General features: G+C 34.1%; 13 protein-coding genes and 1 non-coding gene across 20 annotated transcripts in view; 4 read left to right on the plus strand and 10 right to left on the minus strand.

Annotated features, from left to right (window-relative positions):
• Positions 1–3,428: 3,428 nt before the first annotated feature.
• Positions 3,429–14,541, plus strand: LOC107014292. Of its 2 annotated transcripts, XM_015214143.2 has the most exons (11): positions 3,429–4,965; positions 6,228–6,359; positions 7,181–7,765; positions 8,559–8,696; positions 9,745–9,945; positions 10,610–10,975; positions 11,524–11,679; positions 11,913–12,101; positions 12,624–12,842; positions 13,147–13,208; positions 13,636–14,541. In XM_015214143.2, the coding sequence occupies exons 1-11, from the start codon at positions 3,660–3,662 to the stop codon at positions 14,104–14,106; spliced, it is 3,825 nt and encodes a 1,274-aa protein (XP_015069629.1). In that variant the 5' UTR covers positions 3,429–3,659; the 3' UTR covers positions 14,107–14,541. The 2 variants fall into 2 exon arrangements, with proteins under 2 accessions (XP_015069629.1, XP_015069630.1); XM_015214144.2 differs by lacking the exon at positions 6,228–6,359 and having other exon boundaries at positions 3,430–4,965.
• A 1,194-nt stretch (positions 14,542–15,735) lies between these two features.
• Positions 15,736–20,387, minus strand: LOC107015049 (transmembrane protein 120 homolog). The gene is made up of 10 exons (XM_015215210.2): positions 19,880–20,387; positions 19,579–19,657; positions 19,409–19,503; positions 18,664–18,768; positions 18,457–18,536; positions 18,159–18,249; positions 17,936–18,043; positions 17,425–17,511; positions 16,784–16,852; positions 15,736–16,420 (listed from the first exon to the last, which is right to left on the minus strand). The coding sequence occupies exons 1-10, from the start codon at positions 20,123–20,125 to the stop codon at positions 16,241–16,243; spliced, it is 1,140 nt and encodes a 379-aa protein (XP_015070696.1). The 5' UTR covers positions 20,126–20,387; the 3' UTR covers positions 15,736–16,240.
• A 6,723-nt stretch (positions 20,388–27,110) lies between these two features.
• Positions 27,111–33,475, minus strand: LOC107015048 (aluminum-activated malate transporter 4-like). The gene is made up of 6 exons (XM_015215209.2): positions 32,943–33,475; positions 32,492–32,629; positions 30,876–31,139; positions 30,649–30,785; positions 30,123–30,269; positions 27,111–28,159 (listed from the first exon to the last, which is right to left on the minus strand). Exons 1-6 carry the CDS (start codon positions 33,316–33,318, stop codon positions 27,509–27,511), a joined length of 1,713 nt encoding a protein of 570 aa, XP_015070695.1. The 5' UTR covers positions 33,319–33,475; the 3' UTR covers positions 27,111–27,508.
• Positions 33,476–39,012: 5,537 nt separating this feature from the next.
• LOC107015226 (pentatricopeptide repeat-containing protein At3g18110, chloroplastic) lies at positions 39,013–46,714 on the minus strand. Of its 4 annotated transcripts, none has more exons than XR_001456306.2 (5): positions 42,984–46,712; positions 42,648–42,848; positions 41,687–41,777; positions 40,400–41,260; positions 39,013–39,456 (listed from the first exon to the last, which is right to left on the minus strand). XR_001456306.2 is itself a non-coding variant. In XM_015215427.2 (4 exons), exons 1-4 carry the CDS (start codon positions 46,592–46,594, stop codon positions 40,736–40,738), a joined length of 4,428 nt encoding a protein of 1,475 aa, XP_015070913.1. In that variant the 5' UTR covers positions 46,595–46,712; the 3' UTR covers positions 40,199–40,735. The 4 variants fall into 4 exon arrangements, 1 of the variants encoding a protein (XP_015070913.1); XR_001456305.2 differs by lacking the exon at positions 39,013–39,456 and adding an exon at positions 39,514–40,188; XM_015215427.2 differs by lacking the exon at positions 39,013–39,456 and having other exon boundaries at positions 40,199–41,260.
• A 6,529-nt stretch (positions 46,715–53,243) lies between these two features.
• Positions 53,244–55,469, minus strand: LOC107014636 (late embryogenesis abundant protein At5g17165). Its single transcript, XM_015214629.2, has 2 exons — positions 55,239–55,469; positions 53,244–53,753 (listed from the first exon to the last, which is right to left on the minus strand). The coding sequence occupies exons 1-2, from the start codon at positions 55,349–55,351 to the stop codon at positions 53,489–53,491; spliced, it is 378 nt and encodes a 125-aa protein (XP_015070115.1). The 5' UTR covers positions 55,352–55,469; the 3' UTR covers positions 53,244–53,488.
• A 16,570-nt stretch (positions 55,470–72,039) lies between these two features.
• Positions 72,040–74,865, plus strand: LOC107014897 (protein MET1, chloroplastic). Its single transcript, XM_015215015.2, has 6 exons — positions 72,040–72,309; positions 72,865–73,086; positions 73,384–73,550; positions 73,675–73,756; positions 73,855–73,923; positions 74,462–74,865. Exons 1-6 carry the CDS (start codon positions 72,184–72,186, stop codon positions 74,630–74,632), a joined length of 837 nt encoding a protein of 278 aa, XP_015070501.1. The 5' UTR covers positions 72,040–72,183; the 3' UTR covers positions 74,633–74,865.
• A 2,054-nt stretch (positions 74,866–76,919) lies between these two features.
• Positions 76,920–80,530, plus strand: LOC107015461. Its single transcript, XM_015215733.2, has 3 exons — positions 76,920–77,233; positions 78,573–78,775; positions 79,914–80,530. The coding sequence occupies exons 1-3, from the start codon at positions 77,138–77,140 to the stop codon at positions 80,245–80,247; spliced, it is 633 nt and encodes a 210-aa protein (XP_015071219.1). The 5' UTR covers positions 76,920–77,137; the 3' UTR covers positions 80,248–80,530.
• Positions 80,531–80,765: 235 nt separating this feature from the next.
• Positions 80,766–83,658, minus strand: LOC107014781 (cell division cycle 20.2, cofactor of APC complex-like). The gene is made up of 5 exons (XM_015214849.1): positions 83,146–83,658; positions 82,385–82,654; positions 82,000–82,269; positions 81,338–81,919; positions 80,766–81,253 (listed from the first exon to the last, which is right to left on the minus strand). Exons 1-5 carry the CDS (start codon positions 83,239–83,241, stop codon positions 81,110–81,112), a joined length of 1,362 nt encoding a protein of 453 aa, XP_015070335.1. The 5' UTR covers positions 83,242–83,658; the 3' UTR covers positions 80,766–81,109.
• An 846-nt stretch (positions 83,659–84,504) lies between these two features.
• Positions 84,505–91,307, minus strand: LOC107014780 (uncharacterized protein At1g51745). The gene is made up of 4 exons (XM_015214848.2): positions 90,910–91,307; positions 90,554–90,772; positions 87,971–89,007; positions 84,505–86,041 (listed from the first exon to the last, which is right to left on the minus strand). Exons 2-4 carry the CDS (start codon positions 90,739–90,741, stop codon positions 84,936–84,938), a joined length of 2,331 nt encoding a protein of 776 aa, XP_015070334.1. The 5' UTR covers positions 90,742–90,772; positions 90,910–91,307; the 3' UTR covers positions 84,505–84,935.
• Positions 91,308–93,055: 1,748 nt separating this feature from the next.
• LOC114076603 lies at positions 93,056–93,208 on the plus strand. Its single transcript, XR_003577661.1, has one exon. It is a non-coding gene; the product is annotated as a U4 spliceosomal RNA (small nuclear RNA).
• A 627-nt stretch (positions 93,209–93,835) lies between these two features.
• Positions 93,836–105,692, minus strand: LOC107015407 (serine/threonine-protein kinase TIO). Its single transcript, XM_015215662.2, has 23 exons — positions 105,546–105,692; positions 105,171–105,260; positions 105,018–105,092; positions 104,666–104,758; positions 104,457–104,531; positions 104,212–104,304; positions 102,806–102,869; positions 102,593–102,677; positions 102,237–102,309; positions 102,085–102,153; positions 101,923–102,003; positions 101,737–101,836; positions 101,514–101,660; positions 100,439–100,577; positions 99,592–99,763; positions 99,169–99,267; positions 98,579–99,088; positions 96,506–97,606; positions 95,843–96,076; positions 95,143–95,286; positions 94,811–94,891; positions 94,511–94,699; positions 93,836–94,313 (listed from the first exon to the last, which is right to left on the minus strand). The coding sequence occupies exons 2-23, from the start codon at positions 105,258–105,260 to the stop codon at positions 94,065–94,067; spliced, it is 3,963 nt and encodes a 1,320-aa protein (XP_015071148.1). The 5' UTR covers positions 105,546–105,692; the 3' UTR covers positions 93,836–94,064.
• Positions 105,693–106,614: 922 nt separating this feature from the next.
• LOC107014696 (probable GTP diphosphokinase RSH3, chloroplastic) lies at positions 106,615–116,111 on the minus strand. 3 transcript variants are annotated; one of them, XM_015214724.2, is made up of 18 exons: positions 115,612–116,111; positions 114,761–114,819; positions 114,546–114,677; positions 114,237–114,377; positions 113,720–113,776; positions 112,885–112,979; positions 112,531–112,663; positions 112,262–112,441; positions 111,434–111,624; positions 111,276–111,342; positions 110,894–111,027; positions 110,552–110,618; positions 110,370–110,432; positions 109,977–110,221; positions 109,767–109,896; positions 108,337–108,429; positions 107,896–108,099; positions 106,615–107,188 (listed from the first exon to the last, which is right to left on the minus strand). In XM_015214724.2, the coding sequence occupies exons 1-18, from the start codon at positions 115,955–115,957 to the stop codon at positions 106,901–106,903; spliced, it is 2,625 nt and encodes an 874-aa protein (XP_015070210.1). In that variant the 5' UTR covers positions 115,958–116,111; the 3' UTR covers positions 106,615–106,900. The 3 variants fall into 3 exon arrangements, with proteins under 3 accessions (XP_015070210.1, XP_015070211.1, XP_027771354.1); XM_015214725.2 differs by having other exon boundaries at positions 114,546–114,681; positions 115,612–116,104; XM_027915553.1 differs by lacking the exon at positions 106,615–107,188 and having other exon boundaries at positions 107,906–108,099; positions 108,351–108,429.
• A 1,128-nt stretch (positions 116,112–117,239) lies between these two features.
• On the minus strand, positions 117,240–124,826 carry LOC107012581 (ADP-ribosylation factor 1-like 2). Its single transcript, XM_015212457.2, has 7 exons — positions 124,584–124,826; positions 123,193–123,283; positions 122,186–122,301; positions 121,478–121,537; positions 121,331–121,396; positions 118,023–118,219; positions 117,240–117,943 (listed from the first exon to the last, which is right to left on the minus strand). Exons 1-6 carry the CDS (start codon positions 124,638–124,640, stop codon positions 118,031–118,033), a joined length of 579 nt encoding a protein of 192 aa, XP_015067943.1. The 5' UTR covers positions 124,641–124,826; the 3' UTR covers positions 117,240–117,943; positions 118,023–118,030.
• A 2,263-nt stretch (positions 124,827–127,089) lies between these two features.
• LOC107014524 (protein EXPORTIN 1A) overlaps positions 127,090–130,451 on the minus strand; it is a 15,633-nt gene continuing 12,271 nt past the window's right edge. The window contains exons 26-32 of the mRNA XM_015214455.2: positions 130,232–130,298; positions 129,611–129,721; positions 129,346–129,453; positions 129,121–129,258; positions 128,916–129,047; positions 128,722–128,826; positions 127,090–127,671 (exon numbers count right to left, since the gene is read on the minus strand). Of these exons, the coding sequence (XP_015069941.1) occupies positions 127,549–127,671; positions 128,722–128,826; positions 128,916–129,047; positions 129,121–129,258; positions 129,346–129,453; positions 129,611–129,721; positions 130,232–130,298 (784 nt within the window). The 3' untranslated portion in view covers positions 127,090–127,548. The remainder of the gene's footprint in view (positions 127,672–128,721; positions 128,827–128,915; positions 129,048–129,120; positions 129,259–129,345; positions 129,454–129,610; positions 129,722–130,231; positions 130,299–130,451) is intronic.

Consider the following 130,451-nt stretch of genomic DNA (forward strand, 5'->3'; position numbering starts at 1 on the left):
TCTTCATGTCTTGATGCCTTGAGATTCCGGCATGGACTAGCTTTTTACTTATTTTAGCTTCTTAGATACTCTTAGATTAGTAATTTGAGGATAGATGTTCTTGTGGTGATGACTTCCAGGTTTTCGGAATAAATAGTATTGAGTTTTTATAAGTTATTTAATCGATTTTCATTAATGAGTTAAAGTCTTCCGCATTATATTTTGTTATTTATGGTTGAAATGTTGGGGTTTAGATTGGTTGGTTCACTCACATAGTAGGTTAAGTGTGGGTGCCACTCGCGGCCCGTTTTGGGTCGTGACATAATTTTACTATATTAGCTTTTAATAAATATAAATATTTAGTTTTATTATAAGGAAAGCAATAAATTAATACGCACGCCAGTGGTATTAGCATTGATTAGGAAATGTGAGTGGATTTGATAATGAAACTTTGGTGTTCACATTTTCATCTTATCATCAATTAATACTTCCCCCTCTCGTATTAGGCAATCATCAAAATAGTTATCACATATTAATAGTTTATCTTATTATAAATCATAAAAATATTAAGCAAAATTTCCTGCATTATTTTATAGTAATTTTTTTAAAAAAATATTCATATTTGTTTACAAATTTCCAAAAAGATTTTTAAAAGGTAAATTAATAAAATTATTCTCTTTTTTATTATTTCTTAAATACGACATAAAATAAAAAAGATCAATAAATATAAAACAAAAGAAGTATATATTAAGAGCTAAAGTAGATAAGGACCCATATCTATAAAAATGTCACAAACATTAATCTTATAGAGATTTACTCTACTCAATCTCTTCTGAGATATTGCACAAATTAATGCTCTCACGCTTTTTATTTATTTATCTATTTTTAACTTGATAAAACAATTAAGAAATGAATAATTGATATAGTTGTCATTTTACTTCTAATAATGGATATAATTACAAAATTAATTTACAAATTAAAGAGATTTTATATTTTTTAAAAATATTAATTCTCTAAACAAATTGGAGCTATAATAGATAAAAAAATATTTTTTTCTTCTGAATTTATCAAAAATAACAGATAAAAAAGTTAAAATTAGTCAAATAATAAGAAATAAAGAACGTACGTCATTTCAAATTGTATCGTTCATGAATTAATTTTTGAGATTATCTGGTATTTTCATGTAGAAAAAAATCAGATCCACAAGTCATATTGTAGTGTTTTTTTAATGTTCAGTCATGTGCATGGATAAATTTATTTACGGTGATAGTTCTGAATTCATATGAATTTAATAATTTTTATTCATAACTTTAGTATTTGAGAATTTCATAAAATATATAAATATATAATTTTTTATTATAGGTTAACTTAATATTGAGTTAATGAGTTTGAAATTAATTTTGATAATTAAAGACGAGTGTTGACGAGACACAATAAAGCATATTTTAAATGTTACTATTTTTTTTTTTTGAGAAATTATTGAGTTTATGAATTATTTTTTTGAATCATATTAAGAATCCTAAATGAAAACACTATCATATTTAGTAAAACAAGAGCTTCGAAATTATGAAAAAATATATGAAGGTTGAACAAATAAGAAATTCAAATTCAAATTCAAATTTAAATGTGATTAAATTTCTCAACTAAGTTTCGATAGATTTCAGAGCAAGAAGACAAAAGAGAAATTTGATCATCACTATTTTTATGTAAAATATCCATTGATGCTATTGAATTTTACTATTCATACATATTAAATTGTGACCTACTACTTAACTTTGTTAGAAAATTCGTAATAAATATTTATAATTTCCAATTGTTTTAAAGCTTTTTAAATAAGAAAAAAATATAATTAAAATTGTAATATTAAAACTGCTCGAATCTAATAAAATTTAAATTTAATCTCGATCTTTACTCCAATTTACTAGAACCCAATTTTTCAACACACTAGGTGAGGTGAGGTGATAAAAATAAATCTTGAAATGTTATATTTTATTAGCAAACTAGTACTTATTTTAACTTTTTTTTTTCATGATAAAGTCACTCTGCAAATTATTTATTTATTTTAAAAGAAAATAAAAACTTTTAAAATAAAGTTAATATAAGGTACCTTTTTCCCTCTGTCCTTTTTATCTGTAAAAAGAAGAAAACCGACAAATTAAATTTGTGGTTCAGTATTTCTCACTTTTCTGGCTATGGCATTATTATTTGAGAAAGATAAATAAGATGCCAGAAATATTTACATATTCTCAATGTTAATTTATTTGATCTAATTTTTTTCCTATTTTATATACATATATATGCAATTTTAATTTTTATATTATATATTTAAGATTATAAAATTAATGAATATTTTAATAAATTTAACATATTTTTTAAAATTTAAAATAATATATAATATATATATATATATATATATATATATTATTTTTTTAAAAAAACTCTATAACATTTTTAATTTAATGGGGTAGTTTTCTCAACCTCAAGGCTAGACAAAAGTAGAAATATAAACACGTGCATCACGAGATTTTATTGTGATGTTTAGAGCTGAGAAGTGTCAAGTATTTGTTATTTTTAATTGGGATAATGATCCGAAAAATATCTCAATTTTGATTGAATTTGCTGTTGAGATATTAAACTTTGATGAGAATCTATTACTTTTCTTAACTATTTAATATCGTATTCTAAACATATATATTACCTAAGTGGACATAAAAAATAATGTAAAATTAAAAATAAAAATATGTCCACGTGGACACATATATACCTTTAAAATATATTAGTAAATAGTTCGAAGGTATAAAATACATTATTAAATAGTTTAGGGAGGTAATAGGTCTTCATGAAAGTTTAGTATCCAATAACAAATTCGGTCAAAGTTAATGTGTTTTTCAGACCCTTGTCTCTTTTTAATTTATGTGAGATTATTTAATTTGATTAAAAAATAATTAAAGATGATTTTTCCTTAAAATTCATGATTGTAAATAAATATTATATATTTGTGCAACAGTAAAAAAAATTAAGACCAATATTTTTAAGAATTTTATTTTTTTATTTGTACTCAGTAAATTTTTATTTTATTTTACGTTAGACTTAAATATTTTGAAATGAGCTACTATTAAGAATTTGAATAAATAAAAATTATTAAATAAATAAAGTTATTAAATTAGAGTTGCAAGTATTTTTATAATAAAAGGTGATGGGAGAGTATCTTTGAATAAAAAGAATAAAGATGATATTTTTAGTGAAAATAGTAAAAGAAAAGTAGAGTATTTATGAATATTTTTTTATAGTTTAAATATATTCATAAAAAAAATAAATTATGTCACATAAATTGAGACGATTATTATTGAAAAGGTGAGGGAGTTTCCTATAATATAAATATGATACTTTAGTTTTAACTTAATGTAGTATTAGTCTCTTTATATTTGGCATTTGACATAATAATTTTATTACTCTATTTTCTTTTGAAGTTGAGAATGAGAGGTAGATAAAGACTCCACTCTTAGTCTTTGCTGAGTCTACAGTCCACTCTCTCTGTATAACATAATCTGCTTCATGATTTCAAGAAAATAAATAAATATAATATATCTTGTGATCTGCTACTTGCATTCAGTGCCTCAATAATATCTTCTTCTTTTTTCTTTCTATTTATAGTATAAGAAGGTTAGTGGGGTTGAATAATGGAGGTAGTAGATTGGAAATGGGAGCAGAATGAGATGGAAGTTGAAGAAGGAGGAGGGGGTCTTCAAGTGAGAAGCTCTAAGGTTACTAAAGAAGTGACAAATGTGAAAATTGAGATAAATGGACATGGAAATTCTACCCTAAAGATGACTAATGGAACAGAAAAATCTGATCTTGGTGATGTACAAGAAAGGTCAGAGGAGGAGAAGCTTTCAGATTCTATTAATGGGGTTGAAGTTGAAGAGGGAACTGAGCCAAAAGATGAGTTAGTTGAACATATTGTAGTTTCAAATAATGGGGTTGAGGAAAAATCTGGTCTTGATGATGAACAAGAAAGGTCAGAGGAGCATATTTCAGATTTTAATAATGGGGTTGAAGAGGGAACAGAAAAATCTGATCTTGCTGATGAACTAAAGGGGTCAGAGGAGGAGCATATTTCAGATTCCTATAATGGGGTTGAAGTTGAAGAGGAAACAAAACCAAAGGAAGAGTCTGCTCAACATATTTTACTTTCAAATAATGGGGTTGAAGTTGAAGTTCAAGGGGAAACAAAACCAAAAGAAGAGTCAGTTCAGAAGATTGTAGCTTCAAATAATGGGGTTGAAGAGAGAACTGAACCAAAAGAAGAGTCAGTTCAGAAGATTGTGGCTTCAAATTATGGGGTTGAAGAGGGAACTGAACCAAAAGAAGAGTCAAAACAGCATCTTGTGACTTTTACTGATGGGGTTGAAGTTGAAGAGGGAGCTGAAGAGTCAATTCAGCAGATTGTAGTTTCAAATAATGGGGTTGAAGTGGGAACTGAACCAAAAGAAGAGTCAGTTCAGAAGATTGTGGCTTCAAATAATGGTGTTGAAGAGAGAACTGAACCAAAAGAAGAGTCAGTTCAGAAGATTGTGGCTTCAAAATATGGGGTTGAAGAGGGAACTGAACCAAAAGAAGAGTCAAAACAGCATCTTGTAACTTCTAGTAATGGGGTTGAAATTGACGAGGGAACAGAAGCTGAAGAGGATTCAGTTCAGCAGATTGTAGTAGTTTCAAATAATGGGGTTGAAGAGGGAACTGAAGCTAAAGAAGAGTCAAAACAGCATCTTGTGACTTCTACTAATGGGGTTGAAGTTGAAGAGGGAGCTGAAGAGTCAATTCAGCATATTGTAGTTTCAAATAATGAGGTTGAAGAGAGAACTGAACCTCAAAAAGAGTCAAAGCAGCATCTTGTGATTTCTGCTAATGGGGTTGAAGAGGGAACAGAAGCTGAAGAAGGGCCCTTCAGATCAGGCCATTCTGTCTATTATGACAAAGATGAAGGTATATATTATATTACATCAACTGTTTTTGACCATTTTTTGCACTTAAAATCCTTAGGAAATTCTCTCTTGATTCTACTTTCTTAAGATCTGTATATTTAAATGTCTTCTTCATTGGGTTTGTAGGGTAAAGTATACAGTATTCAGGGGAGTGATAGAAAAACTCTTTTGAACCCCACTCCTTACATGTCTTACCCTACTTGTCTGAAACTGTTTCTTCTTTATTTGGTTGATTCAGTTAAAAAAAACCAAAAAGTTCTTCTTTACTGCAAAAGGAGCCTTTGATTTATACAGATGTTTGTTTGTTTGTTTGTGTATGCATATATACATCATAAAGGTTTGTGTTTTGCATATATATGTCACTGTGCTGAAGTTTATGGCAATGGGGTGAAATTTCTCAAGGATAGCTCTGCTTAGAGATTTGCAGATGTGCATAGTTCGTTTCTTGATTCTCTTCTTGCTTCTTACTTGAGGTGGGGACTTGTTTCCTTTGCATTTATGGAGTTGAACAACTTTATTGCTTAGTGTTAGGCTTAATTCCAGAAAATCTTCTGTGGGACTGTTGTTCCTTTGTATCTTTAATCTTTTGCCATGTGTTGTCTAATCTTCAACATTTCTTTCTGAGATTAACTCTCATCTAGATCCCTTAGAAAGGACAAACTTTTCTGGGAAATCTGAAGATTCACTATTCTTTAAAATGAATTGATCTCTTTGTGACCAAGATGTTCGACTCAACTAATATTTCTTATAAAAGAACAGTAGATTTGGTGTGACTGTGTGTAGAATTAGCTAGTCCATGTTGGGTAAAGTTTGATAGCTATTCATTTGGGGGAGTTCCGTTGAGAGCAGAGGATCATAGGTTAATGCCGCCAGAGAAGCTAACCCTCCACAAGGAATCTCTGCAGACACTTGCAGGCTGGGTGCTTGAGTGAAGTGTGAGTAAGCATTGAACTCTCTATTACTATGAGATCCTTCAATGACATAGTATTTAGATTCAGTTTTTTCCTAATAAGATATTGACTTAGCATTTGAAGTACTGCCACTGTTTGTGTTCATCTGCTGGCAAGAACTGGATGCTATTTTCAAGTGACTGATTATGTATATTCTAGCAGTAGTTATAGAGATCCACCAGTAGTCCCCTACAAAATGTTTTAAAATAACATCTATCCCTTGTTTTTGAACCACTTAGATAAATCAACCTCGTTTCTCATGCATTAGGCACAACATGCAATCTTTGCAATCATTCTTTCTGTTTGATTGAAGGAATATGGAAGTGTCGAACCTGCAGTTGGACTTTGCAAGGCAAAAGCCTAGATATTGGTTGGACAAAGATTCCTAGGCACTACTTGGATGAGCGGATTAATTACCCAATGTTAGATCAGAGGGGAAGCAAAGGTCAGTTGATACTTTGATCTTAACAAAACAACCATGTAGAAAAGTGGCGTCAATTAACAGAACAGTTTCTATGGATATTTAAGGAGTAGCACAAACGCAGAATCTACTTTCAATGTGATGAATGGTTCTAAGATCTGCAAATGCTACATAATAACCTGCAAGCAAATATTATAAATGTGTCCTTTTTCTCCTTGCTCCTTATGGTTTCAGGCTATTTTGCCAGTACATTTGCATCATGAAAGCCATTATTTTAGTAATTTTAGCGGCACCTTTAATGATGAGAGAAGGCGATACCGAAGAAAATAACTCAAGGGAACAGACTACTCTATCAACTCAATTTTGCTGCATAAGTGAGGAGGCCAGTCATCATAGTCTGTACTTGAAATCTTTCGTAGGATCATCTCGTCGATTGGCATTCCGATCCTAGTCATTCGTAGATTGTCGGCGTTTTTAGTAATTGTCTATCACCCATTTCTGATAGCCACAGGGGTTATAGTTTCAATTCTAAGGTCCTCGGTCTCCATGTGTTCTGTTTTTTCCTGTATTATGATTTATCCTATATGACTATAATCTTACCCAGTCTATTGATTGATTGTGATATTGGTTTTCAGCTAAGCAAATTTGGTGAACTTCAGTTAAAACTTCGATGTTATAACTAGTTATCTCTTGTAAATGGCAGAAAATTTTAAAGTTCTTGTCCTGATTAATTTTTGAATGTTTTTCAAGTTGAGTTTCAGATTTATGTTTGTGCTTCTGTCTAGATTTTGGGAGTTGGAAAAATCATTTGAAGTGAAGAGTTGAATTATTTCATATGCATGCAGATAATAGCTTCATTTCTACACCTTCCATAAAGGAGAAGATTGATAAAATTCCAGGAGATGGAGGAGTTCAGGAGAGTGCTACTCTAGAGATTCACCTTAATGGATATTTGAAGAGTTACAACTTATCAAGTTCCAGTGTTCAGTTTTCCAAAAATCTTTCAGAAGATCACAGCATTGTTCACAAGTCCACTACCGTTGATGAAATAGAAAGTGCAGACCCTGACCTGATAGATGACAGCGACACTGATGTAAAAGATTTTGATGTAGAGAATGTACTTCAGAAGCAGAATACACATGATCTTTATTGCCCTAATTGCAAGTCATGCATTACTAAAAGGGTTATTCTTCGTAAAAGAAAACGTAAAATTCGGGTTTCTGGTGATGACGTCAAACGTGTCAAACCTGAAGTTGTAGTTGATTCTAAAGTGGATGCTAGTCATGTACTGGCAGCTGATGATGAAGTACGTGATGGAGCTGACAGTTATCTTGATGGTACTCCACCATTGGCAGCGGATGACTACCACCCTGATAGAGAGCCAGAGCTATTCAGATGCTTATCATGCTTCAGCTTTTTTATCCCAGCAGGTACAAACCTTTTTGCATTACCTTGAAAGTCAACATAAAACCTGGTTGCCGCTTGTCATCGCAGTGCAGTTTATGGTGAACTGTTTCATGTGCAATGACATGAGTATACCTTGCTCAAATATCTGTGTATATTGTTATTTCAGTGTTATCCATTTTTTGGTAATCTAGCAGGCCCAGTAGAAGCTAAAATAGGTCGATAACTTATTACTTTTGTTTGTAGCTACATAATGGAATGACTTCATCTTCTTTCCTTCAGGACTCATGAAAACCCGGTCAAAACTTCTTTTTTGGGGGGAAGAAGAGTGAAAATGGACAAAAACTAAAGAAAAGAAATTGGCCTTCAATATTTGGCTTGGGATTAGCTGATATAATGCTTAAAATGAATTATACTCTTCTTTTACTTGAAGAGTTCCAGACACTTGTGATCATGTCTTGTAATAGCATATACTATATCACCGTGAGATCTTTGAATGACATATGTTGTTGGTGTTAATTTTTTTCTTTTTAAGTGGAACCGGAATTGTTTTTTTTTTTCCGATGTAGATTAATAGAAAGAAGTGGTTCTTCTCCTTAATCCATGTGCTTGTGAATGTAAAACAGTCTTCCCACTAGTCTATAGTTTGCAAGAATTACCATTCAAAAAGGAGCTGTATTTTAGTCTCAATCTGTTGCATTCTGTTGGGGATAGACTCTGGTTGGTACTCAGCAAATAAACTCAAACAAATTAAATAATTAGTCAAGACTGCTTGCAATTTTTGTTTTTGGTGAAATGACCCTTTTTCCAAACTTTCAGGGAATGGATTCAAACTGCCCCATATTTTTGGAAAAAATGGTGCTAAAGAAAGTGTCAAAGGCGAACAGACACCTACAAAGAACAAAAAATGGTTCATCTTTGGAGGATTAGATAAGGGAAAAGCACCAGTTGAGCAAGGTACAGAGTTTTCCACTTCTATGTTTCTTTTTTCCAATTGTGTTTACCTAACGAGCATTATAAATTCCAACTCTACACAAAGTAGCATCTTTCTACAAATTTCTTTCAGAATAAAAGAAGAAGAAGAAAGACCAAAATGTGTTTAGTCATTCATAAAAAAATGGGATATTGTGTGAAGTATAAACTGCAAAATGCACTGAGATGCACTTCATACAAGTCTGGTACGTTTTAGAGCTGTAGTTGATTGATCGTTAAGCTATACCTTGATATTGCAAACATTTCAATTGTTTAGTTCAGATTTTTTACAGTTTAAAGTATTGGGGCAAGGGGATGATGTAAATGACATAGAGTCAATGATGGATTGTTCAAATGGGCTAGAGATATAGCAAAATAGAGTCTATCTTATTTTTGTATACTCTTTGTTCCAACAGCACCTTCTTGGTACTTGTTTTGTTCATTTTTTTTTTTTAGAAAAAATTCCCCTGTATCAATTTGTTTGTTTTAGTTCGGAGTACAGCGGTCAAACTAACTACTGTTAGGTGTGATTCGAACATAGAACCTCCCATTTTTTTGAAACAAAATTTACATATTTAGAAACTACATAAGAAGTACTATAAGTCTCAATAGTTAACAATTCAATATGTTCAGGAAGTATTTGAAAAAAATTGTGGTCAAAGAAAATAACCTTTGACGGTCCATATAGTAACTAAGATAAACATATTGAAACGGAGAGAGTAATACATACCTTATTAATAAAAAGACCATTGTAAGTGAGGTACTTTTATAGCTGGTAACTCTACTTCTGCCATGTTATTGAAATAAATATGTGTAGTTAACGTTATGAGGCTGGATTTTAGTTTGGTTATGACATGTTGCAAATCCAATAGAAGCTAAAACTCCTAGCTAGAAAGAGGTTCCCGAATGACATTCTCTGTGTACTGTAAGGCAATAGGATGAACTTATGGCAAGTTCTGTTCATTGCATTGCTTAACGTAGTGAAAATTTAAAGTTTATCATGCTGTTTAAATTGTTCGCCTTTTGCATGCAGGAAGTGGTATTGGGGCAAGTGCAGTGATAAATGATTCTGGAGTACTTATGCCATCAGCCCCACCTGCATATTCCAGCAGTGAAATCACTCAGGAAGCTGGAGGGAAATTTTTAGGATCAAAGAACCAAGATGCAAATATGAAAGGGAAAATGGTGATTGATACAGTGGGTGAATCAGAGAATGCAACAAAGAGTCGAGAAGGTATAGTAAAGATGTTCAGCTTTGTTTTTTAAAGGGAAAACAAATGTATATTGTTACCGTGGCTTCATTGTAAATCCTTTTGAGCCATATCCATCTATGCGTTGATTTTAGCTATTATTGTGCACGTTTTATGCAGCTATGCTTCTATAGCTTGAATACAATACACTACCCATGCTCCTTAAGGCTTTTTTAAAAGGGCATGCCATATTCCCATGCTTGTATCTCTTTGTCAGCGCTATACTATTTTCCAGAAAATATTAAAATGAAGAATCTGTAAACTAAGTACACAATTCAGGTTAACATCATGGTAAAGAAACACAAGAAGCATTTCTTATTAGAATGAAATGTCTGATAACCACAAAGAAGTTACCAATAAGAAATGTTTCTTGTGTTTCTTTTCCATGTGGTTGAATGAAATAGCTGATGTAAAGTAAAATCGTGTCGGACTGTGAGTACTTAAAATGAAGGAGTGTAAGGATTTAAATCTTTTGCTCGTCACAGATAGATAAAGAAATAGCCTTTGCTTGTGATCACATCAAAAAGCATCAATAACATGGATGATTAGATGAGTTTAGTGATCCAATTTTGCAGTATGTCTAATTACTTATTTGCCATCATATTTTCCTGCACTTGTTTCTTTACTATTTTGTTTTCTCTTGTGCAGGAGGTTCTGTCTTTGACTTCTTTGATTCAGAGACCCATAATCAGCCAACCGTCTCAGCTTCTTCTAATGAAGTTCAAGGAAATGATAAGAACGATGAGCTGTTAAGAAACACCGGCAGACTTCAAGTTAGCAATGGAAATCTTGTGCAGGAAAGTCCGCCAGCATCTAGTGATAAGAAGGATGAGCTGTTGAGACCCGGTGGAAAAATTCAAGTTAGTAATGGAAATCTTGTGCAGGACAGTCTGCCAGCATCTCAACAAAATGAACTAAAGCTTCTGATAACTTCAACAAAGGAGGAGTCTCTAACTATTGAGAAATCAGAGACTGACTTAAAATCTGATGTAGCAATACTAAATAAAGATCCAGGTAGTGTTTCTAATATGAAATTTACTCCATTGCTGCTCATGCTAATTTCAATCCAGAACATGTAACGCGTTGCCCTTTTTGAACATTCTACCTCAACCTTACGAGAAAAAAAAAAAGAAGAAGCGGATTTGCCTCAACTATTTCAGTGGTCAGTCAATGGTAATATAAATGTTATCTTCTCATGTGGCTGTTGTGCTGAGAATCTGAGATGCATATAGCAAGTAGTTGTACTACTCATTGCACTCTCTGGGTGCTATTCTTAGCAAAAAATTTCATTACATTTTTTTTGAAAAGAAATGTTATTTTTACTCAATCTGCGTTACTTTAGGGGCAATTTTCAATTTTCACATGCCCCACCAAGAAAAAAGTACTTTCTCTTTATTTTATATTTGAAAAAAAAAAGAAAAGATCCTTTTTTGCTTTGTTGACTAACTTGGATGTAATCACAGTGACCTGTCTATTATATAATACTCCAACAATCATAATTGGATTCAGCTCCTACTTGGTTTCATGTGAATAAACAAATAATGAGTCCCTTTTGTCTTCAGCAACCACAGGTTTTGCACTCAATGGCTTAGATGGAAATGGGAAACCCAAATTTTTGACAGAAATCCCTCATGAACATGTACAACATATCGAAGCTATGCTTCCCTCTGAACCTCTGGTGGCAAACAATGACAATAAATTTCAACTTAGTAGTGAAGGTATGTCACTAAACCTCCTCTTAGTTCTCTGGTTACAAGCTCATAATTACTTGCATATTTGTCAATAATGATCTAAAAATTGTTGTAAGATGAGAAAACAGTGTGTTAAGTAAAGAAAAATCCTGCGGTTAAGTGGTGTTTGCTTGAGAAAAGTTTTTTGCCTTTATGCTGCCTTGCTAGTGTTTGATTTGATTGCTTTGCTGCCAATTACTATGTCTCCCTTTCATTGACAGACGGCGCCCATCACTATGAAGTTTCCAAGCATACCATCACAAAGACCAATATAGAGATCCACTCAAAGCAGCCTTTGAATGTTGATGAGCATGACTTGATATCATCGGTAAAGGATGCTTTATCAATTCAAGATGCACCAGATAACATCCCCAACATTTCTGCGGTAGCAGCTGCAAATAATATTGCAGGTAAGGACTGGACATATTTCATTGTAATACTTTATGGTGACTATACATATATCTGGTTGCAATTAGGGGATCACAGATTACTGAGAAAGGCTTTTTCATCAGCCTCTCACCACGTAAGCCTCGTAGTAAGCTCTCTCCTAAAGCTGTGAGTCGATGAAAAAGTATGTCCAAAGAGTTGAAGCACTATTAACCATGGAATCATTACACTTGTTGATGTACAAAATTGATTTTGAAAAATGGAAGAAGACATAATCTGATGTATCATCTCCTACCATACTATCAATCCAAATGTTTGGACTGCCAAGCACAGCCTATACTCAGTGGCTAGTGCTGAACCTCCGCTGTCAGTATCTGCTTAAAGAAGAACTAGGCTAATAGGATTGTTGTGTTTTTATGTTGAATAATTTATGCGATTATGCTGAAAAGAGGTGGAATAAAGATGATAGTGCATACTCTCAGCACTGGTACTTTGTAAAATGGATTTTTATGTAGCTTAGATATCTTGACTCAATTGTGTGGCAGGCAACGATACTATTATAACTGTGGAAGCAGGGAATGAAACTAGAGAAACAGCTTCAGCAAATGTAGATACTCAAATCGATTCTGTTGAAGGACAAGCAACTGATGGTGCAGATGGTTACAAAATTGAGATCATTAAAAGCATTATATTTGGGGGTTTAGCTGAGTCAATTACAAGCTTAAGCGTTGTAGCGTCTGCTACTGGTGGTGACACAACTACATGTAAGAGATGTGCTCAGTTCTTAGAAGTCTTGTCTTGTTTCAATCATCCATAACATGGTTCAATTACTCAACTGATGCTTTATCTGAATTTTCACAAGTATTTATTCATTTACCCTCACTGATGTGGGAATAGTGCCTCACTGATGTGTCAATTACAATCTAATTTTGCTAGGGATGTATTCCATCTTCTTGAATATCTAAAAAATTATTTGAGAAAAAGAACTACTTTTATAATAGGATCTGGCTCCCTACTGTCTTTTATACTTTCTTCTGGTTTTAATGTTATCTTCATGTTTTACTGCAGTGAACATTTTAGTTCTGGCAATGGCTAATCTGTTTGGTGGACTTTTCATCATTTTCCACAATGTAAGTTGGGTTTAGTATATCGCGCTCATGCTTCTCCACAACAAATTATTTACTTAAGGGGAGATTAGCACTCAAAGTTAGAGTAAGGTCTACGCACATACCCTCCACACACCCCTCTTAAGGGATTACACTGGGTATGTTGTTGTTGTTGGGGAAGTCTTAAGGGATTACACTGGGTATGTTGTTGTTGTTGGGGAAGACGAGCACTCTCCAAAAAAAATTTGGTCCTAGCTATGGCACAGAAGAACCATGATAAACCTGACCCCTTAATTTCAGGAACTAGAAGATTATGCTTAATATAGATATGGAATAACTTTATCACATTTTGAAGCCATGTTTTCCTTCTTACCAGAATTTACTCAAATCAACTTCCTCATGTTTTCAGTTCAATTTTCTGTATCTATTGCTGATTTCATAAAACTTGCAGCTTTGGGAGTTGAAAAGAGATCGTTTCGAGCAAGCCAGCAATCAGATAATGGAAAAACAAGTAGATAGATATCGAGAACAACTTGGCCGGAGAGAGAACTTCACACTGCATGCTGTACTTGTTATATTATCATATATCATATTTGGACTATTGCCTCCCATAACCTATGGCTTCTCATTCCGTAAGAGCGATGACAAGGACCTCAAGATTGTGGCAGTTGCTGCAGCTTCACTTGTATGCATCTTAATGCTGGCTACTGGAAAGGCCTATGTTCAGAGAGCACCCAAACCTTACTTCAAAACTATATCAACTTACATTGTTTTAGGCTTCACGGTTTCCGGTGTATCTTATGCAGCAGGCATACTATTCAATAGACTGCTGGAAAAGCTTGGCCTTTTCAAGCCTAGTTCAACAGTGAACCTGTTCCTACCGGAGATGCCGGAGACTGGAGCAGCATGGGCATCCTTTTGAAGAGCAGAGAATGATGAACCACAAACATGTAACCTCCAGGAGTATCCTCTAGTTCTTTCTGATTTGCCTTTTTTTGGCATTTTTATTTTAGATTTAGCCTCTCCCCTTGTTATTTTAAGTTACAGAGTTTAAACACTCGATTAAGAATAAATATCTGCATTACAATCCTTGCATTAGTAATCCATGCATAACTTGCTTCCAAACCAAACTACCCCGAATGAAAAGAACAGAAACTAACATAAAACTCTGGTCAAGTAATAGATGTATATTGGAAGACACATGTCTTGCAATTATTAGTCTGTTGTGAACACTATTGCTAAGTTGTTTGGACCCTCCAATATCTTTTTGGAGGATCTAACACGCATCAGAGTCGGGCTATCATAACCCGGAAGGGCAAGTTAGCAAAGTATTTACCCCAATGGACTAAGATTGCTTGTAAAGCTCTTTTCTTTCATCAATTTTTGTTCATCTTTCGAATCTTCCTTTTTTTTGTAATTTTTAGGAATAGAAGTACATTCATGTTTTTTCTACCATGTCATTTCCTTTCACAGCTTTTAGTAGCTGGACAGATATAGGAACGAGATAGGTGGGCTTAGAATTTGTAAGTTTCATGTTTTCTCTACCCTCTTGTTTGTCACCGGGGGGAAAAAAGTTGTGGTTGAGAGACGATCTATTTTCCATGGTAGATGAACCTAGCTAGACGAAAAGGAAATGGATAAGAGGGTAATATTGAAGCTTATTTACATCCATCTGTCACAAATAAGTGTGCGATTTTAAATACAAGTGTGTCTCCGAAACTAAGCAATATGCTTCAACAAATAGCAAAACTGTCATAAATAAATGGACAAAAAATTATGATGGTCATCCAGACTCTACTCGTAAGATTTTAAAAATTGTGAAATTTAGTCGCAATTGTAAAAATACTGCAGACCTAATAACCAGAAAAACGTTGTCAAGCAAACTGTTTTTATTCAGATTCTTCATAGGCACAGGACGTTTATGATTTGAAATAGAAACCAATACAGGAGCCTCAAGCCAGAAGAGAACAAAAAAACTCAATTGAGCGAGCTAACAAAAACTCCAAACAGAACTGCAGCAACGACTTTGAATCCTGATTTGGTTTTCTAATATGGGGTTACGAAGAGGGTTTGGAAAGCCAAAAAAGAGATAGAGGAATAACGATATAGCTCTGGGAAGGGATCTGTCGGGTATGGCAACGAAGAATATGAGCAAGAGTAAGCAAAATGGAAAAGTTGCACTCACTCAGAAATTTGTGGCCACATCTTAAATTACACTAGTGAAAGTGCTGCAAATAGCAATACATAATCATCGAATTCACTTAATTCGTCTGTGATAAAATCCATCATCCTTTAAATATTGAGAGACCAATGGAATAAGAAGGAAGAAAATAACAAACAACGTTGGACAGAAAAACAGATATATCAAGTCTCTGTGGATTCTACGTTTATTTTCAATTACCTGCTTTGACATTACACGGTTTAGTATCCAGAAAAATCACAGCACCTAGACCTGATCAAGCACTGTCAACAACTATGCATCAGTCACAAACAAGTTAAAGTCGACAATATAAACAAGTTAAAATCTACTATATGAATCCGCACTGAGATGTTTCCTGATAACGGTGTGTATTTTTAATCATCATCAAATTGTAGCAAGTATAAATCACTGAACTGAAAGCATTCTGGAAAAGACTCCCTAACATGCATTATTAGTGTGAATAGAACAGATACATACCCAAAATAAGGAGGCACACGTCAGAGCAAGTCTTCAAGTAAAAACCATACAAGGCTTTGCTCATCTGCTGCTTACAATTATCGTTAATATTTAAGTAGTACCAAAATTTGGTAACAAGGGAAATCACTAACGGTCAAAGTTCTTTACGTAGACATCCCTTCCCATCATAAATTTTTTAACACGAGACAAGAAAACACTCAAAACATAAAGAACCAAACAAAATCATTCCTTGGGGGGACTGCATGCGCGACTATTTCCGGCAACTATCCTCTGAAGCCCAAAGTCAGTGTGAGAGAAGCATTATGGTGCTTACTCATATGAACGAGAAAAAGGGTATATGAAGAATAACTTCGCATCTTCGTCTATCATAGCCAGGATACTAGACTGGACCAGACACACCCGATCCCGAACTTTTGGCGGGAGATTCAGATTTCAGATCTTGTTTACTTTTACCTCTCTTCATTTTGGCTTTAACACGAGACTTTGTCACAAGAGTCTTCACTGTGTTGGCAAAATTCCCAGCTGCCATGATAATCAGAAGGATCCCACAGGTAACAACCTGCCACAATCGCATTATTTTAAAAACTGATTAGTTAATGGCAGGAAGGGGCTGTCACAGTAACATGATTTCTTTGGCATGGCAGCTTACACAAGATAAATATTTGAATAATACAGAAGGGGAGGTCTAATTTAGTTACTTATATTGTTTGATTTGTGTTCTCAATGTTTTATTTCAAAGCAGGCACGCCATGATAATTTGTTAGAAAAGAAGCTAAAGGAACTTCACCTTTCACAGTCTTAAGACTTTTATATTAACAATCCTCTAACCAACTCGCAATATGTTTTAAAAACTGTCTTCCCTTAATTGCTGAAGCAACCAAACTAGATAACATCGGGTGGAAGAGAGGGAGTTTCATCTTACCTGCCACTCAGAAACAACACCAATGAATGCTGTCTTAAGCAACAAGACTCCAACATATGCTTCAAATCCCTGACATCAAGAACAAACGGCATACAGTCATTTGGAACCAGCTCAAAAGATAGAACACTGCACCAATAAAATTTCATGGAACGTTCTGTGTACACATGGATAACCAATTAAACTGACATTTTTACTGATAAGGATAGTGCCTATTGTTGAATGTGATGTCTAGAATAGAAGTATCATCCACAAAAGGTGATATCAAGTCATTAGATTACCACCCAACTAATTGTAATTAGTTACTTTTAGCTCGGATCAAATTTTTTCGTTACACCAACATTCAGAAACTTCACACAACTCACAGGGGAACTCATGTCAAGGTTCTCAAGAAAAAAGTATACTTGACAGATTTTAGGTACCTTTGAAGCAGACAGTCACTAAAAGGAGGCATCTATGATATTTAACATGCATTCACTAGGTACATCAAAGTCATGCAAAGTTACACTAGCATTTCCCATTCTTGGACTACTTAAAATCAATCAACTTGAACCTAAAGGCCCAGTCTCCTGAAACAACAGGAGCGAAATTTCAAGAGAAAAAAGTAGTTCAGTTAAAAAAAGTCCAAATTGAACTCAGTATACCTGCAAGATAAATAGTACAGGGAAGAGCAACAATAATTGACCATCTACTCCAGCAGTCTCTCCCCACACAACATCCATTCTCCTGGCCTGAAATCAGAATTCAGTAGACAATATCACAATTAGGATAGGTTAATGGACGATAGGTAGTACAAATGTCTTCTATGTTCAGCTACAAGGTAAAACTCATTCCCTCAACATGAGGGATCCAAAAGAGTGACCTTGAAGTCAATCCTCAAGTTCTTTTTTTTATTTATCCAACCCACAGGGCAGAGACATGTTTTTATTTTTTTGATAATTGTGGTGTCTGGGCCTCGTGGAGAGAAATATATCAGCCTATATGCACTAGATACCAAAAACCATCTTGGTGCTTATTATCAAAATTTATTTGACTTATAAAAAAAATAGTTCATCTGCACCAAATTAGTGAAGCTTTAAGACGGATTTTTAAAAGGACAAATTACAATACACAAAGGGTTTCCTAGTAAAACTAATGATTCCTCTGTTTGTGTACCTTTCCTAATGCAATACGAGTGTACAGTCTTTGTCTCTGATATCTATTCTGAAGGAGCATTGCAACACCTTGCATGATAGCCCATTTCAGGAACAGTTGCACACCCCTCTGCAATGGATTGTACATTACAATGAGTATTATAAATTTTAAACATTATAAGAAGTATATTTTTGTTGATAAGCAGCTAAATAAATATACATGTCGTTTTTAAATGAACAAAAACCTGCTTCTGTGAACAGTTAGGTTCTCTTTCTATTTCCCAGGTAAGACTTATAAGTGCCATGGCCATAGCACAGTAGTGATGTTTTATCCACCTGCAACAATACAACCATAATTTCTGTTGATTAGCTGTCTTTTGTGTTCAACAAATATGATATTGGTAACAAACTTTAGAATCATCACAACTGCACTGCTACTTCAGTTACATAAACAACAAAGATATGTGTTTTAATTGAAAAACGTAAAACAAATGACAGATGTTAAATTTTCATTGGCAATAGGGAAGAATGTTGTTTAATTACCATGGACGAATATCACTTCCATTCGCTCTCAAAATGTTCTCTCGCAGAGCCAAACCTGTGTAGAGGTAAAGCAACCAGGCCTGAAGACATCGAGGGGAGCTCAGAATACTTGTTTGTTAATTGTAAAAGTTTCACTATAATAAATAGGAAAGCAAACTACCATGAATATGAAGTCAAATGACAAAATCTTCTATTTAAATGTACTACCTGGTAAAGTTGGACTGGCAATGCTGGTAAACATCCATCCCACATCCAAGACCTCAAGACTAGTAGCACAGATGGGAAAAGAAGGAATAGATATGCTGTCCTATCCTGTCAAGAGAAGATCGGATATAGTAATTACAAGAAAGAAGTTTGCACATAACTGAGGCTTTCCATGTATCCAAGTCATTTATTCATTTTATCTGGGAAGGGCAGAATCATTTCAAGTTTGATTGATGGAAGCAGCACTAGCTCTCTTCCCTCATAACGAAGTGTAGATGGTCAGTCAGAAAGAACTTGAATAATAGGTAATTCAAGTTGAAAGGAGCAAAAACATAGATATAGTAGCTTATCCCAAGTATTATCTGGGACTAATATTAACCAGGCTTTGTCAAGGCATAAGCCGCTAGCCTTAAAGTCTGCTCCATATACAAGAATCTGTTCAATATGGAAATTTTAATCTTCCTCAAATATCAAGCAGTAACATGCACAACACACATGAAAAAATGATGGAATACAATATGGAAAAAGTTCTCAAAAGTTGGGCTTGCATTGAAACATATTCAAGTTCTAGTGCATGTAGAAGCGATTTAACTTGAACACGATACAGTTTTAATCAACTCCAAAAGAACACCAATTTGTTCAATTACCTCTAGATTTATCACCGATCCAAAGACGAACTAATCAACCTCTAATGCAATAACTTAAATACCGCTAAAAAAAAATAAAAATCAAAGTTCGGAACACATACCCTGAAACTATTATATTCCTCTTTCACTTTCAGTTGCACATCCTTTCTATTAGCACGAACATTGATTGGCCCCAAAAACATCCTCAAAAACCCTCCTGTAATTAACCACATCAAAACCAACAAACAACCAGTAAAATCACAAATTTGACAAAGGAAAAGCCCAAACATACCATGAGATTTGCTCGGAAGAAAAGCTGCAGCATCTCCCTCACTCAATACATAACTAGCTTTAAACAATTCCTCTTCCAACTGAAAATAAATAAACATGAGAATAAAAAAAAGTTAACACAAATCACATCTACGTCGAACTAGCACCGAATACCTTAATGCACATGCATGTAAACATAAATGCACCGAAAAATCAACCTGAAACAATTCTCTCCATCCGCACACACATCGAACAGAGTTACTGATAGATACTTGTTGTTTGTGCATAAATATTAAAAAAAAACACTAAGAGAAATCCATTACCTTTTCAGCTTGATTAGGATCCAATTTACTCTTCCTTACAGCTGAACGAAGCCCCTGAACGGACGAATCAAGCGACTTCGCTTTCTGCCTTAACGAATCCTCTTCACGAGTAGTTCTGGAGATCAAAGAAGAAGCTGCGTCTTGCAACTCCTTAGCTTGTTCAACGATTCTAGAAGCTTCTTCCACAAAATCTCGTTCCACCGAATTCTGTCCCACCGCCGTAGTAATAAAATCCCTATCCCCCATCTCCGGTAACCAAAAAACTCCCGATCCAATTCTCCGATAAACAAAAAACAACTTGTACCGTTAATCCAATTGATGAAATTAAATATAAATGTATATTTTTGGGACCGTGAAGACGCGGTAGCAAAATGGAATCTAGAAAAGGAGAACGGAGGGTGGGTGGGGTGGTAAAAGAGATATCAGAAATGGGGCCAGCAAGGCAGAGAACCGCTGAGTCTGCTGGCGTTAGCTTGAAGGAGTGAATTTAATTTCTTTGATTTGTTTTCCCAAAAAAATAAAAGAAGCATTAAATTCATATACTTTACTATAAGGTAATTATATATTTTAAGAAAACAAGCAAGATGGTTTTGTCAATTTTACAATTGTAATTATAAATAAATATTTCTCAAACTATTTGGAGGATTGATAGCCAAATAAAAAAACTTCAAATTTATTGTGAATATAGATAACTTTTTATTTAGTAAAAGGAAAACTTAAAAAGGGAATGAAAAGAGTATTTCTTTCCACTCAATTTGTGTATCTTGCTTCTTTAAAAAAAAATATTTTGAAAAGAATAACACTTCTACACTGTTTTACAACTCTTTAATTTCAATCTTTCTCATGGCTAGATCAATTTGGTAAAATACATTACATTACACATATCAATGAAAAGTTTTCATATTTTCTTACTCTATATCTAATCAAATTAATAAGATGTTCTAAATTGAAATGAGTAGAATTCTTTTCACATTCAATTACTACGTCTAGTATTTTGATATATTTTATTTGAATCCAGAATTTATCTGAATAAATTTTTTACCCATAAAATATAAGATATAAGAATATATAATTACTGATAGTATCAATTTCTCCAAATCACATTTATAAAATCACACTATTATTATTATTATTATTGTTTAAAAGAGAGAAGTATCACAGGCAAATTATTAGTTTCATCCTCAAACTATTGACAACCTTAAAAACACTCATTTACTTGACTGATTGAGGCTAAATACATCCCGATCTTGCAATATCAATAAAGTAATATCCCTAAATTCTCGTAAGGATTAGCGGTGTTTTTTATTAAGCACTCCATGTTCCTACAAAAGTTTCAGACCACTTGCTACGTCATGTGGGATATCAAGAGTGTACCATAGGTGTATTTGAGTTTAGTTAGTTAAGTATTGAGATGCTTGTAAGGTTATCAATAGTTCACAGATAAAACTAATAATCTGTGTCAAATTTAGAGGCGAAAAGTCAAATATACTCTGGTGAGAATAATTATTTTTGGGACCGGAAAATAGTTTCGAACACTTTGAAAAGTTATATTCACCAACCATAGTGTATAGTGTGTATTAGGGTAGGTTTGAAAATGGATGAGTAATTTGATCCAAAATGTAATCCATAACACTAGACAATGTTTCTTTAAAAGTTATTAAAATATTGCAGCAAGTAGATTAATAGACTATGATTATGACATTAATATGTCATAAAAAATATTGAATCTGGCATAGCTTAGAGTATCCTAGTTACGGTTTGTATACTTTTGATAAATACAATTGAGTGTATCAAAATTAAAAATTTTGCTATCAATATGATATTCGATTTAAAGAAAATTTAATAATAAAATATATAATATCATGTTAAGGTTCTTCAAATATTTCTATGAAACCATTCAATCTTTTTTATCGAATATAAATTAATCAATAAATTATATATAATCGCATAAAATTTAATTTATCCATGTTCTAGTGTTTTTGAACAAAAATTGAACTTAAAAGACATCGATTCTAAATAGTTGAGATATATTTCTTGTTCATATATTTTCGGTTAATTATATTTTCCGTTCATATTTTCGTTTATTATTTTAAAATAATTTTTTATTTTTTATTTTTCGTTTTTAACCTAAGAAGAAAAAATAAAAGAGAAGAGAATACATGGGAAGAAATCAGAATATGTTATAAAACTATAGAATAAGAAGAAGAAACTAGAGAGAAAAGAAGAGAATACTTGTTATTTCTCTTGATGAATGAATTTACAATAAAGAGGAGCACTCTATTTATAGGAGAAATCTAACTCGGTCCCCAAGTAGGACTCTTTAACCATATCCTAAAAAGGACTCCACATGATAGACATTCACTATAATACAAATACTTTATAACACTCCCCCTGAATGTCTAATTCATAGATGATGTGCCTCGTCAAAAACCTTACTAAAAAAACTTTAAGAAAAGAAAAACTCTAGTAAAGGAAAAGAGTACGCATATCTATTAATACGCATCTAGGCTGCCTCATTAAAAACCTTACAAGGAAAACCCAGTGGGACAAAACCTTGTGAGGAAAAAAAGAGTACATCGCGTATTAACTCCCCCTAATGACAACATCAATTCAGAGACTAGAATCTTCGTTTTCCAAGCTTGTGCATCATCTTCTTGAAAGTTGTAGTTGGTAGATACTTGGTGAATAAATCAACAATAATATTACTTGAACAAACCTATTGCATGTTAATATCACCATTCTTGGGAGCTCATGAGTAGAAAAACTTTGACGAAATATGTTTTCTTCTATCTGCTTTCATGAATCTTTCCTTCAAGATCAAATATTTCTGCAAGTTCCTTACTTTAACTTCTTTAAGCAAATAATCTATTGCCTTTTGAAAACTCTTCAAGAGTTCCAATTCTAGTCATCAACTTGCATAATAATACTTGTATATGCTCTAGATTTTGAACCCATTGGATATTTAATTTTGTCAAGTAATAACATTCAAGTTAGATGTATGACATCTTTTAGTGCCTAGATTGCAAGTCAAATAAGCTTTACGCTTACCAAGATGCATCATTCCACTTTTCACTTGATAATTATTTCTATACAAGTATGCTTTAATAGATGTAGAATTCATATCCTCATAATCTTTTACAATATTGCGCGCTATTGTATCAAAGATATCGTCAACGATATATCATTTTGTATCGATTCATAATACGACAAAACTTATTGAGATCTCATCACTTCATTATTTTTAGGTAGCTACCCCTCTCATGAGGTTTCATAAAGTGTTATGTCGTAAGCTCTCCAAGAGCACATTGTCTCCTTATTATGATCATTTTGATTCTTTGATCCTCCCCCTTTTTCAAGGATTATTTTATTTAAAATTGATTAGTCTATCATGCTCCATGTATGTCATAGACTTTATCCTTAAAGGACATTCAATAAGAGTATTTACAACTTCTGTGTTGCTTCTAATCTCCCCCTTATGTTAGACAACCTAACATATATCTCAATCTTTTGGAGAATCTATCTTTGTGCATCATTGTATATTCATTGATTATATATCATATATCAAAATAATCAGATGAAAAATATTTGGTCCCCGACCATAAATCAATTGAAAGAAAATTTGATCATAATTTATCGGTCTGATGCGTACAATTACTTTTGTATGCAATATCGTATTTCATATCAACATATGAAACTTTATTTTCATAAACAATGATTTTACTATTTGAGACAGTTAGTGTCACATCATCTTGAATATTTATCAATATTATCAAGATAAATTGTCTTGATTATATATTCTGAAATTGTGTTCTTAACTCAATTATTTTTGCACAAACAATTTTGTGAATATCAAACTACATGTTGACAACAAAAATACATGTGATTATCTTATAGATGCATCTTTTTATCATATCACATGATAGGTGAACGGACCCATATTCACCTTTTATACTTTTCAGAATTTAGGGATTTAGTCCCAACTTTAGTTGATCCAATCAACTTTATCACGAGAACAAGCAACGTAAATAATTCTTAAAGAATCTTCTAGTTTTCAATGTATGTCCATTACTTAGTATGCACATCTTTGGGATGACCAAATTATTCATGCCAACTAATAAAATTAGTAGTACTCGTAAACTCCAAGTTTACTACGCCATGTGCCTTTTGCTTTAGTAAATTTCTGATTTACTATTATATGAGTAAATTTCAATTTTATTACTCCAAGAGTAATTTTCAGATTTATTTCTTCTCAATTACTTCACCCTTTAGGTGATTCATGATCCCATCATTGAATGAACTAATCTGAAAAAATTATGCATGTAACATATTGTTTGTGCCAACATTTTTGCAATCTTTATTATGCCTAGCATGGTGGCTTACACCTCATTCCCTTTAAAGAATGAATTTATATTTTAGCATTTATTAAAAGTTCTCATTCTTGATGAATGGAACACAAACATGTGCATATCAAATTATGATAGCTTTAGTACCTCATTCTATATTTATGTGCATTATTTAATCAGTTGTCTTCTTTCAGACGTAATATGCACGACTATCACATTCACTTTAGGGAATGAAAGCTTTCAATTGTTGCTGCAAGAGCACATTCGAGGCATGGAAAGTGGAGAACGTCTTTTCCATCATATCAATCTCACTTACCGTTTCTCCACATAATTTCAATTGAGAAGTGATTCTGAACATGACAGAATTGTACTCATGTATAGACTTAAAGTCTTGTAGCCTTAGATGCATCTAATCATATCGTGCCTTTGGATGTATGACCATCTTCAAGTGGTCAAATCTTTCTTTTAGGTTTTTCCACAAAACAAGTGGATCCTTAACTGTTAGATATTCGATTTTCAGAATCTCGTCAAGATGATGACGCAAGAATATCATTGCTCGTGCACAGTTTTGATTTGATGCCTTATTTTCTTCTTTTATGGTGTCTCCAAGACCCATTGCATCAAGGTTGATTTCAGCATCCAACACCCATGAGAGGTAGTTCCTGCCCGAACTTTGAAGGCAGTGAACTCTAGTTTTGTAAGATTAGCCATTAAAATTAAAAACAAAAGAATAAATAATACCTTTATTAATTCTTCAAATCTAACCTTCACTTATGCAAGATCTCTTTTGCACTTTTCCCGTCTTCTTCATAATTCTTTAAGAATAGAACAATCGTGCTGATAACGTGTTATAAAACTATAGAATAAGAAGAAGAAACTAGAGAGAAAAGAAGAGAAGACTTGTTATTTCTCTTGATGAATGAATTTACAATGAAGAGGAGCACTCTATTTATAGGAGAAATCTAACTCGGTCCCCAAGTAGGACTCTTTAACCATATCCTAAAAAGGACTCCACATGATATACATTTACTATAATACAAATACTTTATAACAGAATATTTATTTTTGTTCATTAATGTGTGTCACTGCATTTTTAATAAATATGGAGACAGAAACCTCATAACTATTCACCCAATAAAAAATAAGACACCTAATAAAACAAGCTCATCGAAGGACTAACTAGAATTAAATTATATACCATTTTTTCTTGTCACATTTTTAATTTACATGTTCTTTAAGAAATTGTTTAAGAAAAATAGTTTTACTAATTTAAAAAAACAAGAATATAATAGTTATAGTTTGATTATCCGCAATAGCTCCAACATCTATTATAGAGCGTAAGCGAATTTTTAATATGGGATAGTTAAAATGGAAGCGAGTCTTATTATTCAATCAAAGGACATATAATTAATTAATTTCATAACAAAGATTTAAAGAATTAGAGATAATAAGTGTAAATCGAAAAAAGACTCATAATAATTGTTAATGGAGGTGAGATTACCAAATTCTGAGGGGTCGGTATCAAGCTATGCCGAATTGCTCCACGTTTACTCGTAGCAAGAATCTTAGGAATTCTTTTTCGATAATTTTACAAATTTATTTACATTTTGGAAAAGAAATCAATTGTAAAAAACAAATTAATTTTATTTTTGTGTTTGTATGATTTCAGATATGAAATCCAATCCAATGTGGAGATCAAAGGGCACACAAATAGTTACGGACTGACAAGAACTATTGAGGCACGAACAAGCAAAAGCATAAGATTAATTTGAGATTTAGGTTGAATAGTGGGACACGGAAACGATTTAATAAAAAGTTAATAGTAACTAGCATGTGATTCAAGAATTATACCTATTGTTAAGAAAAGAATCTTATTCCTCTTGTCTCCTTTTTTAGAGCCTAAATATTTAGTTTATATGTGTCCTTTAATTACTTGTAATTTAATTTCAATATTTTGAGTGTTGTAATTACGACTCTGAAATTTTAAAAAACCATGTCACAATTCTTATCAATGTAGTGAAGAATTTGAATTTATTAGACTTTTTTGTATGAATTCAAATTTAATTTAATGCTATTACGAAAAACAAGACGAATTATTAATAGATTTAAATAGCAAAATGTGAAACTCATGTAAAAATTACACACATATTTTCATTTTTTTTAATAGAAAATTCAAACAAACATAGCCTTGAATTTCTACGTGAACCTACACCACCCATTGTTGACTAACTATAACGAATAAATCAACCCTTTAAAATTCGTAATTGTAATTAATATTTGTCCTTGGGCTAAGTGCTAGCTAATGGACAATATTTATGAAATTTTTCTTTCTGCAAAATAGGAGTACTATATTATATTAGTATTAAATTTATAAAAGTCAAAGAATATGCTTTCCCTGAGTCTACCTCCAAAAAGATAGACAATATTGAAAATAATTCTATTTTAATATATTAGGTGTCGGTGAAAATTAACAAATACACATTTGAGCTTGTACTCAAGAAAAGGAATTACATTAATTCTCGAGTACATGCTCAATTGTGTGTTAATTGACACCTCAATTAACGCTTGTACCTATTAGACACTCTTAGTAGTGAATAAAAAGTTTGGCCTCTTTTCTCAAGAGGGTTTCAAGTTTCAATATGTTTAAACATATGCTTGATGATCTCATTGATTCAAGCTGAATAAGTAATGTATTGAGCCTCAGAACTTTCTTTGTGAAGTTATTAAGCTAGGACGTTCTTACGAACACCCTCTGCTGAAAAATATATAGTAAATGTTGAACCCTTTTAGTGAAAATATTGTCTCCGTCACTGGCGGTATGGAAGCAAGAAAAACTTAGAATGCTAAATAAATGACTTTCAATAAATTACTATAATTCATACAGGTCCTTCTGTAAGCATCTTTTAGAGATGCAATCTGCATATCATGACAAGACCATATATCCAGCTAATGTCCTTTAAAGATCTTGAATAATTTACAGATTCATCAGAAACAAGTACAAATATTATAATGTACTCTTCTTCATGCACTAATACACTTTTTGGGTCAAGAAGATTTTTTTTTCTATTGGATTCACAGCTCTGAAAACATGCTGCAGAACAATAACCTTTTCTTGACATTTCTACAATTCTTAGTTATAGTATACATAATCATCTCAAGAGAATAGTTTTCATTCCAAGCCAAAACCTGACATGAAAGTTTTTGATTGATAACATCTTTGTGATTGTCAATAGCAGAAAGAAAGGTTCCCTCGATAATAAAAGCAGGAACGGTTACATAACCTGCCTCAAAGAGTAGTTGCCTCTTTTGTATCTACAGGTTCCTTAAATTTTGCCTTTTCACTGAGCTCTTGAAATGCATGTAGAAGATTCTGAAGTCTTGCAACAAACTCAATCAACAAGGACGTAAATGTTGACAGTGATAATGTACTAGCACTTTCAAAAGTCCGTACTTCACGTTCATTTAAAATCACATCTCCAATAAGTGAAAGCCGTGAAGGCCACATTGTCTGCTGCGCGAATACATCTGCTGAGGAACCCCATTGTGAAGTAGAAAAGTTGACACTTACATTTGGATTAAGAGTATCCATGTGTTTCAATGTGTGAGCAGACCTTAGATGGAGAGTTGCTTCACTAAGGGAGTTAATTACCATTGGTTTAGGTTCATTGTCCTTAAGCTCTTGTAGGCGTTCAGGATCTTCAAACTTCTTAGGTCTTTTTGAACTTTCCCAATTCTCTGCATTAACCAAAAGATAAGATTTTTGGTCAATCAACAATTGGAGATCCTCAGCAGCTTCATGAACATCTTTGAGAGGATCTCCGGGGCTTAGTTTTTCCATCTTTTCAACTTTCTCCCCAAGCAGTCTTATCACTTTAGCTCCTTCAGTCCCAACTCTCCGAATCTCCTTCATAAAAGTCCGCCTTAATTCAGATGCTGCCTACAAGAAAGAAAAAAATGCACGAAGAGAGCATGAATTTTTTTAATCTAAAATCAAGAACCATAACAAGTGCAAACAGACAATATATATATAAAAAGCTTGGTGAACTGCCATCACGTTAGATGAAATTTTGTCATGTTACTTAAGTTGAAGCTGACATTAAAGGGTTTTCTGTATAAATACTTCTTGAGAAGCTTCCTTCCAACTGTTAAAGTAATAAAAGGACGACACTAGGACAAAAGTCATCTCAACATTTTAAGGATACTTATTTGCAGAAAAGAAGATCAAGTTATAGCCAAAATGAAAGGGCGTTCAGCTAAGCTGGCAGTTTGAAATGATACACAATTGATAAGATCTGACTAGAGTTATCAAAGGTTAAAAGCACCAAGACCAGTTGGGGCATTTAGTGCAATTAAAGCATGGGATTTAGCGCAGAAAAGGTGCTAATGAAGAAAAAAGAGAAGTTACAAAAGTAATTTAAGAAAAAAATTCTACCAGTTCAAATTTTTAATTAAGATATCAAGATGGAGTTCAAAATTTTGAGTGACTGGTTTTCTTATGCTAAATTTCTCATTTATTGTTACTGATCATTAACACATCCATTCACATATTTTGTTCGTAATTTATATCACTTTGCTATGCTGGTTAGATTCCCGCTATCCGCCCAAGATCCCAAAGAAAGTAGCTAATTTTTTACATCGTTTATTTAATTTCATAAAATATCCTTAAATTACGGAGTTGGTGTAGTTGGCTGTGCTAATGGTGATTCTAACCCTCCCATATGTTTCCTTTTCCTGTCATCCTCAAGAAGGAGAAGACTGTTTCTACTGTCCAGCTAGTGCTTCGATTTTAAAGACAGTGTTCATGGATGTATTAAGGGCCTAAGGTGTTGTATTAAGGGCCAAACGACCAACCTAAGATTCAACCAGCTTCAAGGTAAGCACTCCTAAGGTAGGGTCTATCGGAAACAACCTCTCTACACTTCTCTACACTTATAAGGTAGGGGTAAGGTTGCATACACCTCCTTCCCCAGACCCCACTTGTGGGGTTTCACTGGGTATGTTGTCTTTATCAAACAATCCAGTGGCATGGTGTTTAATCTTTGCGAATGGCACGAAGGTCGATATTTGACTACTATGTAAAATTACAAAAATATAAAGGAGAAAGCTCTGAATATTTTATGAAATATATATAGCACAGCCAAAATGCAGTTCCACAGTTGAGTTTTTATCCCCAAGGTAAGTCAAACAAATGAGACCTGTCAATTACTCAACTAATCTGATATGTCAACATTCTGAAAATTCGTACTGAAGAATCAATTGAGTTTTCATCTGATTAAAAATTAATTAATAGCTCTGCGCACACCTTTCGTGTTTTGCCATAGAGGGAGTGCAAACCCTTGGCAGGTACTAACTTTATAGTCCCTATGAGTCTACCATTTCCTAATCATGGTTATGTGGAACTGCACCCGAAGGGTGTGATCTAGCGGTTAATAAAGTGGGTGAAAACCTTGGAGACTAGGGTTAAATAAAACCCAGCAGAGACTAAAGAAGTTAGGCGATCTCCTTCCATCTTCCTAAACCTTGGTGGCAACGTTACCAAGTAGCAGGTACTCGGTGGAATAGTAGAGGTGCAAGCAAGCAAAACACCGACACCACCATTATCAAAAAAATAAAAAGGTTACGAAGAACTGCACAGGTCGAGTATGCTGATTAATTCAAGTACTTCTCTCCTATACATATGCTAATTAATTGAAGTACTTATCTACTATACATCTAAAATATTCCTATTGATCAATGATTATTCAAGCTGCCTAATTCTATAACAGACTAAAAACGAAAAAAGAAAGAAAGTAACTGGCAGGTATGAGTTAGGCTTCAAACATGTGGAATATAAAATAACAAAAAAATCTGTGCAACATATTGCTTTACGCTAAGTTTGAGTTTTTTACAAAAAGCTATACCTGTATTTCCGAAAGAATACATCCATGCATTGCCATTATCATGAAAGCACAATGCCGTAGTGCACCACTGACTCTAGTATATTCAACCCAAGGATAATTGAGCATTCTGTAACGTCCATGAGGGGGTTCCCACACAGCAAAAGCTAACTGAACCAAGATACCAAAATTAGCAACCCAAGAAAACAGATATTGTTCCACCATCCCTAATGAATGTCCAAATTCTTCTTTTTTTCTCTTTCCATCCAAAATATTGTAAAGCTACACTAAAAGTTACACGTGCTCAACATTTATTCTTAGATTTCTTTGATACACAAAACTTATCAGCCTCAAACTATTAGTTATATGTTCTCTACCTTTATTCCTCGATTTAGTTAGTACACAAAACTTACTAACCTCCACATGATACCCATTTAAAGTTGAACACTTTCAGACCTTAGGATAATATGGTGCCAGATGGGACATTCAACTTGGAATGGAGGAAATACAACATATTCACAGTTAAGCATCAATAGCAACATAGAATTACCAGAGAAGCTTCTTGGCTGGTAGACTCTACAGCAGCCCTGTAACCACTGTAGATAGGATCATCAGATGCCTGGTAAAGAAGAATTTTTGATGGTATCCTATCGTATTCAAGACATTGCAAATAGTCATTGACACAACCTAAAAAAGAAGTATGCAGATATCAGTCAAGCATATCATGTTTATGTTGTCCCAAGACAACCTAAAGATAAGAGAAGAAAGAATCTTCACCTTCCAAAGAAGTAGCGACACCCTTAAAGTTTTTCACCACCAATTTGTGCAAATCTTCACCAGCCCAAATGGGGAAGATGCATATATTTATAACCAAACAAACAGCAGCTCCAACCCCAATAAGCAACAATCGAGAAACAGCTGTCTTTACAAAATCCGAAGTCCCCGATACTAGCACTATACAATATGTCAATAAGAAGACCCGGAATCCATATTCATACTCCTTCAGTGGAGGATACAATTTCATATAAGTCGCACAAAATCCTGAGTGAAAGAGAGAAAGGTAGAGATAAGAGAGGATAGAAGTGATCTCCTCGGATATATATATGTATATATATATACACACACACACACACATACTTTCACCAAAAGGTATAAGGAAATAGAAAGTGAAAGCAAAAGAGAGAGAGAGAGAGAGAGAGAGATTAGCCATAGTATGTATTTATATATTATAGGAAAAGTGCAGATTAGGATATCATAGTATGTATTAGCCATGGAACATATAATCATATAAATGCCTTTATTAGCTTTTATTCCATGTAGTAACAAGCGAACTCCTCTCAATGTCCCATTTAATGCTTAGACATGATACAAGAAGAAATATGGTGATCCGGACTGTGATATTGATGCATAAGGTACATGGGAGGTAAGATAAGCTGAAAAAAACATTCCTTTCCTTTGAACAACTGTTATAGAAATGTGAATTTCTTGAAATCTGAATTAATGCAACGTTCTTCAGTAAGCTATTGAACCTAAGCATTTTATTAAGGGTGCTATACTGATTTATTCTTCTTTTATGAAGTTGAAACCCGAGGGGCATATATGTGTCGAGAGGTTCGCTAAATTCAAGTGGAGAAGTACGCCTTTGTCTACATAGTTATGATTGATACTTTAGTTGCACCTAATATAGGTGCTTATTTTGAGGAGATAATAGTTCAGATTCTTTCATCTTTTCCTTCTCCAGTTTACTGTTCATGTCACCCAGTTGCCAGGCTGGAAGAAGACCCTCTTCTATATTTCTTGCTCCATTTGTGCTACTAATTACCTCTAGTCTGAAATCCTTCTAATCCAATATTCCAAAAATATACAATATAGTCCAAGAAGAAATCGAAAACACTCGAATCCTAATTTCAAAATTATATGAAGAAGCAAGTTCACGCCTTTCTGCATAAGTTGCTGTCCTCAAACCACGATTATGAAAATTTGGCCTTTTGCCCCCTTCAATATTCTGAAGACATGAAACCTATTCAGAGGACGAATTAAGTAACAGTTCACATTGCATTGAACAGTTGAAAGATTGAAGCCTAATTCACAGAAGGACACGAATTAAGTGCTCAAGTTGCATCAAATTCAGAAACTTGATATATGGTTCAACTTTCATTTTCTGTCCAATTTGGCTTTTGCTTTTACATTTATTAACTTACATACTCAACGTATTTAAAGTTTGACAAAGTTTCTAGCTAGATCTAATTGATTCCGACTTCACTTTTACAATCTCTAAGCTAATGAAGAGAAAACAAGACAAAATGAATACATAACCTTTTTCATCATGATTCATTAATAAACACAATTACAAAACTTGAAGTATACTAAAACGCTAAAAATTGAATCCGAACCTGCAATAAATACACTGATCACAATCAAAATCTCTCGAAATCCTCCAGCCATAAGAGACAGTTCTGCAATGCCCAAAGCTAATCCTCCAGCAGAAAATGTCCCCAAAGCCCTGTTAAATCCTTTGTTAAGCGTCGCCCCTACACATTTTAAGTTACAATAATCTCAAATTAGCAATAAACATAAAAGAAACTGCAAAAGTGATACATAAAAAAAAAATTAGGAGATCCCTTCGTTAGCTCAGTTGGTTGGTTATCTGAACTATCTAAACTTTCATCTTATTGGTGAGGTTTCGATTTTATCAATACACTCCCTAATTTCCTTCTCTTATCCCAATTTTCGTTTTTCTTTTTTTTTCAAAAAAAATGAACAGATTGGATTCAAATCCCTTCCGGTAATAACCCTTCCCTACCCCGATTCAAAAAAGAAGAAGAAGACGAGATTTTCACATACCTATGCTGAATTCAAAAACGACGACAACGGTAAGAATCGCCCAAATGGAGTGGCTACCAATATAGGGTATGGGTTCTTTGAAGAAAATGAGAATCGAAACAAGGGCAAGAGCAAAACCCACTTTAGCAGAAAAGATAATCTTTCTCGGATCACTTCGACCCATTTTAACTGCTTTACTTGCAGCTTGTTTGACATTGTTACAGTACTCAGAAACTCGATAACGAATACGTTCTAGAAAGTTCTCGTTTCCAGTAAAACCACCACCACCTACACTCAAGTCTGAGTAGCCTTTTCTGAGTAGTAACAATCTTTCTTTGCTTGTTTCATGGAAGCTCTGCTTCAATGAACCCAGATATGCATTGCCTGCTGCTGCCATTTTTTGGATCAAAATTGATGAAGAAGTTGCATGATTCTTATATGGTGTATAATCTGATCTGAATTTGACTAAATTATTGAGATTCTTTATTGTTTTCTGTCGTCAAATGGATCTCAAGATTGGATGTATTTGGTCTCTGTTTTTTCACAAAAATCAATTTTTCATTTTTCAACAATCAGTCCTAATCGTATTTATATTAAAATGGGAAAAACGTCAAATCCGGCAAAATTCACTTTAGTACTTTAACTATACGAGTATTTAATACAATTTAAAGATGTTAATAGGTATTTAACACCCGCATAATTAAAGTACTAAAGTGAGTTTTGCTGCCAAATTCAGGGAAATTTAATATATTTTCCCTATTAAAATTCGATTAATGATTTAACTTATTTATATAAACTTTACATGTATTGTTATATTTGTTTGAGAAAAACGTCTGAAATATATTTAAATATTAATTAGAATTGATATAACAATATCGAACTTTGAAAATGATCTTTTAATAGTATATTCTAAAGGTATATATATATGTGTGTGTGTGTTTGTGTGTGGCTACGTTTATATCATAAATATTGCTTCACTATTTAATGTGTCGAGTGGATTCATATATATCTTTTGAAATACACTATGAAATAATAGTGTAAGAGGGTAAAAAGTCGTCTATAAAATTTAGCATCGTAACAGTAATTTTGATTAAAATTAAAATATTTTTTAAATTTTTTTCCCTACTTATTTTATTATAAATAAATGAAGTGGTTATTTAATTATTGATATTTTATTGCATTGTTAAATTGTAAAAATTAAAAAGTTTTATTTTGTTTCACGATGATTTTGGTGGGGGTGGTTGTTTCTTTTCCCTTTCTCATTATTTAATTTAATTGTTAAATTTCTTGTACAACAGTTTTATTTTGCATTCTAATGTCTTTTCATAATATTGTAAGTTAGTTTTTTAAAAAAATTGATATATAATATTATGTAATGCTAGAAAAATGATATAATTTAATTAAATGTTATATTTATCAGAATAATATTGCAAAAAAGAATCTTGGTTTAATTAAATGTCAAAAACTAGCTTAAGAGAAATAATTATTCAACTTATATAAAGAGATAAAAGTACTTCATTCATCTTCAATGTGAAATTCTTCATCCATTATCCCGCATATCTAAAAATATCGTGTAATATTAGTGTATGCACGATTGATCGGACAATTATCATCTCCTACTGAATGTGTATTCTATCTATTCAGATTCAACTTTAATATTTAACTAGCTTTGCATTTAACAAAAATCCAACAATTAGCTTAAAAAAAAGAAAGAAAATTATCTAAAATTATATTGAAATCCAAGTCACCTTATCCAACTCTGGTATGAAATTTTTCATTTATCAAATATAATATAAGATGAAACAACACATGACAACCATCCAAATAAGTTATAATTTGTAACTAATTTCTCGATCAATTACATTAAAAAAATATTTTTAATTATCTTTTCTAGTTGCTTAAACTTTACTATTTGTTTTCCTTTCAATTTACTTCTCTTTTTCTTTGTAAAGAATATTTGTCAATTGTCACGCCATATAGTAGCATGCCTTATTTGGAAAAAAAAATATTATCTCCACTAAAAAACATATCAAATTACGTAAATATTAAAATATATATATCTGTAATTATAACTAGTACTTTAACAAAATGAACAATTAATAATAATAATAAGGTTCTGAAGTCAATGAGCAACCGCCAGTATGGATAATTAATAATTAATCTTCATTTAATGATGATAATAATATCATTTTATTATTTGAGATAATAATATCATATAGTTAGTCAGCTCTTTTAATTCCATTAAATCATTAAAAATTTGAAGTCAATAAGTAGGCCGGTTACTTATACAAAGTTGTACGTAGCATTTTGGTTTGAATAAAATAAAATTAAATACTATGAATAGTTTTAATATCCTGAAATAAACTTTGAAAAACATTTTCAACCATAATTTTCTATAGTTTCACAATATGAATTAAATAAATGGAAGTAATTATATTTATTGTGTAGCAATTTTAGTGATAAATCATTTACTTTTACAAGTTGATATATCTCTCGAGGCAGAAATAAAGCTAAAGAGTTGCACTAATTTTATTTTTTTTTATACATAAGGTTAATTTGACTTATATGAATTTTAAAAACATGATTTAGTGATCGACGAGGTCAAAATTCCCCAAAGGTTGTGTCACCAATTTTAGATTATTTTTAGTTTTTTTTTTCTTGGTCTGGTTTTGTAGTTAACCATAGCTTTCAGTAATCACATTAACATCAGAATTATATATACTAAGCCACTTTATATTGCGAAATAATTATATATTATCTCACTAATTAATAATTTTGTATAGATTTCAAATCAGACACATCATTTCTTAATATTTCTCCCTTCTTTCTCGTGCTCTCTTCTTCTTTGTCTCACTGATACGTGTATTTTTAAACCAAATAGATTATGAAATAAATAATTTAGAACTTTTTTTTTTTAAAAAAAAAGTACAAATCAAAACAAAACTAAATAATTGTCAAAGTACTGTGAAATAGTTATTGACATATATAATTAGTATTATAAAATATTTTTGAGTTATTTATTAAATAATAAGGGTATTTTTTTTCTAATAGGTGTGAGGAGGAGTAAATTTGAATAATTTTTAATAAGTTAAAAGAGCATTTTTAATTCATTAGATAAAAGAGACACAAATTTGTTCCAATAGGTGAGATGATCAGTGGCGGAGGGCTAAAATTCACGATCTGAATTTTTTTTTTACAAAAGACATTAAATACTAGACTAACCTTCGACTTATTTTCAGAGATATCTACTTATATATATATATATATTTATTATCCTACAATCTTTTCGTACTTATACAATGTAAATTTTCGATAAAAGGGACAAGAATAGCTCCGCCCCAAAGATGACTGAGAAGGACAATTCTTTTTGTTCCATTTTCTAAATTACTCTTATTTCAAAGTTCATGGAGCAAAATAAAAGCTAAAAGAAATAAATTGAAAAATAACATGATAAGGCGAAATAAATTAGTCTTTTTCCTTAGCTGCCTTACTCAATTTATCATCCTACAATCTTTTCGTACTTATTCTATATTTGATTTTTTTAAAAATAAAAATCTTTTCGTACTTATTCTATATTTGGATTTTTGTAAAATAAAAATCCTACCTCCGTAATTGTCTAAAGGCCAATATTTCCCCATTTATTTATGAGATAGCGACTAATAAGTTGATAGCACTAACTTCATAAATGTTGTGCATCTCATAATTGAATCTTGATGATTTATTTCAATTATGAGCCTTCTGGCCATCGGAATTGACCACAAAAATTATTTGACATTTATTTAGGGATAAAAATGAAATTTTATTGAGAATCCAGAAGTGCAATAATATCATAGTACTCGCTAACTTTTACTGATATAACTTACATAAATATCATAGTGTAAAATCTTAATTACTTTCTATTCCTATTTATTTTTATAATTACATAAATCTCATATTTTCTTAAACATTTCAGATACATAATTAAGGATCTGGATACATTATTGTCGATACATATCAATCTGTTGCACTTATTAAGGAAAAAAAAAGCTATAGAATCAATTTAGAATCTCATAGTATCCATTTGTTGCACTAATTAAGGAGGGAAAAGCTGAAAATTATATTAAGATTTCATAAATTACGTTATTTCATTCAAAATTATTATCAAGAATTCAAAATCCTATAGTGTAACAAACCAAAAAAATCAAAAAAAATAATAAATCTCTTCTTCTTGTTTATCGTTCTCTCTGTTTCATAAAAAAATTTGTCGAAATTTTGAAAATCGGGATGAGTTATGAAGGATTGTATGGAACTGTTGTTGGACAAACGATTTCTTTTGTAAATCTTCAAGTTCATCGAATATCTTTTCGATTTTGATTCAAGATTGTCGAAAAATTTGAGAATCTAAATTCTTCTCCAGTTCATTGAAGATCCTTTCCGTTTTGATTCAAAATTGTTGAAAATCTTGAATTTCAAAATTATTCTCCTAGTTCATTAAAGATTCTTTCAATTTTGATTAAAAATTATCAAATTTTTCGAGAAGATACATCGTGAAGATCCTTTCAATTTAAATTGATAAGTGTTGTATTTCTACTAGGTACACTAAATAAGAAAGTGTTGCCCATAAGATTTTAGGTTTGAGATCAATACATTATTATTTGGTAATTGTTATATAACAAATACTTTTAGTATAAATTCAAATTTACGTATCATAACTAAAAAATTAGTGCATGATAATTTATGTTCTTTTGTTTGAGATCATGAAGATCCTTTCGATTTGAATTGATAAATATTGTATTTTTACTAGATAGATTAAATAAGTAAGTGTTGTCCATAAGATTTTAAGTTTGAGATCGATACATTATTTGTTTGGTAATTGTTACGTATCAGATACATCTAGCATAAATTTGAATTTACGTATCATAACTAAAAAAAAGTTTATGATATATTATTATTTATGTCCGTTATTTTATTTGAGAAATACTACACTTTAAATTTTAAAAAAAATACATTATAGTAATTGTTTGAGATCGATACATTATTATTTGGTAATTGTTATGTATCAGATACATCTATTATAAAATTGAATTTACGGATCATAACTAAAATAAGCGTTGATACATTGATCGTTAAGTAAGATACATTACATTTTGTACATGATACATTAATTTGATGCGCTAAATACATTAATCTGATGCGCTGATACACTAATTTAATGCGCGAAAATGAGGAATTTTGGAAATTTGTAAAACAATAGATTTTAAGCTCGAGCATGTGTCCTTCCTCGATTTCTCCGCTCACAAATGTATCACGAATAAAGTTTGGTATTGTGTACGTATACATATTCTTCTAAATTTGAATAACCGTAGAAGACACATAGCAACACTTGATACATGATAAAATGATACATTTGGTAGAGACTACTCTTTTCATTTCATAATGTAGTTTCACCAGCACAAGAGGATCTCCAAGAAACGATTTTTTTGCGAGAAGCAATATGGATACATCATCTCTTTTACCTTTCCCTTATGCATATTGTGAAGGTGAAAATGGAGTAGGATCTGGTAGTTCTTTGGAAAAAATTGTGAAGCGAATACTTTATTGATTTTTTTTTGAAAAAATTGTGGAACGATATTACTGAAAATAGAGAGAATAAATCTGAAAATTAAAAAATGAAGGAAGTAAAGATTGAGGGAGCGAAAATAGGAAGAGATAGAGTGAGTGAAAATAGAAAGAGGTTGAGATAGTGAAATAAGGAGTAAAAATAGAAAGAGAAACGTGTATAACTTTATGTATCTGGAACAATGGGTGAAAGGAAAAAGAGGAATTTTAAAAATATTTTTAAATGGTAAGGAATAATAGAAATTATGAAAAATAAAGATACGTATATAGGTAATTTATCCTTAATAATATTACGCTTATATTAATTTCATTTTATCATATTTATTATTGATTTGAAAAAACATAATACTTTTTTGTTAGTTGATTTTGTAATTTTTTCTGAAAAAAACCTCTTTATGAATAAAAATGGTGACATCAAATTAATGTTCAACATTGCACACCTACACCCAACAAAAGCACTTGATGGAAGAGAAAATCATGGGCATCTTCAGTGTTCTTCAAATTGCAATAGATATAACTAACCAAAAAAAACACAAACCGCATCAAATCGAAAAAAAAAAATTGACTAACCATTTGGTTTGATTTGATATGTCTCTAATATGTATTTACTCAAAAAGATTTGAATCTCCGACAAAGGAGGTGGTTAGAGTTTTTGAAAGACTATAATATGAGTGTCTTTTATCACCCGGCAAAGCCAATTTAGTTGCGGATGCCTTAAGTCGAATGTCCATATGGGTAGTGTGATCCATGATGCGAAAAAAGAGTTAGTCCGTGATGTGCATAGGCCGGTCCAATTAGGAGTCCAACTAGTAGATTCTTCAAAGGATGGTTTCTTGGTTTATCATAGCTCCGAGTCCTCCTTAGTGATTGATGTGAAGTCCAAGCAACACCTTGACCCTATTTTGATGGAATTGAAAGAATCCGTACTTGGGAAAGCCTGAAGAAAAAACCTATCTTGATTTGGTTTGGTTTTAACTTGAAAAAAAAGAACTCGAACCGAAACTAAACCAAATCGAAAAACAGCAAACAAGAACAATATGAAAAAAGAAAAAAAAAAAAGAATGATCAATGGGCATGTCCTTTCAAGGTTTGCTTCTCTTTGACCGCTGTTGAAGTTTACTCACGGGGTGTTACCACGAAATATTGATTTCTCTCTTTCTCTCTCTAGATCTCTCATCTCTTTCTCTCTAAAGTTCTTGTGTTCTTCATTCATCAAGTGTGTGTATGTGGATTCGATCCTAACAAAGGGGACTGTTTTTCATATGAGCTATATATAAAACATGGCCCAAAAGTAGTTAAAACGGCACATTTAGAGCGTTCTTCCCCAAACATTTCATTCTACTCTCTATCTCCAAGAATAACCTGCAGGCTGCAGCTACACTAACACGGCGACTTCACACTTCAACCGTTGCACGTAGTCCATGTAGAGCATGATCAGGTTTCTGCACGGCAACACCAGTGCTGTAGAGAGGTAATAAGTTACAAGCAAACAGAGATTCCTTGAGCTCATGCCCTTGAGGTTTTCTAAAGCTCCTCTAATTCAACCTTAAACACGGGCAAGACTCTCATGGGATCGATATATCAGGTTGACAACCTCTAGTTGCGGGCCACATATGTGTCTTGAACCTCGTTAACGAGAACTACACAGATAACTTAGATAAGAGTGACTCTGCCAAAAAAAGCAAATCAATCAATTCATTAATGTACAAGAACAGTTGTTGAGTGGATCAAAATTGTTGCAGAATACTTGGAAGCAAAGTTGGAAAGCATGTAATATATAACAATGATGAAATGTGAGTCTTTGTTGAAGAAAATTTGGGGATATTTGTAGGGTGGGGGGCTAGGGCAGGGGAGGGTGCTGAACCAGTGGGGAAACTTACTGAGAGGAGTTCCAGACATTGTTTAATGAATCAGACAGCAACAGAGAACGTCTGAAGGGAAAACTGTTATATGATTCTGTTAGATTAGCTGATTGAACTTCCCTTGCAACTCTGGAATCGTTTGAAGTTTTGTGATCTCCTCTTGATCAAACTTGCATTTGTCGTGACACTAACACCTCCACATGCTCCTTCCTCAGTCAGCTATTTACACCGTTTCATCCTAAGAAAAGAAATGTTTCTCAGACTATATTCTGGAACTTGACATGCAATAGCACTCGGGATTTATGGAATTTCTGATCCCACAGAGGACAAGAATTAACTTTTCAGGCAACGCCATCATTTTGCAGGACCAGACACCCTGACAAATTTGTTCATCCTGAAGCTTTTTGTATTCCTCCTCTTTGTGACAGCAGTACTCTTCAACTTGGCTAACTTTTCCCTTCTCCCCTCAATGTCAGCTTGAATAACTTTTTCCCTCTTTTCATTTGACAGCAAAGCAAGCCTCGCAAACTTCCTCGGGTTTACTGGCCCAAGCCTTTCATTAATTTCCTTGAAAGCAGGAACAAGGCCACGCCTAATAAAACATCCTTCAATAAGCTGCATTGAGTTCATCTCTGGAAGGCTAGGCCTATTTTTCAACTCAAGATCTAAGCAAAATGGGGAATCTTTCAACCACATTCTTAAGGAATGAGCTTTTGCAACAAGTATTCCAGTCCGAGTTTTACAAGGTAGAAATGGAGAACCCATCTCCCAAACGTATGCCTTCACTGTACTATTTAAAGAAACTCTGTTGTAGTCAGATTTACCAGTAATCAGTACGACGGATTTGGGAGATTCAGGAAAGCCCTCCAAGGATGCATCCTGCAGAAACAGTAAGATTATGTCAAGCTCTGTTCACTTTGGGCTACCTTCATGAAACTTTGACAAGATCGGTAAAGTCATCAAAAGGATCTTATAAAGCAACAACTATAATGCAACAGAACTTTGATTTATCCCCTCAAAGAACAAAAATGGAATTTCGTCAATGTCAAGTTTGTTAGATATAGCTGGGGGGGATTGGCTGATAAGATCGGCACATTTAATCACAACTCAAGTTTTATGATGCTGCAATTAAGCAACTTTGTTTTGAACTCATCAATAGGAATCGGCAGAGAGGAGCTAGTTCACAAACCCTCCTACTTGAAAAAGAATCCTTATATAGAAAATATGAAGCTTTAAAGAGCTTGAACACGTTTTCTTCGTTTGGGATACGGTCATGGAATATAAGCTTTTAAAGGAAAACATTGCCTGCATATGGTCAAGCCATAATGTGAGACCAACAAGAGCAGCACCCGCAGACAGCTTCCTGAAGTCGGCCCCCCAATCCTTGTCAGCCACTCTGCAGAATAAGATGAACATCCATTAGATAAAAATGCAAAAATAGTAAAGCTTCAAAAAGAGATTGTCATGAAATGCATGTCACAATCTTGACGTCCATGTGAAGATTTAAGCAGACCCTCCTTGATCTTAGTTTTGATGCAGCATTCATAAGAAGCAATTTTAAACAGGGTCTTCAATGGAGAGACAAAAAATAAGATTAAGGAGGGTCTGCTTAGTTCTTTACATGGACATCAAGATTGTGACATGCATTTCATGACAATCTTTTATTTGAAACTTAGTTTTGATGCTGCATTCACAAGTATGCGATAACCCAAAAGAAAAGCTGCAATCCTAGGCTAATGAAACCTTAACTATCCTACCTCAGTGTATGATTCCTGGGTAATTCACTTTGAACCAAGTTTCTTGACCCTCACACAGAGGGAGGGGGGAAAATAGAGTTCCAGCGGTCTATAATGCACCATTTAGGTAGTGTTATGGTTACCTATGAAACCTTTATCCAATAGTAAATCTACAGCCGCAATTCCAGCAGGAATTTGAGTCTGATTTCAAGAGAACTCCTAAAGGATTTGAGGAGAAAGGAAGACACAAAAACTGGCATTTTAATCTTTCAAAGAGACAATTATGAACAACATATTCACCAAATGATATCAGATGCTTCGAGTAAGAGGTGCAAATCAAATCAAATTTCATCTGGAAGATCCCTGTGCATTCCATAAAAAAAATACAAAAGAAGTAACACAAAGATTAAAATCAAGAGGTTTCCAGGTGCCATGTAGTTTTTAAAAGTGGGATACCTAAGCTATACATCAAATACACCACGATTACAAGTATAGATTTCCCTATTACGTTGCAAGCCAAGTCAATGTACCTGAAAATATCATTATGGTAAATTCTCCTTTTAATAGCCAGCTGGAAAACCCATGAGGCTGTGGCACGGAGTTCAAAAGCCCATAACAGGTCTTCCAAAGCATTTACAAAATTCAATGCTGCTTTATCCTCTGCAGTTTCAATTTGCTCCAGGTACAGGTCTAAGTCCAACACCAGAGACTCTGAATTTTCTGTTAGAAACCTGCATTTATGAGACAAACAGTTAGTGGAAGTAAGGTAATGGAAGAATATAGCAAACCCATCCCACAAAGACACCCACACACCCACAAAATAGAAGTTTTTGAAGAGAGAAAAGAAAATTAAATTCAAATTGTGCCTGATAGGAAGATTAAAACCAGCATCAGCGACAGCATTTAAAAGAGTTTTGGCTTCAGTAATGTATTCGCATAAACTAGCGGCCCGGATAAAGCAAGTCCATATCCTGTGATCTGGTTCTAGACCATCCCCAATCATCTCCCTGAGCTTTAAAAGGCCAGTCTCGTAATCTCTGCTTTTGAGATACGCATCAATAACAGAGCCATATTGTAGAGTACTGAGATTTACACCATTTGACTTTAGACTATTCAGCACTTTCTCAGCTTCCATTGGCTGGCCTGAAGTACCATATGAAGTCATCAGCAAATGCATTGTAGCATCAGATGGTTCAATCCCTGATTCCTTCATCTTCTCTATTAGTTTTTCAGCCTTGGAATGATTTCCAGAGCTTCTATACATTTTCATCATTAAGTGATAAAAAGAACGATCGAGGTTATGTCCTTCTGACCTCAGGCTTTCGAAGAGTTCTTCAGCTTGTTCCAGCATCAGCTCCTTACAAAATGCAGCAATCAGGCTTTTATAAGTGTCTCTCTCAGGAAACAGACCCAGCCTTTTCATCTCATGCACTAACAAAAGAGATTCATGAGGTCTACGATCTCTACAGTACATTATTATCAAAGTATTGTAAGTATCCAAATCTGGTTTGAGTCCAGCTTCTTGAATTCTCTGGTATATGTGCACTGTCTTCTTGAAATCTTCAATTCTAGTATATAACTTGAGCATTGAATTCCATATTGAAAGATCTGGCTTGAATCCAGCTTCCTCCATTTCAGAAAGCATGGCTTCAGCATCCCTCACTTGTTTAGTTCTGGACAGTAACCCAATTATAACTCTATAAAGATGCATGGTAGGTAAATATCCAGCAGCTCTCATTCCATGGTAAATTTTCTTCACTTCAAATACATTACCAGCTTGAGCAAATGCCTCAAGCATCAAAAGAATGGAACTCTTACTAATCTTAAAACCCATATCTTGTAGTTCCTGGATCAGAACATACAGCTCGTTTAATCTACCATCAACAATTAATGCTTGCATGAGATTGTTTATGGTATCCACTGTAGGGGATGGACCATTTCTCATCATGGTATTGAAAACAGCTCTAGCTTTCTCATAGAAACCACTTAAAGCATAAGCTTGTATTAATGCATTATAAGCCGTCCTTCCCACAACACCATACCGATGTTCTATAGTTGCCACAACACTCTCTGCCTTTTCAACTACTTTGAGCTTACCGTATGCTTCAATAAGACTTACATGAAATGAGATGTCACCAAGGAGCACACCATTTGCTTCAACCTGGTCAATCAAATAATGTGCTGTTTCTGGGAAACCCATCTTGCAGTAAATGACAGCGATTGTTCCACAAATATCCTGAGAAGGTTCTACACCCTTGGCCCTCATATCAGAAAATATCTGAGAAGCTTCAGCAAACAGTTCAGCCTCCTCGCAACACTTGATGAGGGACTCAAACACAGAAATACTGAATGTATATGAATCAGCTGTCTCGCGGTATTCATCCAGTGCAGCATTCAAATTTTGAGCTTTGCAGTTAATAATTATTGAGGCATCAATTATAAGTTTCTTGGACCTGGAATCATGCTCTTTCACAAAGTTCAGCAACTCTATAGCTTCTGAGATCTTCCCAGATGAACTGTATGAACCCAAAATAGACAACAGGTCATCATGATTAAATTCAGAACCCTCCTCAATGACTAATCTCAACATTTTGGCTGCAAAGTCATAGCATTCACCCTTTATAAGTAGAGATGATATGGATTGCGGACCCAAATTACCCAATTCTTTCAAGTCCTTGATCACAATCTGGATATTTTCTTCTTCATTTGCTCTTCCAAGAGATCGGAGCATAAATTCATATAGAGCAAGATCAGGCGTGAATCCATTGTGCACCATGTCATGATACAACATCATTGCTTTCTTGGTCTCACCAAACCTCAGATTCATGTCCAGCATCACTGTGTAAGCCAAGTGATCAGGTTGAATTCCAGAACGTACCATGCAGTCGAACATATCTTCTGCGTCAACCCTCTTCCCTGCCTTTGCATAACCACAAATCAAGGCACTGTAAGTTCTCACTGTTGGCTTTATCCCTGCATTCAGCATCTCAGACATCACTTTTGAAGCCTCCGCCATTTTATTGTCTTTCCCTAGTGAGTCAATAAGAATAGTATATGTAATTACATCAGGGCTTCGACCAGAAGACGTCATGTCGTTGTAGACTTGTAATGCAAGGTCATGCCGACCCTGTTTCCCATACATGTCAATAATGGTATTATAAGTCATTTCGTCCTTCCCAAAACCCATGTTCACCATCTCTTCGCAGATTTCTTTAACCTTCTCAATATTCCCCTGCCTAGCAAATGCATGGAGCAGTGAATTATATGTCACTGCATCTGGATAAAAGCCATTTGCCTCCAGTTCATTGAACAGCCTTGCAGCCTCACCATCCATTCCACATCTCCCAAAAACTGAAATCATAGCATTATACGTCCACAAATCAGGTTGGCATCTATGACTTTCCATATCATTAAAAACTTTTACAGCTTCCTCAACATTTGATTCGCGTGAACAAGCACTAATCAGAGTGTTATAAGTTATTATGTCAGGTTGAATTCCCGAACTCCTTACTTCATCAAGAAGTTCAATTGCCAGGTTTGGTGTCATAGGGCCTGATTTGAGACGCGCATTAATCAAAGTATTAAAACTCACAAGATCTGGCTCAAGCCCGCGCTCATGCATTAATTCAAGTAACTGCTGAACCCGGGAAAACCTCCCATTTCTAGCGTAAACACCCATCATTGAATTATATACTTGAACCGTGTTTCCAATACTTTGCTCTGCCCGCATAAAGATCTCCACAGCCAATGCTTCCTGGTTAGCCTTGCCCAGCACAGCAAGTATTGTTGCAAGCATTCTGGCATTCGGAGAATACCAATTTCGAAGATTCAACCATTCATAAACCTCCAATGCCCTTTGCCAACTAGATTGACCAACCCATTTCACCACAAAGCAAAAATCAGTAGGGGTCATTTGCACCATCTTTTCATCCAGCACATCAGCAACAAACTCCTCAGATTTCAGCCCCAAAATCTTATCAGTTAAAAATTGTACCCTCTGACGCCAATCTTTCGCCCTCTTGAGCGCAAGTTTCGTCATTTTCTTCGCCCTAGTCCTACTGGGTCTACCCAAAACCTCTTGGGTTTCATCATTAGATTGAAACCCATTTGAGTCCAAAGACTCTTCACCATTCTTCTCCATTCTTCTCCCCTCATAAGAAGCCACATTCCCATCACTTCCCGAATCAAATTCATTATCTTTTACAGATGGGGCGGCAACAGATAACGGGGAGGGCTGTGAATTTTGATGGGTTTCAGTGAATTTCAAGTGGGGCCATCTAGTAGATGGAGAAGCTCTGGTATATGTAAATTTCTTGGGAGTAATATCTCGCTCTTCACTAACAGTAGAACTAGTAGTAGCAGAATTTGAGGAATCTAGAGAGCAAGAACAAAAAGGGGGTTTTCGGGTTACCTTTGATTTTGCTGTTGAGCTGAACTGCGGCGGAGCAATACTCAGCAGCGCCGTGGATGCCGCCATGCCCCTAAGAAATTGCCTTGGGAAGAATTGAAGCGAGTAGAGAGCTTCTATTGTTTGTATTTGCTGTTATAGAAATTGACAAGATATTTCTTCTTGTTTTTTGGCGGGTTGTTTATCAGATATCTCACACTTACACTTAATATATGGATTTGGTCATTAGGCAAAGAGAAGGGAAGTTGAAATTCGATTACTTCGTTAATAGTTATTATCTAAAAAAAAAAAAAAAATTATTTATTTAATTTTTTTTATTTAGCTAAGCTTTATTGAAAGTTATTCAGAAAGTTTCAAATATCTTGAATTTGTTATTAAAACAAAAAAAGAGAAATAGACTAGAAAGATCACTAACGACAATGGTGTAGGGCGAATGCGTTGCATTGGAGGTCATATGTGATAGGAAGGTGAAATCAAAATTTAAAAGACAAATTTTATAAATCGATAGTTAAACTAACTGCGTTGTACATGACAAATTATCAACTAATCAAAATTCTTATTTTCAAAAGTTGAAAGTTGCAAAATGAGTTTGTTCTAATAGGTTTACGGGCATATTAGGAGAGATGAAATTTGGTATGAAGATATCAAGATAATTTGAAGTAACTTCGATGGAGGACAAGCTACGAAAAGTGAAATGAGACAGTTCGAATATATGAAGAGCATCTCATTGGTTATGGATAAATTTATAAGAGGTATTAATAGACCAAAGAAATATTGAGGAGATGTGATTAGACATGACATAAAACAACTCTAACTTAATAATAATATGACCTTAGCTTAGATAGGAGGGCGTCGTATGTCTAATTGGTAAAGAGTGTGGTTAGTATACGTGTTGTAGTTATATTTGAGAATCATCTATGTGTTAAAATGGTTGTGCTATGATCAAGAACCTAGTAAGTAGGTTGACTGGAAATAAGGTTAGTAGTTAGGGCCACTATAACAAATTTGATTATTAGCGACAATTAATTTGTCATTAGAAACTCACATTTCGTCACAAAATTAAATTCATCAGTCATTTGTCTCTAAAGCATGGGTCACTAAATATATACAAAGACAATTTAGTGTTTCGTCACTAAATAGAAATATAATACCTATAAAAATATTTTTTGTCCCTAAATGCTTCGTATTTGTGACAAATCCTCATAAAAATTATTAAAATTTGTAGGTAAAGATATATTTTCCTCACTAAATATGTTACTATAGCCGACGAAAATGACGTGTCACTAAAAGTGACGATGTAAACGATGTAATTTGTCTCTAATATTTTGTGTATTTCGTAGTCAAGCAAAAGTAGTTTGTCACTAAAAAAATACTTTTTACATAAAATTTTTTTGTTTTCCCTAAAAGTAAAAATTAGTGACAATTTTATATTTAAATAATTTTGTAGTTGAAACAACCATGTCGTCACTAAACATTACTTTTTACATACAATTTTTTTGTTGTCTCTAAAAGTAATTTTGTAGTTGAAACAATCACGTTGTCACTAAAAATTAATTCTTTTACCGACAAAATAAAATTATCACTATAAAATATCAAAAATAAGTAGGCAATTTTGGAACAAAAAATATTTTCGTCACGAAATGACATACTTTAATGACGAAAATGTTATCGTCTTAAAAAAATAATGTACTCGTCACTAAATATTGAGCTCTTGAAGATAAAATATTTTGTCACTAATGATATTTAAACTTGTAGTAATGCTATTTACAGTTCATGTTAAGTTAGGTCTCTGTAAATTTAATTAAAAAATTATTTAAAAAATTAAATTATTAAATAATACAAATATATTAAATTTAATGACATGTAGTAGTTTTTTTTTAATAATGAACGTCATATACTATACAAATTAAAATTAGCAATATGCTAAAACAAGCAAGATAATAATAAAAAAATTTACGTTGTCATATATTAATTAAAAACATGTAAAATGACATTCATAAGATAATATTGCAACACTCCCTTTAATAAAAAAATATATTAAATAAAAATTACCAACTTAAAAGTCTAACTAAGATATACTTAAAAAAATTAGTCAAATAATTTATTCAAAACAGGTTAATTTAACTGTAAGTTCTTAAATTCTACATTACAATATCAACCTTATTTTTACTATTTTTTTGATTGACTATATCTGCCAAAATTTTATAATAAAGTCACATTATTATTTTTTGATAGTCTGTTAGTTGACTCTATCTCTATTTTTTAAACATAAATACTTTCCACATATTTTCAACTTTATAAGCTGTTTTCTCAACTTCTTGATATTTAATTTATATTATTTTATATTTGGATAATTATATATATTTAGATCTAAAGATGAATTTATTAGTATTAATATTTGAACATAAATGTGATGACCCATGACCTCTTCTTCTATCCTGAATAATAAATAATAAAAATATTTTTACCAAATTATTTAATTTAAATTTATAAGATTGAAAACATAAAAAAGACTCTTGTACATTTTATTAAAATCATATAAGGTAGCATAATCATATCAAAAGAGAAGTTATCTTTATTATAATATTTTTTCAATTGATAGTAAAATGGTTCTTGTCATAATTCGTAATACATAAATGAATATATATATAAAAATTGTTATATGTTACATAATACAACAAATGTTTGTATCTTATATTAAGTTTTTATTGATTATAATTTTAAAAACTTTTTCGATGGTTACACACACTATCAAAATTTTTGTAGAAGTACTAAAAGTATTTAGAAGTAGAATTAAGACTCCACTTAATTGAATATGTCAATTAAAGTATTATTTTTGATTGACTAATATTACGTAATACTTTTAATTACAAAAATAACTCTAAATCAACAATAATGTAGTGATTTTTATGCATAAAGATTAAAGTTCAAGATAATGTCTTTTTAAATTTAATTATTTGATAATGTAACTCGTATGAGCTTGAAATGTCTAAGAAGACGCCTCAAAAGTAGAGCTGTCAATATGGCTAGCCCATCCCATCCGGGCTAAACCATACAGGCTTTGACATTTTAAGGGTCAGACCGGGCTAGTCCACTTTTTGTGTGGGCCAGAAAATGATCGGTCCAACCCACAAGTACGTGGGCTACAGGCTTACCGGGCCAACCCACTTTTGTGTGGGCCAGAAAATGGTCGGTCCAACCCACAAGTACGTGGGCTTAGGCTTGTCGGGTCAGCCCACTTTTTAAAAAATTATATTTTTAATTATTAATTTAAATTATAAATTATAATTTAAAAATATTATCATAAATATCGACAAAACAATATTACATGATGTTAATGTTACTACTTGTTAATTATATTCACAAATAAAATTGTCTTTATAAAATATTGACAAAATGATCTGATGGACCCTTGTACTTGTATGCATTTGTATTTTGAACCCTTCTACTTACCTCTTTGTCATCTGGACCCTTGAACCCATCTAAACTCAACCAGTTGAACCATTTCAACACATCGTAACTCTCAATCGCGCTGATGTCACACTGCATATCAGATAAAATTTGCCACTTCATCTTTTTATCCTTTTTATAATAATATCTTTGTTGACAAAAGAAAAATCATAAAATTTGATGCAATTTTGACAAATTGAATTTTAATTTATTATTTTAAATTAAATGTTTGGGTTTCCTAACATCATCATCCATTTTCACAGTGGACTAGCCCAACTGCCGAAGAAAATCGTTGTTGCTGCCGCTCCTCTTGTCGGCGAAAATACAAATACGATCACTCTCACCAGTCTACATCTTCATCACACACTCACTATTTTTCGTTTTACCTTCTTTCACCTCTAGAAAAATGGCCGCACCAGCTCCTCGCCATTGCAGACCGATGCGAACCACTAGAGACCCCCTATGCTCTCCATCCTCTCCGGCGTACCAGAAGACCAAGAAACTTATTGCCTCCGATGTACAGAGGCTCCCCCCCGCCTCTGGAGTCTGGTGTAACAGATCATTGCTGGAAGAAAAAAAAAAGGTTTTGGCAAAGATGGATGGGTGAAAAGCATATAATTTGGTTGAAGAAAAATAATTTTTTTTCTTTTTAAGTTTATTATTTTATTGTCTTATAATTTAAATATTTTTTAAATTAAAATATGGTGTTCACTTGCTCACTTGCCTTAATAGGCGTTTAGCCTCACTCTTTTGCCAACTCAACCATCTTAATGCCACATAAGTATGGTCAATGGTTAGAGGGGTTTGATATACTGTGTTTTATTTAGTGTAAGAGTCTAGATGACAAAGACGTAAGTAGAAGGGTCCATAATAAAAACTGGTTCAAGTACAAGGATCCATCAGACCGTTTTGGCTAAAATATTTATTAAGTTACCATTTTCAAAAAACAAAAAAAATTTATTAAGTTTTTTTTTGAAGTAAAAGTATTAACCTAATTGTTTTGAGTTTGGACTCTCTTTAATTTTGAATTTTAATATTATATTATTCTTTAATTAAATTTTATTGGCCCACGGGCTGGCCCTACCAATATTTCTCAAGCCCCTCAAATCGTCAGACTTATTCAAGCCGGGCTAAAAATTCATTTTCTTAAATGGGCTCTAAAAATCTTAGCCCAGCCCTATTAAATCCCGAGTTAGGCTACGTCGGTCTAACGGGCCTAGCCCATATTGACGGCTCTACTCAAAAGAATCAAAGAGAATCTTATAACGCCAATGTTAAAAGATGATTGATTAAAATTGAAATGAATTAGATAAACTAAGAAGTGAAAAGTAACTACAAATTTAATTAGCTACGAATTTTAATTATAATTATATCAATTGTTTTTAAGAAAATAATAAAATCTTAAAAATATGTTTGTGATGATTGATAAAGGATTGACATTAAACTATTTAGAAAATTTCAATTAATACTAATAATAAAATTACATAATTATTATATTTATATATATTAACAATAAATAATTTGAGGCCTATTTAAATATATAAAAACTCGTAAAGTAGTCAAATTTGCTCTTATACTATTCAAAACTGAGCAACTTAGTTTTCTATTAAAATTTTGATTTAGTATTACCCAATACCCACTATTAGAAGGAAAAAAAAACAAGGCCAAATATTTGTCCTTTTAACTCCAAATTAACTTTAAATTATAGTCAAAGTTGAATGGTAATTTCTTTCTTTTTTTTAAAAAAAAACAATGTCGATGTATGGAGTCATCCATTTTATGCTGAATTTTTGTTTACGAAAAAAAAAAAAATTTGAGACAATTGCAAACTTGATATAATATATTAGCATATTTGAATATTTTTCATAAAATAAAATTCTAAATTCGCCTTTTTAATATCAAGAAAGCTAAGGTAACTGCGGATTATATAATGTGTCTTGTGGTTCCGTATTAATTTTTTTTATCTGCTCTAGTGAATCGTGTTTTAAAGATATCATCTTTCCATTTCTTATTTTCCTTTTTAATCCACCTTTTTTCTCTTGATATACTCACTGTTTCAATTGCATACAAAAAAAAAAATTTCCTAGGTACTGTATTATTTTGGTTCTAAAAATAAAAATGAAAAAGTAAGCATTTACATAATAAATTGAAAAATATTTTACCACACTGTTAAAATTGAACTTTCATATGAATATCAAATTAGTCGAGCTTTAAAATATAGACGGTAGAAAATCAAATGTATGAAATGATAATGTAGGTAGCTTTGCTACTTTGTCCCTGATAGGATGGCTCGTAGTTTGCCATTGTCAAAATAAATTTAATTCTATCGACTTTTGGTTGATTAGTTATATGGTACATTTTTTTTTACATCTACTTAGTTTCGCAAGTCTTAGCCTTTATAATTGTTAGGACGGCAACTAAATAGAGTTTAAGGCCCCTCGCAAATCCAAAAATTTGAGAAGCGAAAAATCCCTTAGGGGAGTAAAAAAAATATACCCCAATTATAGGGAACCTCTCCTCGTACAAAATCTTCAAAAGATAAAGTGATTTGCTTTGTTATAACTAATAAATATATAATTAACCATGTTAACTGGAATAGGCCAGAAGGGCCAGTTAATTACGTGTTAACTAGACCAATGTAACATCTTGCTTTATTTTGTATGCAACTTATGTTATATTAGGAGTATTTGACAAGTACAATCTAATAGTATAAACAACAATGTATTTAACAGTGTTATTAGATGCCATTTGGTTGTTATCAATTGTCACTTCCCTGTTGTATGAATTTCGTGCAAGGAACATATAAGATAGACAAATAATACATCCTGCGCCTATATGACATATTTAATTAGTTTATATGTCTAGGCTTTTATAAATATGTTTTATATAAATTTAAAATCATGATTCTATTTTTCCTATCCTAGATTCATTATCTTCTTTGGTTCCAGAGGGAACAAGAGTGCAATAAGATAGGAAGATACATGAAAAAGCAGAACAGGGACAAACTATTGAAGAGTAGGGACAGATCATGGGCTTGCCGTAGTGGTACGGGATTCTACAGGATAGATGAGTGATGTGGATATGACTATCATTTATTATTATTGGGAAAAATAAAAATAAAAAAAGTTATGAATTGATAAAGTTGGATATTTTGGAGGCCCAATTGCTAAAGTGCATTTCGTTATCTTGGATTAATCTTATCTTTACTTGAGTTGATGCCATTGGCACAGCTATATACGTAACTAATCACTTCCCCAATTCCAAATGATAAAGACTTTGAAAGTAACGTAATATTCTGAAAGCAAAAAGTTCATCATCAGGTAAAAGACACCCATATTACATTACCATATGAACGAACCTTCAAAAGCAGTGCAGCTTTAATACCTTATTAGTCTATACTGCACCTTAAATCTACACTATTGACTCGCATAAACACAAACACAAGCAAACAGCTTTACTAGAACTCAATATATATATATAGTTTATAAAGCAATTTAACTCGAGTACGTGAAATTAATTAAGCATGGGCTTCTCCAAGTCCTCAAGAGGGCGGAAGAACGCCTTCTGCTCCAAAATGGATTCAGCAGTAGCAGCAGTGGCTGGTGAAGAGTGAAAGCCACGTTCCGCGCCACCAGTATCTGCTGGCCCAAACACCCCAGTTTGTGGGTGAGGAGCCCAGTATTTGTCTGATTGTGCCTCTATCACTTCATCAGGCACAACCGAATCGCGCACATCATCCTCCGGGTTCTTGTCGTACACTGACGTCTGCACACCCCTCCTGTGTACAACCAACAACTAACTACTTAATTAATTCAATCAACAATGTATAGGTATTAGGCCTTCGAATTATATATATCTCAGTCCAAAATTTGATTAATTTAGTGCCCAAATGTCGGGTCTACTCACGTGATTATCTCTGATTTCATCCTAATAAAAAACTTAAAACTAACCAATCAACTTTAATTATATGTACGGCAAAGTTGGAAATCTGATATGGGTATCTATAACCAGTCACTTAGCTCCCGTTTAATTATAGATTTTCAAATTTAATAATAGCTTAACTACTGTTTGTGGGGGCACAGGAAAATGATTGATGATGGTGGTGAATACAGGTCCAATTCCCCAACCCCCACCAAGAAGGAACAGTGTCAACCATTAATCATCAGCAATATTGTTGCTTCAAAAAAGGCAAAATAGCTCCAGCCCTACATGTCTAATCAAGTGCTTCTATCTAATCTTTTTATCTTCATCTTTGGTTTTATATGGGTCCCTAAAGTTTCACCTATAGACCTACACCTACTCACCTACGGCTTTTCTTTTTCTTAACTTTCCAAGCTTCTATGAGATCAGGTTATAGACGGTTACAGCTTTACATCTAACTTTTTTCTTTTAATCTATTCTAATTTTTTTAATAATAATAAATGTTAATCGTCATCTAACCGTGAAATACATGCAAATGGAGTGATAAATTTCGTAATTTTGGAAAAGATTAACGGTTCAGATCAATTGTAACATGAGTGTGTTAGGCTCAGGGAACATTATCTGTGCCAGAAATTCTTATTGGTGGTGGGTGAGACGTCCTTATCCGATAAGCACTCCACTTCAGCACGCATTATTGTTAATGGTTTGATAAACAAGGAAGAAAAAAACGTGACTGACAGAAGTATGCCTAAAATAATGCTTTGGTGAAAATAACCTGATTTTAGCATCAGTGTATCTGGAAATACATTAAACAGGAAATAAATCAGAATAGCAAATCGCCAGAGCAGAGAGACAAATACACTCATAACTTTCCGGGAAAAAAAGAATATGCCATGTCAAATCGGATCAAAAATCTCATCTAACTAGCTGGAAGACGAGTATAGTAGCTAGATCTGGAAAAACAAACTAAAACTGGTAAAATGCAAAGTTTAGCTTCTAGCAGTTGTAAATCTAGTTGAAATGATCTCGTATTTGATCGATAATACCAAATACTGGAAATCATAAACTTAAGATCCTTCATGCTTACTCTTGCTCAATGGAATAACTAAATTTGAGGATCAAAACCAGAGAGAGAAAGGAGCATCGTAAACTCCGAGCATTGTTTGACCAACAAATTCATTCATTACAGAACTTAGCACAAAAGGAACGCATAATTTTCTCAGAAATTAAGCAAAAATCGCAAAATACTACTTGTAGTAAACAAATTTCGAATAAATGCAGTAGAAAACAAACGGCAAAAGAACAAAAACAACATTTACAGAGATCAAATTAAGAACCATACCTTCCAGAGAGGGAAGGTGAATTAGCAGTAGTTCGAGCACTTGCGTAGCTGATCTGGTTAACAACTCGCTTCCCCAAACTCACGAGTCCACGGCTCTGCAAATTGGCGGCCATACAATATACACTAAAGAAGAAGAAGAAGAAGAAGAAGAAATGGAGTTTCTGAAGAGAATCTGAAAATTCACAGAGATAAAGAGCAAAGCCCCTATGTGATGATGATCACACTCTTTGCCTACTTCCCCTTTTTTTATAGTGAAAAAACTGAGCTGCATTTCTCTTCGCACCTACCCCAGTACAACGGCGTACAACTTCCGTTTCATTTAACGGCAATCAGTACGTTTAACAGAATATCCCATTCTTAATTCCTTTTTAATTCTGTCACTTAATGGAATTATGGATCTTAAAAATGATTCTGGGTATCTTTAATTATACTATCCCCGTCTACTTTCAATCTTCACTATTTTTTAAAAATATTTTTTTACTTTTAACATATCAAAGCTAATAAATAGTAATAATTTATTTTTCAAAATCTCTTTTAAGACTTAATAATAAACATTGATGAATTTGGATATATTATTTCTCAAAGTACATGTAAAGTCTGGATAAATAAAAATAAACGGAGAGATTAAATAATGTGATTAATTAAGGGAAAAGTCTCGTTTGGTAATCTTGGTGTACGACAAGGACACCGTTACCTCCGTTTCGACGTTAAGTTATCATTGTCGCATAAAGGAGATGGTATATTGTTAAATGACTATCTTGCCCTTGTATGGTCCCAGTACTCTTATTGCCAAGTGTTAACATTATCTAGAATTAACACGCGGTTTTTTAGTATAAAATTGTCAAACAAGTGTTACAGTAAATATCAAAATAGTCCCTTAAGTTTATGGCAAATACAAATTAGTCATTTAAGTATGTTATTGAGTAGTTTGATCAACTAAGTTTGCCAATATGAAGACATTTGGTTTCTATAGATATTCTAGGTATTTTGTCTATTATATTTGATGGAAAAATAAAAAGAATAAAAATATCCATTTAACTTTCATTTATTAGTTAAGGGAACCATTCCTTGAAAAAAGAATTATTAATAAAAATATCCATTTAACTTTCATTTATTAGTTACGGGAACCATTCCTTGAAAAAAGAATTATTAATAATTACACGTTTATACTTTTATCTTTCAAACTCCCTGAATGAAAATATTTTATTCCGTCACAGTGTATTGTCTAACTTATTATAGATCTATCATCATAAAACCTATTATTTGTACACCTCTAGTTGGATGAAAAAAAACTAATAGTTTTATAGTTAGTTGGATCGAGTGCAGGTTAAATTAAAGGTGATAATTTTTTTTAATTTTCAAATAATTCAATTTTAATCGATGGTTTTCAGTTAACAAGAGGTATGAATGATAAGTTATGTGACTATAAGGCTACAAATAGCCAGTATGACGAAAAGTGAAATTAACTAATAAATGAAAGTTAAGGAATATTTCTGACTCTCCTTCAAAAATATAAATAGTGAAAACTCATATTTGAAACTGCATTTTATATTTGTTTATTTTCTAGAATTTAACATAGGTTTTTAAGAATGAACTCTTACTTTTTCTATTATTTTTTTATTTGCATGATATTATGTTTTGGTCTTTTGTTTTTTGATTTAAGATGCTTAATTTTTTTTTCTCATTAAGGCCAAAATTAAACATGTTCTCGGGAGATGATTGTTGATACATTAATAAAGAATATATAGATTTTTATAAAGAGAGAAATCATGGTAGTCCCCACCAATATTTGATATTTTCAATCTTTTTTTTTTTCATTTCATCTTAAATCCAACCGATAAAGTTTGCTAAAATATATGTCTAAAACGATAATGCTCTTATTTGGAAAATTTAAAATAACAAATTTATATAGAAATATATTTAAGTGTTCATTTTGAACCTATCACAAAAATATTGGGACTCATTAGTCTTTTTCTAAATTCTAACAATATTTTATTTAATTCTTCTTCTGTATTAATTTTATCTGCTTCCTTAAATGATGGAACAGAATATTGCTGATTAGATATGGAGTCACGCCTACTTATTATCCATATACATAATCTTAACAAAATAATAAAAATATCTTCTAGATATTAAAGTATTACCTAACATATATGGTGAGATATCTAATTTTTACCAGCACTTGGAAAATTAATGAGTCTATAATTTTGGTTTAAGACTTAAAACATTAGAATACACGTCATAATCTACTCCATAATTAAATTATTTTGAAGGTTAAGCATATATATATATATATATATATATATATTAGTCAAATGGTGAAAAGAAAAATTGATTTGGGAGTTAGATGTTGCTCCATTACTGCTATTAAGTTGGAATCCATGTGTTAATAATGATCGAGGGGTGACTCGACAGTGTTAAAAAAAAATATCTTAGGTCCTCAAATTTAAGGGGCCTCATTTTTTAACAATAATAAGTTATTAGTTATTATTTTTAACAAATATTGAATAATATTTGTAGAAAAAATAAACTTTTCATAAAAAATGAAGGAATTATTAGAAGAAAACTGACGTATTTGGAGTACTATATCTAATGAAAAATAATTTAAAATAAGAATAGTTATATTATCAATTGAAAAATAGAAGAAATCAATTATATAAAAGTTATTAACAATTCAAGTTTTAGGCCCCATTTAGTTTTTATTTTAGACCACTAATATGCTTTAGCCGCTCATGTAAAGATCTTTCTGTATTTTCATTAATAGGTATAAAGATAGAATAATGTTGATCCATTTTAACTAGATTTATGAGTTTTCGTAAAAGTGTGTGAGTTTCTAATTTATTTACGGGAAAATGCTCAAATATATATATATAAAACTGAATTCAATACCACTATTTCTAAACTTTAATTTTGCAATTTGGAGTATTTATTCTGAATATTTTCCCCTATTTTTAATTAAAACTTTTGAATTTGAATGATACAATAATTAATAGAAAAAAGTGTTTTATTAACAGTCTTAAAATAATTTTTCACTTGACTAATTGAACTTAAATATATTCTGATCTTGCAACATGAGAGTGAAATATACCCATTAATTCTCGTCAAATTTAGGAGTGTTTTCAACACTTCTCTCAACTTTATATTAAAAGTTTCATGCTCCTACAAGAGTTTGAGAGCACTTGTTATATCCTGTGTCAGATCGAGTATATATAACTATATATAAGTTAAGTTAGTCAAGTAGATATTTTAAAGACTTGACAAAAAGTCAAGGTCCAAACCAATAATTTGTGTCAAATTTAGATGTGTTTTCAATACTTCTCTCATAAGATAAATAATGATAATATGATTTTATTTGTTATCTTAATTCTTTCTTTCTAATTTTTATTCATAATATGAAAGTTGAAGAAATATTTTTTATATAAGTGTAAATTAAAATTTAAAATAAAATAGCCTCCAAAACTTTTATTTACATATAATAGAAATACTAGGAAATTTCTACATCTACACAAACATGAAAAGACAACAAAAATAATTCTTAATTGAGTGAATTATAAATCATAATCCAATTTCCTCGAAGCTTCGTAGCCAAGTTGATAGATCATTATCTGCTTAAAATTACACTCAACCTGAGATCATTCACAAAGTTCAACGTGATTTGAAACCAAAGCTTTGAATAATTTTTTGAAAAAGTATTTTCCACAATTTACTTAATTCTCTAAGTTTGGATATAAATTATGATTTTAAATTTTATTTAAACATGTAATATTTTAAGTTACACTCTTTCGTAAATATGAAAATTCACAAATTATAAAAATTATCAAAATTTCTACGATTCTTATACAATCACCAAATGAACAAATCATAATTTATAAATGTTAGATAGAAAATATAATTACTTAGTTATGTTGGGGTTATTATGTAATTACTTATAGTCTACAACTATATATATTGTACAAGACTCTAATTATTGATTGACATCATTAATAATAATAATATTCTATCATGGTATCAGAGCAAGGGTTTATTTCTTCCAAACCCTAGCCGCCGCCGCCCCTTAGTCGTCTTCTTCTTCAACGACTATCTCACCATGGTGAAGACCACAGATCCACTAGATGATCTCCCCACGGGGTTGAAACTTTTTATAAAAAATCTCCATTCTCTTACTCCGGAAAAATTAAATGATTCAAATTTTCCATCTTGGTTCACTACCGCGTCTGCAAATCTTTCCGCTCATCGACTCATGGCGTATGTTGATGGAACCATGGATGTTCCACCCGCCACAATCACCATCACATCCGATGGAGAGGCGGCAGCAGCGGCAGCCACCGCTGTCACAATCAACCCGGACCATGAAAAATGGTCCGTTATTGATGCCCAATTACGGGCGTGTCTTCTAGCAATTATCAGCCCGTCGGTTCAAAATCATCTCCATGGACTCACTTCCGCCGCAGCCATTTGGAATCATCTTCAACTTCGGTATAATTCACTATCGCGCACTCATATATTTCAATTAAAGGAACAACTTCATGGTATTCAGAAAGGTAGTGACTCTATGCAAAAGTATCTTGACTCTGTTGTTACAATTGTCGCTGCTCTGAATCGTGCCAAATCTGGAATTCCAGATCAAGATGTGATCTTATGTGTTCTTCGTGGTCTGTCGTCCGAATATGCGTCTATTAAACAAAATATCAGGACGAATATTGCACATGTAACGTTTGCTGAAGTGTCATCTTGGTTACTTACCGAAGAATTGAATGTACAGATGGAACAAAAATTAAAGGTTAGGGAAGCCGGTGGACTAGCTGAACCACACACCGCCCTCTATGCTCAATCTTGGCAGTCAGCCGGCCACAGAGGCGGTCGTGGACGAGGCTTTCATCGCGGCAGAGGCGGAACTCCTGGTCGCGGCAGCTCTGCAGGTGGTCGCGGGGGGGCTGTCGACAGCCCTCAACAGCGAGGTGGCTACTCCGGCGGTCGTGGGGGGTCTGCTGGTCGCGGCAGTGGACCTCCTCGCAGCTCCATCATCTGCCAAATTTGTGGCAAATATAATCATGCTGCGTGGGACTGCTGGCATAGGTTTGATAACACTTATTCTGGACCGTCTACATCGTCACCTCAAGCGTTCTATGCTGCAAACTCTGCTGAATCAAATGGTAATTGGTTCTTAGACACAGGTGCTAATGCCCATGTAACACCGGATCTGTCTCGTCTATACTCTTATACTCCATACTCTGGCAATGACAGTGTAACTAGTGCAGGTGGCCACCCTCTCCCTATTGCTCATGTGGGCTCAGGTAAAATACCTACCTCCTCTGGCATTTTTCACCTTGGTAACCTTCTTCATGTACCATCTCTTAAATCTCATCTTCTATCCGTTTATCGTTTCACCAAAGATAATAATTGTACCCTACTCTTTAACTCCAATGAATTTCAGATTCTGGACAACACCACCCACCGAGTGAGGTACAGAGGCCAATGTGAGCAAGGGCTTTACATGCTACCTTCCAACTATCAAGTGTCTGCGTCTATCGAGTCGTCTCCAACAGCTTGCTCTGCCATTCTCACTCCTCAAGATTGGCATCGTCGCTTGGGGCATCCTTCTGTCGAAGTCAATAAACATTTACTTTCTCTTTTTGGTTTCAATAAAGTGTCCAATGTAACGTCCTGTGAGTCATGTTCTGTATCCAAGTCACACAAACTACCATTTTCTTTATCATATAATGCAGCACTATTTCCTTTTCAACTTATCCATTCTGATGTTTGGGGCCCTACGGCGGTCCCATCTTTTGGTGGTTTTCGTTATTACATTAGCTTTGTTGATGACTTTACCAAATTTTGCTGGTTATATCCCTTAAAACAAAAATCTGAGGCGTTTGGAGCTTTTAAAAGTTTTCAGTTCATGGTTCAGAATCAGTTTGGCACTACCATAAAATTGTTCCGAACTGACAATGGCTGTGAATATGTAAACAATCAGTTTGCACATTTTCTCCAGCGCCTTGGCATCCTCCACCAAAAAACGTGTCCTTATACCCCTGAACAGAACGGGGTGGCGGAGCGCAAGCATCGTCACCTCATCGAAACTGTCATTACTCTTCTTCACACAGCTCGCTTACCTGTAACTTTCTGGGTTGAGGCGCTTGCCACAGCAAATTTTTTGATTAATCGTCTTCCAAAGAAATCTCTTGGTCATATCTCGCCACATGAAAAATTATACAACATTGCTCCAGATTACTCCATTCTCCGTGTTTTCGGGTGTCTTGCCTATCCCCATTTGCGTCATGAGGTAAATCATAAGTTACAACCTCGATCGAAGCCCTGCGTCTTTGTTGGCTATGAACCCCTTACCAAAGGTTATCGATGTTTTGAACCCACCACCCAGCGTATATATGTGACCCGTCATGTTAAGTTCCATGAAACTGAGTTTCCCTACCACAAGTCCTTATCTCAGCAGTCCCCGTCTTCACCATCCTACTTTGGTGTTCTTCCTCTTTTTCCTACACAGCCCTCTGCAGAATCAAGCCATGCTCACACGCCTCCGTCCTCACCAATGCTGCCAGCCATCACACTCGCACAGCCCTCAACCCCTGCCACTTCCATTCAGTCAACAACGCCCACACCACACCCACACATTACACCAATATCGTTCCCGTCGACGCCGCAGTCGTTTCCACCAACCAGCCCACAGCCGGCGTCACCAACCAGTCGTACAGCTGTACCAGAACCAGCACCCGCCCCAATCCCGGCTCCTCATCATCCCATGACTACCCGTGCCAAGAGTGGCATCTTCAAACCAAAAACATACTCCTCTACCATTCCATATGATACCCAGCCACTCACTGAGCCCACAACATACAAACAGGCTGCTCAAAATAAACATTGGTGCACTGCTATGGATGCTGAGTTTGAGGCGTTACAGAGACAAAATACTTGGGTGTTAGTTCCTCCCCCTTTGAACCGTTTTCCCATTGGCTGTAAGTGGATTTATCGCATAAAACGCAACTCTGATGGCACTGTGGCTAGATACAAAGCTCGCCTGGTTGCAAAGGGATATGATCAAGCTTATGGGCTGGACTACTCAGAAACATTCAGTCCGGTGGTTAAACAACAGACAATCCGCCTTGTCCTGTCTCTAGCTATGCATCATCAGTGGCAACTCCATCAACTGGACGTTTCTAACGCCTTTTTACATGGTGAACTAGAGGAGGAAATCTACATGCAACAACCTCCTGGATATATTGATCAACGGCACCCTACTCATGTCTGTAAGTTGGTAAAATCTCTCTATGGCTTAAAACAAGCTCCACGTGCATGGTACCTACGTCTCTCATCCTTTCTTGCGGCACAGGGCTTCACTACCACTACTAATGACACAAGTCTTTTTGTCAAACATTCAGCCACAGGAATTCTCATACTACTCCTCTATGTTGATGATATTGTTGTCACTGGTTCCTCTCCTACCCTCATTCATGATTTTATAAACTGTATGCATCATGAATTTCAGATGAAGGATCTTGGCCCTCTCAAATATTTTCTTGGGTTGGAAGTTGACCGCACCAGTGATCAGCTTCTCTTACATCAGACCAAATATGCAGGGGAACTAATCCATCGAGCAGGAGTGGACTCATGCACCACCGCACCTACACCAATCAGCCCCAGCCAGTCGACTAACGGTGCAGACGTGCCGTTCCACAACCCACGTTTGTTTCGCAGCTTGGTCGGCGGCCTGCAATATTTAACTGTAACCCGTCCAGATATACAGTTCGCAGTCAACTATGTGGCTCAGAAAATGCACAGTCCGACGGAACAAGACTTTCACACTCTCAAACGCATTCTTCGGTATGTCAAAGGAACAATTTCGTGTGGCATTACCTTTTTCAGAGGAGACCTTCGTCTTCGCGGCTACTCCGACTCTGACTGGGCAAATGATCCGTCCGACAGCCGCTCAACCACCGGTTATCTCATCTTCTTTGGACCAAATTTGATCTCCTGGAACACACAAAAACAGGGACGGGTATCAAAATCCTCCACGGAGGCTGAATATCGAGCTCTATCGGCTGCAGCCTCGGAAGTCATGTGGCTCACCTACCTTCTAGCTGACCTTCATGTTTCAACACCGTCGCCAAGCTTGTATTGTGACAACAAATCTGCGATTTGTCTGACCAAGAATCCTGTCTTCCACAAGCGCATGAAGCATGTGGGCAAGGACTGTCATTTTGTGCGCGAACAGGTCATTGATGGAGCCATGACAGCTGAGTATGTTTCCACCGAGGACCAGCTAGCGGATTTTCTCACAAAACCGTTACCATCTCAGCGTTTTCAGTATCTTCTCTCCAAGCTTCCTCTTGCTTCCGCCAAGACTCAGCTTGAGGGGGGATGTTAGATAGAAAATATAATTACTTAGTTATGTTGGGGTTATTATGTAATTACTTATAGTCTACAACTATATATATTGTACAAGACTCTAATTATTGATTGACATCATTAATAATAATAATATTCTATCAATAAATAAGATATCATAATATCCTAAAAAACTATATGAATAAATCATATATATCTTAATTTTTTATAAATAAATATTTAAGATTATAAACTTTAGGACACACATAATTCTATGAGGATAATTAACTAATCAACAATAGCAATAAGTAGTAATAACAATATATTTTGCTACACATAGTTTTGATGTAAAATTTAATATTTTTGACACTATTTTATAATATCATTTTAATTTGTGTGACACTATTTATCGATATCAAATTATTTGAATAGGCCCATGCCTCTATTGTGTACCACATTTTATGAGGAAAACATCAATTTATCATCGAGCGTAATTTTGTGGTGGCCAATTCCACTATCCCAAGCCTTGTAGTTTGTATGAATTATTAAAATTCTTTCTAAAAATATTGAATTTTAAATTATAAAATTTTAATATCTTCTTTTTATATATATATAAATCATCTCCATATTTATGATCAACTAATATGAAAAATGTGGCCCATAAAATGGATAGAGATTTTAGAGTGGGTAAATCCAAAACCACTTGTACATTCCCTAACCAATGTGGGTAATATATATTATTAATATCAGGATTTTCTGTGTATAAAAATATTAATTTTGTTAACATCATAATTTATTAGGTATAAAAATAATATTGAATGGAATCTATAAATAACATATTATATAAGAATAATTTAAATAGAATATTAACTATGTATAAAAAATAACATGCATTTTTTTATCAAGATGTCTTTTTCTTGTTACTTAATTTATTTTTTTCACTTAAATTATTATCTACATAAAAGGCATACAACAAGTTTTTGCATGCGACTTGCCGTCTGACATACTTTTTTTTTTTCATTTTACTTTTTAAGTTTTCGGATAGTTAAGGTGTGTCGACGTACGGTATCAAATAATTATGATTTTTTTAATAGGAAAATGCACAAGTATCCCCTCAATCTATGCCATAAATTTCAGAGACACACTTATACGATAGTAAAGTCTTATTACTCTCTTGAACTTATTTTATAAGTAATTTTCTACTCCTTTTGGGCCTACGTGGCGCTAGGTTAAAAAAAATCAATCAGCGTTGGCCCCACAAGATAGTGTCACGTAGACAAAAAGGGGTAGAAAATTACTTATAAAATAAGTTCAGGGTAATAAAACCTTAGTATAGTATAAGTGTGTCTCTGAGATTTCGAGCATAGGTTGAGGGGATACTTGTGCATTATCCCTTTTTTAATTGAAATTTCTCAATGAGAATGTTTCGCCATTAGTAGTTGTTCGGATAGATATTTTGATTGAAATAGTGAAAGAAAAAAAAGGATAATATTTTCATATAAAAAATTTAAAAACTTTTCAAAAGTTCAGTAAATATATGTTTCCTATCATGCGTCTTTTCAGTAAGCTAATTTAGTAGAAAATGAATGAAAAAAATCATACTAAGCAATTAGGACCACAATTAGTCATAATCGATTAACATAATAAAAATGTAAAAATAAATAAATATTGGTACGTTGATTGGTCAACTTATATAAAAGTAAGTCAAATTAACGTACTTGTGAAAAATGTTTAGCAGTAACAAATATTAAAGGTTGAAGTTTGTACCTCTAGTTTTTGGCTAAAATATCCTTAAACTATACCATCAGCTTAAATTATATCCTTAAATTATTATTCTTTAGAAAAAAAATATCCCCCAAATATTTAAAACTTAATAACTTTCGTCGCTCTATTAAAATTTATCAAAAATTAGCTAATTTCACATAAAAACATATGCAATTAATTCTATTCTCTTAAAAAATTATATAATATTGTTACCGGTTGAAAAAAACATCCCAAAAATTTGAGACTTGTGTTTGTTGTTAACAAAATAATGTTAGGATGGTGTGAGTCTACGAGGAGACATGCTCTGCTATTCTCCTTACCAATTGAATGAAGCCGTAGATTAATTTCACATCATTTTTACCTTGCAAAGCCAAAATATCTACTAAATATATAATTTTTGGGGAAAATTGATAATTAAGGTGATCAAGATTCAGCTAATTTTGATCTCTAGTACTCAAGTTTCATTTTTCATTATTAGAAGTAAAAGTCTCCGATCGCCACCACTTTTTGCACATTCCATGAAAAGAAAATAATTCCATTGATAATTTTTTGATATCAAATCAAATAAAAAGTAAATAAAAATAAAAATGTTAATTAAAAGGAAGAAAATGCAAAACGTTATTGCTAAAAAGATTATAATATTATTTTAAATATACGTAGAATGAATGGAGTTGATTTATTGGGGCGATTTAGGGAGTTTTGTTGAGAACAGTGTGAACCGTACATGTTTTTTGAATAATTTGTTAATTTTTGATAAATTTTAACAAAAAGATGAAAGTTGTCAAATTTTAAATAATTGAAGAATTTTTTTTGCTAAGAAAAATAATTTGAAGATGTAGTTTAGGTTGAGGGTATATTTTAAAAACTTCTCAAATGGTATAAAGGAAAATGTTTTCCATGGAAAATATTTTGCTAGAAAATAAGTAGATCTATAACTTATTTTTTCATGTTTGGTTGGTGAATAAAAAATATTTTTAGAAAATGATTTTAGTGTTTAATTTATGAATGAAAAATATTTTTGAGAAATTATCTTTTATTTTTACTTCTAGACATTTTTCACATAGATAAATCAAATATTTTAAAAGAAAATTGTTCGATAGGTATTTTGATTGTCAATGAAAAAAAATAAAAATGGCATATTCACATAGATAAATCAAATAGCTTTTTATATTTTAGTGAAAACTTATTTTTCATTATGTATTTTTCGAACAAGTTAATATCGTATTATATAGTAACAAAATAATATTTTATATTATAAATTTTTTATTGATTTACAAATAAAAATAAATCTTGATTCCTAATAGTCAACAAAACCTACTTACTTAATTACACTATTTTTCGATAAGTTTCATCATTTATGCGATGCACGACTCACAAGTTCTTTTCAATTAGGTTAGTGAATGAGACATGCTCAATTTTATTAGTCTATAATATGTAATTTGTTTATTGAAAGAATTTAAGCATATAATATAAAATTATTTATTTACTATTAAACGGGAATGGTTCTATTGCAACCATGAAGGAGACATCAAGGAGTTTTTAGAAATTGTAAGAGTCACTGAACAAGTGGTGACGTTAAAATAATTAATTTTTACCTATTTCAATAATTTAGGTAATAGTATGAGAATATTCTTTTACTCAGAAAATTTGGCTAGAATTTAATCTGAAAAATTGGTTAGAATTTAGTCAGAATAGTAAAATAAATATGTTATTTTACATTTAAACATTAATATCATCATTATATTTAACGTTTTCATAGTTTCTCTTTGGATGCTTAAATAAAAAATGTTTAGCCGTTAGACTGGGGTAATCCTCCCTTCATAAAGTAGTTTTTGGGTTGAGTTAGACGCAAATATCATATTTTTACAAGAGAAAAATATCATTTTGACAGTCTCCAAAAAGGTCTTGTCTATCTCGAACACCAGGGGCGGCTTTACAGCTTTGCAAAAAAAGCAATCGCCTTAGGCCCACAAATTTGAGGATCTTCATTTTTTTAAAAAAAATAGGTTATAAGCCTTTTTTTAAAATTAAAAAAGTATCGAGTATTATTTGTAGAAAATTATTTTTTAAATAAAAAATAAAGAAGTAATAGAAGTTTGCGAAATTATGAATACTATGTCTCAAGAAAGATTAAATTATTGACAATAATAAGCTTTATAAAAATATATATTTAAATTTAAGACCTCCATTTGAATTTAGTTTTAGGCCACCGACTTACTAGAGTCGCTCCCATCGAACACTGTTTGTTTTTACGTCTAATCTCACACGTAAAGTCTATACTAATATTGAATAGCACTTATCATGCAATCTAGACTAATATTGAATAGCACTTATCATGCAATCTTTATTGATACCAACTCAAGTCTAATCTCACACGTAAAGTCTATAACTAATATTGAATAGCACTTATCATGCAATCTTTATTATTTATTGATACCAACTCAAGGCATGATACTAGAGATCCATTCAATTATTGGCCTTTGTGTTATATTATTTACGTACCAAATTTTCAATTGTGAAATCCATGGAATTTTAGTGTTCATATTGATTAAAATATGAGTTGTTATCACATTATATAGCCTCTACATCTTCTCTAATATAATTAAAATGTGCGGCAATTTTTTTTAATTTAAGATACAAGTGGCCTTTACTTTTTTGTTATATAAATTTTAAGAAATACAGATGAATTACTCTCCATCTTAACCATTATTCCAATCAAAGGATGAGCATATGCTAAACCCTAAATTTCACATATATAGCTGAATAGGGTATGAGATCGAAAGAATTTTAACTTTTAAAAAGTACACACAAAAAAATAAGTCAGACGTTAATATTTTCAATCAACTTTTAATCGATTTAGGGCCCGTTTGGATGGGCTTAATAAAAGCAGCTTTAAAAAAGTACTTTTGAAAGTGCTGAAACTTATTTTTAAAATAAGCAGTTATGCGTTTGGATAAAAGTGCTGAAGTTGCTATGCCGAATGTGAAAAGGGAGAAATGGATGAAAGAGATGTTAGGGTTATATGGGTAATTTGGAGATTGTATAAAAATATTAAGGGCAAAAAGATAAAAACGTGGTCAACTTAAAACAGCTTATAAGCTAAAAAAGAAAAAGCACCCCTACCCCAGCTTTTAACTTTTGGCTTAAAATAAGTTTTTTTTTAACTTAAAATAAGTTATTTGAGTATTGCCAAACAACTAAATAAGTCAAAAACCAGCTTTTAAGTCAGTTTGACCAGCTTTTAAGCTGAACCAAACAGGTTCTTAGTGATGACGTTTTGTTCTTTGATTCGATTATCTTATGATGATTCGATTTAATTCTTCATTAGTGCATACTATACCAAATCAAAAGTAGTTTGATTTGATTCGATTATATAGCATGTAACTATCATGTAGTTATATCAAATTGAATTATTCATTTCTTTCATTTGTAGATTACTTAGAATTTAAAAAAAAAACACTCCAAATCTCTGGTGTTTGTGGATATTGTTTACCAAATATCTAGTTTTGAATTTTAATTTGTAAAAAAATAAATTCTGAATTTTTATTGAATAAAGCTTGTAAGGTTGAAAGTGAAAGAACATATCGGATGCTGCCAAAGAATGGTGGGCCGTATTTGTGCTTTATTTCTAGGATAATGAAAATATTTTTAATTTCGTATTTGTGCTTTATTTCTAGGATAATGAAAATATTTTTAAAAAGAATTGACCAATTAATCCAATCTCAAAACGAATAAATATAATTTTCCTCCTTTTATTATCTTAGATATTTCTTTTACCCATAAAGATATTTAATGAATAAGTATGTTTGAAGAAAAGATTGTGAATTTGTTTGAAGTTTCAAATTGAGAGGTGGTAAGCCGAAATCAAACATAAAAAATTGTAATATGTGATTTTTTAAGAGGTGGTAAGTCAAAATCAAATATGTAAAAATTGTAATATGTGATTTTTTTATTACTGTACGGGATATTATGTTATTGATAAATAACATGAATACAATTATATTTACTTATTTTTTTTTTATAAATTTTTTTTCATAATTCAACAGCTTAAATAATAAAATTCTGTCTCGTAAAATATGATAAATTTCTACGTCAACCAAACATGAAAAGACATCAAAATAATTCTTCATTGAGTGAATTGTACATCATAATCGAATTTCCTCGAAGCTTGGTAGCCTAGTTGATATATTACTATTTACTTAAAATTACACGCAACCTGAAATTATTCATAAAGTTCAGCGTAAATTCAAATAATTTGTTTAGAATTATTTTTTGAAAAAGTATTTTCCATATTTACTTTTTTGCTTTTGGATATACTACATGAAGTTGAATTAGTTTAAAATTAAAGTTTTATTTGGATATGTAATATCTTTTTATAAATTTATAAATTGTGAAAATTATCAAAGTTTCTACTGTTCTAATAAAATTATCAAATGATCAAATCATAGTTTATAAATAAAAATATCAAAATATCCTAAAGCACTACATTAATAAATTTTGTATCTCTGTGTTTTTCTTATAAATAAATATTTATAATTACAAAAATAAAAATATACAATTTTCTGAAGATTAGCAAATCAATAATAATAATAATAATATAATTTTTTTCGATGTAACAATTTCTTTCTCGTCAAATATGAGTATAGGATATAATTTCGGTAAGACAAGGTGTATGTTTGATATGTTCTCCACACAAATATTATTTTATTTTTTTAAAAAAATTAGTGAGTTTTTAATTTACTTTTTAAAATATTTTCTATGTAAGGAAAGAAATATTACCTCAAGAACAATTAGAAATCGTTTGGAACACAAGTGTTTCATTCGATTGGAAGCTATTTTTATCTGCAAATGTTTCACAAATTAAAATGCTCCTTAATAAAGGTGAATTCATATCTAAAAGGACTTGAATAAAAAATCTCTAATTAAAATTAAAAAAATATTTATTAATCGACTCAACATAAAAAATCAAACATTTTCATAAAGAGTAGTAATCTTGTGCTGGCCACTCCCACTAAGCGTGGTAACTTATATATATAGTTTTTGGTCATTTCATAATTAATCTAAATTAACATCGTATAAGACTCTTTTCGAAAGAAATTTCATGTCCTACCTCACGTCTTTTGGTGATCATTGTAATTTTATATGAATTATTAACACTTTGTAAAATTTTTAACTTAAAATAAATTATAAATATTTAAATCTCTTAGATATAAAAAAAAAAAAGTACTCTTTGAACAACTTAAACAAAAAAAATGTGTTCCATGGATAGAAAAAATACCTTTTTTGCAGCCCCCAAAGGGACTTATCTGTTTCCGAACGCGATTTGTTATAGTTTATTTGATCAAGTTTTCGAGAAGTTAAAAGCGATTATATATTTAAACAATTGAGGTATTTAACTAAGGTTTTAAAAGAAAATAAGTAATTTTTAAAAATATAAGGTGTTAACTGTTAGGTTAAGATTTTTAAGAGAAAAAAAAGTGTTTACAAGCAATAACAAGAGTTATTTTCACAAGTTATGTAGGAGAAATTTTCACATATAGCCACTTGAAAATAATTAATTACTCTCTATAACTATAGTTTGATAATTATAATTTGTAACTATATATTATTTGTAAGAGAGAGGCGAGCGAGACTGGGAGAGAGAGGAGAGAGGCAAAAGAGAGGGGGAAAAGAGTGGGAGAAAGGTGAATTGTATATGTATATTGGTTAGATAATTGTATATTATACATATGTAACTGTATATATGGCAAGAGAGATTGGGAGAAGGAGGAGAGAGGTGAGGAGACTGGGAGAGAAAGGAGAGAGGCGAGCGAGATCAAGAGAAGCGAGCGAGAGAGGGCAGAGAGTGGAAGAGAGGTGAAATGTATATGTATATAATTGTATATAACTGTATATTATACATATACATTTGTATAAATGTCAAGCGAGATTGGGGAGGGAGGAGAGAGGCGAGCGAGAATGAGAGAGGGAGGAGAGAGCGAACGAGAGATGGTAGAGAGTGGGAGAGAGGTGAATTGTATATGTATATAGGCTAAAAAATTGTATATTATACAATATTTATTTGTATATTCTGGCGAATTATACATATATAAACATGACTAATTATACAAACTCGAAGTCAGCTCACATAATAAATGTATAATGTTAGTTGTGAGTGATAATTATAGCAAACTATAGCTATGATGAGTAATTAAATAGTATAAATTTACTCATCCTCATAATTTTCCTAATTAAAATGTCCTTTATAAAAATTTCTCTAAACAATTCTTATATGTGTTTTTAATTTATTGGTCACACATAATTTATTTTTTGGAAAAAATACATAAATACTTCAAATCTATGCCCGAAATCTTAGAAACATACTTATACCATACTAAAGTCTTATTATCTCCGAACTTAATTTATAAATAATTTTTTTATCTCTTTTCGACCTACGTGACACTAACTTGAAAAAAAATGTCAACAAACACTGAGCTCAGAAGATAGTGTCAGGTAGGCCGAAAGAGGATAAAAAATTATTTATAAAATAAATTCAGAAAACAATAAGACCTCAATATAATACAAGTGTGTTTCTGAAATTTTAAACATAATTTGAAATACTTTATTCATTTTCATCAAGATAAATTCTTTAAAAATAAATTGATGTTTGACCAAACAGACTACTGTAAAACAGATAAAAGGTAGAATAGTGCAGTGGGGCGTGTGGCTCACATTGTAAGGCCAAGTTATCTGCCACTGGATTGTTATCCTCTCCACAAAATTTTGCTGACATGAAAACAAATTAAAGGGCACAACACCTCACCTCACCACATCCAAAACTAAAATTAAAAAAAAAAAAATCATGGCATCTGCTGTTGTTGCTGGTGCTGCTGCTTCTTCTTGCTCTGTTTCTTACTCAAGAAACCTTAGCATTACAAAATCTAATTCCTCAATCCCATCTCTCAAGTCATCCACCACTCCATCTCAGGTATAATTTAATTACTTATAGTCGAAGTCTGCGATCATCTCATTTTTAAAATATATTACGTAGGGATAATAGCATGTTTAGTCCTTCAATTATTTGTAAATTCTGATTTTGGTTTATTTGCCTAAACTTTTTGATCATTTGGAATGTGTGGTTTTGGTATGTTTTATAATTTGCACTGTTTTTGAACTATATTACCCTTATAATAGATGAAGTATTAATTAACACATACATTAGTGAATATGTATACACTAGAAAAGGAATCGAAGTGCGTATTTCGATTAATTGGAGGTTAAATCTTGCTTAATCAAATATAATTACCAACATGTGTTTGTGTTATATTATGTCTCAATACGCCCTCTCTTCAACCGGAGGCCGTGGCAGGGCCATGATTTTGCAGTTCAAAATATGAATAAGTAAACAACACGAACAAGGAGTTCTATCATTTACTATTTGAAACCCCTTAGGTTGATTCCTTTTCATTTTTTTGATTTTCAATGGTATGTTCTTTTTGTCTGTTTTCATTTTCATCTTATGCAAATTATTTTACCTCTTCAGAAAACTAGTTTTCAAGGGCTATCATTACAAGAGGCAAAAAGGGGTGTTTCGAATACATTCTTAGGCGCGGAGAGTAAGAGGAATGCTACTAGCAATGGTGGAAGTAGAGGCCTAGAGATTACTGCAAGAAAAGCTGCAGCTGCAAAGAATATCGAAGTTGAAGTTGATAAGCCATTGGGACTCACTTTAGGTCCAAAGCAAGGTGGTGGAGTTCTCATTACGGTTAGTAACTTGTTGCTCTGCGTTATGTCCATTCATTTCCTTCTGTTTAAATGACACCACAAGTTATTGACTAGTAACTAGTTTTAATCAGCCTGTTTTGTTGAATCATATTGTAGATAAGTTGAACGCGAGGGGTTCAATTGAATCCCCTACTCCGCGATACAAATGACTTATTTTTGGTTATGTAGAAATTGTTGAATCTCCTTAACATAAGAAAATGTTCTAGTGTAGTGATGAAGGGGTTCAAAAGTTGTTGATGTTTGAGATTTTTTGTGTTTGCATTTTGAATGAATTTAGGGTATAGATAATGGCGGTAATGCTGCAAGGGCAGGGCTTAAGGTTGGTGACCAGGTAGTCTACACAAGTAGCTTCTTCGGTGACGAGCTGTGGCCAGCTGATAAGCTTGGATTTACGAAAACTGCCATACAGGCGAAGCCTGACTCTGTCTACTTCGTCATTAGCAGGTTAGCAAGTGATACATTTTGAATGGTCTTATGAAATGAGACATCGCTACGTGTGAGTACTGATGTCTTTTTCAACAAAGGTTGTGAGTTTAACATACTTCGATTGGTTAATATTTTGATGCAGAGGTGCTGATGTAGATGTTAAAAGATTGCCCAAACGTCCCGCTCCTCCTCAATTTGGAAGGAAATTAACTGATGCTCAAAAGGCTAGTATTGATCTGTGCATCATTAGATTTGTATTTGCTTCATGTTCATCCTTTGTATTTGTTTCTTCGCGTAATCATCTATAGTTCATCGTCCTCAGGCCAGAGCAACACACATTTGCCTCGACTGTGGTTACATATACACCTTGCCTAAGTCTTTCGATGAACAGGCAAGTTTCTGCACTCTTCTATACAAGCTTATAATCTCTTTTTTTGGGCTTCAGAAACTTGTTAAGACAATTTCGGAGCTTTTGAAGTCTCTACTTCTCGTAATTGTTGGCATTTTTACATCGTAAACACTAGATGAACATATACAAAATAAGTACAGAGTAGTAAGAAGACCAGCATACCAAATTGAGTCATGTCGGATTTGACGTAGGATTAGGTTATTTCCGCTCTGCAACTCTTCCTCGAGATGACAACGTCAATGACACAACAACCACACTCTCTTTTGTTTCAAGACAAATGGAGTGTTGATATAAAGAGTAGAGAGGGTACCTAATCGCAAATAAAGAAAAAAAACTAATGGCCCCGTGATATAGCCTACACTCACCAACTTACTAGATCCACCAAGCACATAGCGTCCTCTTTTTGGTATGCAGGCTCTACTCTCAGACTAACCTCTTCAGTGTCTTTATACTCCTTTATGCCCGAGTGGTTATATACTTACGTGCATAGACAAATAACGTTATAATTTGCTGCGTGCAGCCGGAGGACTATGCATGTCCACAATGCATAGCACCAAAGAAGAGGTTTGCAAGATATGATGTTAACACTGGTAGAGCAATTGGAGGAGGATTGCCACCAATTGGTGTTATTATTGGTCTCATTGCTGGTATTGGTGGTGTTGGAGCATTACTAGTTTATGGTCTTCAGTAACATCTTTTTATCAAATTCAAATTTTTCCTCATGATTTATTATAACTTAAAAAAGTGTTACTTAAATGCTTGTGCTTATATAATTACACATTCTTGAAAATGAAGCTCAAGTGTGCATGTGCATTTTTTTTCACAAAGGGAGAGTAGAACCCACGAGTTGATGATACGTGTATTCAAATAAATCAAACGTGTAAAGTAAACTTATTAATTTTCTAAAAGATATATAATCATGTATTTAAATTCTTCATAATCATTGTCGTACTATGATGAATGATCAGAGGCGGATACAGAGTTCAGACGATAAAATTGTCATATCTTAATGATATTTGATATTTTTTTACGACGGTTCATCTCTTATTTTTATTACTATAGCAAAAAATATTGACAAGAAATTAAATATATCGATAGATTTGATATTCACATAAGCAACATTATTAATATGAATTAATCGGGTTAGTGAATACAAAATATTTGAAATGATTATAGGGAAAAAATTATGTAATGGAAGGGATATTTTTTGAATAGTAACACGATTATTATCACTTAAAAAGTGGACTAAGGGCCCGTTTGGATGGGCTTAATAAAAGCAGCTTTAAAAAAGTACTTTTGAAAGTGCTGAAACTTATTTTTAAAATAAGCAGTTACGCGTTTGGATAAAAGTGCTGACGTTGCTATGCCAAACGTGAAAAGGGAAAAATAGAAGAAAGAGATATTAGGGTTATGTGGGTAATTTGGAGATTGTATAAAAATATTAAGGGCAAAAAGATAAAAATGTGGTCAACTTAAAACCGAGCTAAAAAAAAAGCACCCCTACCCAAACTTTTAACTTTTGGCTTAAAATAAGTTTTTTTTAACTTAAAATAAGTTATTTTGAGTATTGCCAAACAACTAAATAAGTCAATAACCAGCTTTTAAGTCAGTTTGACCAGCTTTTAAGCTGAGCCAAACAGGCTCTAATCATTTTACTTTAGTGAATTCCATCATGAAGTTGGAAGAGTTCACACTATTTTCATTTCTTAATTTTTGCCCCAATTTTTGGCTTTTCCTTTCTTTCCCCTCTATCGTAATTGGTATTATTAATATAATAGACTTTTTATCTCATATCTAATTAGAGATATTAATTTGTTTCAAGATTATTTATTATATTATTTGAACTAAAATAATGAAATCTCTTATATAAATAGTGAAATAATTAATTAATCCCATGAAAAATTCTAATTTATGAGATAACTTTGTCTATTACATATCCTATCAAATTACTCCTTAGGGCCATTTGATTGTATTTAGAACGTAATTATTGAATAAGTAAAGACGGATATAGAGAATTGTTGTAAAATTTAGATTTCCAAGATTATTAATAAGATTAATTTAGTAAATAGATATTTTCTGAAAGGGAGTATTAAATCAAATTTAACGAGTGAAAACAAATGAAGACTTGTCCATTTTAACAGGTTAAAGAGACATGTATTAGTATTTCTTTCAATACTATTTTTACTATCATTAAATAAAATATTAGTTGTCAAATTTAAAACTTTAAAACATAATTAATAAGATTAATTTAGTAAAATAAATAATTTTTTAAGAAATATACCCTATATCATATTAACACGAGTTAAATAAAAAATATATCCTATATCAAATTAATAAATCAAATAATTAACATGAGTCAAATAAAAAGAATATTCTATATCAAATAATGAAAGTTAAATAAAATAAAACTCTTGGTCCTTACTGATTTTGAAAATGAAAACATTTAGAAGAGTAATAATTAACATAATCTTAAAATGTTTACCAATATTTTTGAATTATATAAAAAGTAGGCAGTAGGCTGTTATTATCTCGTGAGTTATAGTCAAAATCATATTTAATTTGTTTTTAATATTTGAGTTTTATACGTAAGTTATTAACTAACAGAATTTGTTATTTGTGTAAGTCAATTATTAATTGAAAATACATTGTGATAATTAAATTTGAAACTTAAAAAAATATTCGTATTTCAAAAATGAATAATTTATTTTTTTAATCGCAATACTTTACTTTTGATTTTCAAAATGAATGACCCATTTTTATTTTGTAGCAACATTTAACTTTCAATTTTTCACCGTGACGTATTTAAGATCATAAAATTATTATTTTTTTAATTATAATTTTAATTTAAATTTATAAATTAAATTTCGTATCTAGTCAAAGTATTTGTTTAATGTTTTTTTTAATCTTTATCTCGTTTAGGAAAAAAGGCGTTTAATTTGCCAAACCCATTGTCAGTAATTTTGTCTTTGAAAAAACTTGTACTAAACGACAATACACAGTCTCTCTGTGTGAGGAACCCAGCCAGTTTGTGTGCCACTGCCGCCTTTTAAAATTCACAAGCTTTACATTGCTTCCTCTCTACAATTTCCCCTTTGCCCCTTTTCCTTCTTTTCTGTTTGGTGCTCTTTCTTTTACACCCAAAAAGATCAATTTTTGAGTGACACCAACAGTTTAAAACAAGAAAGGAAGAGTTGCTATGGAGAGAAAATCGATAATAATTTGTGGGGTTGTGGGATTTCTAGGGTTATTATCTGCTGTTACTGGTTTTGCTGCTGAGGCCACAAGGATTAAGGTAATTCATTTTTTTTCCTTTAAGGAAAAACCCAAGATTCCACTTTTTTGTTGTGGGGTTTCTTGTTTTATGCTATCTTGGTTTGTTTATGGTCTGGGGAGGTTTAGTTCATCTGTTTATGGTTTTACTGTGTTCTTTAAATTTTGTCAAATCTTTGGTGCAAATGAACTGAAAGATTAATTTGCTGTTATAATCTAAGACGAGGAATGCTAATAGATGGGGTTAAATGAAGATTTCTTCAGTTCTTTGTCATTTGATTGCTTTACTTTTGTGGTTATGAACAATGAACAACACAAATTCTATTCCTTTTAGTTTCATTATCATTCCAAACTACTCCTATAGAAAAAAGAGAATTTTTTGTTCTTGGACTATTAGGTGTGGTCAAATTTGAGCTGAAACTACATTCTGCCCTTGAGATGTTTGCTCCTAGTAGAACCTAGTGGTCATGTGATGGCCAATGTAAGGGAACCCATCATCTCTAATTCAATTGTTAAAGACTGGATTCTTATCATCAAGTTTGCTCGCCTTTGGAGAAAAACTTTTTGGGCTGAGTCTGGGCGTATTCAGCTGAGTTTCCATTGGAAACAACCTCTCTCTGCCTTCACAAGGTAGGCAAGGCTGTGTGCACATTACCCTCCCCATACTCCACCGTGTATGTTGTTGTTTGTCTGAGAGCGTTCAGGTGAATTTGAATGGTTTCTGAATGTTGAGGCTTTGAGCATCTAGGTGTATATATTGATATATGCTCACCTTGGTGTCACTTTCACTCCATGATTTGCTTTCGTCCCTGCTGATCTTGGTTGCAGTTCCATATGATTGTTCCTTGAATCAGGGAATAGTATGTTTCACTTGAGTGGAGAGGATTTCAACTTATATTGGACAATGCAAACAATATCTCACAACCTGCTGACTTTCTCCCCTGTCCCCTACAACATACCTGCCGGTGAGGTATCTCAGGAGTAGGGTATGAATAGTTTCTTGGGGGGGGGGGTGAGTGGAGGAAATGTGCAAGTATAATGGCTTTCAGATCATAACACGCATTGCCCTGCTATCATTCATAAGTCATAACTGCATGGGAGGAGTTTTATGGGTGAAGTTTGGTAGATGGAGAATTGGAGAGAGTGCAACTGGATTAAGAAAAAGAGACCTTTGATGGTTATTTGGTTGCATGCTAAATTTCATATCCAAGGATGGTTACAGGATTTGAGTTGCGTTCATTTTATGTTTACTGTTGGGAATTTTGGTTCCATAGAATATAAGGGTAAAGAGAGTTAATGTTTCCTGGTTTGCTCAGAGGTTCATAGTGACTAATTTATAGTACTATCCGATTATTCTTCAGGGTTCTCAGATCCAGGTTCCGACTCCTACAGAATGTGTATATCCGAGGAGTCCTGCACTGGGTCTTGGATTGACTGCTTCTGTGGCTCTTATGGTTGCTCAAATAATTATCAATGTAGCAAGTGGATGTGTCTGCTGTCAGAAAGGCCAACATCAATCAGCATCTAATTGGACGCTAGCACTAATATGTTTTGTTGTATCCTGGTAAGTTGGTTATGGACTGATAATTAATTTCAAGTTCAGTAGTCATTATTGCAATACATTTAAGATAAAAAGCGATATTCATTTGTTTATCTGTATCTTTGTGATTTGGCTTACTGCTAATTAGATTCAAGTTCAGTTGATCATCATTGCAGTGGATCAAATGGAGGTTGACCCAAATAACAGATAGTAATTGTTGTTGTATAGTTTCTGTGAGGATCTTGCATTGTATGTGTTGGGATGTATCAGAAACCTTGTATATATGCAGTCAAGGCAAAGTAGACGCTCATTATTCCTTCATTCAGAAGTTGACAAGCTTATTCTGTGTTGTTGCCCCTTCGACATCACAACACTAATTCTTCTTTTTTCTGAAAAAAGAAAAATAGCACCCTTTGACATCAGATTAATTTATAAAAAAAACACTAATTTATTTTTTCTGATCTGTCCGTTACAATGTCAAATCTTGACCAACGATTGAAAGTTGGACCTATTTTGTCTTGTATAGAAGGATGATAAGATATCTATCAATGTCCTTGAAGCCAATAAGTTGCCTTACAGCTGTAGTGCTGGCTCACATACTAGTTACAAATGCATGTGCAAACTTTCTTAGCAATTTTTGGAAGTATCATAATTTTAGAATGTGTTGTGACTTGTGGGTATGAGTATTTAATAATGTTGGACTTTTACTCCTCTTTTAAAGATAGTAATTAATCCTAATATACCTTATCGTTCTTATGACTTCACCAACCAATGGTACATTTCTGGTCCTACAGATGCAATTTCCAGTGCACTGTGTTGAGGTGGTGATGTGCAACGGGGATGGACAGAAGCCTACTTCCTTTTGTCTCCCTTTTTTTAATCCTCGGCCTATTCAAACTTCATGGAATGTAGTCCTTGTAGATTAACCTCTGCAGTATGTGATTCCAAAAATGTAGTCTAGCTGATGATGTTGAACCTCAAATTTTTGTATTGACCTTGAGATATCATTGCCCCTCAAATCAGAGTTTTTTCCTCTAATTTTGCATTTGTTTTGGGGGTCATATGCAACGGAATATACTATCAGAAGTTATTTCTCTGGTGAACCATTTTGATCTTATATACCATCCGAAGAAGCCCTAATACAGGTCTACTTACTATGCAGGTTTACATTTGTTATAGCATTTCTATTGTTGCTAACAGGCGCAGCACTGAATGATCAGCATGGTGACGAGAACCTGTATTTCGGCAACTACTATTGCTATGTTGTAAAGCCTGGAGTATTTGCTGGAGCTGCTATCTTGTCCCTTGCCAGTGTTGCTCTTGGAATCACCTATTATCTTTCCTTGACATCTGCAAAGAACATCAACGATCCATGGCGTCCACCAGCTCCAAGTCAAGGTGGTATTGCAATGGGACACCCACAATTTCCTTCGCAGACCAGTCAGGAGCCAGTTTTTGTGCATGAAGATACTTATATGAGACGCATATCTACCTGATTGTCCCTAGACCCGTATAACATAAGGAATGGAGGTGTTAAGGGTGTAATAGTCGTCTTCTATATGTGAAACACTCTCCTTTGTGAGCTATTGTATCATACTATTTTTTTTTTGTTTTTTCATTTGCTATGGCTGTGGCAGTGATAGCTTAATTTTGTCGAAAATTTCTAGCCTGTAGCATGTTTCAGGAGGTGATGTGTGTATGTAATCCAACAATGCAACATACTCTTGTATTGAACTCATTAGTGGTTCTTGATCTAGTTTCTCACCTACTTGAACTTCAGAATTATTTTCCTGGACTGTTTTGTTTAGGAGGAATTTGAGGACTCTTAGATTGTTTGACATTGTTAATAATAGTCAAACAAATACTTAAATAACTTTAGATATAAGGTGAAAAAAAATGCTTTCATGAAAAAGACATGCCAACAAATTGCACATGATGGGGGGACCTGTTATTGGAAGTTTGGGAAAAAATTAGTAACTTGATGGGAGGGAAAAATATTGTCGAAGGAGATGGATGGTTTCAAAATAAATCATGTTGTATTGTATTGAGAAATACATCATCATCAGAAAACTGTACAAGGGAATATTCCTGGACAGGCCTATTGTCACTATTGGTGTGCAGCCACTGTAATAGAATCAAAAAATCAAACAAAGAGAAAAAAGGTTCTCTTTTTACATACAGCAGTTGGTCTGGTCCAGGTTACCAATATAGTAAATATAATTAGAACTTAATTTATAGTCTTCTTTAGTCAGCAGTCCTTTGTTCCAGTTTATATGCAGTCGTTTGTTCCGGTATGTATGTGTGTATGTATTAACAAGACTGTACAGAAATCTTCAGCATGCAATTTTCCATTGTCATTCAGCGGATACCACGGTTCAGGTGAGCGAATGGTTCAGGATTTGCCTTTGGTGCAGGTTTTGCTGCTTCTGGAGTCCCAAATACATTCCAGAATCTGAGAGTTTCATCTCCAGCTGCCGATGCAACTGTGCAACCATCTGGACTCTGCAAAACCAATAAACAAGAAAATGAATACCTTTGTATAAACACAACAATGATGCAAAAGATACTACAACGATGAAAATTTACCTGAGCCATGAAAAGTACTCTAGATGTGTGGCCAGTTAGCTCAGCTACCTTAACCATAGAAGGGTATTTCCAAAGGGTGAGCTGATTCTGAGTGAAACCATGAGAACTTAGCAGCTCACGTTCGTTCTTGTTCCACAGCAGGGAACAAACCTGAGATCCTGTATCGATTGAGTTCAAGCAAGCACCAGTGTGGGTATTCCAGAATTTTATGCACCTGTCACTTCCACCACCACCAGAGGCCAATAAGTTACCCTGGAAAGGACACCAAGCAAGGGCTTTAACAGCAGCTGTGTGATCTTCCAGCCGGTGAAGCCACTGTGTTGTAGAGTTGGAAGAAGCCGTTGATCTGTCCCATATGTGGAGGAGGTTGTCATTTCCACCACTAGCTAATTGCTGGCCAGAGGCTGACCATTTTAGACCACAGACTTCTTGATGATGTCCTTGGTAAGTGTCAACAATGGGATTTCTTATTCTCACATCATTGTTTATGATTTGACCATCCATTCCCCCAGTTGTCAAAATGTGATTGTTCCAATCTAGAGCACCAACTCGGGATCGGTGACCGCCTTTCAAAGTTCTCAACTGCACCAAAGAATGTAAACATGTTAGCATATGAATATTTGGTTTTGAACTATGAAACCAGAAGAATTCAGGAAACATACCAGTCTATTTGCTGTAGAATCCCAAAGCTGAACTTCAGAATTGTTAAGACCAACAGCAATATGTCGACCATCAGGAGCCCATTTAACACTTGTAACTGGGCCATTTTCTTCATCAACAGTGACTAGCTCTGAAGTAGCACCATCAGATGCATCCCACAGATACACAGTGCCGCCAAGAGCAATAGAAAGAACATTGCTGCTGCCCCAGTCTAACAAATTCAAATAGTAATCATCCATGATATCTGGTGCATCTAATGTCCTCTCAGAGGTCTGCATATAAAACAAAATTGAACCTTTAAAAACTGTTCATCCAAAAAAGTTTATCCTTGGCGCAGATTGTGCTTCTTTGCAACAATTGGAATACGGTCTAGGAAAATGCAACTACCTGAGGAATGTATCGACGGGGCTTTGCCGTTTTGTTATGTTGAACAGAGGCAATCTCATTAGGAATGGCCTCAACAGGAGTTGGTGGTTTGTTCTTGAATGCCAGAATGCGAGACCTGTTCATGTTGAAAGTTTCTGCAAGCTGCTTCCTGTATGCCTCTCTGGAGGGAGAGCTAACAGCTGGGTTTTCCTTACCTTTCCGTCCCTCTGTCAGCATGTAATGTGCATAGTCGAAATCCATCGCTGATCGATTTGGAATAAACCTATCCAACTGTTAAAAGACAACAAATCAACAGTTGGTGAGATATTCATGTTTCTATCCCCAAAGAAAGCGGTAAAACAGCTTCTGACAATCGAAAACCCCAGCCCCCACCGTGTTCATGTTTCAGCCTCCATTCCACCCACCCACATAATTTGACACAAGGCAAATAACAGATCAAGGGCCCAACCAATCAATCTAAATAAAACCAATCAGGCCAAAACTGGCATATAGTGATGCTCAATCAGATCAATAGCAAAATTGGCAAACTATTGAAACCCCATCTCCTCATTTTAATTAAAAATCCCCTTTATTGAAAAAGATTAATTCTTGATATACGAGGCAATCTTAGTCGCTTACTTGGGATTAGCTACCTGAACTTTCACTTTATTAGTGAGAATTCAATTCCCCACCTCGTAATCCCCTCCCCGCCCCCAATTCCCATCTAATCAAACACAATTAATGACTACTAGAGAAAATGATTCAGAGTCTAGAATGCATACATTATCACGAGAATTTTTTCGTTGAAGAAGTTGTTCCTGAAGAGGGCAACGAGACTGTTTCTTATTTGATGAGGCAGAGTGTGATCCTGCATCCATTAATTAGCACAAAAAGAAAAAAACAAATATCGACAAGAACAAAAAAGATAACAAATGAAAAAGAATCAAACACCTTGATTAACAAACCCTGCAAAACCAAAATCAGATTATAGACAAACAAATTCAAATGAAACAGTTATAATTGCACAGAAAAATATAAATCACGAGACGAAATCGCTTGCTTGTTCGCTTGAGAAACTTAGAGAGAGAAAGATTGGTGAAGTTCTTCTTAGTTCATTGATGGATTTATACAAATTTCTTCAGAAGGTTTTGTCTGCAGTATGAGGATTCTAGGGTTTTTGTCTCCAACGGCTATATTTCATTTGATTAGCCGTTGTAATTTATTTATTTATTTGGACTAATAAATTGTGCCCTCTGCATATATCTAGGGGTATTTTGGGTAACTTTGATGTTTATTTATGTTAACACACTGCTAAATACTTTCACAAACACAATATTTACATCGAATTGAGTAATTTAACTTCATTAGTGATAAATTATTAAAGAAAGAATACATATTATTATTTTTCGCGATTAATTATAAAATGTGTGTAGAAAGTATATATCTTGCATTTATTGATTTGATATAAATAACGGGTGTAAGTAAATTTTAGTGTAACACACCCCTAATAGAAGGTTCATAATTGCTCATAAATTTTATGAAGTGATTTAAATAATAGTTCATCCTACCTTATAAGATTTATTTATATGTCCTTATTTATTAATGATAACTTTGTAACACGTAGAATTTAAGAAGAAGCTCACTATTCCGTAATAGCAACATCATCTTCCTCCTCATAACCAATGAATCTATACCCTCTAACTTCAAATTAACCCACACGAGCCACGAAATTTTCACCTTTATCGACACTTAATCAAAGGCAAAAATGAAGGTGTGAAGAGAATCTATTGTTATGTGGATGATTGGTTAAAAATAATGATAATGGTGGTGGCTAAAACAAATTGAGATCACACAATTTCACGTAAAAATCTAGACCTTTTATAATAGTTGAAGAGCAAATTTTAATGAATGTCAAAAAAACAAAAAAAATTACCTCAAGCCAAAATACATGTAATGAACGAATCAAATGGATCCGAGAGCAATTCAGACCTTACTTGTTTCGTTAAACAAAGAAACGTGAATTATACAAACATACTGCATGCCCGTTTGGGTAACACAAGTATGTACATAGAACTCCAAAGTAGTTATAAATAAACTTATCACAAAAGAAGTACCATAACATGCAAAGGCAAGCTGGCGGATATTGCAGAGAATAAGGCGTTTTTTTTTCCAGCAAGTTGCAGAGTTAAAGCCACCAAGTTTGTGGCACCAAGTCATAGTATAATTTCTGGTTTACATTTACATTCATAATTTCATATATAGGTAAACACCTAGAACCTGTATACCCAACCTCAGAGCACCACATAATCCCACGCCTTGAAAACTAAGGAGAAAAATTACATAAGGAAACCCAATATACAACACATTCTAAACAGAGTCCCAAAGCAGAGACTACCTGCTTTGCCTTTAAAACATTCAAGCCGGGGGACATGAGACTGCATTTGCCTGGACAAAAAGATTAGCAAGAGATGGATGTACTAGCAAGTATAAGATTATTTCTTGTAAAATTTTACATGTTACTTGTATATTATTGTCTGTATTGCCTTCCCTTTTAGCCCATGCTACAAAATTATTATGGACGACGGCCCACTAACTCCTCATTCAACCTACTGAAGACTAACTTTACCGGAATACAAGCTACAACAGTTGGTAGTGTCTCTTGTTTGAGTGCTCCATCCACTTGATAACTGTTGGAATCACTACTTTGTTTCTGCTGTGAGGCAATCGAAGAAAGCGTCCTTATCTTTTGGTTAGAAGATAAACTAACCTTTTTCCCTGGCTTCCTTGAAAATGTTCTTTCTAAGGGAGGCCGGGAAGTGGCCTTCCTCGTCGTGCTTGCCTTCTGTACAGTAGCTTTTCGAACATTTTTGTGATGATCAGAACCCTGGACATGCTTGATTCCTTCAGGATTATCTTTTGCTGATGATACATGTGGCCTTGGAACACGAACATTGGCAGTCCGGCGAGCAGTTCTCCATGTAGGTTGGAGTGATGGATCATAATCCAATGTCTCTGGATAATTATCAATATCCCCAAGGAAGCTGTCAGTAGAACCATCTGCAAGGGTTTCAACTTGGATAGGATGCCCTATTATTGCTTGCCCATTTAGCTTACTCATCAATGAAATCATAGGCACATGTTCTCTCTGATAACTTGACTGGACTTTCAGATCTACATCTACCAGCATGGTCCTGCCACCAACATGACGGTAGCTATTCATAGGATCAAAATATTCGTCAGCCTCCTCCCAGTATCCTCTAATTGAAGGTTGATCATCCCAAGACAAATCCCCCCAACTCAACATATTTCGGCTAGCCCTACCCAGAGCTTTAGATCCATATCCAGCCATTTGGACACTGGAGTTTGTAACCACATCATCCTGGAGACGAGCATAACCTCCCTTTTCTTTAAAAGTGGACATATGACTGGGTCTCCTTGCAAGATCTCCATCAAATGAATCAATAGGCCTCTTGTTAAGACTTCGGTTATTCCTTTTCCCTTTTAGTTTCCATTTAGACACACCAAAACCAGAAGAGACAGATTCCTGATGACGAGGATGAGAAGTGCCATCTGCGAGTGTAAAATCATCAACCTCCTCACTGCTCATGCTATCATGTTCAGGTAGTGCTTCAGATCTTCCAAGATATTTGGGTTCTAATTCTATAGATACAGCACCATCTGCACGTCAAACAAACTACATTAGCCCTACCTAAGCAAATTATTCTTCACTTGCCCTCTCTATTTAATGGGAGAAAAAAGGCCACCTGAAGATGGGTGATCTCATTTATTGAAGTGCCATAGAAATTTCAAGCAGCAATATGCGTGGAAGAATCGATGTATCATAAGCTAATGTGCAATGTATGTAAGGGTGGTTTGTAAAATGGAACTTGGAGCCAGGGGCATCAGAAAGGTATTTTGGAGTTCACGGCCACATTAATGCATTATACCACCCATCTTACACCAAAATTATGATAAAAGAAGATCTGCACCATACCTAACTTCTAGCATTGTATATCGAGAACTAGTAACGATGGCGAGTTCATCAAGATGTCAATCCCAAGTATGATTATGAAGCAAACTACCAATCAAACTATTCTATGGTAGAAGAACAGGAAATTGAACAAGCAGCAAACTGTAATAGTTGCACACAACAGACACTGCTACATTTTTCGTATAATAAATCCACAGATATGGATGGAAGGGAACTCGACAAATTAACTTCAAACATTTTTTTACCGGATAAGTGTCATTGAGAAGGATAAAGCATTTTTTCCTGGATAAGTGTTATTGAGAAGAGTAAACCACGAAAAGTTTAAAACCTGAATACAAAAAGGTCACAACCACTAAAAGTTTAAAACCTGAATACAAAAAGGTCACAACCCACTGTTCCACCTAGCAACAAGAGTCAACTAGAATTGGACAAATCACAAATAGTACTTGTGCTCACCTAAAAGGCTAAGTCCTTGTATGTTGAGAGATCATACTGCATTCTGTGAACTTTCATATAGGTTCTTCCCTTTCTCAAAAAAAAAAGAAAAAAAAAAAGAAAGGTTGTTCTCTCTGTAAAACCTTTTTTTTTTCAAGTCTTTTTCGTCTTTCAGATATTTTGTACTTAACAGCCTCTTCATACTAATTCTTGGTACAAAGTTTGATCAGTTACTTTTCAAATAAACATACAACTATATGGGTGGAAAATTCAAGGAAGTTGCCAAAATCAAGCTGATAATGTACACCAGAGTAATACGGGTCCATTCTGGCAATCTCTTCCAGAGAAGTTGTGAAGAAAGGGACCTAAATCATTCTATTGGATGCTTCCAAGTTCTTTATAAATTTTAATGGATGCTTCTAATTCTCTTTTCAATAAACTCCACCGAAGAATGTACCGCAGAACAGAATATAAAACACTACAACTCCAACCACATAACATTAGTTAAGACAAGATAATCATCTGTTTCAGCAGGTAGATCAAAATCTTTCGGATGGCATTGCCTCTTAGATTCTATCAATGCACATGGAAGTCCTTAGAACTTGCACATGCTTAAACAACTCCATTGGGCTTGCTCACTGGATATGAAGAAGTTTCTACCCTAAAAATTCACAGTACAACCTTTTGACTCATTTGCCAACAAGAATAACAATGTTCATGAGAAAACATGTGTATAAATAGAAAGAACCAGAAAATGGAGTACCAGTTATAATCTGTTTTGCGGTATAATTTGATGCACAGAAAGGGAGGAGCACAAAAGACTGAAATATTCCTTAAGAAAAATTCAGCACTTACTAGTTTCTACTAAACAAAGAGTTGTTCATGCAAAAAGTGACTCAGGCATTTAAAAAAATGACACAGTTCAGCTAATAATATCTTCTTTCATTCCCAATGTTAATAATATTATTTACCTTATCCAAGAAAAAATATAGTTCAGCTAATCCAGTAATCTTAAAGGACTCCAAATATTTTAACTTTTGGAGCGATAAGGATCAAAGATATCAATAGTATAATTCTGCTTCATTTCTTAACTTGTAATTTCTTTTATCTTCAACTGGAGAAAAATAATAAGTAAATGATGCACATATAAGGGTCAAGGGTGAAGAGAAAAAATGGAGAACCTGAGAGTGTAGCCAACTCATCATCGGTATCTGATTCCAGAGAATCTGACTCGGTTGAATCAGTTTCAGTGAACTCTGTTGAACCACAACCATTCTGTTCACACATGACAGCAGGATGAGAACAATTGTTATCTTCAGTCTTCAATGTTGGAAATTCAATCTGGGATTGATGAACCTCGTCAACACATAAACTGTTGCTAGGTTCAACTGCCAGATACCTAAACCTTATATTCTTTGTAAGTGATTCAACTCGAGGCAGTTCCTTTCCTGTACCAGAGGTAGAAATGGAAGCTGACTCCGGCTGAGGGAGAGAAACTGGCAAATTTTCAGAACTGTGCAGAACATGAGCAAGAGGGCGGCGCCTTTCGCGCCTCTTGACAAGGACGTCTTCTACCAACGCATCATCTGATGGTTTCCTTTTCTCCAACTTGCTTCTTTTCTCAACATTAACCAGGACTTCTGCATTATTACTCTCATCAGGAACAGCACGAGCACTGCTATCAAGCACAGGTTGGTCTGTACCATTAAAAGCAAGTGATAGAGAATGATTATGTTCAGCAGGAGCAGTACTAAGACCAAAATCTTGTAAACCTCTCATTCTCGGAAGTACACCAGAATTATCAACATCCCCACTAAGTTGATTTCGATCTTTGGGAACCTCAGTGGACGAAATATTTAATGCGCTCTTGTCCTCAAGGGAGGCAACAGATCTAGTAGAAACTTGATGGCACTTAGGTCCTATGTGTCTCCCATTCCCATTTTCCGGGTATTCTGATGATGTCAAAGACTCTCTTCCAACAAAATCACCAGTAGATTTATTGTTCTTATCAGTGGACGAATAACCTGCTCCATATTTTTTGTCTAACAAAAGCCTCTCAAGTTCAAGAGCATGAAGTATAGCATCTTCTCGACGTGCATATTTCTCTCTTTTCTTTGGAGGCATACCTTGGGAAGCTTCAGCCCGTTTAATACAATCATCAAATTCACCACAACGAAATGCTTTGACGCGTTTTGACTTCTCCAAGTTATACCAATCCCTGGTAAGAAAGAGAAGTACCATGACAGACCATACTACAAGTATAAGATGTTTGTACATATTAGCCACAAGTAATAAAGATGAGAGGGCATTGGGAGCGAAAATGCAGCACTCAACCAATTACTAAAAGCATTTCTAGAAATTAAGAGTAAACAGAGCAATTAAAATATGATATTATTAATTATCTTTGGCTTCTTTGTTCTTGCCTTTTCATTTATCTTGAACATGTGAAATTTTACAGTTCTTCTACATCTTATCATCACAATTGACACTTTCAAAGATCTCAATCATTAAAAAGGCAGTAAGGGACCACAATGAACCCACTTTCCAGGATAAGCAAACAGCAATTGTCCAACAAAAGTAAATCCCATCACCAGGCCAAATGCTTAAAAAACTTTACCAGTAATTCATGCAAAAGGCAGACTCTTCTCTTAGAGAGAACAAGCAAAAAAGGATATTAAGCCCAAATATCTGGCCTATTACATGGGTAAAAAATCCCAAATGTCTGGCCTATTGCATGGTTAAAAAATCCTTGTACATAAAAATGAATTAAGAGATATTCCAGTACCAAAAAGAGTTATGTATTGAATAAATTAATTTTAATCCCAAAGTAGAACTCTGTAACAACTACGAATATTTAGGGTCCCCTACTAAAAGTAAGTTTTCTAGCATCACCATAGCCTAGGCTGAGAGATTTGAGGACAGTCCATCCCCCATCCCCATTTTTTTTCTAAATCAGTAGTAAAGCCCACTCCTATTTCCAAATTCCAAGCAAGGCAGCAACTTTTCCCTTTCTTCCTCTCTCGCTCTATCTTCTTTTCCTCTCAATTGCGTGAGAGCTTCCAGAGTTTCAGTAAAGCTAGACTCAATCAATAAACTTCGCATGCTTTGGTCTCAACTAATAGATTGTGAGAAAAAGGCCTATCATGAATATAAACTGTGGAAAAAAGAAGATAAACATAGGACATTGCACTGCCAAAAATCTACGCACAACATTTCCTTTCAGTCTGCACAAATCAAAAGGAAATTCTTCAGCCACTATAAATAAATTTGGCATCCGGATCCATCCAATGAATAGTGTAGCTGTTACTGATAGCCTGCAGCTTAAAAATCTACGCTACCAATGCCAAAGAACTAGTGAGACCACTCATTTTCATCTAATTTACCATATGATACCCTGCCTCACTTAAATATTCACGACAGTGAGCCTACCTCAAAATGCACCTCAAATGCCATATTGTACTACCTTTGCCATTGGACAAGTGCCCTTCACCTATCTTGATGAAGCAAACAACTCTAATCGTCAACAATCTGACATATAGTTATAACTGCATTAAAGTCCAACTTTTACCGTGAACTTATAAGTCTCCGCAATAAAGACTCCCACGTTTGTCATAAAAAACCATAGTAATACAAAGGTTGTTTCAATACAAGTCTTCCAACAACCAACATGCAGTAATCACGCTGAGTAAATATTGATGTCATATTTTTCAACAAAATTGTATGTCTTTTAGAAAGAAAAAAAATCATCAAAAAAAGGGACTTACACACTAGCATCTTCCCTGCCAAGAAGCTTGACTGGAGTTCCAGATCGTGGAGACATCAGATGAGTGGCAGAAAGCTCATTAGTCCCCAATATTTTCCCAGGCCACCATGACCCATTTCGCCTTCGGACCCAAACAATACTTCCGGTATCGCATTCCAACATTCCTCCTTCTGTTTCTGAGCTTCCCATTCTTTAAACGAGTATCTATACAATCTACAAACTGCTAAAAAGATCAAAGGTTCCTTCTTTCATATTTTTTTCGCCAGACCCAATTTTGTACTATAATTCTAAACCAATACAACATCAATCACGTTTCAAATTCATGCAAACCATAAATAGTTAGGACCACCAACTCACCTACCCGTCTTCAAATCAACAAAACTCAACGATCAGGCGTAGATTATAAGGGGCTTTGACCGCTTACCCACCGGAAAAGAAAAGACACAACTGGAATTGAAGAAGCGCACAACATGAAGATCTAATAGAAAAAATGAAATCTAGGGTTAGGGTTTCCATTCAAATTTGGGGAAATTTCATATCTATCCGTTTCTGGTAAAATTGATCACCGGAGAAATTGAAGAATCGCAAGAATTAATCGCCGGAATCTGAATTTTGGCTTTGTAAATTGATGAAAGAGGAGATTGAGTCAAGTCTGAATCAGTGGTTACAGTATTTGACTCACTGGTTAACAGTGAGAAGTAAACCGAACGAATTGTTTCTGCAAATACGGCAACGCGTGGAGCGCGTATGTTAGGCCCACTTTAGCCTTCACTTTGTCAACTGGGCCCAATCCATTTTTCACGTTTATGAAAACATAAAGAGGCCTGGTGAAAGTGAAACATGGGGCATTTTTGTCAAAAAATTTTAGCTAGCGTCAGTCATAGATTTTGGGGGTAGTTTTAGAAAAGACGCGGTACATAAATCTGACCAAGTAGATACATGTGTCCTACACGTAAAAACAACATGTTGGATACAAAATTGCCTCGTAGAGTGCCATGTAGGACAAATGTGTTTATTTGTTTAATTTTATATCAATTTAGGTGCCTACTTATGCACATCTAAAGTTAAAGGTCATAATTGTCGGCTGACGCCAAGTTAAAGGTCGTGTTTATGTATTATGTCTTTGGAAAACTTATTTATAAGTTTCTGTTTGGCCATGATAGGGTTGCATTAGGGATCGAGCTTTAGATCGTTTCTTTTTTTACTTGTCATGGATATATTAACACGATATATTCGAGATGAGGTTCATGGTGTATAACTATATATTATCGCAGAATATTGAACTAAAGAGAAGTTGTTTGGTATGATTTAGATGAGCACTATTCAAAAAAAAATCGAAAATTAAATAAGAATTTGAAAGAAATAAACTGAAGAATCAAATGACCACCCCTATTTGAAGATTGCGAATTAGGGTATAAGTTTAATTGATAGTTGAATGGATAAGCTTGGTGGTAATATTTGGACATCCATCCATACATATATTATTAACATTATTCTCGTTTTTTAGGTTTTGGGGGAGGGGGGCTATTACCAGTTAAGAATTTTCACATTAGTTTGTTGTCATACTATGCATACACTATATGTTGTAGTGATCTTTATATTATTTTGTTATTGTTACAACTCTTATTTCACTGCTTGTATATGCTTTGTCTTAAGACGAGGTCCATCAAAAATAGCTATGAAGTAAGGATAAGGCATGCGTAAATTATTTTTTTTGGATTACATTTGTGGAATTACGATGAGTTCGTTGTGGTAGTATCGTATTGACTAAGAAATTTGATATCAGATTTTGAAAATTAAAATCTTTAAGTATTTTTAAATTTCCCATAACTAGTCTGTTTTTGGGAATTTAATATTTCCACTCACAAATTTTATTTTATTTTCAAATAAAATACATGTCTAAACACAACTCCAAATTCCAAAATCACAATCTCATAAACTCAAATTTTTCATGTTTCAAAGTCTAATTTTGAAAATGTGTAGTCAAACGGGAGTTAAAGTTTCGAGGGTGTTAGGATTAGCTTATATATTCACAAAAATATTAAACTTGTTGATAATGCATTTGAAAACACACTAATAGTTCCTTTATTCCAATTTGTAGAACACGTTTTATTTAATTTTTTAAAAAAATATCACCGATTAGAAATAACTTAATTCTCAAATTTTATATTTATACTTAGCGAAATGATTTATTTATATAAACATCTAAACTTTTTTTTTAGACTATAAATTTCATTAGTTTTATTTATTTTTTAAATTTTATATCAAGTCAAACAGTATTATATAATTTGAAATTTCAAAAATACTATTTTTTTTCTCTTGGTGTGTCCACCCATTTTGAAGGTTCGATTAATTCAAATGAGTATAGAAAGTGTCGCCTTTAGTCCTTTTTTTTTCCAAGAGAACTAGTGAGTCTCAAAATTATTGTCCCATATCGAGAACTAAGTGAAATGGGATGTAAGAGAAGACTTATAAAAAGCTAAGGTAATAGAGAGTAGAATTTATCTTTGCGCTTGGGGCAATGACGCAGCTAGTGAGGTTCTAACCGAGGCGCGTCTATTGCTGGTTGAAAACTATTTCCAAACCCCCTCTTCGGCCTGGGTTCTCCTTTGGCCGTTGAGAATTTTTGAAAGGGCTCCCCTCATGGGGTAAAGCCCTAACAATTCTTAGTTCAATATTTTTTGTTATGCTTTGTTCATATAGCATGTTGTGTGTTGTTAATATCCTGTGGTTAGTGTGTTATGATTGATTGCACAGTGTGTAGATGTTGTGGGACTTGATTAAACAAACTTGGGAGGAAAAAATCATTATCCTAAAAAGAACTTTTGCATGTTTGTTTGAGTTTAGACATATTTTAATTGCATATTTACATAGTATTATAGTTCAAGTTGTGTGAATCATCTATCAACCTTTTTAAGCATTGAGGAGTCATTAAAAAGGGGGGCTAAAGGAGCACCTATTCTCTTGTGTTAACCTTGTATTCACCATGATAAGAATGCGTGTTCTAACATTTTATCTTATGATTTAACTTGATCATGTCATGAAATGTCTTTTTGGCATTGATCTCACAACTCTTATGCATTGCGATCATTCTTTTTTGCATGATCTCATAACTCTTATGCACTACGATCATACTTAGTACACGTAGTGTATCATACTTGTTCCTACAATAAAGGGATGAGCTTTAGTCCAAGATATACAAAAGAAAGGGGATAGACAGAGCTTTGCATCTATGTTAAAAGTGGATAACAGCATTCTATCATACTTGTAACAAGAACGGAGCTGCTGCAAAAAAAGAATATTACTAGCTTGTAAGCGTGTTATACATATTTTGAGACACAGTACAAGTTCTGAAAGCTAGTAGTTACATATATACTTTTTGCAACCTCAAGTCATTTATGACCATATGTTGCTTTGACTGAACAAAAGCAATGCATGTAAGCTGACTCGGAGTTGGATCATGAGAAATGAGCTTCAATTCAGTGGCTGGTATATTTCGAGCAAATCAATAATTAATTTACTTCTGCAACTTTCTTGACGATGACAGAGGCATAATTAGCTATTGTTGATTCTGGTGACTGCTGAAGCTGCCTAATCACTGGAAATAGCTCGGATGTGCGGAGGAACTGTCTGCAAGGTGGATGAGCACACATCTTCGCCAGGGAAAATAATGCTATCTTTAAAGGAGACTCGTTTATTGTATCTTTTCTACTGGGGCTAAGAGCTACCACGGAACAATCTGTCACCAGCTTCAGTAACGCCTGGGAAAAAAGCAACCATCAACTTTAGTCAGGGGAGTTGGCTGAACACATTCAGCATTCTCTACTAAGATAGGTATTCCATCCAGGAACTCGAAACTAGTATAAAGTAATATCACTCTTAAAACATTCTGGTTTAGAAACAGTATCTTCAAAAATAAGGAATTGTGAAGGTAAAACATGACAGGGGCATGAAAAACCTGCATGGCTCCTTTAGAGACAATATCTTCGCAAAGCTTGTTGGAGTTGCGGACAAGGTTACTCAGTGCCCCGGCAGCATTGGCCTTAGTTTTGTCTTCCTCTGCTGAAAGCAGCAGATATGAGAGCTGAGGAATGGATCTCCTGAGCTCATCATACAGCAGCTCATTATGATAGGCAGCATTGCCGATCTACAAATGGAGAAAGATTTTCCTCAGCCAACAATTCATAACTATAGTTTGATTGAGATTAAAAAGTAATTTGATTATATCAAACAGTTTGAAAGCAAACAAAAGATTTACAGCAAAGCAAGCAAACTTCCGCGTTCTTTTGTCAGAATCAGCACATCGGTCAATGAGAAGACTAATGATACCACGTTTTGCCTGCAAAATCAGGAAAAAAACAATTATGAGTTCGAAGAGTACGATAGAATTATAACAATTATTAACTAATTTGAATGAAACTTGACTTCTGAGTTCTTAGACAAAATTGACAAAATAAAATGAAAAAGATTCCAATTTCATGTCTTAAATGATGCAAAACCTCAATAGAAAGTAATGTCAAAACTACAAAAGAAAGATCATTTTGGTTTAAACTAGACTTAGATGAAACCAGAGGTTATTCAGGAGATTACCAGCGATGCATAGAAAAAAGAGCTGTGACGACACATATTTCCTATAGCACTGCATGTTTTGGCACGCACGTTAGGATCTTTATCAGTTAGGAAGCCCTTCAGAAACTCCAAGATAGCTGCTCCATCAACGTATTCATAGAAGGCCTGGATGCATGACAGTTATAACCAGCGTCAGCATAGTTAGGACAACTTATGTGGTACAATCAAGCTCTTCAATGATTACAGACATCTCTGTTGAATAAGTATCAATAAATGAGTCCACAACATAGAATGACGTTTTAACATGTCACACTAATTACAAGGTACTCCCTAAATACCAAAACAAACATATGACCTGCTTCCCATGAGAGAGGCTGGAGAGTGAAATTCTTGACTGGACTATGGTATCATGTTTGATATAGATAACAGTTTTTAAAACACAAAAACTAAACAATCCTTAACAGTTAAAATCACTTAAAATGAATGACCAACTTCAAACTTGTGTTTCACAAATTTAGTTAACTATGACCATACAAACCCAACTTTAAAGCTCAAACATTCTTATTTTCCACATAATGCAATTAAAAAATCATAAATAGTAGAGGAGGTATCAAGAACATTTTAAGTGATTAAACAGCCAATGACATTATCAATAAAGAATTCAAAATCACTGAACTTCATCATCGATCAACTACGAGAGTACATGCAGTTAAGAAGTGACCTTATCCATGCGAGCTAAATCTGAAACAATCATAAGAACATCCAGAATAACTTCTCCAGGGCATGAACCATCAAGTAGAGACTTCATTCTTCTAGGATCCAACAATCCTTTACCCAAAAGTTGAACAGCAAGAGGTCGGTGTGCTGTCATTTTGGCAAGAAATGCAACAGGTCTCGCCTTATCTCTGGATTCCATGTGTTCCAAACACCGAAGAATAATGCCTGGAACTCCCACCTGCAAGCACAAAGCATATCTATCATATCAAATCCAATGTCACTTGCCATCAAACTAATACAAGGATGTGTTATCTCATTAAATTTTCCTATAGAGAGGACAAAAGGTGAAATACAGAGGACCATGTGTGCGTCCATGTGGTTGAATGATGCTAGGTAATGTGTCTCGTTTTACATGGTTATCCAAAGCTTAAAAACTACACGGAAAATCATATACTGATGACACATATAATGACTCCTAGTTAGCATTATGCCCAACTTGCAATTAGCTTGGCTCAATGGCTTGTACTTGTGATCGTTCATGCTTACATTTCCATGATTATCCTTTAAGAAATTTGGCCAACACACTGTAAACTACACTCAGAACCTAATCCTTGAAGTACACAATATTTTAAATAAAATTATGTGAAGGGAAGATGCAAAGTCAAACCTCCAATAGGATTTGAGTATACTTCCCCAGATGTGATTCAATTGCTTTCACCATGTCCTTGTCTTCAGGACAAACTCTTCCACCAGGTGAACCAACATTAAGGAGAAATCCACTATTCACTGAAGCAGTAGCAGATGGCAAACCTAGACCATTCTGTACAGCTACAAAAGGAAATGCCAAAAGATCTATAACTGTATTTATTGTATCCCTAACCCCATCCACCCCGCTACCAGGTCCAGTCCAAGATTTGACTAGCTTAAGATGCATGTCCAATATCAAATCTGATATGACCTTGACATGCTCCGTCTTGAGCAATATATGACGAAAAGTGGACACCCCCCCAGTAAGACATTGACAAAGCAATGAAATGCTCCATGGAACTCCAATTGGTGATAGCCCAATATAATCTTTCGATAAATTGGATTCTTCAGAAGAGGCCTCTGTAATGTTGCCTGATAACAAATCAATAAGAAGCTGCGGAATACCACTTGCACAGGAGTGTTGCACAGCCAATGGTCCTTCCTTCTTCAGTCGTATGTCCAATAACCCAATAGATCCATCTCTAAGACCATGCCAATGTGAAAGCATTCCACTAAACATACTTCCATCTTGTTCATTAACAGGATTCCTAAGGTATTCACATAGCTTGGCAGTCCTAGGGATCATTGGCACAGCTATGTCAAGAATGGTAGTTTCAACTGTGCAGCCAGTTTCAAGAGACAGAATGGATGCTAGAGCTAGCATTGCAGATGCAGAATGAGGTTGGCATAATGACTGCACATCAGCAGAGAAATAATGTGCAAGATCAGAGAGCCGAGTGAGCTGCTTTCTTGAAGATGTAGTTAAAATGAACAAGGCAGAATTCCTTCCTGATGACTTTAGACATTGGGCGATGGTGGCAAGAAGAAGGCTTAAGTGCAGAACCAAGGTATTTGCTTCTCCTCCACGTGATTTCTTAGCTGATGATAGTACAGAGAAAAGCTCTGAAACAATAGTGCCGTCTCCTCCTCCACTCACGACTGTAGTAACAGGAAGAGAACTAGGCAGACCACACAGGATAGTGGCAACGATTCCACTATGCAAGCAACACCTCAGAACAAGCTGAAAAAAGAAGCATTAGTTAATAATTCTGACATGTGACTAGAGTAGAGACACACAATATAAGCTACTTCACTCGTCGTCCATAAAACCTAACCTACTTTCACGGTGCACTTTTATGTAGAAAACAGAAGAGAGTAAATTTTAGCGATGAGATAATTTGCCCAATTTGATTTTTCTTCAAAGAGTTATGCGTCAGTGTCATCAAAAGTCATTGCTTTGTTGCTTAAACCAAAGCAGCAAAGTGAAGCAAGGAGGTTTCACTTTATAGAATTGTGCACAAAGTGAACCTAATGAAAACTGATTGGTTCTTTGAATATCAACTTTGAAGAATTGGATCACTATCAGCATTATTATATATTGGATACTGATATCAGATATTTTATTGTAATTTGACCGCCATAGTACTAGATCCATATATGTTTAGTTCTTTAGTGTCATGAATTGAGTACTTCACTTCAAAGAAGCACCCACTTCACTTCTTGATTTTCGCTTCAAGCTCAAGGGACCTTGTCCTGCTACTTTAACATGCAATATTCTTCCTTTTCATGTTTCATTACCAGAGGTCGCGTCTAGGAGAGATGGAGCAGAGAGCAGTCTTGCTTTACTGCATCCGCTAGCTATAAGTGGGAACAGAAGTACTTGAGCAACTAACTATGCAAGACCAGGACCACCAACTAACTATTGGCCAATGGCCCAAAGATATAAAATAATAATAATAATAGCACAGAACCTTTCATCAAATGTCAGTTTACAAGTGTTCCACAACATTTTGCAGTGAAATTATTGGCCTAGAGATGGTAAATGTTAGCTGAGAAATGGAAATTGGTGATCAGTAAATAAAACCGAGGGAGAGAAACAAAGGAAATAGAAGATCAAAGTTATTGTGCTTCATACGACCACAAAAGTCCAACAACTGAACTTATTAAGCAAGTATCAGTAAGACATAGTAAATGGCAGCAAAGAGATAGAAACCTGTACTCCACCACAGATAGAAGCCTCAAGACGTTGATGCAGACAATAATAAACAGCAAGTTGTACAGCTTTGGATCTTAGAAATGCTTTTGTCATGGCATCAATAACTTTTGTTGAATCTCCTCCAAGTAATGGACCTCGCTCATGGTCCTTGATGTCAAGTCGATGTAAAGAAGGACTTCGCAAAGAGCTAATTGGGAAATGGTATCTATTTTCTCTTAGAGAAAGAAGTTCAAATGCATCCACCAGTAACCAAAGAGCCCTGCAAGCTTCACCAGAAGCTCGCAGTAAATTTGAGGAACCTGACCCTGATGTAGCTAAGCACAAAATCAAAAGGTCTGCTATGCCAGAACTGCTAGCGTGGTCTAGAAGCTCTTTCAGAGTTGCTATTAGGGTCGGTGGAGAAGATGATACTTTAAGAGCCTGAGCCACTCGAAACAATATAGCTGCAATGCAACCAGTTGACTCAGACAAAACTCGACCAGAAGCATCATCCAGGTTATTAATGACCTGTATAATTGTATATAACAGTTTAAAACAAATGTACAAGTTGACATAAGTGCATAACTTTCCATGTTCAAAAACCTAACCTGTGAGTACAACTCAAGAAGAGTTCTCCAATGCCCTAAACATGAGCTACCAATAGCACCTCCACAGTTATCTAACATTTTTTTGGTGACTGCAAAACTCTGCAAAACAGTCAAGACCACAAGATCATAATTTTTTAAGGAAGCAAAACAAGATCAGAAATATAAGTGAAAATTATATTGAAGGATATATGTTATCCAAAATGCATATTGGTCCTAGTGAAACATGGCTCTGCTTTTCTTCTTATTTTAACACTAAAGTTTGGACAAGAGTAAAGATGTAAAGTTTGAGATTTTAGCTATATCATCGAAGTTCATGGAAAAGATGTGTAATTAGAATTCACAAGGACAGAAACCCATATCAGGGCAAAACTTCTTCCTTTTCAAATTTAGCCTGGTGAATGAGGATGGTTCCCACAAAATTACCTTCATCAGCAATTCAGCTGCATTAGAAGACCTGACTTTAAGTACAGTAGAAGTCAAACCAAGAAGTACACAGATAATTTGATCAAGAGTCCCACTTGAGTTGATTGCACCAGCTGCAACTAAGTTTGAAAGGATTCTAAGTGATTGGTTTAATATGACATAATCATCATCCCTGTGCAAGAAGCAAGCAGGTTAGTAATATCAAAAGTAACATTTGTGTGCCTACTAACTTCAACAAGATTTCAATTCTTCTAAACATAAAATATTACAAACTTTGGCATGATAAATGATACAAAGCAAACTCTAATAGCAAAACTTCTGAAAAATGAAAATTAGTCTTTCTCCTTTAATTATTTACAAACATGCAGACTGAATTCATCCTCATAGCATTAGTGTGGCAGGGTGAAGAAATCCTTAATATCATCAACGCTATCAATTGGATGCAAATTAGACAGTAAGAACGTCACAAAACAAGGTGAACAATTAATCTAGAAACTAACAAGTACTCTCTCTGTTTCAGTTTGTTTGTATTAGTTTGACTTGGCACGGAAATTAAAAAAGTAGAGAAGATTTTTGAATCTTGTGGTTTTAAGCTAAAGATATGTATAATGTATCAAAATGTCCTTTAATCTTGTGGTCTTAAATATGTCATGCGGGGTGTTGAAATTAAAGAGTACCCAAATAAGGGGAAGAGACAATCTTTTTAAAACAGACTAAACGAGAAAGTAAGACAAACAAATTGAAACAGAGACAGTAATTAATATGATACCTAATCGTTGAATAACTACACAATATCATGTCTAATCAAATAAGATGCTACACACCTCTTATACAGAACTCTATTTACCTGCTAGGAACTTTTGATTCATCACACAAGTTTCTTAGTGGAACTAAAATAGCTGATAATGCATCATTATCTTGACCAATAACTTTTGCACCCTTAACTGTTCGGGAGTTGCTTTCCAGTCGGTCTAAAACCTGACAGCCTGAAAAGACAACATATATCATGGATATCTCACACGGGGATATATATATATATATATATATATATATATATATATATATATATATATATTATAAAATACAGGATGTGATTTAGGAAGATTGGTAAAGATTTGATCCTCCCCTCTCTGAAACTATCACAAAAATGAACAGAAACATATGAATGGGATATCATACTACACAGTTAGAAGCATGAGCAAAAACTAACTTGTGATGAAATTCAAATGTCATAAGAAGCTAAGAAAGATGATCTAAAGAAACTGACAGAGTAAGAAAGTCTTATTACTTGTGCATCCAAAACTCAGATAAGTAATAGTATTACAAATGTTGTATTACATGCATACAACATCGACAAACAATTCTTCAAAAAGCTGAACACTGTGTTTGTCCTTCATACAGACGAAAACCAATGCCTAGTGTCAGTGATAACAGTGTAACCAATAGGAGCTACTATAGCTCAAGCAAAACCTACAGTTGGCAGTCGTTTGTCTCATAGTGGTGTGAAAGAAGAAAATATTCAGTTACTTGCATGACCAGAAACAAAGAGGGTAACTATAGAGCCACTCTGAATCAATTTAAGAAAGAAAATTAAATGAACATCATGCCAAGAGTTACATTTACACCATCTGTTGCGTATCATGGTTTGACTCTTGTATGAGATATTGACCTAAATATTTCAAAGTTCATGATTTAATACTAATACTTTTTGAAAAAGTTTAACTATATACAAGTCCTATGTTTTACTGAAATCACAATTGGTAAAGAGGAAATAAAACAATTAAGTTCTTCCTTTGTTGCCTATGTTGAAAACAGTTATATCAGTTACATTGTACATGAGCAGATAGAAACCCCAAGATTTTTGCAGCATGTTCACATAAGTAGAAAATTTAGCCTATTCAATAGATCTGAACACAACTAACCTGACTGTACAATTTCATCAGGCTGTGAGAAACCAGGGAAATCCTCTGGTGAAGCATTGACTGTGACGTCCGGACTCTTCAAATGAACCTCAGTCTGTAGGTTCCCTGTGTTTCCATTTCCACTAATAGGTTGAATATGATTTTTACCTGCAATGATATCCCTTGAGATAGATGAATTAAGCAAAATTAGACATGCATGCTGATATGTGAAGGGAAGTCTTACTTTCGGGGGTTGCAACATTCAGCTGAGTTGATTGAATATCTCCTTTCCCCCTCCAAGTTGCATCAGATCCCTTTGTAGTAGCTGCTGCAGCACGAATCTCCTGTTATTTTGACAAACCGTTCCATTAATGAAAGACCAGAATGAAGATTCAAAATGAGTAGCTTGCTTTCCATTATCTGTAATTACCCTAGCTTCCATATCCTCCAATGTTTCTTGAACAAATGGATGATCAAGAAGTGCAGGCCAAGTCAGTCTATTTTGCGGTACCTGATTCGCAGAATGATCACTAGATCAAAGTAGGAAGCTGAAAATATAAAAGTGCAAGGGCTTTAATTATATGAGGGAAACCTTGTTAAGCAGGCCCTTCAGAAAACTCTTGAAGGTTGAGCTCATATTGTCTGGATACTTAACTGGGTCCTGAGCATAAATGAGTTTACAAGTTAGAGGTCTAATCAACCACGGCTCTAGATCCAAAACTATTCAAGAGTAATCTTGGTTACCTTGATGATGTGACGAACAAGAGCATAAACTGAATTAGTGTAAAATGGAGGCTGACCAACAAACAGCTCATATCTGCATAAAATCGGTTGAAATTCATTAGGAGAAATACCATTGAAGAAGGTCAATTATTAATAACAGGAGATTTGTGTTGTAGCTGTAAAGGTTGTAAATATTAATGCCTCCTAGCTGTAAATTTTGTTCATTTTTTTGTTCTTAAAATCAAAGGAGGTCCTTTCGTCTAAGAAAGACTTCAAGCTTCCCTCCAGCCAGAAGGAAAGTTGTTTCCAATAATCGCAAATTATCTTTTTAAGTTATTCTAAACACAGGTAACATTCCTAAAGTAGATGTCACATACAAGATAACACCAAGGGACCACAAATCAGCAGTGTGGTTGTATGGTTGTTCTCGTACCAATTCTGGAGCCATATACAATGGTGTACCTAAGAAAATGAAAGAGAACCGAGGATCAGGAGCAGAGTAGACCAACAATAGTTTGCATCAACCACTTGATGTCCATTTATTGACTAATAAAACAAAGCAGTCCTACGATGACTTTAGTGAAATCTACCTTTTATGGATCTCAGAACTACTGTGTTTGTGGACATGGCTCGTGCAAAACCAAAGTCACAAAGCTGTTAGATAAAAAAGAAAAATAGAAGAGACATGAGGCTGCTGGATAGAGAGTACAACAAGCACCACGCTATACACTGGCATATCATTTAAAAAAAAAAAGAAGAAAGAATAAGATAAACTAGCTCTAACATATTTTACAGTATCATCGCAAGTTCTAGTTCTGCAATAATGCTTAAACAAATTTAGCAGGCCAGTTGTCATATAGCCACAGAACATACCAATGAATAAGCTAAATTATGTTCCCCTAAGGAACTAAAATAAGAGTAGATCCCTGGGAAAAAAAAGTAGTGAATGCATGAAGACAATGCAACAATAAAACTACGCTTGAATCAGTTGGGATTGGCTATCATTGTCTATATAAACCTCAACCATCCATTTCACTCCATTTTGATGCATCTAGATGTGCAATGCTCAATAATTGGACCTAAGGTAAGGAAATCTCAACATTTTTCACTAGCATACAAATCTCTAGAAGCCTCCAAACGGACTGGACCTAAAGCAAGGAAATCAACATGAATAAACCTTAATCCCAACTTGATGGTATCACCTCTATGGATCTTTTTCTTCCATGTTGCTCTATTTTTTTTCCAAAAGCTGTGTTGATTTCAGGAATTGTATGCCTTTCAAGAAAACCCCTTCCCATGTGATTTTAGGTCTACATCTATCCCCTTTTAGCTCAACTATCATAATTTCACATCTATAGACTGATGCATCTAAAGGTCTATGTAGGACATGACCAAAACTTCAAGTGACTTTCTCTTACGTTATCATCTATCTATAATCATTGCACTTTTTTGCCGAAGCTGATTATTTCTAAACTTAAATGATTGCATATCCATCTTAAATATGCAGTTTTGCCTCACTCGTCCTGTGGATATGTTGGCCCAAATTGCATTGCCAGTCTTACAATCGTTCTGTAGTGCATAGTGCAAACCTCCAGTCGACATTCTGCCACTGCTACCAGTTGAACTGAATGATGTCAAAATATACTCACAAATTAACTGATGGTGAATAAAGAACAAATAGAAAACTGTACAGTTTTCTTTTGTTTGAGTTCCATGCTTGTTCCACTATAACTCAAATTTCTAAGCATGTTAGGAGGGACATCACCTCATACACAATCATAAACCAAAAAGAGAAACCACTGACTGCAGTTTAACATGAAATCACAACATTTTGAATGGGCAAAACCATATAACACTAACTGGTTAATAAAGAGATCATAACTAGAATAACATCCATGAGAAAAAAAAAAGTGTGAACTGTATAAGCAATATCCAATAACACAATTCCATGAAACTATTGGTCCATACAAATTAGTCATAAAACTCAATTACTAACCTTGACAATAGATCCAGCACCAATGAGAATATTTTGCGGTTTCATGTCACGGTGTATTATACGATTCGAGTGTAAATAATGCAGTGCTCTTACCTGAAAATGAACAAAAAAATACAGTTAAATAAATAAGTAAATCAAAAGGAAGATATAAATTAGGGATCATGATGGAATTCCTCTGCAGATTAGTAGTTGAAGGAAGAAAGTAATGTACATATTAAAAGAAATTGAAATTTTGTGTAGGTTACCAATTGCTTTGCAATTGCTTGCACTTGTTCCTCAGGGAGGCTTTTGTCATCTTCAAGAATTTCAAACAGCTCACCCTGGATATGATAGTTTTCATTAGTCAGCCATAGAAATTCAATATGTCTGTGTGCATGTAGGCATGGAGGAAATGCAAATCACATTGTGCTCTAACTTTTGAAGGAGAGATAAATAGAGAGAGGAGACCAATTACTTGAGCAAATTCCGTAACGACACAAAACTCCTGTGGGCTTTCAAAAGAATCAAGCATCTCTATAATATTTTCATGTTTCAACTTTCTGAGGATCTGCACCATTTGAATAACCTCTATGAGAAAATAGAGACATCACAAGTAGAGCTTCAACAAACAGTAAAATCTAGATGAAACAGAAATACATGGCACAAACTCAATTGAGAGAGATTAGATAAGATCACAGAGCTTCATAATCATTCTCTCTCCAAAAAATCCAAGGAAATATTTTTTGAACCACATTATATAAACCAAGCTTCACAAACAAGAATATTCACAAGCAAAAACACTAAAGAGGTAAGTAGCACAAGAATACCTCAATTTCCTGTCTTAAGTTGTGAATGTCCTTCTCGCTTTTCCCATGTTTCGGTATAAATTTCATTGCAACCGTCTGAAAGTATTCAAATTTTTAAAAAAGAGATAAAAAAATAATTAGAATAACCAGCAAAAGCACTAAGATAAAATATACCTGGCCAGTATACTTTCGCCTCCCTTTGTACACCTTCCCAAAAGAGCCCTCGCCTACAAGCTCTATCACATGGTAGTTCTCCACACCCATCTTCAAAAGGGCGAAAACAAGTATAATGCTAGCAGTAATTTCAAAAAAACAAAAAAATCGCACAATTACTGCAGTCAAGCAGCTACCTGTTGTTTAGATTGGATTAAAACCGATACAAAATTCAGATCGAAATGCATCGGAAGTGACGGGATGATTCAAAACATAGAACATAATATACAAGTCAATTTCTAATCTACAAGTTCAAAAACGCCAATTTCTAATCTCTATTAACAACTGATGCTTGCTACTAAATCCGAAATAAGTGAGAAGAAGTGGAGAGTTTACCGTTTATTGATGAAATCCTGCAGAAGTTGGCGTGTGAAATTCAAAAAGGGGAACAGTGGATTTTTGGGGAAGAAATGGAAACGTTAGGATTTAGACGGAGAGAGGTGGATTTGCATTTGAAATATGATAGGGTCCCTCAAAACCTTTTCCCGCTCGGCAGAGAGAGAGAAAAAAAAATTGTAAATGACAAAATCATCCTTTAATTTTTCGATAGGTTCAAAATAATCCTTTAAAAATGTTTTGAGCAGTTTTTTGTTACAATAAATTTATCAAAAGTGAATATTTTTGTCTTTGTCAAATATAATTCTCATTTAGTTAGGTTTGATGAGAATTTTGATATGTCGTGATTTGTGTGGTTGGGGATCGGAAACTCACATTTGAAAATTGAAGGTTATGATTTCTACTACCCCATCCCCTTGTTCGATAATATTATTCGCTATTGATTTGATAATACCCCTTAAGAGATTATAAAAAAAAAAATATCACCTTTTGAAGGTAACAATTACAATGTCTTGAAAAAATATTTTAGGAAAATTACTTTAATTAATGATAAAGGTAAGTTAGGACCTAAGTGAAAAATTATCTATTGATTTCATAAAATAGACAAAATATTATTAGACATTTATTTTTAATATAGTGGACAAGTATTGTTGGACGGAATATTATTTTTTATCTACTTTAAAACCTTCTGCATTTTTAAGCGTAATTTTTATTGTTTATCTAATATAATATTCAAGTTACAATTTCTATAATCTAATTGGACTTTTACGGAATAAATCTTCTTTTTTGTATCTAGTCAAATCTAATGGGCAACATTCGATCCAAACCAAAAGTAAACAATTTTAAATCTAAAACTATTCACAAAAAGTACATTTAAACAACGGCTTTCAACCAACCTCATGGACTATTTCAAACTCTTTTTGTGAGTTATTTAAAAAACTTCAATATATAGTTTTTAGAAAGCATGTTTGATATATCAACTTTTTAAAAAATAAAAAAAATACCTCCATCTTTTTCCATAACGAATAGAAACTAATTGTGAAATCGGACGGAATGAACCAAAAGAGTGTTTAGAATAAACTTCTTTTTTTTTTTCAAAATGGTACAACGGTCGCCCTGCTACAAGAGTTTTTTAAAAGAATTTACATTTGAGCCTTAAGTTAACAATATGTACAATTTGAAGAGCCACTTCAAGGCCTAACTATTAACAACAAATGGACTTTGCTCAGCAGCAAATAACTGAATTACTCTTGACCCAGGACATACAACTTCATTCTGTTGGGAGCGTCTTCCCAGAATTGCAATGACTATACATGCTGTACAGACCGTGCGCGATTGGACATAGAGGAACATATCTACATTCTGATCTCAACCACATCACCATCTTTTAACTTTGTATTAGGCACTACCAGCTGGCCATTTACTGAAACCAACTTCCCCTCCAACCCTGCTCTCCTAGCAGCATCGGCAGCGGTGCTACCAGTACTCAGGCGCATTATCTCACCATGGGGCCAGCATACGATGACCACCTCACCTAGCAAACCAGAGCTAGCTTCGTATGGTTTTGTAGCGAGCTCCACTCGCTGACTTGCTTCAGACCGCAGTTGCTTCTCCCATTGAAGCATTGTCCTCAGCAAATATACCTGTAGGTTTTCAAAATTGCAAGCTGAAAACATCAGCTAAATGAACCGTAAAGAGTCATAAGAGGCACATGTTTAAAATTAAAGGACATAGGAATTGATAGATCACCCAAGGCTGACAGGACCCACAAATGCTTTCTTGTCAAGTTATTGTTTCATGATCTACAACTTTTGTCTTTTCCTTGCTTCAAAGAGAAAAAAGGTTCATGTTTACAATCTTTAGTCACCTCGCAAAGCAACTTTATGTTTTATCCATTGAGTTAATCTACTACTTTGATGAATCAATCTGCCCTCTTATCTTATCCCCCTCTTTTTTTTTTTCTTTCAAATACCTAACCCACTACACCGTTCGCTGATAATGATGCAAACGCTATCTTGTGACAACATTTACTATCAAAGTGAAAGCTTATGTCAGACAATGGTAAAATAGGAAAAACAGGATAATTAAGGGTAAGCAAATGAATTTCACACACGTCACTTTTGGTGTCCTGGCCACTGATCAGTGCCAGGAATAAATACTTCTGGATAACTACTGACGCCCTTTCATTAGCCTCTTCCCATACATTTACCTAATGTCCATTTCATGGTTTAGTGGCTAACTTCATTCATCATCACCGACGCATTATTACGTCTCTCGAGTATAAGATAAGAGCATAACAAGTTCATCATATTGCTATCAAACTTTGGGCATATAGTAGCAGTCAAAATACCTTATTGTTGATGCCAGAGTCCCTTAAAGTCGGATTAGAAGAGTTATAGCCCTGCTTATTCTCAAAACTCGGGTTTGATGCAACAGAAGCAACAGGTTTCCCCTCAAAGATGGCAGACATGATAGCCCAGTAAACATTTTCTTCCTCCTCTGTCAATTCAATGATTTGGATAAAAGTGGGCAACAGGCGCTCGAACTGGTCTTGCTGCATCAACAATGTAATAGTTGTTACAGGATCCCAGCAGAATAAAGAGACATATTAACTGTTTAGCCTCAACTACTCCATACATCCGATTTTAACTTGTAAATTATGCTGATCCTAGTATAAGAACATATTTAAGCAGTAGTTTATAAAGTATCGAAGGAAAAAAACATCACTTCATGATTTATCTTTGAATTCTTATAATTTCACTTCCATGTCATGGTTTGAGGCTTCCCATACCTTGTGGTACATACCATCTTGACAAAGTGTATACTTTTCCAGGCAAGTGCACCAATCCCCATGTCCTGGTTCGCACCACCATTCATCAGATACCTGAAAACCATGTTGTAATTCCTAAAGTTAAAATATGATGATCTTAGGCACTAAGCGACTGCTTTGCCTGCAAATTTGTTGATATAAAGATGTATGTTGTAAACAGAAATTTGAAGAGACATGAACTTACATCACCATTATCATTATCATCATTATCGTTATTATTATTATTGTTGCTGATGATGATAAACAATAGAAGAACTTAATTTTTCCTGTATCCCTAAGTATAGTCTAATTTATTGATACTTAATCAAAGGGCTGATTCTGAACACTACAGGTGTGTTGTTTTCTTGCTTATTTTCTAGTGTTTGGTAAGTGAGCTAAGAGAACTTTGGTAAGTGAGCTAAGAGAACTTCGTCCCAAGAGCATTTATATATACTCTTAGGAAATTACTGTGGGGTGGAGGTGGGGTGGGAGGGGAATGGGAGTCGGAGCGTGGCAGAGGTGGAGATTGCGGGGATTGGGGGAGGAGAGGAGACAATGAGCTTAAAATATCTTCTTGAACTTGCTTTTCCTAAACCTACAAGGAAAGTCATTTTTCCTGATTCCTAAGGAACTGATTTTCCTAGAGGAAATGTTTTCCAAAACATTCTGACCAACCAAACATAGGAAGACTGGAAAATATTTTCAAGGTAAATTTCCATGCAAAACACACCCTATCTGTTGCTATATCAGCTGCAGATTAACTGGACATATTTTTGCCAATGCTAGGCAAATTTCTCTTTTCTGTCAATTTTGTCTCTCGTTGTCTCAATCTTAATTGATTAGCTTCTTCCCCCTACCCGTGATTTTGATCTACTGCTCTATCTGCATTTGCATATGTATGTGTATGGCCTCCTCCAAAATATCTCAATCTATGGACACCATGGACCAATCTAATACTAATACCACACATGTCAGAGCAAGCTAGCTATTAGGTAATTTAAAGAGGCAAGATTGGTTTCACAATTTTATTATTTATCAAGCAGTCTGTTTCTAAGGTGAAAGAAACTATGAAAGAGGAAAAGCTCCAGGTAATAAACTCAAGGCATTTTCATGATTAGTATGGGTGATAGCTAGCTTATCAGTTGTATCAAGAAATGGAATACAAGGTTCTTTTCTTCATCCAGCAGTCAAGGTCGGCTAACTATATCTTTTCTACAAGGTCAATGAATTGGAAAATGAGAAGTGCTTGAGATTTTTTTAAGATACGTGACTTAGTATTTCCTTCGTAGAAACTTGCACCAAACATGAATCAGGCCAACAGATATAAAGTGATCAGCCAACTATTCAGCACAGGACTTGCTAGTAATAACCATATTATTCTGAAATGACAAGTTATAAAACTTCCAAATTACCTTCTTATATAATCTGGCAAAAGCTTCCCATCTTTTCATCTGAGAAGAAGATCTTCTGTCAGCTACAGCCTCAGAAGCTGCTAGCCCAAAACTTACAGCAACAAGCAATTCTCTCGCACCCTTGTCCACTCTGATGAAAAAGAAAATTATTCACATACAAGTAAATTAAAAGCATTCGAGATACATATTATGAATTCAGTGATGATCTACCTCACAATAACTGCAGCAAGAAGGTGACCTGCTTCCACTCTGAGGACAGGATCTCCCACTTTTAACGAGCTATACTTATGTGACCCATCATCTTCAACAGAACCTTGATCATCAATATCTGTTGAGAAGAATGAGGGTGTTGTTGTTCCAGATCCAGTTACACTGGTCACCAAGGGCAGCTTATCTTTAGTTTCTTTATAAAGCCAATGCGCTGCAAGTCCATGTTCAGCACACTCATGCATCCTCTGAATATTCAAGATCAGTATTTTAGAGCTAGACAAAAATAGCAATAAGCACCACTCTACTGACTAACAGAAGTAAATGAAAAGGGAAGGCCAAAAAGTAGAGCACAGCGATATTCATGATCGACTGAAAGATTTGAGGATGTAATACCTGGGTTCTTATTTGAATTTCTAGAGGTGAGTTGTCGGGACCTTGTACTGCAGTGTGTAGGGACTGAAATCAGGAGGAGAATATGAGGTTGGATAGCAGTCAGAACAGTCATTATGCCACAAAGATAGCAAATCTTACTTAATAAAAACAGTAACCTATTGAAGTAAATAAGAAGTTCAAACCTGGTAGCCACTTGATTTTGGGTTAACAATGTAGTCATCAAACTCTCCATCAATAGGGGACCATAGCCTGAACATTTTGAAAAGCAGAATAGGTCAAGTTTGAACCCCCTATAAGCACATATATTGACTCAACGCATGTTCAGTTGAACTTGAGAAAGTTTATAGAATATCTAAAAAATATAATAAAACAAGCAGATGATATGTATGCTGTTAATAAAATGTACAGATTCTTCGAAGGGCACAAATCATTTCCTCACTGTTAGTGCCATTGCTCATCACAAATGTAATCCAACAACATGCAACAAAGGTGACATTCAACAGAAGAATATACGATCTACACACCTGTGCACAATGTTGAGAAGATTATAGCAACTCTGAACTGCCTGGCTGTGTAATGCCCCATTCTTATCTCCGACAATAACCCTCAATGCACGGGCATCATACACTTTGTTTATGCCAATTTCTTTCCTTTTCATCTGTGCCAAGTAAAATTGAAATAAAAATTGAAAGTTTTTTCTCTAAATCTATATGAAAAAGAAGCAATTGCATGAGAAGATATCCGATTATGAAGCAGCAAAATGAAAAAGATAATCACAAAGACCTCAAAGTCTTGGTAAGTAAACATCGTTAGCACCACAAGTCCACAATTGATTTTCCATTTTTCTGATAAATTATAACAAGAAATAACTATGCATAATTGTGCTTTATGAATTTATCCTTCTACCTTACTATAAATACTAAACAAGCTTTTTAAGCGTCCAGATAATGTGACTTCCATCCCAGGCACATACCTGCAACATAAACAGATGCACAAAGTTAAAGAGGTCATGTTGCCTTCTCTTTTATTCCAGAAGTATTCCATTGATTATGAGCAAAACATACGAGGTAGAAATGAATAATTCACGCTCCAAAGCCTCCTCACAGACTACCAGGGTTCCTAGGGCAAAGGCAGCATCTCTCACAACCTTTGGTGTTGTCTCCAAATTTGAATTTGCCACAAGCTTGTTGAAAAAGTCAGTACGCTTCTTTCTATCTTGTAAAAGATCAAAAGGAAGTACAGCTTGCAAAAGAACCTGAACATTGAGGATAGTTAGACTCACATTTATTAGTTGTTTAATACTTCTAGAGGAGACATAAACACAGATGAAGGACTACCTGCCCCAACCACCCAAGAAAACAGGGTGACAAGAAACTGTTAGATGAATGAATAATACTGATCCTCTTCCCATATAGGGGGCAAAAGAAAAGGTTCTGGGTAAAACTATCAACTTCTTCTTCAAAGAAAATTATGAATCGTAGACTATGGAGGAACAGGTAAATTCTAAATTTGATATCAGAAGTTACAAGTTCAGAAAAGATTATCACTTTATACTTTTAGCATAACACAATTCCTGTAATGCTTCATTGCCCACCTTTTGTATCAGTTAGAAATGCATATGATATTTTGCACCAGCTATGCCTTTAGAAGATCCCAAAAAGAAGTTTCTTTTGAGAAGTTACACATAAAAATGATAGGGACAAGGCAAACACAATATTACCAAAGCAGACGCATATGAACTTGTATGATATGGTGATTGACAGAATAAAGATCATTTGAAGAGTGACAGGTAACAGAAACAACAAACCCAAATTATCAATTAATTATCACTGCAATGCATTCATAACAAGTTTCAGGAGTAGAGATGAAACAAAATTTCGGATTGTCTTCACCTTCATGCATATGTTTTCTTCGTCAGTTTCTGAGGGTTCTTCATGCTCAGTGGTCACACGTTTCATTCTCTGGTGCAAAAGGGAGCTAAATTTGCCATATATTTTTCTTGCATTGCCTGTCCTGTTTGGATGGCTCCACATGGATGCTAGGTCAGCTCTCATGCGAAGAAATATTTGAGGCTGCATTATATATTCATGCTGTTACTAAAAAGACTTTGCCTTCTCACATGACAGCATTTTCTACATAAATGACTAAAACATGAACACACCTGAAGCACAGCAAAACATAGATCTTCAAGTTCAGCCTTTAATGCCCAAAGCCCCAATCTCGAAGCAAGTGAACACCAAATAGCCAGTGTCTCCTGAGCAACAGCTTGAGCCTTGGCTGGAGGTAATGCATATCTAGAAGAGTTCCAACAAACAAAAAATCAGCCACATCAATATTAGAATCATGCTTTAGTGTTTACTGTTAAGGATGATGGATTTGCAAAGAAAGAGTAAAAGGGTAAAATACTTCAATTAAAAAGTGAACATCTTCCTAACTATTGAAATCCAATTTGACATACACATGCATAAATCAATCTAACTGAGACAAACAAAAACTAGTGGTTCGAAGACTATACATGGTTCTCATGTTGTGAAGACGGTCTGCTAGTTTGATAAGCACCACACGTGGATCATCAACCATGCCCAGTAGCATCACTCGTAAATTATTTGCCTGTACACAAATATACATACAACAAAATAAGAAAAGAAAGCATAGTGCATACCTACTAACTTCAGGGAATAAACAAAGCTATGCTAAAGGAACGTGCAAAGACCTTGTTTTCGCTGCTCTCAGAACTCAGAAGTCACACTTGTTTGACAATTTCAGATATAATAAAGAGCTCAACGTGAGAACAAATATAACATATGAGATTGAGGGACGTGAAATCACTTACTGCCTTACAAAAGACTTGGATGTCATCACTTCTATTAGTACATTAAGTTTTAGTTCAAAACCACGAAGAAGAGTACGCTGGCAAGATGGAAGTAGCAGGACTACATCAAAGAATATACAAGAATGACTGAAGAGCTCTTATTATCAACATGATCCAAAAAGTGATCACATTATTTCAGATTTTATGCAACAGTAAACTATCTCAACAACATGCTAGATGTGTACATATTAGATATTTTAAATGATCTTAATGTGCATTCAAATACCTCATCATGTCTAAGTGCAGCTTGGTTCACATTTAACCTTATTATCTGTTGAGAATATAATATAAATAATAAAAAGTGTGCCTCTAGCAACTTAAGCTTTTAGATGAGATGGCCACACACTTCAATATTATCAATATTTTCCAAAAAGCCATCACAATATTTCAGATTATATGCAATGGCCAACTATCTTAATAACATGCAAGGTGTCTACATATTAGATATTTAAAATGATCTTGATTCGCATTCAAGTACCTCATCATGGCTAAGTGCAGCTTGATTCACATTTAACCTGCGATGCCTCCTTAACAGCTGCATGGAAAATTTCACTTAAAAGTCAGGACATAAGTGAGAACTATGAAGAAGACAAGGAAGAAGAAACCAATTGCTGCACATGAATCAACAATCCTGTTGCCATTTTGGGGTGTCCATAATTCTACTCATCTAAAAGAGAAACATTTTCCTTTATACTGTACTCTATTGCAAAAATCATAAGTATTGCCTCATAGTTGCATTTCTTTAAAAAGAGTAATCTCTATCTTTCTTGTTGGTTACTTTCATTTAAATACAGTGACATTCAATTCTTGTTAACTAAAGATATACGGCTAAGAAGGACCGCAATTTTCAGATTTTAAATTGAGGCATAGCATTGACTCATCAACTTTCGTATTTACAATGTCCTGAGTTAAACTTATATCACCATTTCAAGCTATGACTAAAATCAGAGTTGTAACTTAAAATCCGTCATAACTGATCATAGTGCATACAGTACCTGATTGATGAAACTTAACCTAGAAACACCTGCTACCAAATTTGCAACATCAGAGTCAAACTCTCTCTCTATAGTGTCCAAACTTTCACCAGTATCATCAACAACATCATGGAGAATTCCCGCAACAACCGTATCAATGGCCTATAAAAAATTAGCAGTTACAATGTGCAAATTCACTTAGGAGACCTACATAATACAGTGTGTGTATTACTTTCAACATATTACAAGAGAACAAGGAACCTAACTAAACATATGTAGAGAGATACATAGACTTTCTGGTTATATGAGATGTTGAAGACAGAACTGTACCCTTTTCCCAGTTGATGGAACCAAGACAGCTACAATTTTTCCTGTGTGAATACAATGTGTTAAATACGGCTCTCCAGTTCTGCGAAGCTGTCCATTGTGAGCTTTTCGTGCAAATGCAATAGCCTTCTGCACCTGCCTTCACAGATTCAGAATTTAGGGGCACTATTGGCAAATGTGTATATTGACATCAGCAAGTGCAAGTTGAGATGGTAAACCTTATCATCATTGAAGATGGGGTATCCAGTGACATCTACTCCATCCAATAAGAGTGATCCTGCAGAAGAATCACACGTACTTACTAGCCCTTCTGGTGTATAATCTTTATCAGTTAAGAAGAAGTAGATGTTTAACTAAGTAAATGCTAGTATTCTATCAAGTTCATAGAATTCTATAAGAGGGAATTCATTGAACAGATCGTTAACTGAAGAGGCTTCTTCATCTCCATTGTAGACATCTCAGGCACATGTAATTTGTACACTTCCATATATCGAATAGAATATAAGACTTCCTCATATGCTATAAATCATACACTTCAATGAATCCTATAGAGGGAAAAGTCACACATTCTAAGCAACAAAGGGAAGGATAAAGTGAGAACTGCTTATTTACTAGACTAGCTGAACATGTAAGAAAATGCATAAAATCTAAGGATTTCCGAAGCAATAGTGAAGTTACAGTTTACAGACAGTAATACATGCAAAAGTTAGGGACAAGCTCCCATTGAAAACTTCTAGAAGGAAAAAGCTCCATAGGAACGGCAAAAGGTATCTACTTCAAGATACAAACTTCTGTTCCTGTCCCCTGCGATCGCTGAACTTAAAAGGTGCAATCCATATTGATATACTTTGTGTAATCCATATTGATATACTTTTTTCTAGTCTAACAGAACACAGAAATTCTTCTAAAATCCAACTGCAGTCAAAGTTGCTTTCCTAAAACAAAAACTGCCGGCAGTCACAGGGTCGCATACTTCCAACGGAACATATACTTCTTCTGCAACTTTATATGAAATTAAAAAAAAATAGAAACTGAAAAAATTGCGAGAGGACAGAAAGTAGGAACTCACCAGGTTGTTCATCTACTTTGGGCCACAAAAAATCGACCTTCGTAGAAAGGCAAGCTCCGGATGCAATCGCCACCGCCGTAACAGCAACCTGCGTTATCGCTGACGTAACTGCTCCGTGAACTGAACCACCACTGACCGCCGCTGCCGCAGCAATTGCGTTGCCGGAAGTCAACACGGAGCTTAAGGACGATGAAACAGTGAATTTGGGCACAATCTGATCGAGAACACATCGGAATTTTACATTTCTACGAAGACCTTGACATGGGAAAAACAGCAACAACGGATTCTTACGCAGAATCAAAGCACTTCTGTGGCAAAACATAGTGGAATTTTGACATGAACACATGTCTTTGCTTTGATCGAAAAATGGAATCGAATCAAATCAAAGCAAGTGAAAGAATCGAAACTCCATGAAAATTGGAGGAGTTGAACATGAGATTTGTGTGATTTAACAGTAGGTAATGTGTGGTACAAAGTGAGGGGCCTTTTTCTATACTGGTGGTTGTGATTTCTTTTTTTTTTCTTTTTGATTCTATTGTTGATTATGATAGACAGTGACAGTTGATCAGTTAAAAAAGGGACAAATATGAACAAAATAATACTTAATAATAGAGATTGATAATGTATATAATGGTTAAAATTAAGGTAATTACTTCTTCAATTGTGCATCATCATATTTTAATTTTTTTAACTTGTTTAAGAAAATAGATCAGTTAATTTTTTCTACTAATCATGCCATAGTTTTTTCTTTAAGCTAATATGGTCCCAATTCCATTACATTTAACTTTTTCTAGCTTCTCTTCAGTAGGGATGGCTGAAGTGGTTTTCTTAAGGAGTGAGGAGGGGCTTAATAATTTTAAAGTGAATTTAAATTTAATTTGAATTTTTTATTTTTATAAAAATAATAAAACATTATCTATTAAGAAATTTTTTTTTATAGTTACTAAAATCAATAAGACAGTAAATGAAAAAATTTCAATCAAAATCAATACAACTTTTTACATGCTGCCTTTAAAAAATAAAATTTTATATCATTGTCTATTATATTTATACACTGCAATGAAAAAAATGAATTTGTTTTTGTGAACTTTAACTTTAGTATCAAACTCAACTAGAAAAATTTTAAAAAAAAATTATGCGAGGCTAATTGAAAATGAAAAATAATTGTTACACAGGATAGAAAAAATTAAGCCCGACCTGTTCCGCCCCGTTGTCATCCCTAAACAAAAGTCTAAATTTCATATATAAATTTTAACTCTTTTTCCTAATCCCTTTGTCCCTAATTACTTGTCCATTTTTTCTTTTATAATTGTCCCTAATTACTTATCCATTTTGACAAATCAAGAAAAGATAATTTATTTTAACCTATTGTATCGTCAATTAAATGACTAATTACTTTGAAATATGTAGAACCTTTTATCCACTTCATAATTAATAGACGTAAAATGATAAACTAATACGTCATTAATTATTTTCTTAATAGGTATAACAATTTAAAAATGAACAATTAAAAAAGAAAGGGAGAATAATCCACGTCATCTCTTTTTGGTTCTTATCCCAGCAAACCTAGAAAAGGCAAATTGGATCCAGCAAAGAGTATGTGTTCGTCTTATCCAAAACATGAGAAATAGAAAGAATTTGTTTATTTACATATTTCTCTATTGGTGAAAAATAGTCAATCTAAATTATGACAGCAAATATTGTAGCAAAAGGTAAGTTTATATTATTTTTTTCGACGACAAGGGAAACCCGCGGTCGCAACTCTTTAGGGTGCGCACAGGGTAAAATCCCGCTCCTATGCAATAGCTCGCAAACCACATGGAAGAGGTAACCCGCACTAGGCAAGCCTGGTGCGACGAGCTCCACATAGAAGACGAACCCAACTTGAGACCTCTAACATGGAAGTCCCAAACTTAAACCGCTGGGCCACCCCGAAAGGTAGTTTATTTTGTATCACCACTCATACATAATTTCGAATTCAAATGACAATGAAAGATGGAGCCAAAAAATCTTGTATTGGACATCTGTAGACTAGATGATTAGTCACCATATTCACATGGAAGTATACTGCAGTTGGTATCAACAGAAGCGTTCATAGTGTCTGGTTAACATAATCTGCAAGGCCCAGGTTTCAAATATACAACAGAATCAAAGACCAAGAATCACACTAGATCAAGGAAACAACTGCCTCATCTGCTCCATAAGCACTAAAAACACAGATCTAAGAAGAGAAGGATAAACACTGTCATTGCGAGATCATGATCCTCCAATTTATAAATAGCCAGATGTTCAGTGATGCTCCTCGAAAAGAAGTTCAAGTTCGTTAGTAAGCCTGCAACAGGTATTTGGTTAAATAAGCAGCTTATGGATAGTAGCTACAACTGTGTAAGATTTTGAGGTTAGGTCTAAACCTGATCACTCAGAAGGACGGGCCTATTGAAGAGAATCCCGCGGCCTTGTGTTCTTTCAAAGTGCTGGCTAACCAGTCCAATCCCTCGTATAGGCCATCCCCTCTAAGAGCACATGTACCTTGTATATGCCATTTTCGGTTTTTAAGCTCATAGAGACCAAGGCCTTCACACACTTCCATTGGTGTCATTGCTCCTTTCTGGACAAAAAAATATTCAAGATAAAAGTTCTGCCCAATACTAAAAGGGAGGAAATGTTATGTTGATAGATGAAAATTTTAATGTCTTGCTACTAGGTGATACATGAAACATTAATTTGTACGTTGTTTGGTATGATTAGGAGGAACATAAAGGAGATCTGACTCATCCCCACTACCCATACAATGTTGAAGGGTCTGAAAGAACTGCTATTGAAGGATTAGGACACTTTCCACCTTCATTTCCTAACCAAATGAGAGGATTAGGTGGAACCATCACATTCATCTTTAATTCTCCTACCGATGTACAACTTTTCATCCAAATGTTTACTGTGCAAAACATTTTTTGTTGATGAAGCTGTGCAAGGCATAGGGTATTAGAAAAACAAACCACCAGCATATTTGAAACCATCAAGCAGGTGATGGTGCAAGAGGGAACTAAAACTGACTTTACGATTCAAAACATCACAAGGATAAAGTGATCGATTTCTATTACAGAATGGTACAGGTTTTTACTAAAATCAACTGTAAATCCTCACCCCAACCCACCAAGCCTTGGGAATCTGCAGTAGTTGCCCACTGTTTTCCCCTGTACATAATATGGACTCCCAACCAATTGGTCTGGAGTGAAGGTCTCTACCATTAGAGCAAGCCTTGCATTTCAGATGGTATGTAATTTTTCAGATCACAGTTAAGACAGGAATAGACAGTTCGTGTTACACTGTTAAGCTTAAAATCCCAAAATCACCAGAGGACAAACCTTGGTTCACAACAGGTGGCTACTACATAATTGAATGCATGTTTGTTGTGCCCAAAGTTTTAATCAATGTTAAAAGCATTGCACATTTTAAAGATATCATTTGTTTTTTACTAGTTTAGGATTTGCACAAGAATACTAAGAAGTTAGCTAACCAAGCAGTACGCTCCAAGGCTTCAGCCTCAAGCCATTTTTGGCTTATTGAGGGATGAAGAATTCCACTTTTGCGCTCGTATTGAGGTGCTTAAATGTGATTCATACCCCCCAGAAAGTGAGTTAAAAGTGATCAGTTATTAAGGGGGATACTTAAAATGTATATCTAGAAAAGTGTTTCTAAAAGTAAAAAGCGCAAACAAACCGATAAAGTTCCCGTGACTTGTCTTTAAGGAAGCAGTGAGAGGCAAAGCACAAGTTTCTATAAAGCACACAATTTAATAAATACAAAAAGTTACCTAATACATAAATATAGTATTTATAGCATACATAATGCAGCTAATGTTTTGAGAGTCAAACAGTTTAAGTTTGATCGGAAATTTGATCATGAAATCTTCAATTTTTTTGAAATGAAATTTATATAGCTGTAAACTACGTAAAATGTACTATGAGTCACAATAATTGATAATTCAAAATGTTTAAAAGATCTATGAAAAATTTACGGTAAAAAATAAACTTGTTTGACTCTTGAAATCCAAAAGGTGACATATAAAATGGGACGAAGGTAGTAATATCAACAAATCCACACACAAAAAAAGTTCCAATTGCAGAATATATTTTGGTTTTCAACCATTCAGCAACGAAAATAATTATTTTGCATCATTTGACATACGTCATAGTTTTATTGCTTTATCAACAACAGCTCTACTTTCTTCTTAAAAAATTAAGAAAATATATTTATGTGGTTCCTTTTGTTAAATCTCTCTTTTTAATTTTCCTAACAATCACCCCATAGGTGAGGAAGTGGATGATAAAGAAATGAATGAGTAAACAGGCAAGAAATAGAACAAAACAGTTGTAGGAAGAGATATATAGTTGAAAAGAAAAATGAATTAAAAAATGAGAAACAGTAGCAGAGAGAAAAAGAAGGAAAAAGAGAGCTAAAGAAGCTTTGGAGAAACCGAAGTCGAAGAAGAGTCATCACACACTAGAAACAGGAAGGGAAAAGAAGGTTGAAGCTTAGATATGACTCAAAGTTTCCCTTTTATTTTACTTATAAAGGTCCAAAGAAATGAGCAATCCTCATTCGATTGCTTTGTACTTCTTCACCATTTAGATGTTCATGACATCCCCTTGCTTTTAGGTGACAAAAATTATGTCTTGCTTTTAATAACACTTATCAAGATGCTCACCTGGCCACAAGAATCAGCAGCCAGCATTAGAAATCATGTCGACGGAGCCAAGTAATTCAATGATAATGGAGATCTACTTACTGATGGTATTGTTGAAGAGACAGGAAGAAAAGGAAAAAAGAATGAGCTGTTTCTTTGGTGGACACTGGAAAGCAAGAAAGAAATAAGGGCGATTGTGTGCATTTGTTCATCGGACACCATATTAACCTACATTGATTATTGGAGAATACTGAAACAAACACCAGTTTGGTTTCACTAGTACATGTGTTAAGTTTGCTTAGATAGGTGACAAATAGGTAGGTTTCACCAATCAAGGAGTTGAGGCCTCAAGTAAATCATACTCATGCAGAGGAAATTTCAGTTGACATGCTACACAGGGAACATCTCAAAGTCCAGGACAATGGATCTGATAAATTGCTAAATAAATACACAGCTAAGTAGCTCAGACTCGGGTGCTGGTGTCTGATACGGGTGCGGATCTAGAGGTTAAATCATTCCTGATCTAATTTTTCAGATTCAGGGATATGGATCCATGTACGGATACGGGTGCGGGGATTTGCCTAAAAATAATTAAAATATCTAAAAATAGAGTTATAAAACCTAAAAAGTTTTTGGAAAAGATTAAAGGAAAAGGAGCGACATTGAAATTTGTATATAAAAAATATTCTATTTTCTTCAATTTCACCTTAGCTTTTTGTATTGATTACAGAAATCTTTAAAACTATCTAGACTTTCCCCATCGATTTTGGTCAAAGTACCCAAAATTGGTTGACCAAATCGGACATGGATGCCACACCCATGTTGTGTCCACACGGGTGCGACACCAAAAATGAAGAGTCCGAGCAACTTAGATACACAGTATCTTTGAACCTCTATTTTCTTGGGTTCATTTAATAGCTTTAGACTTACAATTTTTTATGTCTAAAGACCTAGTAAAAAGAGCAAAATAGAAAATAAGCATTTAATTCCATAATGTGGACTAGGAAACATACTGGAACGAAAGAAACTTACCATGTCTTGTTTGTTAGCAAAAACCAGGATGATTGCATTAAGCATAAATGGATCTCTGATGATGGCCTGAAAACACATGATAAAGGTCATTAGGTTATGTCACTATCAAAGAAGCCCAAGCCATAAAATCAATGTTCGGAAAAAAACCTGAAATTCTAGTTTTGCCTTTCCAATCCTCTCTCGATCCAAAGAGTCGACGACATAAATCTGTATAAGATAAAACACTTAGTTGAAGCAATATGGTACCCAGTTTAGAGAGACAGTGCATCCCAAACAAGAAATTAAAATACATAAACAACGGAAATGGCAAGTTTTGTCAATCATGAGGAAATGGGCCTATACATTTAATATTATATGCTTATTTTGTACACCACATTCAAACATTTGGATGTTATACGTGTCAACAAAGCATAGAAACCCACTGGCACTTCCTATTACACTGTACAGTTGTTGTAGATGTTTGGAACATGTTCATTTTCAGTTTTTGGACTAAGTTGGGTCATGCATATCCTATGTGATGGAGTTCTTGGAGATATGGTAGGTCCATCAAGATATCTGGAAACTGATTTCAGCCTGTTATCTTTTGTTGTGTTTGGACAGAAAGGAAGAAACGATGTTCCAATGAAATACCATCCAAGCCACTCCTTTAAGGCTAGTCCCTGGAGACTCCCCTGACACTTTTTTCGGCTTCAAGCTCCCTATCTTTAGTATAGGACCCCCTGTAATGAAGCTAACAAACTCACTTTTGTACATATTATCTTCTGTATTATTTGAATCTTCTTGATTCTATCAATGAAACAACCTCATCAAAAAAAAAAAAATTAAAAACAAGTACTATCTAATGGGTGCAGTTACCAATCCATCTGTGTTATTGAAGTAATGCCTCCACAGTGGCCTTAATTTCTCTTGTCCACCAACATCCCACACAGTAAAAATTACATTTTTGTACTGTACTTTTTCCACGTTGAATCCTGCAAGACGTGCATACACAATCATCTATTATAATGGTTTCAAACACACACAGACAGTATTCAGATAGTGATAGGTGCTTTAGGTATTATTCTCCGAGAACTTCTATGGCATTACAAGCATGGAGAAATTTTTACATCAAGACTCGAGATTTCAAACTAACCTTCAGCAAATATTATGTTTAGATAATAAGCAATGACAGAATTAGAAAACCGTAACCTATGGTAAGCCACATAAGATAAAATCTGTGGTTCAAGATGTGATAAATGAAGTATTTAAGAAAATGAAAAGGATTACCATACGGAAGAAGAGATGTAGGATGTATGTGACTCACCCTCCCCCCCCCCTCCCCCACCCCAAAAAAGAGGTCGGAAGTATGCCATGTAATAAAGTGTTGCACTGATCACCGGTAGGCAGTTTGCAAGTAAGATAGGTAGGAGAAGCAGCATCCACTACAGTTCTATTAACTATTTTGTTAAAGTTCAATTTCTCAATAATGTTCATGACGTAGCAAGTACTAGCCACTTTGGTTAATTTGTAATGAACTAATGATGACCAATAAAAAGAATAAACTGTGGTCTCCTACAAGTTCTTTCCCCATTTTTATTTTATATTATTTTATTTTCATAGCAGTAGTGTCTGGCACCTTTCGCACTTTGGCTAATCCACCGGATACCTGCTAGCTCTCACTTGCGCATGTACCGATAACTCTGTCAAGCAACGAGAAACAAAAAAGAAAGCAACATGCCCAAGCTGACACTGATATTACCAAGCAGATCTATTGAATTTTATCTTCCTTTTTTTCATCAAGAGCAGATCCATTGAAGTTTTACAAATACAAACTTCACAATCAAAGTGCCACACAACAGTGAACAGAAGCTAAGACAGCATACCGATGGTAGGAACTGTTGATAGAACTTCTCCTATGTGCAGTTTGTATAATATAGTTGTTTTTCCAGCCGCATCAAGGCCAAGCATTACAACCTGTTCCAGTTGAAATTAAAGCCAGAGACGAGCAAATAACAGTAGACATCAATATGACACAAGATAACAAAATCCTAAAAAAAATTTACACATTCAAGCAGAAAAATCTAAAATCTATAAATAGAACTCCTGCAGGAAACAAGATGAGATTCAAGTTGGTGAACATAGGTAGCAAAAATGCAACTCCTCGAAGAGTGATAGTAAAAATTACATGCCTAGATTAATTATCACTTCTAGTGCAGAAATGAATTTACTCTACAAAAACCACACCACTTTGAAGCAGTTTTTAGTTAAAAGAGAGGGACAATAGTCACTCAGGGAAGCAAATTGGTTTTTCCCTAAAGAAACTCTCATCCCATACACACTGGACGTCATATTACTAACTTAAGGAAGAAAAATTTACTTGATGATATTTCATATCTGGGGATGACGCTGACTATGATACATCATTAGTGACATGGTTAAGGTACCTATAAATTTATGGAGGACCTTTTCAGCCTCCCTTGAATATAAATTTGTTACCCTGTCTACTTAAGCTCTTTCTTGAAGGGTAAAGTGGAAACACGGAGCATTACGAGTTAGTAATTCTATTTGGTAGCTACATCTTGCATCAAAATTTTTTCAACTACACCTCAATTCTAACTAGTCCGTGGCAGCTAAATGAATCCCCTGTAACTGTTCCACTCCAATACGACTCCTCCCACTCCAAATCTAAGTAATTTGACCATTGAAGCAAACTAAGAGTTCTCAAAATCCCACATTTCCTACACCATCATGCAAGTCACTAACTAGACTAACAAACTCTGTGCTTTTGCAGTAATGTCACTCTTTAAAGCATATTATCAATCACCACCTACATACATGGATCGGTGGTTTTAGCCATCTCGCACAAGTCACATATTTTAGCTGAACTACCCATGAGCAGTCCTCTATCTCAATTAAACCATCTTCAACTAAATAAATCACTAAAACCATGTTTCATCCAAATATTTCTAACATTGGTCTGTCAATGGAAGAATTAACATGTCAATCAATCTTTCTAACTAGCAATTACTAACACGAAAAATGGATCATATGCTCCAGAGCCAATCTAATTCTATTAAAACACCTGAGCACACAATTCAGCTTAATACTTCGTTTCATCTAATCGAAAGGAAGCAAAATTAGCAAGCACACGAAAACCCATCTTTCTAACTAACTACAAACATTAAATTAAAAAAAAATTTAACCCAAATTCCACAATAGATCATATCATATAATGAAAAAATAAGAAGAAAAAAGAGGGGGATTGTTATAATACCCTCATCTCAGAATTGCCGAAGAAAGTATCGAACAGCTTGCGAAAGGCTTGTCCCATTTTGCCTCTCCGCAAATCAGAAGAAAACTGGAGAGTAAAGCTTCAAACAGAGAAGCTATTTCACCTAATTACTGTATTTTGATGATCGATTTGAGATGAAACACAAGTACAACTTGTGCTTCAACAGAAGCTAGCCTTGTTTTTGCTGGCGACTTCTCTGGCTCTATATTATATTTGCTGTATTTTTATTTTTATTTTCAACGTAATTGTATTCATAATTTGACTTTTCTCTGTCCCTTTCTCTTTTTTTTTTTCCTTTCTTTGTTTCTAGAAGAAATAGATAGAATTAGCAATCGAGAGACTTCACGTGTAATGATATGAATTTTATTAATTTTTGTAAACATCTTATGTCAAATAGTTTAAGTGTAATAATATTTTTATCAAATAGATTTATATATATATATATTTACTTTTAAGTTATTATTTCTAATAAATATATAAAAAGACAATCGAACATTTCATACAATCAACTTTATAAAATAGTAAACAATTGACTTAACTGGAAAGCAAATACATGATACATGTGGTTAGGTTTGTTATTTGCAGTTTTGATGATTTGACAAACTCAGGGACCTTGTAAAGGTACCAGGTTTCTTACTTGAGTTTTGAAGATGAAACAAACTCAGGGACCTTGTATAGGTACCAGACTCCCAATTGTGACGAGCCGGTTGACTGCCAGCTGGAGAATGTACAGAAAGTAGGTGCACTCTTCCCAACGACGTCAGAAAGTCAGACCTCTCCAACCAATGGCAAAGAGTTTAAGGAAAATGACTTGTCCATATAAAAGTCACTTTCCTAAACATCATAGGCAGTTTTTGCAACTTGACAAAGAATTTTCAAGAACACTTGCAAAGGCTATCAGCAAACAAACGGTAGAATTATTCAAACAACAGCAAAAATCTTTGGAGCATCTAGTGTAGTTGTTTAAGAATATATTCTCTTGGTCTTACATTGTAAACTATTCCTGAATCTATAAAGGAATCAGTGGGTGATATTGAAATTCTAAGTTGTCTAGGTGGGATAGCTTAGTGGGTAGATTTACTTCTACTTAGGCTTGTCAAGCAATAGAGATTATTGCTTGAACGTGAGATTAAAAACTTCTTCTCACATTTGTTGTAATCGGGTTTCACTTTTGCTTGTGAAGATTAGTGAAAACGATTGAAAATCCTGTGAGACAGATCGTGATTTTACTCCCTTAAGCAAGGAGATTTCCACGTAAAATCGCTGTGTTGTTTAAACTGCATTTACTTTCTGTTCATACTTGTTAGTCTGTCAAGGGACCTGGTCCATTGACTGATAAGTGAAGGCATATATTCTATCAAGGTTAATACTTTATCAAAAACAACGCTTTCCGGCTACCACTTTGAACCCACAGAAAAGTGAATTAAACTAAATCATCTACATTACACTAATTTGTCTTCGATAAGCTAAAGTTACGTAATATCCTATTGAATCGCCTCTTACCAATACTCTTTTATAAAAATACTACCAATACTCTTTTATACATATTTTTAAATCACATATCTCTTCAAATCATCTCAGTTTCACTTTTCTCATATCTATCACTACTAATCTATGTGACATTATCGAAACATACCATATTGGTTACATTTCGAATACACTTTTGACCTTAGTCCTACCTTTCTTTCTTCCCTCCAAATGTATTAGGCATTCAATAAATTTGAAAGAGTCTCCATCCTTCCCAAACGACCAAAAAGGGGAAGAATAAGAGAACATGTCAACTACAGACACTTTAAAAAGTCATCAAAACATAATAAATCTAATAAATATTTTATGCTTTCATTTAGAGAGGAATGACAAAATGAATAATTTATATTATTCAAATTATCCATCTCAAATGAGTTTGAATTTAAAATGAATAAAATATGAGTCAGATTTATATTACCGATGATAGTTAAATAGATTAAAAAAAAACTCATTTATAAAAGTAATATTTTTGTAAAGGCATAGATAATCGGGTTAGGGATTATGGGATACTAAAAAAAATCGATTATTTTTTTTGGAAGGGGCTAGAGAGGGGCGAAGTAGTAAACATAAATTTAAATTTTTTTTATAAATTTAAATTTTTTTTAAGGAAAAACAAATTTCAAAAGATTAATTTATTAGGCACTGAACGAGGTAAGACATTTTGCATTTTAAAGCTTTTAATATGATCCCTTATAATAACATGGGTAAAAATATGAACTCATATTATCCACCAACTCATTTTCATCCATTTAAAATATGAATAGTGTATTTCAACCATTTTTATTTAGCTCATTTTCAATCGTTTGCCAGTCCTAGTGAGGAGTTACAGCAAGAACTACGCAAATACAATAAAATGATCCATGCTCTCTTCAACTGTTTTAACTGTTGCCATAATGAAACAGAGTTTGATGAGAACTCAAAGTTGGCAATCAACGATAACATTTCCAACGAAAACCACATAAACCAGTAATAAGGCAACTAGTGAAAATTCATACTTCTGCATATTGTGTAAAAACACACTGCCGTTTCCACCAAAAACCAAAAATGATTACTGCACAACCGGCCAATGCCTGTATACATTAATAAACCTACTCTCGATGGCAGATATCGAGGTCAACTAAATAAATCCATCAATTCCTCTAGCCAACTACAGTATCGAAAATGAAACCATGAATGGACCATACACATGTTGTATTCCTAGATTAGGATCTAACTACCTAGACCCAGCCAACACTTCCCTTTGAATCACTGCCACAAGACCGAGAGATCACTCAGTACTAATGTGAGAATTTTTGCAACACAACGGAACTTGGAAAAAAAAAAAAAGAGGATATGCTGGCCTCTAAAGTTTGTGATTAAACACTCCAAGCACCCACATCACCTTCAGGGTACAAACGGGTATATGTGAACATTGTGGATCTCATGAATCCACCATTTCATCTTGGATCTCATTGGGTGCAATTAGACCAGGAATAGAACGCATCCGCTGACGTTCCCTCTCTCTCTGAGCAGCTGCTTCCTCGGCATAAAGGTCCTTATTGTCCTGCAGGATAAGTGAATAATCCAAGTGAGTTGAGTGGTAAAAAAAAAAAAAGAAGCTAAATACCAGAAAAAATGAATAAGCTAGTTAATAACATCGGTACATCACACTAATAAGAACAAGATAATATTAGACTCAAAAGCCCAGAACTCATGAGGAAGCAATTCATCTCTATATCTAAACTTCTGAAAGGAAAGGGGATGATAAAACTAATGACAATTGCTCAGCTTTTTCACCCAAGGAAGAAAAAAAACTGAGCCTGCATATAAAGAAAAAACAAAAGAGAGTTATTGCCAAAAACTGTTTTTAGAATCAAGTGGATTCAGGGTACTTGTTAGAGAAGTTCTTCCACTCAAAAATTCCACAGAGAGCTTTAAAAATAACCAGAACTATTCCAGCAAATTTTCTTTTTTCCACAACTTCTTTTACCCTTTTTTTACAAAAACTTTTTCCCAAGTCATCTCACGGGCTCAGATCTGAGCTTAGCATGTTGTTATAGGAACTCAAAATATGACCTATCATCTGTAAATAAGCCATGGTATATCCCAGCACAGATGCGAATAATTCGGAGTTCTTATGACAAAATTCATCAATTAAGTACATGAATTTATCGACATAGGGTAGAAAAAGTAGCACGTAAATTGAAGTGGAACTCACAATATGACTACGGTTGCAAACATTGACAACCTAAAGCTAGACACAATTTAATTCATTAGAATCACGACAAAGTTCTTTATCGTCCCTGTGTTCCATTTAAAATACCCCTCAGAGACCGGCATACAGATTAAACAAAATTTCAAACTTGAACTTTTTATTTGTTAGGGAAACATGTGAAGGTCACAGGTCACATTGATTTTTACATTTTGGGGAATTTGAGAAAAAACATGTAATGAATTGGATTAAGAAGAAGGGTCCTACAACTTACAAGTTCTTCTCTTTTTTCAGGACAATGCTCACCATTACAGGGGAAGGGGGTAGAGGAATAGAAGACCTTCACACACGCCCAACCCAAACAAACAATCTTGGAACAAATGGTCTACTTGAAACACTAACCTGAGCAGAGAACTCTTTTGATTGCACAAGGAAGTCCCTTATGTGATTCTTGAATGTTGGAAGGTCATTTGTTGAATCAAATAGCCCACTGACAAATTGAGTCACCTGAAGAAACAGCAAACCATCACTAACATATAAACCAAAAATATATACAAATTGACATAAAAAATATCATGCAAAACTTATGCTCATACTTCAGCAGCGGTCATGTTGGGGAAGGATGTACTAAGAAGCTTAATGGTGTATTCGCGAACAAACTCAACATTATTTGGATATGAACAAGGCACCGTCGAAGCATCCCATAGAGGCTCAGACAACATAACTACCTGAAATCATAGCACTATGTTACAAAAAATACTAGTACAATTAGGAAAACCAATCTGTTAGGTTGACACATACCATGCAAAATAAGTGCTGTAGCACCAATACATGCAATTTAAACCCAGGCTTATGAAAAGTATCTGTCAGAACAGCAAAAATTTCTTGCTCGATCGTCAAATAGTAAGTCCTATAAAACTGGTTAGCAAACTCAGAATTCTGCCATGAGAGGAGAAACTGTTAGACCTCCACCACATATGTTCAACATAAACAATCAATCTGATGGCTAACAAAATAAAGAAGCACCTGAAAATTTTTCAGCATTGCCAGCAAAAGATTAAGCCCGGTTTCAGCAATGTTCCTCTCAGTGTGCCGAAAAGCCCATATTATAGAATCCATGACAAGTTTTAATTGCTGATCAAAAATCAGGAGAAAATCAGACCTATCATAAGTTCATCCAGACATTCTAAATAAAGATGACATTCAGACAGATCTCTCCGAAGGACTGGAAGCTTCATAAACTAGAATTGCTGGTCCATACATTACACAAAGAGCAGGAAAACATACATACCTCACTCGACAGCCTTATCAAAGCAGCAAAACAATGTGTAGCAATTGCACGAAGTAATGAAAAGAACTTGAGTCGATGCTCCGGATAATCTTCAAAGTTTTTTGTGATCATCTGTCGTACATAAAATGAATTCATCAAACAGACCATGTGAGATCTCGGTGATTAACTTGCCAAATGTTTATTGAAGTAACCAAATTATCTCTAAAGCATATTACACTCTGTTGTTATGTCATCCTGGATAGGACATACAAACAACTGTATTGCCTATTAAAACTGCTAGAGATAAACGCAGGTAAAGACTCTAAAAACAGATACAAATGCATGTATAAAGAACCGGAATAAACAACTCTCAACCAAATAAATGAGGAAGGAGAATAGTATCACCAAATTAATACCTAAACAAACACATCTATAAGCTTCATGAGAAGATGGAGCAATGCAGCAATAGGAATGCCCTTTATCAAACAAGTAGCTTATGCAGGAAACCTTTTTTTTAGTCAGGCATAGCTGGTGTACTGTTGGGATGACTTAGTATAACAAGAGGAGGCTACACGTAAAGCTATTACAAAATTAACTAACCAGAAGAATAGAAGTGAACTCAGAAAAAGAGGGGGAACAAACCTCCAGAGTACACTGGAAAGCAGCTTCAAATATTCGAGGGACATCCTCAATCATTGCCCCCTTGTACCTAACAAGAAAAATGGTGGGTGTACCATGAGAAAATGGACAAAACTGGCAAATAACAGAAATTCCTTGAATTCTTAATCTTTGGAGCAGACAGCCAGACAATATATGATCTCAGTCATGCTGAGTGGTGGTGGGGTGGGTGTGTGGGGGGGTG

Source organism: Solanum pennellii, chromosome 3 (assembly GCF_001406875.1).
Source record: "Solanum pennellii chromosome 3, SPENNV200".
Taxonomy (NCBI): domain Eukaryota; kingdom Viridiplantae; phylum Streptophyta; class Magnoliopsida; order Solanales; family Solanaceae; genus Solanum; species Solanum pennellii.

What these genes read in the sequence shown, in the direction of transcription:
- LOC107014292 (XM_015214143.2), top strand. Translation starts at nt 3,660, where the DNA reads ATGGAGGTAGTAGATTGGAAATGGGAGCAGAATGAGATGGAAGTTGAA. An exon ending in TGGTGGTGACACAACTACAT is followed by an intron (nt 12,843 to 13,146) that starts GTAAGAGATGTG and finishes GTTTTACTGCAG; the next exon opens with TGAACATTTTAGTTCTGGCA. An exon ending in TTTTCATCATTTTCCACAAT is followed by an intron (nt 13,209 to 13,635) that starts GTAAGTTGGGTT and finishes TAAAACTTGCAG; the next exon opens with CTTTGGGAGTTGAAAAGAGA.
- LOC107015049 (XM_015215210.2), bottom strand. Translation starts at nt 20,125, where the DNA reads ATGGGGGATAGGGATTTTATTACTACGGCGGTGGGACAGAATTCGGTG. An exon ending in TGCCAGTCCAACTTTACCAG is followed by an intron (nt 18,537 to 18,663) that starts GTAGTACATTTA and finishes CGATGTCTTCAG; the next exon opens with GCCTGGTTGCTTTACCTCTA. An exon ending in CTGTACTATTTATCTTGCAG is followed by an intron (nt 16,853 to 17,424) that starts GTATACTGAGTT and finishes TCTTGATGTCAG; the next exon opens with GGATTTGAAGCATATGTTGG.
- LOC107015048 (XM_015215209.2), bottom strand. Translation starts at nt 33,318, where the DNA reads ATGGCAGCAGCAGGCAATGCATATCTGGGTTCATTGAAGCAGAGCTTC. An exon ending in CGTTTTTGAATTCAGCATAG is followed by an intron (nt 32,630 to 32,942) that starts GTATGTGAAAAT and finishes TAAAATGTGTAG; the next exon opens with GGGCGACGCTTAACAAAGGA. An exon ending in GTATTCTTTCGGAAATACAG is followed by an intron (nt 28,160 to 30,122) that starts GTATAGCTTTTT and finishes TCTTTCTTGTAG; the next exon opens with GCAGCATCTGAATTAAGGCG.
- LOC107015226 (XM_015215427.2), bottom strand. Translation starts at nt 46,594, where the DNA reads ATGGCGGCATCCACGGCGCTGCTGAGTATTGCTCCGCCGCAGTTCAGC. An exon ending in GGTTTTAATCTTCCTATCAG is followed by an intron (nt 42,849 to 42,983) that starts GCACAATTTGAA and finishes TCATAAATGCAG; the next exon opens with GTTTCTAACAGAAAATTCAG. An exon ending in TATGGCTTGACCATATGCAG is followed by an intron (nt 41,261 to 41,686) that starts GCAATGTTTTCC and finishes CTGTTTCTGCAG; the next exon opens with GATGCATCCTTGGAGGGCTT.
- LOC107014636 (XM_015214629.2), bottom strand. Translation starts at nt 55,351, where the DNA reads ATGGCCGCCAATTTGCAGAGCCGTGGACTCGTGAGTTTGGGGAAGCGA. An exon ending in TCACCTTCCCTCTCTGGAAG is followed by an intron (nt 53,754 to 55,238) that starts GTATGGTTCTTA and finishes GGTTGTACACAG; the next exon opens with GAGGGGTGTGCAGACGTCAG.
- LOC107014897 (XM_015215015.2), top strand. Translation starts at nt 72,184, where the DNA reads ATGGCATCTGCTGTTGTTGCTGGTGCTGCTGCTTCTTCTTGCTCTGTT. An exon ending in CATCCACCACTCCATCTCAG is followed by an intron (nt 72,310 to 72,864) that starts GTATAATTTAAT and finishes TTACCTCTTCAG; the next exon opens with AAAACTAGTTTTCAAGGGCT. An exon ending in GTGGTGGAGTTCTCATTACG is followed by an intron (nt 73,087 to 73,383) that starts GTTAGTAACTTG and finishes GAATGAATTTAG; the next exon opens with GGTATAGATAATGGCGGTAA.
- LOC107015461 (XM_015215733.2), top strand. Translation starts at nt 77,138, where the DNA reads ATGGAGAGAAAATCGATAATAATTTGTGGGGTTGTGGGATTTCTAGGG. An exon ending in CTGAGGCCACAAGGATTAAG is followed by an intron (nt 77,234 to 78,572) that starts GTAATTCATTTT and finishes ATTATTCTTCAG; the next exon opens with GGTTCTCAGATCCAGGTTCC. An exon ending in ATATGTTTTGTTGTATCCTG is followed by an intron (nt 78,776 to 79,913) that starts GTAAGTTGGTTA and finishes CTTACTATGCAG; the next exon opens with GTTTACATTTGTTATAGCAT.
- LOC107014781 (XM_015214849.1), bottom strand. Translation starts at nt 83,241, where the DNA reads ATGGATGCAGGATCACACTCTGCCTCATCAAATAAGAAACAGTCTCGT. An exon ending in GAAAAAATTCTCGTGATAAT is followed by an intron (nt 82,655 to 83,145) that starts GTATGCATTCTA and finishes GTCTTTTAACAG; the next exon opens with TTGGATAGGTTTATTCCAAA. An exon ending in ATTCTACAGCAAATAGACTG is followed by an intron (nt 81,920 to 81,999) that starts GTATGTTTCCTG and finishes TCTTTGGTGCAG; the next exon opens with TTGAGAACTTTGAAAGGCGG.
- LOC107014780 (XM_015214848.2), bottom strand. Translation starts at nt 90,741, where the DNA reads ATGGGAAGCTCAGAAACAGAAGGAGGAATGTTGGAATGCGATACCGGA. An exon ending in GGCAGGGAAGATGCTAGTGT is followed by an intron (nt 89,008 to 90,553) that starts GTAAGTCCCTTT and finishes CTTTCTTACCAG; the next exon opens with GGATTGGTATAACTTGGAGA. An exon ending in TGAGTTGGCTACACTCTCAG is followed by an intron (nt 86,042 to 87,970) that starts GTTCTCCATTTT and finishes TTTGACGTGCAG; the next exon opens with ATGGTGCTGTATCTATAGAA.
- LOC107015407 (XM_015215662.2), bottom strand. Translation starts at nt 105,260, where the DNA reads ATGGGTGTGGAGAACTACCATGTGATAGAGCTTGTAGGCGAGGGCTCT. An exon ending in GTGCTGGATCTATTGTCAAG is followed by an intron (nt 102,870 to 104,211) that starts GTTAGTAATTGA and finishes TTTATCTAACAG; the next exon opens with CTTTGTGACTTTGGTTTTGC. An exon ending in CTATCTGTGGTGGAGTACAG is followed by an intron (nt 97,607 to 98,578) that starts GTTTCTATCTCT and finishes TTCTTTTTTCAG; the next exon opens with CTTGTTCTGAGGTGTTGCTT.
- LOC107014696 (XM_015214724.2), bottom strand. Translation starts at nt 115,957, where the DNA reads ATGTGTTCATGTCAAAATTCCACTATGTTTTGCCACAGAAGTGCTTTG. An exon ending in CAAAGTAGATGAACAACCTG is followed by an intron (nt 114,820 to 115,611) that starts GTGAGTTCCTAC and finishes ATTCTTCTGCAG; the next exon opens with GATCACTCTTATTGGATGGA. An exon ending in TGTTTAGTATTTATAGTAAG is followed by an intron (nt 111,028 to 111,275) that starts GTAGAAGGATAA and finishes TACTTGGCACAG; the next exon opens with ATGAAAAGGAAAGAAATTGG.
- LOC107012581 (XM_015212457.2), bottom strand. Translation starts at nt 124,640, where the DNA reads ATGGGACAAGCCTTTCGCAAGCTGTTCGATACTTTCTTCGGCAATTCT. An exon ending in AGGCAAAACTAGAATTTCAG is followed by an intron (nt 121,397 to 121,477) that starts GTTTTTTTCCGA and finishes ATGTGTTTTCAG; the next exon opens with GCCATCATCAGAGATCCATT. An exon ending in TTGCTAACAAACAAGACATG is followed by an intron (nt 118,220 to 121,330) that starts GTAAGTTTCTTT and finishes TTTTTTGTCCAG; the next exon opens with AAAGGAGCAATGACACCAAT.